The following is a 144,179-nucleotide window of genomic DNA, read 5'->3' as shown; positions in this document are numbered from 1 at the left end:
ACACACAACTTGTCTTAGATATATATATAAAAAACCCTAATAATTGAATTGTGGTGCATTTTTCGATACACAGAGTAAACTAAATATCCTTGAACAGAACTACGCGTTCCACTTTGTTACCTAAACTCAGATAGATTTAGACAGATCCAGAATTCATTAAATATCTACCATCTATAAATATTTTTTTATCCTTGCCTTCGACTTTTATCTTGTTCGCAAAACATAAAATTATTTAACAGTGATTTCATTTTAAACTCTGATTTACCTGCCCTTAAACACCATGAAAATGCAAACCAAGCTGTGGTCTTGTGACATATTGATCAAACAGTCTCTTCCAGCCTAATTGGGAAGTCACTGAACAGATTAAGTGGACCAGACTTTATGCCAATAACAAGGTTTCTCATACTACTCACCAACTACTAATGTGTCATGCCACAGCACATAACTTAACAAAATAAACACTGCTCAGGACACAGTGCTCGTTAATCTGGTCTAGTTCATCTAGTCCGGTTTCACTGCATCAGCAGTGTCACTGAATTTATTTCTCTTAATGTTCCTAGGCAAAATATTGTGCCTCCGCATGACTGGCATTGCATGCGCAGCTCTAGCTAAATTAATCTCTGAGATGTGTAGATGTGCAGTAGACTGTAGTACATTTTGTTCGCTTTATCACTTTGATAGTTGGTTAAGACACTGCAAACATCATGTTAGGAGGCACAAAGGGGTGTTTTCATTCATGGTTTTACAGTGGGCATCATATCTTTTACATCACTTCCTGTAAAACACTCCCTGGGTAATGGTAGAGACCTCAGGCAGAAGGCCAAGATGTCACGCCTCTTACAAACACAGCGATTCTTTACAGCTTTTAAAATAGTAAAGGGCGTTAGAATGAATATATGAATATATAGAGGCTGTGTATGTTTATATGCAGAAATAAGGTTTACTCACTTTCTCAACCAATCGGCGATGTCTTTAGAGGTGGCTCCATAATTCTCATAGTGATGCAAGAATTTCCCCTTCCTTTTAGGAAAAAGAACAAAAGGATAATTCAATAAAATCCTAAAATCACAAATCATTACATCATGAAAAAACAAAACATTTTCACCAATATAAGATGAAGACAATTTTAGAAAAAACCCCAAAAAAACAGTTTGTAAAATAGATAGGAGCCACGGCCTAGTGATTAGTGCACATGCTTTCGCCACAGTGCAAGAGATGTGGGATCGATTCTGGCCCGCGCTCCCATCACGATCCCATTGTTTCCTGTCCTCTCTCTACTCTCTGCATAAAAACATGGCCAAAAGTTTGTAAAACAGAAACAGAAGGTTTGTTTAAAGCTATTAGTATTGATTTTTACAAAAACATACTTCAAATCTTGCCTTCTTTCAGAAAGGACATCCTAAACGGGAGAAGTCAATACATATTAGTGCTTATTTTGTCAACATAAATTGCACTAGACAGCTTAGGATATTTGTACCCACACAACAAAGATCCAAGGCATCCGAGACTGCTGCTTGCTTCTTGCTGTCCAAGATAAACATTTTAAATGAGCGTTTGACTCAAAGCTAATTAAGCCATTTGGCCCAGAGCTCTTAGCATAATCAAAGAGACTTCAGCTAGCAGCCTTTGTGCCCTTACTAATCCATACAACCACAAGTAGAAGAGATCACGAATGTATACAGAAAGGCTTCTGAACACACAGCAGTATGCGGAAGAAGGCGTCATGCATCGAAAACGTTTTATCTGCCATCATTTTGCTTCCGTTCCGTGACTGAAAATAATCTGCGGCAAGTGGGAGCTTAGCTGAGATGCTGGCAATGGACTGTCATTTGTAACTGTCACTAATCATTTCGAATCCAAAAGCGCTGTGGCAACCTAAACAAAGAAATGTAACGATAAAGTGGAAAATCCATGTCCATCAAACAGAATTATCACTTTAGTGTCAGGCGAAATCTTGATATTTTTTGAGGTTTAGTCTCGAGTGAGTTTCATATGGCAAGGGACCTCAAGCTCACTAACAAAGCAAAGCGAAGCAAAGTAAAGCAAACCGTTATATTTAAGAACTATGCCGTCTTTGATCAAAATGATGCATTAGTGAAATATTAATTGATTCAAAAGAGCAGTGCTGAGGTGAAGATCTGGCATTGGGCGCAAGGCCCGTGTTTAATTAACCTTTTAGTAATTAAAACAGCAAATGAATGAAGGAAAACTAAACAGTCTTGTGGAGGAATCTGTGCATTCAGCTTCTATATATACAGGAAAAATGCTCTGGACAAATTGCACCATGCAGAGAATACACATTAAAATTCTCTGATTCATTTAAGATCATAAATCATGCCTTTTGCTGGGGCTATTAGTTCTAGCATGCTACATATAAAAAGCTGCCCCAAAACTGTCTCAGAAATGAATTAATTTTAATCATTTTAATATGCAAAGATTATTTTGTGGAAGAAACCCTGTGCTTTTTCAAATAATGCAAATCAACCTGCAATGCTACACTGTGCAGTGGTCAAGAACATTTTGTACTCAAAAGTTCAAACTATTTACAGATTTTAGGTATTTGAATCTTTAATTAACAGAATCATTTAATAACGAAAGCCTTTAAATATAAATCTTGGACTTTCATTATTTTTTCTTAATTCATTATTTAACAGTATTGTTGGCAGTAATATAAGATTAAATAAGTAATAACCCCTGACGTCATACATTTAAAAGGAACACTCCACAAAACCAGTGTTCACAAAAGGGCTGGTGAATGCTTCTAGGAAAAGCTTTAACATCTTCAAAGATTCTTCAGTTTTTAATTGGACTGTAGAAAAAGTACCATTCTGATCGTTCTCTTCAAATTAATGAATTTACAGTGCTATGACACTAGTGTCACATTAAAACGAAACTTGCTTAAGGAAAGTCAATTTCAAGTAATTACAAAATACAATCATTTTGCTGGTAACATAATCTTGATATTCTAATGACATTTTTTTTTTATTTGGCCATCTAGTTTCCCACAAGTTAACATTAAATTTCCTTCCTATTTTGTGGCGTAAAATAAGGTACTTGCCAACACTGGTATAATTATACACTGTAACATCAAAAGAGCTTCAATACCAACCAGATTTAAAGCTTAACAATTTAGTCCATATTATTCGGCCCTTCACAAGGTGGCTTTGTATGTGCATTCAAGTCAAGGATCTAGATAAACTTACTCAAAGTAGCAGAAGGTTGGGTAGCCCTTGACGCTGAACTCCTGTTTGAGGCCATCAAACTCCGCCGGGTGCACGTTCATCCCAGCCAACACCTACACAAAAGCAATGAATTAGACTTGAAACAAACAATCCCTGTCTAGCGCCTCAAATACAGGAAAATGAAGATGAATGGCCACATCAGAGAGTAAACAGAAAGCTTGTCGATACAGATGGCATGCAGCGAAGTGGGACACGGTAAATATCCATTTCTCTCATGACATTGCAAAGTTTGACCTGACATGCTAATCGCCACCCGAAAGCAATTTCACCTCACTTTGGTGTTGGAGGAAATCTACTTTTAGTGACTACCGCCTCAGTTTACTTTGTGTTTGGACGCATCAAAACATGAGGGAACTTCATCCATTTTTACAGCCCGTCACATTGCTAAGTTGAAAAAATATAGCTTGCGCCGTTAATTCAAACAAACTGCACCGTTATGACGGTCTATGCTTGATGATGTATTCCAAAATAAATGTATATTATCCAAGAGTAAGTCACAAATCGTCTCCGGTGGCCCCTACCCATCCGTCAGAGCAATGAAAAATATGCAGACAAACTCTGCTGACCAGCGATTACCTCCCAAATCCATCAATGTTCCCGCAGTGCTATCAGCTTCTCGACACACGTACGTGGAAACTCAGAAACACAGGAGGCAGCAAATATACACGTCCGTGTCCGTACCGGCATGCTACCCCATTCATTATGCAAATCTATTTACTAGTGCTCACTTATCAGTTTGCAATTAGAGAAATAAATACTGCTTAAATATCCCTCCACATTAATACAACAATAATGATTGAATGCATGAGGTGTCATCAACAAATAATTAACATTTTTACAGTGTTTATTGATGTTTGTTGTTAATAAATGTGTTAAAATGCTAGAATTATAGTATGTACGAGATTAAATGGCAAAAGTTTATAAATTGGTATACACTGCTTTGTTTTATCTAGCAACTGATCAAGATCTATTGTTCTTTTCAACCTTCTATTCATAAATAGAAAATAACCTCTCAAAAGGTCCTAAAAAAAATCTATCTAGCAACACAACAATAAGAAAATAATATTACTGTACATTATTCTTCTCATATAGCGCGACCTAAACTGTAAAAACGTCAGTACCGTACACTTTCAAAGCATCGCGTGTTCATATTTTATTGTAGAAGCGGGCGAGCGCATTTGTTGTTTTTGAGTCCATTTTAGTAGAGCTGCAACGACTAATCGATAAAATTGACAATGTTGCCAACTTAGCGGCTTTGTCGGTTGATTTTGTGACTTCTTAGACCACCTTGGTATATTGGGACAAATCTAGCGACTTCTTAGACAAACATTAGTGAGTCTCTGTGATTGACTGGTACTGTCGCTCGAGTTCTTGTTTTCCAAGCACGCACACACCTCTCTCTCCGTGTCTGCTCTGTTCAGCTAGCGGCTGAAAGGAGCAGAGCTTTCAGTTAAATAGATAATCCGTTGCTTCTAGCTCTATTTTACATGCAAATATAGACAAAATCACAGCACAGACATTGTCTATATCTTATGTGTATTTGATTTAATTAGAAGACGGCTCAATTATAAATTAACATCTTGTAACTAAGGGAGAGCTGTCTAGTAGTCATTATTCAACACTCATATTCAGTAAAATATATCAGTGAAAACAGTTATTGAGAATTTGACTGCATTAAAATACATTATGGAGTTATCGGTTTTTACAAATGAATTTTTTTTTATATTTCTTAAGCACTGAATCAGCATGTCTGATGATCTCTGAGGGATCATGTGACACTAAAACGGAAGAAATTGTAAATATATTAAAATAAAATAAATGCTCACAATGCTAATTATATATAAATGCAGCCTTTATTAGACGTATCAAAAACAGAAAAAAAGTGTAAGCATGCATTAACATTAATTATGTTTACTAATGGTTTATGATACCTAACATTTTAATGTTAACAAATTTAAATGTATTGTAAAGTATTTTTTAAATAATAATTTAAAAAATCTTTCATGTGGAGGGATTTTTGTTCATGCAATACATTTTTAAGTTTACAAGTAGATAAACTGAACAAAAGAACCTTTCCATGGTTTTAGTTGCACAATACTAAGCAATGTTCTCTTGACTCAAACTTCCATGTAGAAAACACTCCAGCTCTGACATTTACAGCGGAGTCTTCTTAAAAAAAATGTTCAATTCCGATTTGGACAATTTTAGTTTGACTGAGAGTTCAGGCATCTATGTTTGTACTTCTGTGAACATTCTAAGATGAGAGACGGGGAAAAAGAAGGAGGGAGATTAAAAAAAAAAAAAAAAAAAAACCGAGATGGGAAATATATGTGTAGCGAGGTACACTATACTGTGGGTCTAACAGCAGTGCACATAGAAATATTGAGCTGAGCTGGCATATAATCCATACTTCACCACAGACTTCAACAGCAGGAAGTACATCCTATAACTATACTATGAAATCAGCAGAAGGGCTTTTAAGCAAAATTGCTTCTTCCTCTAACGAGGGGGAACTAAACGTTCTGTCAAAGAGGAACATCAACGGTTTCGCCAAACATTCCACCTGTTAGGTAATTCAACAACTGAATCAGAAAAAATGTATCATGATACAGTGTAGCAGGAAAAAAAGGAAACGGGAAAATCAACAGGACTGATTCTGACATGCTAGTAGTGTACTTACATATTTTCCTTTCGTCTCAGTTGCTGCTTGCTGGAAAATGGGCTGCATCCTTTTACATACACCACACCCTACATGTAGAAGAGATGTTACAGTTTAAGATGCATTAGTGAAAAAAGTTCATAGCCTATTGCCACAAATGTAGCAATCTATAAATCACACTTCACAAAGATGGACTTTCAAAACCAAGCAGCTTTCTGGAGGTAAATGTGGTGAAACCAAGTTACCAAAGTGGAGCACTGCAAAATTTGTGTGTCAATCTTTCATCCCTACAAGAAATTCATGGTCGAAATTATTAGATTTCACATGAAAAAAGAAGGAAAATATGATCATACCATGTTTTTGCACGGAAAGGCTTCAAAATATTATTCAATATTACTAGCATAATACCATGTTCACATATCAAATACACCAAAGCTTAATAAAGGTTTGGGGGTGAAGATATTGTAATGTTCTTTTCATTAGTAAATCTGTAAAAATTGTGAAATATTTTTCCAATTCAAAAATGTTATTTATTCCTCTGATGGCAATTTGAATTTTTATCGGTCTTCAGTGTCACATGATCTTTCAGAAGTAATTCGAAATGGCGATTTGGTGCTCAAGAAACATAATGCTTACTTAACAGCTTAATACTTTTTGTGAAAACTGTGGTAGAATTCAAAATAAGTGATCAGAATGCATTTAAAATAAAAGTCTTCTAGCATTAGGCTTTACTATCTCTCTATCTATCCATCTATCCATCCAGTCAAACTTTTCAACTCTTAGTGATAAGTTTAGTAAGGCAGTGTGCAAGTACTCTATTAAACGACAAAAGGTAATTGTGATGGTCTTAATAACCCCATGGCTAAGTTAAGTTTAGCCTTAAGAAGCAATTTTCAATGGAGTCTTGAAAAAGGTTAGAAATGCCCAGAGGTTCTCCTCATTTGTCAATGTAAATATGATTTTGGCCGATTCCTCATCTTTGAGATTGCAGTAATGAGCTTTTGGGTTCCTGTGAGCACTACACAAGGAATTAAGATGAATGAGAAAAGTCTTTGGAAGTTAAACTCTTGTTTATGTCACTCTGACAAATGCTGGACATCTTAATGACATCTCGACTGAATTCAAAACCTACATTGATTCAGACGCACATAATCAAACGTCACAGGATCTGTTTTGCTTGAACATGGCACTTCTTGCATGATTGCACACAGTTTACATCATATGAAGTGTCTAGTAGTGGATGATTACAGACAAGAGGTGACTCACATGGGGCGTAAAACATCATTAGGATGGGCCGCTCTTCTCTTTTCAGCAACTTACGGAAGTCCTGTAAACCAAACAGCATAAATTGAGTTTGTCAAACACTCTGGGCTGAATTTAAGGTGATCTCAGTAAAACCAACAAACAAAGGCATTTCCTGACCACTTTTGCTTCTAAACCACAGAAACAAAAATAAATATATTTATTAGATATGAATGAGTTTTTCAAAGACGCATCAAAGCCTTTATTATTAAAAACAGTATAGCTGTTGACCGTCATCTGCAGCATGTTTTGAAAAGAGGCTATTGCTGAACATATTCTTGACTCGCGCACAATTTATTTCACTGTCAAGTATGTCAAGTATTTCATTAACACTGAACGTGCAGTAATTCATCCGTTTGACTTTCCTGGAAAAAAAATGCTGTTTATCACTACTGTGATAAAGATGCCATGAAAATGTTATAAAAAAAAAAGATTTTAGGATGAGATATCCTATGTCTTCAGATTTAACTTGGTTTCTTTTTCACATACCCAGATGGTCTAAAAATTGAAGGCTAGGGCATTTAAGACCACATTTGTTTCTGGACACCCAGTCCAGCTGCCAGACTTAGCCTCTAGAGACAGAACAAAAGACAGGTTCTTCTGTTGCAGATTGTTCAGCTACATGTCTTTTGTTCTGTGTGGAGTTCCCACACCTGATAAATACTCAGCAAGAAACCGATCTTCGCTTCAGTGAGCTTTAGAGAGAGATACTTACCTTCTCTGACTCGATGTGAACAACATCTTTAGCCTCGGGGTTCTCCTCCCACAGGGGGGCACCTGCAGGGTCTTTCAGGAATGCCACCATGGACTAAAAGAGATGAGAGAATAGATAGAAACTTTGAAAAGAGACCACTAGAGAATCATCTTTCACTGTCAAAAAATGTTCAACTCACTGTATGCATTTCATTTTAACAGTGAATCAATGTGAGATCAGAGGTATGGATCTGATTTTTGCATTATAGGGCGTACACTACCATTCAAAGGACTGGGGTCAGAAAAGTTTTTTTTTTAATGAAGTCTCTTATGCTTATACGGTACAGTACATACAACAAGGCATTTATACTGTAAAGGATCGTTTAAAAATATGCGCCAGTCTTCAGTGCCACTTGATGATTGAAACTATTCAAATATGTTGATTTGGTGCACAAGAAACATTTTTATTATAATCTCAGTATTACAATTTTGCTGCTTAATATTTTGGGGAAAACTGGCATATTTTTTCAGCATTCTTTAATGAACAAAAAGTAATTCAAAACACCTGTATTTATCTGAATATCTTCTGATCGTATTGAACACTATTAAATATTCTAAATATAAAGTATTACTTTCTTTCAAATAAATAAACTAAAAAAAAACTTCAACAATGTAAAAATACAACAATGCAAATATTTCTAATATATAGCCAGATCTGCATCCAAACCTGCTCTAAGTTTGATCTTACTTCAAAATAAAAGAGAAAGATTGCAGAGATTGATCATCAGTGAAAACCGGTCCTCTCGTGCAACTGCTGTAATTTATCCCATAATCTATGCATGCAAGACATTAGGAAATAAGCACTCCCTTGACATGAAGTGCTCAAAGCACGGCTTTACTGCTGTACCAAGGGAAAATGAAGAGCAATATGTGGTACTTAACAGCAGGTGCATTTAATAAGAGCTCTCCATTCTTTCCACGCCAGTGGCTCCAGCAACCATGTCCCATCACTGTCTCATCATCCAGCATAGCTCAGCTCATTCATTTTTAACATATTCACATTACAGCTCTCCTCATTCCAGAGTCATTCATCAACGCCTCATCACATTCGGTAATAATTGAACTGAAAGGCGTGTGGAGAATGAGATAGGTGAGATAAACCGATGGGGGACAGGTTTGATTCGTCTGCTTATAAACCAGGGGCTTCTGGCTCTAGTGCTTGAGGCTGAATACTGCGAAATAGCAGCAACGGGAAAACTGTGGACATTGAACGAGTAAATAGCAACAAAGTGTCAATCATCCCACTAACAGATGACAGAGAACGCATCCGAAAAGGCACTGATGCTATTTCGTGAAAATGCAGATTGTCAATCCCTATGTCTAACAAAGAAATATCGATGAACTGGGTTCTGAAAGAAGCTTCAAAAATGCTGTGATTTGTGTCAAAGATGACTTCATCGAAATGCATCAAAAAGAAATTACCTTAAATGTGGCTGGTCTGTTATATTCTGTGTGGAAGGTTCCATCCCTAAAGGAAACGCAAAACTTAAAGATGAATTGCTGTGCTCATGCTTCTTAGTAATAATTAATTATAAGTCCTCCAACCGCCATTGTTACAGCACGTGAAACTCAGAAAATAAAAACAATTCTTACTTGTAATGCAGGACTTCGACTCCATTGGTTTTTGAGCTGGGGTCTACCTTGACTTTTTTACAGAGTTTGCGTCCTTCTGAATCTCTGTTGAGAGGAACCGACAGAAAAAACATACAAGCATTCAATCACTAAACAGAATCACTTTCAATAAATTGCATAGAAAATGCATATAACAAATATTATTGATGAAATCAGACCATTTCCCGATTGTACTAATTGATTATTATATTATGATACACATTAAAAACTATTAGCAGTTAAAATAATAACAGTTAAAATATGCACAGTTCTGTGATATTCTTTTATTTGTCTTTAAATTCAAAATTGCAATATTTAACTTTGTTGGCAAACTCTGAAAGACCTATAAATGGTGCGCAACCCTGGTAAAAATGCAAGGAAAACTAAAGTTTAAAGCGACCGTGCTCGGTCAAGTTTCTAGGAGCGCAAACAATTAACTTCATACTTTTTGTGCAAACTCAGAGCGAAAGTGAACATTAAGTCATAGCGAATTATACTCAACAAATATTATAATCACATTATTCTATTATAACACAAGTCCTCGAAGGACATTTGTCATGCAAATTGATGCAGCCAAAAAGTGAAGTGATACAATTAATGTCCCAAGACATTAAATAAATTGCTGTAGCAGCAATACGAGGCCGCTCATGGGAAGCGACAGTTGACCACAGCAATAAGCTAATGTAAGCGCCGCTTCTAAGTTTTGGCAAACCCCGTCATTCTTCTCTTTTTGAAGGACAAGACATTCAGCTGCTACAGTGTATTAAACATAAACTCTGCTTGCTTTAATTCAGAGCCACGGGTCTCTAGATAAGAAGAGTTAAGTGTTTTTTCCATCCCGCTCCACTTTAGCAATTCCTTGCAGCAGAATAGCATGCTTCAAAACATCCCGCACATTAAATGGATTTTGTACAAGTATGTGGTACTGGTGATTGTGCAGATAGGGCACATTCTACAATGAGCTACACTTTGAATACCAAGACTCTTTTAAAAGCATTTATTCCATGCTTTTTATAGCTTTTAACGTTTCCCCATAACTAAACATTATACACACAGGTAGAAAAGCTGTCAGTAGCACAGTGGCTTTTAGGTACTATTATGTACCTTAAAAGTGTCCATAATATGGGTTATGTAAGGATAATTTTTTGGTTTTGGGTGTCCCCAACAACCGGTTGACATGCACGCAAGGTCAAAAAAAACACTTTGTCTTATAATATTCATATATTTTTTCATTATGTGCTCAATGACTCCCGAACGACTCATTCAACGATTGATTTTTTTCAAACCCCTCCTTTGCGTGAAGCTAATCTAAGGTGACTGGTCAGACTAGTCTCATTTCCATTTCATCACACCTGTAATGCCTGATAAAGCAGCATCTGTTAACGCAGTGCTGCTGTGTACTGGGCAATATATTGCATGCTATAGTCATGTGCATCTGGTCAGTAAAGCCGGTTCCTTGATAGCAGTAAATCTCCATCAACTGCTTTCAAATGGAGCAGCAGGTAATACACTGACTATAGCATGCGATATAGTTCCTAGCCTCAATTTTAACGCTCCAAAAGTGGCACCTAGTGGCAAAGATTGAATTAGCACTTTTTCACTCAAAGCAATGCGAAAACACTAAAAGTGAGTGGGTATACTAATATTTCATATTGACATCGGCAAGATATAGTTGGGATTCATTTTAAAAATGTCTTGTTTCAATGATTCCGAGTCGATTCTTTCTTTTCAGAGACAGTAACTTTATACACTGTGCACTTTCAGATTTGAAACTTTCAAGGTACCAATAAGGTGAATCTTTTAAAAAGGTACCTCCAAAGTGACAGCTTTTGTGCCATTCATTTATTTTTTGTACAGTGTACATACATATTTATCTCAAGAAGTAAAAGCATTATGACTCTGACGGGAAGTGAACATTTTCAGTCCATTTTCACAATTTGTATTCGAACTGCATTGCAGAATTCATCATGCTCAGCCATTACACCCTGTTACTCTTGTTACTGTAAGAAATGTATTGAAAATAAAAACAACAACAAATACCCATTTTTGTGAAGGTTAAACATTACTTTCACTGGCCAACTACTGAAAAAGAAAAAAAAAATTAAATCTTCATTTTTAGTTTTGTATCCTATTTATGGGAAAGTGCCACAGCGAAATCAGTGCTTTCTGAATTCACTGCACAAAAAATGAATGCTCCAGTTCCAGACAAATTCATCTTTGTCATACAGCCAATAGCAAAAAAATAAAAACAGCAACAAAGCACTCCATCTTCACACTCGCACCTCAACAGATCCTGAGAACAGAAAGGACCCACAATTACCTGGTCCCACTGTCACCGTATATACGCCCACACCATCCCAAAGAGATCTAGATCTCTCTTCATTGTAAAGACTCCCCTTCCCTTGAGCGATAATGAGCATGGAAATGTATTACATAAGGACAAATAGAAGCAGAGAGGACTCAGAAGCGATCTAAAGCCCCATGCTAATGGAAATTCAAAGAGACTGAATTCAATTATGCTTCTGACAGCATCCGCCCCCAACCAGCTCCATTCCTTAAAGGTAGATGAGACGCCATCATTAGCTTTACGCTTTTCCCACATAACGCCTTTGTGGGAGGACTGAGAGAGGTGCGGTGGAGATCAGAGCTCAGTCTGTCAGGTGGGAAACTCAATTAGACATGCTGTGTGTTGAACGAGCTGACTCGGGATCACAGATGGCAATGAGCACACACACGCGGATATGCCCCTTCATACCCTACCCAGCCCATCGACCCCGTTTGCAACGCCAAAATAATTGGTCGTCCTTTTCAAGCTGTTCTAAAGCATGCGAGTCATGGGTCAAGTCAATAAGTTATGCTTGCAGGGGGTTTGAAAGGGTCAGAATTGCTGAAAGTGTGTGTGTGTGAGATTGCTGGCGTTAAACAAGTCGAGTGGATAAACTGTGAAGTTAAAACCAAGTAAAGTTTGAAAGAGTAGCCGTTTCGTTGAAAATCCAGATGGATTGTTCAGATTCCAGAATTATTTCACTTCCATTTTCTTCAAACTGATCCTGCTCTGTCCATGACCTACTTCCTTAATGGTATCCCCCAGTGGACTGCATTTGGCCATCTCTCAGGTCCCCGTCATCTGTAGAAAACATGTGGGCGTATCTCTGCAATGCTCTACCACACTGCCGCCTGCGTAGAGTTACTTTTTTTAAACTCAGACTTATATAAGTTCTTCACATAGGGGACCCAATGTACCCGAGCCGGTCTCAAGAAGATGCTTTAAGGATGGGATATTCTTTTTTTGTGTTTGGGTGCTAACAAGATACAGTTTTTTTTATTGCCTGCAACATCCTATCAATTACCACCAAGCCATTATAAAATGACTGCTAATCATCGAAACAACTCTCTTTCTCAAAGCACAGGCAGAGCGAAGATGCCGAGCTGTGACGTGCATGAGCTGAAGGAGGATGCAATGGAACAAGATAATCCAAAGTAATCACCACAGACACTGATGCAGATACAACCTGTGTACATGAGCTAATAATTGAGGCTTAGCAGATTATATTAGGAAGAATCGAAAGGGTTTTTCACACTGCACTTAACCCTAGGTTAAACCCCACTTTCCTTTTTTTAAATAAAAAGAGTACAAGGTTTTACATAAACACACTGTTTGACCAGAAACGTCATCCCGAGTCCAAAAACACCTTCTATAACTTATAAATCGATTGGTACTCACCCACAATTTACCCAGGCGATGGTACCCTGACCTTTCACAGCTTGAGCCACATCAGACAGCAGCTTTAGATGAGCATCTCCGGATGAAGCTGAGGACACAAAAAACACATTTAGACAACTCTAGGGGAGACATGTTGTAGAAACACCAAGGCAACACCTTTAAATATCACAAGCTTGTATATGGTGTATGCCAGTGGTCTCTAACACTGTGCCCACAGCACCTGGTAGCCCACATGGAGCCTGCATGTCACCTGCAGAGCTCATGCTATAAATAGCTTCAATTAAGAGGCTTAATTTCCCATCATTTCTTTTTTTAGGGAACATGAAATTACAGAAACCATTGGAACATTTTACATACCATTAAAATATGATTTTGAATAATTTCACTAGTATATTTTTTATGTTTAGCTGGTACATCTGATCTGTATTCTCATAAGGTACAAAGCGAGCTATTACTAGATCAAAGAACTGTGTGTAAGAGTGAGAGAAAATCTGTTTTGACTGGTGTTTACATGAAAGCCTTCATTGCTGTGCTATCAGTCAGATTAATAACGGATTATTTAACTGCATGTAAACATATTTAGAGCTAGAATATCGTTGCAGGGAATATGAATTCATACAAAAACAGAAAAAAAGTCTTTACATGAAAATCTGATTTATTTAAAAGAAATTCCACATTTCGTAAGCAGTTCAACATTTCAGGTAAAACAGGAGTATGTGCAAAAGACAATAAATATATAACTTGACAAAAGATTTATATTTCAAATAAATGTCATTATTTTGAACTTCTATTTATTTAATAACCCTGAAAAAAATTGATCATGGTCTACACAAAAATATTAAGCAATGCATCCGTTTTGAACATTGACAATAATAGCTGCTCCACCATATCATCATACATAAAATAAATATTTTAACTTGCAATAATTTAACAATATTGCTGTCAATATGTGGTGAGTACATGAATCCAGATGTCCATAAAAGCTAAAAAGCACATAAAAAAAGCATTCTGGTCTAGAAATGAAACCCTATTGATTACATATACATGTTTGTATAATTGCACATCCATCATTTTTTCAAAATGAGTGGTAAGGGACTGCAGCAGTCATCAGACCAAGCCCAATATTTACAGTGTTTGCTGAGTGATCAAAACATAGGTTGCAGAGCTAAAAGTATTGATCAAATATAAGTGAGTAAATGATAAAATCCTAAAAGGCGAAGTGGATGTTGTTCTCTATTTTTAAAAACATTTCTACCAGTAGTACTCGTGTTGATGATGAAAGCATTTGCCGACACACCTCAGTACAAAAAAAACAGCACACAGTGTGAAATTACAATGTGTGAAAACACAGTGACAGCTTTGCTTCTCCTTAGATTTACACATTTGCACCAAGTCTGGGATCATCTACTACACAATCTCATTTCTTCCCATTAATCACATCAGTCAAGGTCAAAACGACATCGATTTCTTATTTTTCAGTTCGAAATCGGTTGATACCAGTACTGTTTTGAATGAGAAATGCCTATGCACCACCTGATACTGAATGCATTCCTGCAATCTAAAGGGACTATCGCAGTTAGCAGGATGCATCTAATGGAAATGCTTCACAGGATGAGCAGCGTTAGTCAGCCATCAATCAAGCGCACTGTTCGATACAGTCTTATCCAATGACCTCATGTGCTCGAAATGAGTCGTGAATTATGAAACAAATAAATCTTGCACAGCAAGACCTTGAGAGGCTCTTTCCCGTGCTTTGTGGGTGGGAGATTGTTTATGGACCATTCATCCATACGGTACCCATATATGGCGCATTGCCTGCTGGTTCTGCTAATAACACCCAGGAGTGATGCAAATGAACATCCAGTGTTAGGGGGTAGTTTTTTTTTCTAAGAGTTGGAAGAGAGCTATGCATTAGTGTGTTTAGGAGTTTAGAGTGCTGAAGTTCTTTACCTACTCTGTCTAAGCCCATAAGATTAATATTTTCACATTTAATGACTGTGGTAAGTGTACTGTACGAAAGGTCAAGTATCTAAAGGCACCAACATGCTTTTGGCAATGATAGCAAAGCTGACCTACCTTTTGTGGCATGACAGGTCTGTTAGCATGTAGCAGAATTTTCCCTTAGGGCGTGTAACACATACACTTCTAGCAACGCAAGCTTGATTTTAATGCGTCAAGTTCCGAAATGTGTCAGGATGCAAATCACAATAAATGTACAGTACATACTGCATAACCATAAAGTATATGCTTCTATGGCAGGTTTTCTCTTTAAAGTTAAATACCGTCATGGTGAAAAGACATTTTAAAGAGAAACTTGCTGAGCAAGTTAAAGTCAGCATGTTTGTAAGTAACACAGGGCTCAACAGTAGGAAATTTTTGCTGGCCCAGTTGGACCAGTAATTATGATTACTTGTCCAGTCAACATTATCTCTGCTCCGTTTTATTTTTAGCAATGCACACTATCGTTAATCAGTTTGGGGTCAGTAAGATTTTTTTTAAATATATTTTTTATATATATTCACTTATTTATTTGTATTTACTAATATATATATATATATATATATATATATATATATATATATATATATATATATATATATATATATATATAAATACACACACACACACATATATATATATATATATATATATATATATATATATATATATATATATATATAAATATACACATATAAATATACACATATAAATATACACATATATATACATACATACATACATACATATATATATATATATATATATATATATATATATATATATATAAAATTTAACATTTTAATATAAAAATTACTTTTCTTCCTATGAAATCAAAGCCAAACTACTTTTGTAGATAACGTAAAAAAAATACCTATTGATCTTAGGGGCAGATTTATTGGCAGTTGCATCTTAGCATTTTTTAGCTGCTAAAACTGTAATACTTTTAACGCATTTGAAAAGCCAACAGTGGTCACTGACCTGACTTGGTATACAAGACAAGCACATTAGTTCTGGTCCTCAGAAGTTTCTTGAAATCCTTGTGGTCATTGACTTTCTCTATGAGCGGAGACACCTTCGCTGCCTGCAGGGCGGATGACACTGCAACCTGAGGAGGTGAGACAGACAGAGATCATCATTTTTCACTGTCAAGGCCAAACACCACAGGCGATTCAAAACAATCTCCCCAACTGCTTGCCAATATAATTGCGGCATTTGTACAAAATGACGACAATGTATGAATTAAATTAACGTGAATGAAATAAAAAATATATAGTTTCTCTCCAAGCACCCTGAAATAGCTACTAAAATGCGCGCTCTGATGTAAGTTACGTGTTGCCCTGTGGTGGGAGAGCACGCTCTCCATCAGTTATCCCAGCAGAGGCATGCGATTCTGAGCTCGGGTGGAGCTGAGCTGATAAAGCAACAACAGATAAAGGTGCTGTCATCTAAAAAAGAGGAAAATGACAAGATCAGACAGACCATGTCACAAACTGAGACAGTGGCCCAGCCTATCACACGTCCTTATCTCCCTATGCCACATCCCTGAAGTGAAAAGACACGACCACAAATGAAAGAAAACTCATTTGGTCTGCAGGGATGTTGTTTAATAGCTGATAGACACTCTTTGAGAAGTTTCCATTTCAACATACAAGATATTGGGGAACAACTTTTAAAGAAAGTTTAACTTTAATATTTTTTGGTATTTTTAGCAGAAGCACTTTCCCACGTGACCTAATCAAGCTCACATCGTTGTGGCGGTGAACTAAAGTGGTTTTATCATGCAGAAACCAAATGTACCTTGACCTTTTGAGATAAGAGCTTGATGCACATTGAAAACACAATAACTTTTTTAGAACTCGCAACTTCCTCCTCGCGCCAAAAAGAGACTAAGCCGCACAGACATCTGAATTTATCATCTGCTACTCTGCATTTCTTTCCAAAAGTTTATTGGCATTAGAAAGGAGCAAGTGAATTTCATTTTAAATGCATCTGCTGATCGTTTCAGTCTGATCTAACAGTATGTGTGGTGCATAGACTGCTGCAGTGTAGGCCATCCCAGAAGTTAGCATCACCCAGTTTCTGCTAGCACATACTCAATAATCTTTTGAATTATTGCAGAAAATAAGCTCTGCTACCAATAAAGCTTATAATTCTTGCACGTTTTATTCATCATCATAATTTTGACAAATGAACAGTTTTGAAGCCTACATAACTGTAATTGTAAATACAACTGAATTGAAAACTACGCAAATGTATTTAAATGTATTTAAAAAAGTGATTCAACTCATTTTTTCCATGATGATACTGAATTTCTCTGACAGCCTTTTTAAAAGCTTTACAACATTTACAACTGGGGTGTTACTGATATTATGTCAAAAAATACCATGTCTCATAAAAATATGTACCTTTGTGCAAAACCCTTTTTTTTCCGCATTTGAGAAATATCCACCAAGTGGTGCTAAAACTCAGGTTCAATACGTGAGCCAACATTTTTATTACGTTGATATAGGTATGTATTGCGGCGGTTGAGAATTGAAATTGGACTGTTGCTAAAAGTTAATGCTCTATCATGTTGGAAATATGCCCTACGCCAGGCCCTAAACCTATCCAATAGTGTTCACAAATGCTAGTTAGACGGAGGTCCTCGCCTCTTAAGTACCTCTCTGTACTTTGTGAGGTACCGGGAAAACCTACCATCCATGAAAACCCATAGATATGAAGTATATGTGCGATGCTGTCATTCAAAAGAATCAGTTTTCAAACACCTCAAAGCCATAACAAGTAATTGCATGAAAATTATGCTTTATTTCATCGAAAATTTTGTGTGAAAAGGAATAAAAGGTGTCAGAGTTTTACTGCCTTCAGTATCTATTGCTTTTGGAAACTTCATTAATATATACTTGTTGGTACGTATTTCGTGTCTTGTTAAAAAGTGCACCAAGGTACGTTTATGCCATGAGACAAGGTAGGAATAGCTTTTGAAAATACCTTGTTTTAACCACAAACCTATAGTAATTTCAGCCCCCCCCCCACAAATGTGTCAACCCTGCAGCACTCTATTTTTGAATAAAGGTGACATTTCTGAAAGTGGCATCAATTAAAACTAAGAAATTTAATTTTAAGACCCAAACAATGAGCGGAAAACAGAAACAATCTTTTACTAACAGGAAAAGTGGCAAATAAAAACCATTGCATAACACATTACAAAAAGCAGAGCTGTACATCTGTTGTGTGTGAATGCACAAGTACAGACTGATCTCCATCATCAATGGAGTGTCACAAGGAAGGGCTGGTGAGGAACACAGGTGCCTTAGCCGCTGACAACCTTCATCTTTCTACATGACAAACCAAGACAAGCATCATACTCTCCCTCATTAAAAATCACACTGCACATTCTCTACAGAGAGAAAAGAGCCAGTGGCCTGACTGAATTTATCACTGCACACTCCGTTGAGCAACACCATTACATCTGGACAAATGTTAAATAAACAAAAAGTCTCTGTTAGTCTAGCATTATCATATCCCAGACCTTAGATGGAAACCTCATGCAGGCAGAGTTCAAAATTAAAGGTAAAGAAGGTAATTTTCTGCACCACTAGTGGCACCAAATGGAATTGTAATATGTTTGAGCAGCCTGATTGCTCCAGACGAAACAACATTAGCTCAATCAATGGCTGGAGTTAGGCCTGGGACTACGCTATGGCAGTACTTAAAATGACAGTAAACTAGGCTTGGTGCAGCAATGAAATACGCTAAATAAATGAGTTTTTGGCACGTGTTCTGATGTTCTGAATTGCAGTATGACACTCATTGTAAAAGACATTGCAAACTGTTTTGACCAACTTCAGCTTCTAACAACTAATTATGGCGTAACATATGGAATATTGCTTCAATTAAGGCATCAAAAAGAAAGCATAGGAAAAGAAATGAATGCGTCTTCTTTTGTGACAGAGAGGAGAGAGGGATCGCAAAAACAATGGAAAAGAAAATAGACATTTTTTTTAATACAACGGCGACTGGAAAGCAGAGAGTTTATTTTCTGTGGATCTGAGACTACGTTCTCTTCCTCCTCACATTTAATCAACTCTTTGTGAGCAAATGGTGTCCAGCAGAATGGACAACCTGTGCCGACTGGGTGACATCCCAGCGGCCCCAGCGCCTTGGGAGCCAGCCAGTGTGAGAAGATGACAGTCAGGGCTAATTAAAGTACAGCAAAGCTGAGAGACCTGAGAAAATCACACCTCCTCAGACTTCAGCCATGCTGACAGGGGGAGCAGACACGGTGATGCATTATGAAGAAATGTCAGAGCAACTTAGAGAAGTATCCGAAAAGGACCATCTTTCTTTCATCAAGTTACTCAACTTTGGATGGGTTATATCATAAAAGATACATTTTTTTTCAATAAGACTAAGCTCAAAATTGTCTCATTCTGAATTATTCCACCTCTCGATGTCAGGTAAAATACAATAACACCTAAACACATTTAGGTGTCAACAATGCCTATTTCGTTTTCAAAACAATAGCAGAGTGAAGCAATAAGAAGCAACATATTATTATTTATGAACACAAAAATACAAATAAGCAAACTTATAAATCAGTGCTGTTTCTGGCTGAGTGTAGCACCTACAGCTCTGCATTTTTACTCACAAAGGATCACAGTTTCTGAATGGCACATTTCCGCACAAATTGGTTTGTGAACATATCTCAGTTTAATTTCTGCTTACCACAGAGCCTGTTACTGAAAAATGGAGAAGTGCAAAGCAAATCATTAGACCAGACAGCAAATGTTTTTTTTTTCCATGAAATAATACACTGAAGCACAGCAAAAATGGCCTGTTGAATTCTAAATGTCAGAGAGAGGGTAAAAAAAGTTCATAAAAAAAAAAAAAACTCAGTTATTACTTGCTGTAATAAACCTTGACTAACATTACAGAGCTCATAGGGGCGGTTTCCTGGACAGAGATTAAGCCTAGTCCTACACTAAAATCTGCTTTTTCCATCATGAAATAGTGTCAGACTTAGTCTAGTCAAGATTTTAATAGTCTGATTTTTGATAAATAAAAGATCAGAAAAATAAACAATACAGATTTATTTTTACAATCTAATTACCATGACTCTCTAAAACAGCTACTTCATGTATAAATAACAACATTAATGTTACAAAACAACAGCTACTGCAACATTTATGCATGAATTTTTTACAAACAGATACCTGTGCAATCCTCTTATTATTTGATACCAGATGTGTGCAGTTTACTTTGCTTGCATTAAAAGGTTTTTGCTTATTTAATAAAATTTAGTTCGTTTGTTTCTGTTGTTGCTGATTGCAGGCTTTATTCTGCTGCTGTTTTCCTTGGATTTGTTTCTAAGTTCCATACAATTTTAGGCTTTTCTTGGTTCATTCCATGTTTTATGCGCAACCTCTGTCCTGCCAATTCAGATTAGCTTAGTCGGTTTTAAATGAATCGGGTTTAGTAATTTTTTTTTAAACAAAAATGAACTATTCTAGATTAGTCCTGCTCCTGTCTTAATTTAAACCCCGTCTAGTAACCGCCCCATGCAAAAATAAAATGATAAAGAAGAACAATAGTATAAAACACAGTTTTAGAACATATAGCAACAGTATTTGAATTGCAAAAAGGGCACTGTGAATAGCAGTGTGCGCATTGTATAAATCTGATTGTTTCTCAAATTACCCATCTTTAACACTAAAATGTACAGTTTCGGCACACAGACAACTGCGGCATTCAACTCCATTCACAGACAAAAGAGTCAGTGTTCTATGTCTAGTCCCATCAGGTTTCCATCCCTATTTGGTGCACCACCTATTCTTTAAACGCTCTGTCCAAACCTGACAGTCGACCAATAGAGCGGGCCCATTACTGTCTGGCAATCATCATGTCCTATACCTGTTACAAAGACTTTCATTTGGCCTTCCCTTAGCAGTGGTGTTCAAAGTGGGCATTATCCTAACAACACCAGTCCTTTCACAAGACGGTGATTGTTATTATCATCCACTGAACAGCTACGAGAGACAGGCCTGATCGCGTCCCGTCGATCAATGCGAAGTGAACAGAACGGGTTGGGGAAAAAAAAAACACATGCTGTGCACCACTATTTCATCTGATGAGCAGCTACAGCTCAGGGGAGTGAAAAGAACATGCAGGGAAGGAATGGGGTGATGGAGGAACACATCTTTTTGCATATTCCAAGCTGAATCTCTTTGTTGCCGCGTTTGAAGGAGCTCTTTATGGACTATTCATCTCAACAGGGATGGTCTACAAATCATTAACTTGGCAATAAACAATGCGTCAACAGACACCGATTTCAGCAGCATGCCGAAAAATGAAATTCTGAGAATAGATAGGTTTTCGGTCTCTTTCTAAGTTAATTTTAAGAATATAAGCATTTAGAAAATGTACAGAATACACTGTTAAGTGCAAAATAATAAAGTAATAAAAAACGATCGGTTTAGGTATATAGTAGCAGTACATTATACTCAAAACAACATTCAATCTCCAATGTTTGCATTCCCTCCCACATTTTAGATACCGATTTGTACTGGGAAAATGTGAAATTATTTACACTGCCATTCTTTGATTGAGATTAATCTCTTGTATTCTTCAAGTTATTTAAAATAACAGTTTATATACATATATATTTATATGCATCTTAAATTTATCTCTAAAATTTTTACTGTCATTTTTTTCATCAATTTACAGATCAATTTAAAATTTTAAAAAATTATCCTTTGAAGTTGAAAAACTATCAACAATAAAATAATTTCTCTGAAAACAAAGCTTTTTGTGACGGAAACAAAAAAATCTTATATTTAATATTTAATTAGAGAATCTAATGACCAAAATGGTCCTGATCACACAATTGCTTTTCAAAAGACCCAAATTAAACGGATGGGCAGGATAGTTCACTAAATTTAAACTCAGTCATCATCACTTCAAGGGCCATTAAATAGTATGGGCAGGTGGACTTACAGTCTTGGGAAAAAAAAAAAATAAAATCATACTGATTCAAAAAAACTTGGGGGTTGCGATTTTCTGAAACCTTACAAATCACTACCTACTTCACCTGCTGCAGGAAAGACAGAAGCTCAGAAATTTAGCGATAAAAGATAAAATTCCAATACTTCCTTTCCAAAAAATAAATAAATAAAACTGCACAAAATGTTTGCAAAGCTGTAGTATAAATTCCTCAGCGATCTTGACTGTAGTTTATGGACACTAGCGCTCCTGCTATTAATCTTCCGCTCAAGGACACCAGCATTTCAGCAGTGGACCTTGCTGACATGTTTTGCACAGCATGGGAAACACTTAAACAAAAAATGATCTGTCATACTTCACCGCAAAAACATCTTGCTTAATCAGCAGCTGAAGCTTTCATCAAGCGTTGCACTGCGCAACCGGCATCGCAAATCTGCTTAATAAATAAAATCTCATTTTCACTTTTAGGGTCTCACTGATTCAGCATAAACCGTACCGTTCCTCAAACGCGCGGCGCCTTCCTGCTGAGCCGAACAACACGGGGGGTTCGGTTCTGCGTGGCTGACATAGGTAATTCACAAACAGAAGGAAATGACAGCGCAACCGAACTGGTCGGTCTAGGAGTCAAAATGTTCCCTCGTAATAGTTTACTGTACAGCTAGCATAGTCTCCATACACAGCATGTTGTTTGACCAAGCAGCGTGGGATGGGGAAGAGAGAGAGGGCTGTGGGGTGCCTGTAATCAAGATTAAGAGATTTTATAAATTGTTCTGACAAGCGGGAGGGCTGGAGGGAAGCACAGATAGCAGAGAGCGGCTTCTCTTCCCCCACCCAAGCACCACAAAGTCCCAACAGTTCAGGAGAGTACCTTTGTTTGCTGTGGCAGGCGCAAAACAGGATGTGAGACAGGAAAGCTCCTGTGTAATGAGAGTTGACTGACGTGGCGGAGCGGCTATTAGGGTTCGGTGTTGAGGACACGGCCCACATTGATTCACAAATGAGTTGTGGAACAGGGTTGGTGCACTTTAAACTGAAGCAAATGCGAGTTAATTAGCTCCAAACATTACAAGCTCATTTCTGTCATGCTCATCGAGAGGAGAACAAAGAAGAACAACCCCGATGAAGATTGAATTATGTTGCTTGATACTGTAAATATAAACCACACCCTAACACAAACTGTGAGATAGAATCATGATAGAGGAACAGAAATGACGGTTGCTTCCACATGCCTTTATATGTTGCTGATTGAGGTCTTAATATAATGGGTCATATTTTATAAAAATGCTATTTAAAACACTTTTATATTCATGATGGCATAATTTGAAAAATGCTCATGTTATTTTAAATAATACTATTTATTTAAGGATTCAATAAGTGCTAAGTGTGATGCATACTTGACAAAATAAAAAATTAGTGTGCAAATTATTTTCAATATAGCTTGCAAGCATTTGTCGAGTAAAAAAATACATTGATAACAGGATATCAACAAGTTTCCTAAGATTTTCTTCATAGAATGTAAACAAAAGGTCAAAAGATTTTAATTTTTGTTTCTGAAGGTAAATACTAATTAAAACAGTCATGGAGGGTCTAAAAGGTATTTTATGTTTTATGGTTTTCTTGTCACAGAGAACAAAATGCCTTCCTGCCTGCCTGTTCACTGCGGTTTTTAACCAGATGGTCTTTTTTCAAAATATTAATAGTACATTAATAATAATAATAAAATCCTCTTTCTGTATATATATATATATATATATATATATATATATATATATATATATATATATATATATATATATATATATAAAAAAAATTCAGAAATCACCTTTTTTTAAGTTAAAGCTCTTTAAAAATATGAAAATGACTTTTAATTAAGAAACGGACTACTCGTTTCTCATAAAACAGGTGCATGGTCTGCACGAATTGAATGCATTATTCTCAAATTTTTCAAAAACACAACAGATCTGGACAAAATTAATGAGCACCTTATTACATCATTGACCTTTAAAATAACTAAAGAACACCACTGACATGATATACTCATATCAAAGCGCATAAGTGAAATGCACATTTCATAGCAGACACATTTCCTATCAGCAACATTAGTGAATCCGTTTTGACATTAGATAGTTGCAAGGGGAGAAGAAGATATTCACGCACGTGAAGCGCAAAGCTGGATGTGTAAAAACACCGAAAACAAGACACGAGAAGTGATGAATGAAACGGACTGATCTGAGTGGATCTCTCTTCTGCTGTCAACTTTGAGCTACTGCTGCAAGAGGGACAGAAGATCATTCCCTTTTCCTTTCGCTTTCGTCTTGCGCCAGACAGAAAACATCTATCTGATATGCGCGATTAACATTATTGATTACATCGATCCGTTAGATTCCTTATAAAGACTCACCAATGACAGGAATAAGAACATTTCGATCAGTCTCCTACGTCTCCCGTATCGGTTCCAAGAAGCCATGATGCCGCTGCCACGTCTGGCTACGCAAGCGCAATCCATTTTCCTCCAAATCCCTGGAGACCGCAGTGCTTCTTAGGAAATGTAGTTTCTTCGGAATTGTAGTTCGTTGAGGGAGCCGCAAACGGCCAGTTGTGATTTGTCACATGCGTGTAACTTATTTATCAGTCACGCACGGCGAAATAACGTTCTAATATTCAAATAGCATTTATGGTTGTTGAACCCAGGATTTGAAACAGAAAGCGATTTGCATGTTTTGGATTAATGTGAGGTGTATAATGTAATAATCTATTGAGTTAGATGGTGGTTTAAAATGTCTTTTCAGCTCAGTTTTTTGAACTGAACAAACAACACTCAACTGTCCTTCTATTTTGATGTGTATTATTATAAATAATATAAAATATAAAACCTGACCATAAAACAAAAAAACAACAACATAATTTATTTTGCTTCCATATACTTGTGGGAAAAAAATTAAAAAAAAAAAAAAAAAAAAAAAATATATATATATATATATATATATATATATATATATATATATATATATATATATATATATATATATATATATATATATGCAAATTATATATTTACACACACACTAGCCTATTACCACTCACTATGACCCATGTGACCCTGTTGAACCCAGATTTCATAAATGTTTTAATCTTTAATGGTGTAGGAAAAACTAGGACACATGCATAAATGTTTCTCAACCACTGGCAAAAAAAACTTTTGTTTTGACTTACAAAACAGCTCAATAACAATCAGAATAAACTATTCTTTTGCCAAGTAATATCATTTACCTATAACCACAGTCAGTGGCTGCCAAGTAAAGCAATTTATCAGCAGAAATGACAGTCAGAAGTATTTTAATTTAACAATAGTTGACTACTTTATTTATTTATTTATTTTTAAACAGTGTCACTATTTCATTATATAGACCAGGCTTTCTCAACCCTGGTCCACGAGGGCCACTTTCCTGCAAATTTTAGCTCTAAGCCTAATCAAACACACCTGAAATCGCTTATTAAGATGTTCAGGATTACTAAACTGCAGGCAGGAGAGTTTGATCAAGATTGGAGCAGGAAAGTGGCCCTCCAGGACCAGCGTCGAGAGCCCTGATATAGACCCTACTAATAAGTATTTTGTTATGATTTCATGCCTCATTATCTAAGGAAGGCACTTAATAATAGACCTACATCAACAATTATCATATAATATTTACACTGTTCGTGCTTATGCGTCAGACACACTGTAGTGCCACCACCTGGATGTGACAGTGGTACCACACAACTAACTTGATTGCACTAAGTCACTTCCCCCAGCTGCTTAATGCATATTGCAATGTGCAGTGTGCGTGCGTACCGTAAGTCCACAGTGTGCACTGTCACAGTTTTCAAAAAGAAAATCAACTTTCAAGGTTAAAGCCAAAAGTTTTATGTTTCTATTTATTTTTTAATAGGTTATTTAAGGTTAATATTGTTGGACAGTTTAAATGTTTATGAATGTATATGTATATATGTGTCTATATATATATATATATATATATATATATATATATATATATATATATATATATATATATATATATATATAGATATAGATATATTTAGATATATTTAGGGAAATAAACATTGAGTAGTCACATTATTAGAATAATTATATATTACTTATTTCATTCTTATAATGTAACTGTCTGGATCGCCACTAGTTTATTTAAAATGAAAATTAATAAAATTTTTAATCTATTCAAGTTTAAGTGACAATATTTTCCATTTAGAAATAATTTTCACTTGTACTTTCTACATACTTAAATGGGGTTTTATTTTTCTTTACTGTATAAAATGCACTGGCTATGCCAAATACATAAATTCGATCAATTATTTGCCCCATGTTTTAAATATTTGTGTATTTTCAGTGACAGCATTTCTGAGGGCGCTTCTATGTCCAGTTTATAGCCAACTTAAAAAAGATGCCCCGGGACAGTACCATGTTATTGCCGTCATTGCAAACCCATGTGCTTGAGAACATCCTGCTGTTCCATGAAAATACAGTGTGAATAAGGTAATTGTTCAGCACCAGGACATGCTAAATAACACGGTACAATGGTACACTACATCTTGAGTATCACGGTACGCCATTGTACAATTGCACAATGAAACATTGTGTAAGTTTATTGATTGGAACACACCAAAACCGAAACGTGACTGTATGACACATTGCCACTTTTGGCAACATTGTGAGATCCAAACAGTTAATTAATTGCCATGGTACCTCACTGATTCTAGGGACGGACTATCCAGGCACGATACAGGGGTGTTGATGAATCCCAAAACACGGTGTCTTTTTGCTCATTCGAAACGGCTCAACAGAAACGTTTCTGTTAAAGCAAAGCGTTTGGAACGTAAAAGGACAGCTTTAAGGGCTAATGCAACCATTGTGCCAAACGTGCGAGGTGGAGCTTCCTGACAGAGTTTGCACCCCCGTTTGTTTGAATTGCAGCTGCCCTTCTGTAGTAGCCTCCTCTTTCCAGCACAGCGCAGTAAAGCAGCTGCAGGTCGATCGGTGGAAGTCATTCACAGAAAAGGGATACTGCACAGGAGACCTACGCAAAGCGGAGATTGCGGTTTATGCGTTGCTTTTTACGTACGGCAGAGTTTACTCCAGAGGAAGAACATCAGAAGGTAAAAACACTCTCTCAGATATCACCACCTCGCCTTTAAACGTTTAGTTATTTATAGAAACCGACTGTAACGTTCTTAAAGTAGGATGATACTGTGAAGTACTTTCTGAACTTCTGCGGTACAGAGTTCAGCGGCCAGATTGCAACGATTATCAACATTTTAGCATTTTAACATTTTTTTTTTTAATCTGGGAAGACAGTAAATACATAATTTATTTATTTATTTTTTCATTAGAAATACAAATGATCGTCTTATATCAAATTCTGTTTCTTATTAAATATTTACCAGTGGGTTCGCATGAAGCAGTAGCAATTTTGGCAAGTTGCTTTTTATTATCAAATGCTTGGTTTTCTGATAAAACCTGCTTCGTGGGCACATCTTCTCCCTTTGTGGTGATAACAAACCCCTTATTGGGATGTCATGGCTTTCGAATGGTCCTCCCCTCTCAGTTTTATTAAAGAAAGGTAAATGTTTTCTATAAGCAGTGTTTGGTAGATACAGTGTATCTTTATCCTGACGCGGAATTTACTCGCCGCTCACGTTCTGTTCGGGATCTGAGGAATTTTGCTTTGGAATTAAAACGCTCAGGCTCCCAGTAAAACACGCTGGATTTCAATCTCCTTTATCGTCGTTTGGCATTTAAAGGACGTATTTGCACTTTTAATCGAGGATAACCTACTTTTAGACGGGATTTGCTAATGAGAATCTCAGAAGAGATGGAGGGTAATATTTCTCATCTCTCAGCTACACCTGCAGTTTCCTAGGCTATATCGTTGTTTTTTCGCCTAACTTTTCAAGCCTTAAAAGAAGGCTATTCGTAGGCTGCTTTATTTATTACTTGAGATTACTGTATTTCTGACTGAAGGATATACTGTCAGTCACCTGTCATATATGAATGACGGGCAATCGTGATGTTGTTCAGAAATCTAAAGAAGACATTTTAATAGGCTGCAACTTTTTTTTTTCATAAATACATAGGCTACACTAAAAACAACAACAACACTAAAGTTAGCACAATTCTACAACTTAACCTCGCATTACGACAAAGGCACCAATGCATTTTCATAGTGAGCTCAAATCTGTGCTTCGGCTTTGTTACCCTTAAGTGGCTCAAGTGTAATTTCTCTCAACCTCGCCGTTTAAATACGCGACTCCATTTTAACTCCACTTTTCTTTTCACTGTCGTTTGAGCCGAAACGATTGCTTTTGGTTTTGTGCATGATGTTTAAGTTATCTTCTCGAACCGGAGAGCAGGTGTACAGAAAATAGATTGCGGCGCCGGTCTAAAACGGTAGGGGGCAGTGTCGAGTCTTGCAGCCAAAAGCACGCTCTCATAAGAGATGGCTGATAGCACGCAAAATCCGATGGTACAGAAGGAAAATCACCTGTTGGCTTGAAGCAATCTAAATCAGGGGCGCTAAATCGTGGAAACTACCTTCCTGTGGAGCTTTAACTCTAATCAAACATACCCGAATCAACTAATCAAGGTCTTTTGGTTCATCCCAGCGTAATAACAACAACTTTGTTGAAAACGCTGTAATTGAATGAAAAGCGAACGATTGAGCGGTCCAAATATGTTCCAGTGCTTTAGATTTCACATTGTTGTAAGTAGGGATAAATGATAGTTCTTTTAAGCTAAAATCAAAGAGCTTTTATATATCAAGATGTGCAAGCTCACATTCTCCCAGGACAACATCAAGGTTTGATGAAAGACTGATCAGCACATATTAGTTTGGAAAATGTAGGGGCTTGAAAGGAAAATCATTATGGGTCCAGGTATAGTATTCTCAAAAAGGAAAAAAAAAAACTTTTCCTCATGAGAACAAGTGCGGCTTGCTTTGAAATCATTTTTTTTTCATACACCCAAATTTATACTTGATAGCAGAAGAAAGAGCGAACAAATCCTATGATATTTCCCCATCGTTAAATCTTGAGACCTCGTTGTCTTTCATTTAAAGTGAGAATAATTTAGGTCTGGTTTAGTAGGTTTAGTTTGACTATCCTCAGTGGGATTTGGGGATGTATTTACCCAAGCTTACTCATTGTAGTCAAGCACCTTCTGTCCACTTATTCTTACCCCAAAACCCCTCACAGCATGTTTATATGGAAGTGTCTTGGAAAACGCATCTCAATTGTTTATTAGTGATGCTTGCTTCTTGGGTTTTTGATCAGGATTTCTATAGGTTCAGACTATGTCAATTTCAAGAGAAAACCTCAAGGGGGTCCTTATAGTATGACTCACTCCCAGAGGTCTGACACTCCACAGTAGATTGTCATTACTCATATGATGAAGGAAGTCTGGGGCTATTGTGTGTGTCTACGTGTGCCTGAGGCGGTTTTTGAAACGTCTCTCTTAACCAAAGAGGCTGTTTGTTTACCGGTCCACTAAAGGCTTTTGTGTACGAGTATTAATATTCATATAGCCCCCCCCCCACCCCCACTACCACATGTGTCAGTCGATTCATATGTTTTCGTAGCGCACGAGGCCTCATCTTTTCATATGTAAATGTGTAATGATCTTATAAGATCTTTGTCAGTTTGTGATTAAGTGGTAGTCTCGTCTGGACGTCGGTTAGTGAGTGACATCCATAGAAACGAGGCCTGGAAATGCAAGGAAATCTGATCATTTGCATTTGATATCAGCATAAATAATTTTAGCACTTGGGAAGCGTTAGTAGCCCTTATCAAAGTTTTAGCCGCCATGCATACGTAAGATGTGCCATGTGAATTATTTCTGATGTGGAGTCATCATCTGAGAGGGGACAGTATGGATAAAAGTTTAATGGGAAAGAACTTGATCTGACTGGCAGTAGATATGACTGCATGGAATAGAGTGTCAATATCAAATGTACTTCTGTCTCATTTTGGGGTTACTGAGATGTCTGAATTTAAATTCTTTCATCTTTTGCTTACTTTATTCTGTGAAGCATACAGGAAGATAATGTCTTAATAATATGCAGGTTTTACCATGCAATGGAAGTCAGCAGTCGACAAAATGTTGGTTTGGTTACCAACATTTTACAACATTTATAATATTTTTTGTGTTCTGCATAAGTATTAAACTCACACAGCTTCTGAACATATGAGAATGAATGATGACAGAGGTGTAAAATCATAAATTTATAAAGTTCCCTGCGAAAAGCTGTCAGCAGATTCTTCAAGCTCATAATACAGTTTTAAACATTCATTAATGTCTGAAGAAGCATTTTCTCTATCATAGCACTTCTTCATTTTGAATATTAGATCTCCTCAAGGCACCCAGAATTCATCTTTCTGAATTATCCTAATGATATCTTCCATAAGAACTGGACTGCTGATATGTTCCAGCTAAAGCGCGTGTGTGCGCTGTGCATGAGTTTCTAAGTAAAAGCAGTTAAGGAGCCATTCATTAGTCGACACATTCAGGTTCTTCAAAACTGTATTTATTACCTCTTTTTTTTTTTTTTTTAGCTTTTTGAGGGAGAAATGGCATTTTTAGTTCTTGAATGCTCAGCTAAAGCCAGCCTAGCAGCTGGAACTTTTTGTCTGATGTTTTCTGACCTGACACATTCCATGAAGATATTTTTTTTTTTAAATATATAAAGGATGGTTTCTGGCAGGCTCTTCTAAAAGTCTCTGATGTTAGCTGCATAATAATCTTAATAATCTTTGATACTGGCCTGCTGTTTATTTATCCTGAAAATGATTTTTCATTTGGCATTTCGGTTTTCTTGACGGTAACAAGCCTCCACAAGCTTATGTTTGCAAATGCAGCCTCTGTTTTACTTAATCTTCCCAACCTGCCTGTTTCTGCCATGTCTCTGTTTTAGCATTTAAATAAAGCTTCTTAATGTTTTACCAGTTTTTATAATGTGGTGTGTTGATGTACATGATAAATATAAACCCTGTTTAAAAGCTGACGTATGTGCAAAATCATTGTGATTATTATAATGATTAATATTATAAATACTAATATAATACTATTTTCAAAGCCCTGGATTACAGAGGTACTATGATGCATTCTTACATGATGACCTAGCAAGTGCTTATGAAGGCGTTAAACTTGAACAATTTGCTTTAATTGAGATGCTCACATACAGTATGTGCAAAACCATTGCCAGGCAGAAAGCAACTTAAATGCACTTTGTTTGTCAATTAAAGAATCTGACCGTGGACCAAGGTCATATTCTTTTTTTGCTGTTTAAAATGACTGTCATTAAGTGTAATGCTGATATACGATAGGTAACAGGGTTTTCTGTCCGCCATTTCATCAAAATATCTTGCAAAGGCACCTTTATTGCAAGTAAAAGCTATGAAATATATATAGAGAGAGAAAATGAAAGAAAAAGACAGAGCCATAATTAACTTGACTCCTCAAAGAATTATCATAGTTTAGCCCCAGTGGCTTGTCAGGCGGAAATGCGACACATCCTAAACCTGTGGTGCTGTTGCTTCTGAAAGAGGAAACGCAGCTTATGGCGTTCCCAGGCCATCTCTGAAAGGGAATAAAGGTTTTTGTGTTGTTCTCTATTCTCTACTATTTTGATCCCCTGATTGGTGCGAATTGTTGCTTTTCACGAATTGCTTCATTATTATTCTCGCTATCAAGGGGTGGAACAGAAGGAGTTTGGTAGCCTTTGGCTGCTTCTCAAGAATATTGTAGGAACGCCCTGCTATCTTTTGTTTGTTGAGGGGGTTGGGATGGTGGATTGTGTTGAATTAAATGTATTCCCAAAACAGTTGAACTGGAGCTCAACTGGAAAAACAAATCATGCTGATGGATTATCGTCTTGGTCTGTTCATTTTTGATAATACGTGGCTGCATATTGTTTTCAAATGTGCAACTGTCCGTAGCTCAGCCCTTCTGAATGTCAGAAACCTGGTGTGGATGGATGGCTGGGCGCTACTCGGTCTGTGAAATGTGATCTGTGATACGGCTGAGCTGCTCGGCGTCTGCAGCCCTAATTAATACTTGATGTGATTGAAGGCGCTCAATTTGTCTGGAGTCTTATCTTGTCAACGTGTGTTTTTTTTTTTTTTTTGTTGCCGAATGTCTTTCAGACAGACGGCAGCTGAAATGCAACAAACAATTAGGCCCTGGAACCGACAATTACGTCCTATGTTGTCATGGAGATGTTTCTATACAAATCAAGCGAGACACATTGCTCACTCTTGTGGATTCTAATTAAACGAATGCTATACTTCCTTAATCCCACCTTTTTCGCGATTGAGAAATCATGTCCCTAAGCAGGCTGAAGTTTTCTCTAGAGTTCCTGTCAGTTCCCGAAGCCAGAGTGACGAGTGGAGAAATGTCTTTAATAAACAAAAAATATGTCTATGTGCAAGTAGTTCCAGTTTGAGTTTGAGTTATTTGTTTGTCATTTTTCATAGTGAACGCTGGATTGTCATTTTAATATTCGTAAAGCTGGTTTTCTCCGCCCCGCTGTCAAAGGAGGGATGCAGTTGTATGTAAGCGGACGTGAAGGCATGCATCTTTTCTTTGGCATTGTTCGGTCGAAGGAGGCTTCAATGAGGAGACGGGGAAAAGGGTAGAGACCAAAATGCTCCCACAGTTGATTTGCCCATTGTGGGGGAGGAACACTATTCCCATTGATGGTGTTGTTGGTGAAGCCCCCAAAAGCTGGAGAAAGGGGGCCCATTCAGTGCAATGGGTGACCCTGCACAACTATGGGAGATGGGTGTTAGTGCTTTTGTGGAGCACGGTGGGAACATTGTCCCCATTCTAGTGATTTAATACCCCAGGTCTGAGGCACTTTGCTATCTTCCCTAAAATCCTCATGTTCTCTCCTATATCTTTTTCTCCAATGTCTAGTTATAATACCACCCATGTATTTCTGTTGGAAAAAGGTGAATGAGCAATTTGCAGTCAAATGATCTGTGGTACCCCATAGATATGGAAGCCTATTTCCAACTCTGAGTAAAAAATAAAGCTGATAAGTGTGTGATAAAGTTTAAAATAAGACATAAAATCCCTTTGTGAATTATAAAGTCATGATTTTGAGATGTCAAAGTCAGCGTAACTTTTTTTTTTCACGCTCAAACTAAAATTAGCTTCCGTATGAAGGATCGTCCAGCATTAGTTTAAATAGATAGTGTTTTTATACTAGCTTAAATACTGTGCATTTCAAACAATTACGTAGTTCGTGTTTTTGAAATAGGGTAGCTTGTTCAGTAAAAAGGTGTTTTTTTTTTATTTCAACAAAATTCTACATCAGAATGTTCTCCTAGAATGTCTCATATTTAAGCATTTGAGGTCTCATTCATTTAGTGGACCTGGGGTGCATTTCCCAAATAGTTCCATTGTTACCAGTAGAGTTTAATGGAAGTAATGACTATAGTTAGCTAAAGATGCTTTTGGGAAAAACACACCCCTGGTCATTTGGTTCAAAAATTGAGTCTGGAAACATTACAGAAAAACATTGCAAAATTGTTTTGACTATATAAATTGGGGTGTTTGAAAGTTAAATAATATGTTAAATTATAATTTCACTGCTTTCCAGAGCAAGATGTATTTAAAATACTTGAACACAAATGTAGAGCTACCACTGTATGGATACAGAATTTCTCTGCCCTCTCATTGTCGCTGACAGTCCACTGAAAATCTTTAATCCAGTGTTTGCACACCTGATTTTTATCACAACCTCTAAAAGAAACAGAGAAATCAATTTCATTCAGCTCAGCTGAATAAAAGAACGGGTTATTATTTAGTTTGACAATTCTTGCTTTCATCCTCTGGCTGACAGTCATTTTCAGAAGTGTATGAACTCTGATATTAAATTTTGATAGGTAATTCGAAAAGGGCACAAAAGACCGGCACATTTCCAAAATGTATATTTGAATGGAATGCCTTTCAGATCCAGAATGACAGACCATGTAAACTCTGACTGTAAAATGAGATATTAATTGCCCTTTGCTTGCAGTCACTTTTGAATACAGCAAGACAGATGAACAAAAGGCCTCAGAATGGAAAAAGCCACCAGAGTCACTTATCAGGTGCATTCAAGATTCATGCCGTGGATCGAGCCTCTTATCTCTCTGACCTGAAGTGATCTTACTCTTGGCGCCTTGCCTCTCTTCCAGACGTTGATCCAATATGTCTTACACCCCATAAAGGTCTATAAATTGCCCCCTTGAGGGAAAAAAGAAGATCAGACTAGGTTTCCATAGCCGTGGGAAAAGTGAGTCATATTTGGCCTTATCTTGAGTTAAGTTTAAGCGTACCACAGATGTAGGCTTCTAACAGAAATAGGCTTATAATAAGTTAATACCTACAACACTACACTTATATTTTAGCTGTAACATTGGCCTCCAACATTGTCCATTCTATGGTCTATCATACATTTAGCACCAAGAACTTCTTTTCTAGTCTAGGCGAACCTATCTGTAGTGTGGTTGGTTGCTGTTTCTATAGTGATAAGAAGTAGCTCTCTGTCGATCTCAAACACATCGACAGACAGAACCTCGACAGTGATTAATGTCCAGTCTAGATAAACACAGAACATCCAGGGACCGCCCTGTCTCCATGAGTAATGTTAATTCTGTCCTGCGCTCATCATCAATACATAGTCAAGCTTGTTTATGCAGATTTATGAGTAAATCTCAACCAGATCTGCTGGAGATTATTTTTTTTTTATGTGAAATTACAGTTGTGGGTGCACAACCGAGAGGGTGACCCTGTCCCCAATTCCAACTTCCAAGTCTGTGTCCTTGCAGGGTAATGAGTAATGTCAGGATCTGAATATTATCCTTGGGCTGGGATGGTTTTCTGCTAAATGGCTTTTCTTAATTCGCTCGAGATAACCTGTAATGGGGATTTCAGTTAAAAATCTATAAACATAGATGGATGACTTTGTCCTTGTTTTGCCATTAGTCAAGAGCAGCTCACAGCGGTCCTCAGACATTTGGTTTATTCTCATGTGATCCATATGAAAATTCCTTCAGTTTTCTTGATACAGCTTGTCCTGCTGGCATGTACTGTATGCCATTCAGTACACATTTTGCTTTAGTCGTGTTGCACGCTGCATCTGTTGTAATGACAAAATAGTCTGTAAATTTATATAAAAGTGTGTATAGCGTGTAAAAGTGTAAATAGTTTTTTCTTATTAGTTTACATATGTTGCAAAAATAATTTTAAATAAATTCTTCTTTTTTATTATGACGTTAATGTAAAATACAACTGAAAAGGGAAATGATTTGAAATCATAGTCATAATGGATTTATAGAACTGCCTCTGCATTAACTTACCTAAATATACTACTTTATGATTTTTTGTTTTATAATCAGTCATTTTATTAAGTAATTTTTGGAAGTCATACTTCATAGCTTTGCAAATAATGTGTTTAGCTTCAGGAACATTCCTAGTATGCAGTTTAGTGTATGGATAGTCTGAACATAACCAGTTCATAACCAGTAACTAGGGATAGATGGTTGAAAAGCTAGTGATTACTAGCCTTGTCACTGCACTAGTAGAAGAAGCAAGATCTTTTGGGATTTTTCTCTTCCTTTACCATTAATTCTCTTTAGCTCACTAAAATGGAACCTAAAGTGCCACTAGCCTTGACTCTCTGACTTGCTTCTTGCCTTAAGGAAAAGTGGCAAGCACCGGAACACATCCTAGGAGGAAAGTGCCATATAGCAGACTTGTGTAAATCAGGCAGGCAAAATGTTTGATGTTTTAAAGTAAATATGTCTTCTTTCAGACCTCCTCTTCTAACAGTAGAGTGCTAGGCCTTGGACAAGGGCCCCATTGAAAGCTTCCCAAGAGGGGAGTTTTTAAAGTTTTAGAGGGTTTGAGGAGGGATATGGACCTGCATGCCAACGCACTCTGAACTACAAAAGCACACATGGAGGTGGATAGAAGACCCTCTGGAAGAGCAGTGGATAACCAGTTCAGTCGATCAGTGAATCGAGGCAATATGTCCCAAGTGTGCAACCAATGCAACCAATTTAAAAAAAATCAATGTGGAGCGTGTAAATAATGCATTGTAGGACCTTCAGAGGTATCTCGGTATTGGGTTTTTTTATGATATAAAAGAAATGCAGCAAACACATATGAAAAGGTTTTCATTCGTTTCACCATCTGTATTTATTTACTTTTTGAGATCAGATGTACCTCATCTGTCTGGTAGGACTATATTGACCCCATTGATCAATGTAAGTTGAATGTTATTCAGATCACCAATAAAACTCAATCGAGCTGCTTACATAATCAGTTCCCCAGCTTTCTCCAGCCTGATATTATGCATAAATATATATGCTTTTAGATTCATAAACTAAGAATGATAGAAGTTTGCAGAGGATCTTGTACTAGTGTGTCTCAACTTCAAATCCAACACCAAAATTGTTTAGCGCACAAAAGAGATTTTTCTTTTTTGGGTGAACTAGACCTTGAATTATGCATTACTATATGAATAGGTGCAATCTAATGTTTTATCATATACCAATATTTCCCCAGCTGTCCAAGCTTCGATCAGAAAAGACCTGAAATCCCTTTTTCAGGTCACGACCCACCAGTTGGGAACATGTATGGAACCAATGTAATAGAAGTCTTCCATTTCTCACGCCTTCATGGAAAAGAAGCTTAAGGGCCACCTCATCAGACTCTCAACCCCCTATGGTACCAGTTCCATTTCATCTGGCCTAGGGTGGTCTGCTCATCCCATAGGCACGCAGAGCTGATATTTGGAGGTTTAGATCCAATGCTGAGCCAACATGAGCCAACTTCACATGCCCCCCCCCACCAAATACCCATCTCCCTCCAACTGTTAACAGTAAACATGTCTTTTTGCGTCTTAGTTGGCACTGAGCCCGGCAGCCCTCAGCAGTTTACAATGTAGCAGCAGCCCAGGCTTTGACTTTACAAAAGCGTGCTTCTATTTATTAGGGTTTGTAAAATGACAGAACTGCTGCCACTGTGCTGTGAGTGGAATAAACAAGACATAAAATAGAAGCTTGTTAAGCGTAGACGGCCAATTTGTGCTGCCGTTATGCTGTGTTTAGTCTTTTTTTCTTTCTTCTCCTCTCTCAATTGGAAGGTGGTGTCACTGTCAATAGAAGTGAATTTAGTGCCAATGTCAGATATGTTTTTTTTTTTTTTTTTATTAGTCACATGTCTCTTTCAGATAGATTTACATCGTCACCATGAGAAAAGTAGATGTAGGTTTTTGAATTGGTGAGACACCATTAACTATCTTTGAAGAGCACCTTTTATTTAATGAATAGGATGGATCAGGCTTTGAGAGACGGATTTAATAACCAGAAATGTGGCTGTAAGTGACTTGCATTAAAACATTTGGAGTGCTTTATGGAAACATTATTTTTATTATACTGGATGTGTTTGTTAACAGTTCCAGGTTTGATGTTGGCAGTGTTGACAGTTAAATAAGTCCTTGTAGAATATCAGATCAGTTGACAGAATTGTTTCAGCCACAACATCAATTCTTTATTTTGCCTTTTCAAACAATATCTTATTCAAAGGGTGACAGCGGTTCCCTACTGAGATGAAAAGTGTAGACCAGAATGAATTTCAAGGCTGGTCTACACTAATGTTTACCAGATAAACTAGCCAATGTTTTATTTTGTTTTTTAAAAAAACATCACTTTTGCTTACGAACACTACATTTTTAATCAAAAATACACTAAAGCAGTATTATTGTCCAATATTGCCAAATAAATATTTCGATAGGTTGTCAGATGTAATTTGTTTTTGTGATGGCAAAGCTGATTTTCTGCAGTCTCACGTGGCCTTTCAGAATCATAATATGCTGATTTGGTGCTCAAAAAAAAATTCTTATCAGTGTTGAACACAGTTATACTGCTTAAGACTTACATTTTGTTTTAAACCCGTAAAAGCTTAATTTGTCCTCAGGGCACAATTTAAGATATTTTGGATGAAAACCGGGAGGTATGTGACTGTCCCATTGACTGCCAAGTAAATTACACTGACAAGGTCTAGAAATGTATAAAAGACATTGTCAGAATACTCTATCTGCCATCAGTGCTTCAACCATAATGTTACGAAGCGATGAGAATACTTTTTGTAGGGAAAGAAAAAAGTATTGACTTCATTCAACCATTCGGCAGCGTAACGTTACATATAGCAGCTCCATAGCGCCATTTTGGAGAGTATCCACTGGATACACAGGGATGTGCTGTTTTTCAAATCAAAGTGTTAATAGACATAGAAAATGTATCCTTGTGTCGTGGCTGACGCAGAATGCACCGTTTGTGTCTGGTGGATACTCTTCAAATTGCGGTGCTGAGTTGTTGAATAAAGTCATTATTTTGGTTTTATTTCCATATAGAAAGTATTCTCGTCACTCGTCACTCTCGTCACTCTCGTCACCACTGATGGCAATGTCTTTCATACTTTTCTGGACCTTGTTCATTACTTGGCAGTCAATGAGACGGTTACAAGCCTACATACATATGAATAATATGTATAGGATGCAATAACTTCTTATACTGGACTTTTTTTGTTAGTCATGATGTTATGAAGTAGGCAGGTTCTGCTTTGTTTTGTTATTTGCCATTTGGAAGAGAAAAAACAGTGACTGAATGTGTGGTTTGTCTCGCACTGTTTATGTTCAAAAGCGTATCCTCCAGCCCTCCAGTCACTTTCTAAATGTGTTGCTTATCTATTTTGGATCTCTGCCGCTAATGAATGCTAGACCTCACAGACATTTATCTGTGAGCGAGTGTACGTTTGATCCTATGTCAATTATCTTTCCTCTTTACATCTGCCCTCTGAAGTCTTAATTATGACATTGATAGAGATGCTGCTGATCAGTCCCTCCCTCTGCTGCTGCAGTTTCCTTCCACACTGACATTCAGAGTGCACCGTACTGCTCCGTCCAGCCCACTGTGAAAAGAAAGAAATGAAAAAACAATCACGTTGGGTATAGAAAGCACACAGAGGTCATTGTAATATAGTTGTTAGGGAGAGATTGTCTGTACAACATGACAGAGATACAGTTTAATTATATCATACACCACCATTCAAAATGATGGCAAAGCTGAATTTTTAGCATCATTACTAAATTCTTCAGTGTTACAAGAAATCTATTCTTATTAATTCTTATCATTATCAATGTTGAAATATTTGTGGTTCCTAATAGCTTTGTGGAAACCTTAAATCTTTTTTTTAGAACTATTTGATGAATAGAAAGTTCAAAAGAGCAGTATTTATTTTAAATGCCTTCGCCTGTCTCTGTGTTTATATATATATATATATATATATATATATATATATATATATATATATATAGTATAACTCACATAACTCTCCCGACCCCAGCAGTGTGCAGAATCCATTTCGATGCACCACAGTGCTCACCACACATCAGTTTTTGGTGGAGACCAATGTGATGCAGCCAGTTTATAGCCAGGATTATTAAGAGGCCATGATGGATGGGGGGGGGGCATTTCCATGGGGGAAATTTGGCCTGGTTTGCACCCACGCAGTGCACAGGAAAAGCACTCCCTGCTGGCCTAACTAACACCTCTTCCAGCAACTTTAGTTTACCCAAGAGATCTCCCATCCAAGTACAGCCCAAGCTCAGCTTTGCTTGGCTTCAGTTAGAGCCGCAAGATGTTGCTCAAATGAATTTCAAAAAAGTTCTTTACTTATTTATTTAACCATAAAGCAACTTAATCATCAAGGCAGATGCCTAAATGAACTAATTAGAGTATTGCAAATGTTAGATTGTATTGAGTAATGTGTTGTTGTATCGAGTGTCTAAATAGAGCTCATTCATTTCAGTCCATAAGTTTATAATGTAAATAAGAGAAATGATAGATGGGTTAACATGTTTGCATTATGTTAGTAAACTAAGTGTGTGCCCCTGAAGCTTTGAAAAAAGGCAGTTAGGTCGCCCATCCAGGGGTTATTTGTTTTTGTTAATGATCTCATTAAAGCGAGAGGTTTACTCTGAATCATTAATCACCCTGTTGACCATCAGGAGAGGGAGCACATTCTGTGGCTTTGTGATTCATCTGACTGGCAGTAATTACTCACAGGATTGGCACTTCATCCATTGACTTTAATTCAGTTTCATTATAGAAAAGTTCCAGTGTGTTCATTAGCTTAGAACACCAACAACGAGATGAAGCGAGTTCTTTGGCATAAACTGAGGTAGGTGAACTTTTGATGGCACCAGGCATTGAGTGCTGTAGGAGCTCTGATGTGATCTCGGCTTTTGATGTCGCTTATGTTTGATGTAGCGTCACAGACGGGCGCTGGAGGAGACTACAATTGAGACTTTTATTTAGTCATTTAGGTGCTCCGCAAAGCTCAAGCAATTCCAGTGCACCTTTATGCGAAATCCTGCTTTCGCTGCTTGCTTTATGTGGTCCTGCAGTCCGTCATATTCCTGTTCAAAATTCAGTGCAGAATTTATTGCCCATTCATTGTCAGGAATCTTAAATTCCTCAGTCACACATATATTACTTCAATTTCCTTCTAAGACATGCTCAATTTGAGTTTATGCGTTTATCTTCTGAGGAATGTCTTGTGTAATTCAAACATATGGGCATATAATTTTGCTGTCAGTGTAGTTATGATATATTGCCATTTCCTCGGATATTATTGACTCTGTTGTTATGTTCATGCCTTGCTATTGATATTTACCTGTATGAAAACCGATATTAATTGCAAAGCAAATAGCATCTCAAATTTGAAAGCCTGTAAAGGTTTTTCCGAAATATTCTAGAAGCTGAGTGTGGTTTTGTGAAGCCACACGTATGACTTCCTGTATAATTTCACAGCTTAGCAGGACCAGACATTGCATGTAATTATGTATAATTAAGTGTTACAGGTACATTTTAAAAGACATCATTCAGAAATTTCAATATACAGTTCTGTTTGTTGACATATTACGTAATTCAAAGTGCTTCAAAAAAAACCTTGTCTTACCATTTACCCTTTACCTTACCATTTGCAAATACAGCGACTAGTCCAGTGATTTTCTGTTGTTCAAATGTTTGCGTCAGTATACATTTTGTTTGCTTATTTTTGACTTTAGAGAAGTTTTCCTTGTGCCTCGTCCATCAATTTAAGAAACCTGTCATCATCCTATACTGTAGTCAATTTAATACATCATACTACATATTATGTTGCTGACAGTAATAAGCATATATTATGTCAAGAAAAAACTGTTGACAGCTTGGTGTATGCTACAGTATTTATAGTGCCACTCCAGGCTCACTGTATTGATTCAGGGCGGGCATTATTAGATCCACTGTGGGAGGTGTAATTACTGCAGCTGCGGTCTCTCCGATTACTGTCACATCGGGCCACCGACCCGGGAGGTCCTCTCGCCTTAGACCACATGTCCCAGCCTTTCACTGGTTGTCTTTTGTGTGGGTCCTCCATACCCAGCCTCCTGCTGACTAGATGCAATTGATATAGACAATGCCTATGTTCAGATTATAGGTCCAAATGCTCAGTTCAATTTTTTCTCCATTATGTTCAGTATTTCTGCTTTGTTCATATTCATATTCATTTTTGTAAACTTGTTGTGTACCTGTCATCGGTATGAACAACACCTGACAGGACGTATATAGCAGTGTCATGTGTGTTAAAAATCACAAATAAAAAGTGATAATATGTTGATGGCAAGATTGTTCATTTGTGAACATTCATTGGTTTCACTTGACTTGATATACAAGAGCATATGTACGTGGTCTTTGTTTTTTCGCCATTTGTCCTTACTGTTTGCTGTTGCAAGTTTTATTTAACGATTAAGAAAAAGTTGTTTTTAGCCTTTAATGAGGGAGACATTGACTTTAGGCCATGTGCAGAGACAGATTTGTTCTCTAGTGGTTTGCACTTGAGTCATATTGATATGAACAATTGATAAGAAATGTATACTAATCTTATTGTCTGTTCTATATGGCCTAATGTTATTTAAAATTCAACCATGGTTTTGTTGATTACCATGGTAAATGGTAAATCTTGGAACTACTTTTGATACTTTTTCAAAAGTGATCAGATTTTCCTAGGGATAAATAAACTAATCAGATTCAATGATCTATGCTAAGCTATGCCAAAATTGCTATCACCAAGCCCTGAGATCGACTGAATGGATTCAAAAGTTTTTTTAAAAGTGGAGCGTTTTAAATTCATTTCATTTATGGTTATATAAAGTAATTCTTTAAATATATAATTTATTATAGAATTATAGGTACTTAACCCCATTAAAAATGTGATACATGTAATATACTTTTATTTGTTGTTTGCCTTGTTTGCTAACATTTGGGAAATGTTGGCTTAAGGTAGCTATTTAATGTTTTCAGGCAAACTGTTGTTAAATCCAGAAAAACAGCAACCTCTTCTTTTTCTTCTTTTTTGGTGTATTCCTTCAGTGCTGGAAGGCCAGCAGTAGGTTGCACAAGACATGCAAGGAGCAACTTTTTATAAAGTAGTGCTGAAACGACACAATCATTTCGCCACAGTCACAGCTAAATTAAAACTCCGAGATCAAACCATAGCCTGCCTTCCCACCTGCAGCAGCATTCTGAATCCGTAGCTCGCTAGACTCCCTTAATCTCGGGCCCTGGGGATCTTGTTGGAGCCTGTTAGCAAATGTTTATCCCACAGTGAACACCTGGTTGTTTGGAAAGTACGCCCACAGTGCACTTCCATCCCCCACCCGAGCAAAAACGTGCTTAGTTGTGAGCCGAGAGTGAGCCGGCACATCGTATTCTTACCACAGCGCGCAGTTCGTCGCATTCAACATGGTGATTAGCATAAGCCTCATTTAGTCTTCCTTTAATGAATCATTTTTCCTGGGCTTATTCCCAGCTGTGAAAAAGCATTAAATGGTAAAGCTATGAATTGTAACCTTAAACTTGATATTACCCAAAGAGACCATCGAACAAAGCTTATCGCATATCATTAACCACGATTACTCATATGTCCTGAGGGATTTCTGGTGGTTTGATGGAATAACTCTTCAGTGGTGTTTCAAGGAAATTCTTTAAAGAAATGCACATAATGCAAAGTATTTCATTCCAGACTAACATTCTTGTGTAATTCATTGTCCCTGTTGGTCTTGGAAAGTCTGAAATTAAGTTTGATCACATTTCTGGTGTGTTTATGATTGTTTGATTCTCTTGGTTTTATTTGGTCTAGACCAAAAAAAAAAGTATGCATTTATTTCTGGTTTGTTTAGCATTAGCACTGTGATGTTTAGCGCTTTTTTATATAAAGATATGAAACAAAAGGCATGAGAATACAGTCATAATCTGATTGGACAGCTTTTGTTATGTTTATTTTGCAAATTTACCAATTCTGTGTTCTGGTCTGAACGCTCTCGTCGTAGGTGTGTACTTATTGTAGTATCTCGCGAAGAGCTTAGAAAATGTGTAGGAGTCAAAACTGCGCCAGGACGTTCTTCCTTTAACTGTGTTTAGCAACATGGCTTATTAAAATGAACTGCACTAACAGAGCAATCATTGATTAAAAGTTCCTTTTAATCAAACCAAACCTGCCAAGTGTAAACATGCCATAAAAAGTTTTAAACATCTTAAATGGTATAATTATCTCATCTTAATGATCATTTTAAGAAGTCTTAAATTTAAGCATGGGAAAACGGAAATCGTGATGCGATTATTAAACATCAAATAGCTGTGATTAAATTAATATCAGTGCTGCACGTTTAAAGTTAAATGTTGCGTTGTTGCACATTCTACAGGTTCGCAGTTTTAAAGCAGTTCACAGTCAATAAATATCCTGCATTTGTCCCAAGTGAACGCTTATGGTTGTGTTCATGAATTATAAACACTATAAAGTAAACATCGTCATATTTTGCAGAATGCATATTTTAGCTCTCATCTTTTTAAATGAGCATCTGGAAGTAGTAAAGCATTTTTTTTCTGGATATTATTGGTACTTTAGTAATGTAATAAACTCTGCCGTGTAATTCAGTTGTAAGCACTTTATGGATGTACAGTATACATTTTTTGTGCAGGTCTTAGATTGACTTTGAAAAATTCTGCTGGTGTCCTGTTAGGTTTCATATTCTTATTAAAAGGAAATGTCTCCCCAACCTTTAAATGGTCATTTACTCACCCTTGTTCTGAACCTGTATGACTTTCTTTCTCCTACTGAATATAAAATAAGTTATTAAAAAATTACAAAACATTTTATGTGTTATAGAAGAAATTGACTGGATTTGGCCAGATTGTGCCTTATTTATAGCCCTGGAGCTCTAGTGTTCAGTCTGCACTATATTCAGTCTGGTTCAGCTTCCTTTTCCAATCTCGGACAGCATGTCCCGAGGCTTTGAAGGCCCGTGGCAGTCTGAGACTCTAGGGCACTGGCCTCATTGGCCACTTGATCCATAATCCATCCCTGCCAGCTGCAAGCCTGCATGTTTTTTAATAAAGACATAAAATATTTAATGGAAAGAGATATTTCATTTTAAAATCCCAGACAGGAAAAAGCTGTGTAATTGCGAGTCATATAAAAAGAGTTTTCTAAGAAGATAAACCACCTGTGGAATCTGGGGATATTGAGGTTGATCGGCCTATGGCTAAAACTTCTCCTTTTCAGTGACCTTTTAAAGCAGCAACTCTCAGTGGTTGTTAATTGATTTATCAAACACAGCCTTGGCACTCCGGTCAATCAGATCATAGGAGCAGGGGTTCATTGAAAGGCTTCATTATTTACTCCTTAATTACTCTAGCCCAGTGTCTCACTTCGACTCTCTGCTTTGCTCTATACAATGCTGAACTAACCTTTACTAGATCCTCAGAGACGAAGAGAGCACAAAGCCCCTGTGCCTGGTCGGCGAAGGCTTATGAAGTGGGGCAGCCTCTCTCTTTGCTCTTCCTAATCTTAATTAAGTCCTGAACAACTGGGCTTTGCTCTTATCAGTATAGAGACGGTTGTTGTCTAAGCTGTGGGATGCTGTAGTGCACTTTTAATTGCAAAGTTTGATAAGAATGAGTAGCGCTCAAGAAAAAGAAAAAGGTGTTGTTTATCACGAACCTTCATGCAGTCATTTAAAAGAAATGTTTAATGTTTTTAAAGCTACGATTTTATAGAATGTAATGTATGTGCCAGTAATCATATTATTATTTTATTTGTCATTTTTGCTTGTGTTTCGCATTAAGTGACTCTTGATATAAATTTGATGCACCATTAAGTTTGAATGACAATGCACTTGATGTGTGTATCTGGTCTCTTGCACTCCATATTTTCATTCATATTTTATTATGCGAGATCACGTATGAGAGTAATCAAACGGCAGCATTTCTACTTGAAATATTTTGATTATACCATTTTTTTTATTTTATATTATAGAAAGAAATTTGTTTGTTTTATTTAGCAAGGGTGAAATAATGGCTGCTGAAAATTTTATTTTTAAATATTCAAAAATAAAGGCGTTATTTAAAATTGTAATTAAGTAATTAAATTGTAATTAAGATTTTATTGTACTCTTGGTCAAATAAATGCAGCCTTGGGGAGCAAAACAAACATAAAAACATTTTACTAACCCCAAACTTACATGGGATGGTTAGCAAATGCAAAGAAAGGCCGGTAAGAATGTTTGAAAACCCTATTCGGACATTTGCGGTGCTTGCTAATGCATTACTTAAAATCTCAGGGGGTACTTCAAGTAAATAATGTAGGTCATAGGGGTGCAGCATACAAAAAAGGTTGAGAACCCAGTGTGGTAGCTGTGGCTGGTGCTCCTTCTTACGTGCCACACTCGCATCTCTTTTTCAACAGAGCTCCAGGGCCAGAGTTTTCTATTCCACTGAGAGGGTTAGTGGTTTGTTTATGAGTGTAGTGTAACACATATCTTCCTTTCTCTTGCTTCACTAAATAAAACACTTATGTTTTTCCTCTGATTCTCTCTCCTAGGCTACAGAAGGATTGCTACCTGTTTCAACAGTCCTGCATCCTCAAAGATGACATGCTCGTGATGCCTCTGTAAGTAGCTTTCTCCTTCTTGTAAACACTCTGCGGGATGTAATTATCAGAATGAAACATGAGGAACGAAATTACCTCAGAAGTGCTTCACTTTTGCCCCTTCTATATCAGCAGGGTGCAGGTGCCCCTGCATGATCTAGTACTTTTTCTCGGCTAGTGTCAGTCAAATGCAACAAAGACAAAAGTGATTTGGCCAAGCGTTGTGCAAAATGAGCAACTAAATATCATTTAACTGCTGTATTAGCATAAATCAATTCTTTAATTGTTTAATAATGATTTTTTTGTGATTTGTAGTTTCTAAAAAGGCTCTGGCACACACAAAATGGAATGATTTTGGTGGACAAGGGACATTAGATGAACGTTTTGTATTTAGTATGCATGCTTTGTGAGGAAGACTCTTGTCAAATTTCCACTTCTGTCCTCTGCTCCATACTTGAGTACAGCTTTCTTTAACAGGAACTCAACTCATAATGGAGATCTCCAGTCTTCCTGGAGAATCTGCGTGAGGTTTTCCTCCTATTCTCTTTTTTACTCTTTTTGTCTTTTGTTTTTGTCACCCCGGTGCTCCTCGCTCTCTATTTCTCTGTCTCTGTGACCGCGGACAAAGTCAGGGAGCCTTTCAAGTCAAATCCCTTTATTCTATGTCAGAAATTGAGTGTTCTGAAAAGGAGCGTTCTGGCAAAGAGAAAGGGCTGAAACTTTCATTGCAGCCATTTGTGAAGCCGCACAGCCTGAGGCTCTTTTTCCCGTCCTTAAAAGAAAACCGTAAGAGAGACTGACATATTTAATTGGCTGTTTGTAAGCTAATTAAAGCTTGTATGTTGATGTGTTTGACAAATCACCAGGGTCTTTTTCATGTTTCTGACTTCTTCTGAAAATATATTTTGTACCACTGTGTGAAAGTAGCAAGTTCTACGAAGAAGCCTCTGTGAGACTGATTTCTGAAAATATTTCTCTACAGTCGCAGTCATTAGCAAGGATGTAGTTTCTTTACTACTTAATTGTGATAGCAGGGTAAATCATGAAAAAATCATATATTTCCAAACCAAATTGCATTTATAGAGTATATTAAAGGTAGTATTGCACAGTATTACTGTTTTTACTGTATTTTCATTAAATAAAGGTATTTGCATTTATTCAAAATTAATATTAATCCATAGTTTTTATTATAATGCTGGTAATTGTTCACTATTTATGCACACAATTTTTTCCCTCATTACTTCAAGGAGACACATTTTTCTCTTTTTTTTGGCATTGAGATTTTTTGAATTAAGTAGCCCCCCTCAGAGTTTCTCATATCCCATTTATTTAAATCTGCATAAAGGCATTATAACAGACTCTACCATACCATGATGTCTAAATAATTTAATATAAATAAGTGTTCCTAAGATGTTCTTAATTTTGTTTTTATTTTAACCTTTGGGTTAAATGTGACTTGTGTGGGGTTTAAATATTCATTCAGCACCTTCTGGAGTTGTCTTTCGTTTGCAGAGGAACACATTGGTTGTCTGGGGACTGAAGATAACGAACTGCCAGACACCTGGATGTTGAGCAGTAAGGCTACTTTCCCACTCACCAGGTTCTCTGATGGGCCAGTACGGGTTCCAGCCCTCTCTTTCCCCAAGCACTTTGTAAATATTGCATTCCTCCCTCCTGTAACACATGTGTATTTATACTTTACATTGAACCTCTCCCACCAGTGACCCAATCCTGCTAAATGACATCATTTTAGCAGCTGGTCTGAATCATTGTGCCTTTCTCAGAAGACGCTCTTTTTTTGTTTATGTTTATGGTGTTCAGGATCTGTTTAGCGAGGCCAGGAGCCGCCGCGTTGTTTTAATTTCGACCCATCGTTGTTTGCCGACATTCGGTTAAGGATGACAATGAGCCGGAAGAAAACAAGCCCTTTTTACGATATGAATAGAGTAGGAACTAGAATGGGACTCCTCATCTGTAAGCTCGCTTTTAAGGGTCTGTTTCCCCCCTCGGCCGAATTAAAGACGTGCCATTATGCTTGGCAAATTACTACACGCTCTTTGTGGTCCAGCCATGGTACATTAGTGTGCCTTAAGATGGTCTAGCTGTGCCCATTCACCTAACAAAGAGAGGGTCCCCCTGGCAGATCCTTGGCTGGTCACACAGAGGAGCCATTCACACCAGGCAGAAGGGGCCGTACGGTAGAGAGCTCGGCCACAAGGCAGCCATGACAAAATTCACTAAAGTATTGCTTGCAGAACAACCGTTTCCTCAAATGCAAACCAATTAAGTTCGATTTGACAACACTCCAGGCAAAGAAGCAGAACATCTGTGTAGAGTTGGAATATCTTAACAGAACTAGCCATGCTTGTGATGTTTTTGGTCTCTGTGGGAGAGAAGAGGTGGCGTTGCTTGTTTTGGGTTCTGGCTTTGTGGATTTTGGAAGCTAGGGGCGTAATATTGTAGCTGGACCCAATTACAACGGAAAGGATTAGGTGCCTCTCGGTGAATTCGTACCATACGTTGATTTATTGAAGATTTTAGGACTATGGCAATTAATCAAACTCATTGTTTTAATGGCTCTCATTCGCATGGCTTAATCGCATACATCTTAATTCAGTGCTCAGACTCATTTCTTTGTATGACAGGACGCAAGCTTTCACAGCTACATGGAATTTTCCTTCTTGATGGAGTCTCATAAATCAACCACACTAAACGATGACGAAGACAAGCTTGTTATGGTATATTAAGACACATAGTCTGAGAGTATAAGGAATCCTGGTGTTATAAAAACGGGTTTTAGTCATTCTCTAAAATTGTTTTCTCTTATATTGAGTCCAGCTCCCCTTCTCGACATAAATTAGTAGCAGGGAGTGATGATGTGGGACCGAGAGCCTATAAATTGTGTGTTGCTCTCAGGGTCATTAAGCCGTGTGGTCTGGGCCCGCTGGATCTTTTATCATCCGCCTTGGATCAGCGGCTGTAAAACGGTGGCTAACATTGTGTGTTTATTTCCCCATAACAAAAGATTAGCTGTCTACAGCTCATGAGTTCAGCTAATGCTCCTTGGGACTCGAGCAGCCGTGGAAACATAAATCTACTCCCCAATTTTTGTTCCTCTCTCATTGCGCTCACCTTTCTCTGCCCTTCTCCCACTGTCTCTCTCCCCCTTATGACTTTCAACTGATTTACTCCGTCTGTAGTCTCAACCTCAGACGACGGGCCCACGGACTGACCAAAGTCCATTTCCTGATGCATACTGCTCACAAATTTGGCAAGAGCTGGTAGAAATCATGGACCAGTCCAGCTTGTGTTTGTATTGTAGTGAGCTAATATAGTGTGCATTTCTGAGGAATAATGACATGATATGGTAATGTTTTCCATTATAGCGGTGCCAGAGTTTTTTGTAAATTGTAAATTTAGCAAGGACACATTACATTTAATAATTAAGAAAAAAAGACGTGTATAATGTTACAGTACGTTCATATATCAAGTAAAATAAAATGCTAATCTTTTGAACTTCCTATTCAAAGACTACTAACATATATAGCACTGTTTCTGCAAAAATATTAAGCGGCACGACACTCGTAAGAAGAAGTTGTTAGTAAAGCACCAAATCTGTATAATAGAATCATTTAAGATTAAATTTTAAAATGAATGATCATGTAACACTAAAGACTAGATTCATAGGTGTTTTCAAAGAAATGCAACCTTAGTGAGCATAAATTCCAACCACTATAAGATATCTAGACAATATGCTGTTTTTAGCGTTTATTTGAAGAATTGCTTAATTAGTACTCAGATTCATCAGCACTAGAATCGTATATCATTTTTTGTATTTTATTTGCATTGTTTTTATTTTTCACACTATTGTTTTCAATAGACTACTGTATGATTTGTAATGTGTAATTCATTAAAAGTTTTATTTAAAATTCTTAATTAAATTTTATTTAGGGTCACTTGTAACATATGGATGAAAAATATCCTTTGGCTAATTCTGGTACAATTACAGGAATGTTTATTAATGTACAATGGCAATGTCAGCCAAAAATAATAAATAAAATAAAATATTTTGATTTGTAGTTAAATGTATAAATTATTATACATTATTAAATTCTTTTAATTATTTACAATAAATAAATAAATAATCAATTAATCTTTCAGACCTCAAACTTGAATGTGTGTGTGTGTGTGTTTTTTTTTTAAGTGAAGCTAACATAAAAATTAATATTCTGTCATTTACTCAACCTGAATTTGTTCCAAACCTGTATGAACTTCTGTCTTCAGCTGAAAGCAAAAGAATATATTTAGTTCCAAACCTGTACGAACCTTTTTCTTCAGCTGAAAGCAAAAGATATTTTGACCAAACAGTTGCTGGTAGCCGTTGACCTCCATATCATTTAAAAACAAATATTTTAGAAGTCAGAAATTTATACAGGTTTGGAAAAGCATGAAGGTGAGTAAATTAATAATTTAAAAAAATCCATCAATTTTGGGTGAACTATCTCTTTCAGTTAGTTTTAATTATATAATCTATTTGAGATAAAGCTGTTTCTAATCAGCATGTGAAACAACTGTGATGAGTCAAATTTCATGCCTGTTGTCCAGAATATGCTGCAAACTGGACCCAATTTTATGGCGATGCTTTTTATTGAGACCATGCATCTGTCTTCATTAAGTTGATTGCTTCTTTGTTTGAGGTTGACTGTTATAAGAGAGATAAAATTATTCTGCTCTTATTCAGTAGAGCGCATGATTGTGTCTGATAAGCATATTAATCCAGAGAATAGCAAGAGTAGTTGTGTTCTTAATGTGACTTTGGAGACAGTGATATTTATGAGCATATTTGTGCACGTGCTTTTACCATGTTCAGTGGAAAAATCACTCAGACATTGCGAAATGTTTTCTAAGATGTATGTGGATGTGTGGTGCCGAGGGAAGGGATTGAGAAAGGCCTCCAGTGGAAGCTTCCTGGATTGATTTGCTGCTGTGGTGGAGGGTTGGAGGGGCGGGGGTGGCTTACTTTCTGGGTCATGATTCAGAAGTTAAACTCAGGAGAGATCTACACTGTGAGGGAAAGAATTCAGGCTTAGAAAATTACATATTTACAAATCACATTTTTCGAAAAAGACTTTTGCAGTTGTTTTAATGCTAGAGCATCTCTTGTGCTTGCCAAAAGTTTTTTCGTCTAGATGGCGTACATATGTGACATAATGTGCCCCCCTCAAAATGACTTGTGTGAAATTACTCAAGTGTGAGCAGGAAATTAATAGGACAAAAGAAAAATTGTCAAGAGATTTCACTCTAATTAATTTTAATATGTTCCTCCTGGATTAGTTTCATTAATTATCGGTGTGATATGAATAGGCTTACTAGTATGCAATTATAAACAACAGCAAAGTATTACTTTGGCGTGTTAAATAGTATGGGACGTGAACATTGTACTGTTGATCTGTAATTTAAAATCGCTTTTGAATAGGATTTATGCGTCTAAGGGTAAGAATTAGGACTTTGAGTTTTGTGGGGTATATATACTATACTCCAAGTTAAATACTAAAAAAAGAGTTTCATTTGAGTTTTACAAAACATAGAGCCTTTTTTTTGGGTGGACTAATATTTCAACACCTTTCAACATATAATTTGCTCAACAGCGGTTTGGAGTTATACCAAACACATTTTAGGGTTTTGTTTCCTAAAAGTATTATTACCCTTGGTGTCTTGGACCTTTTCCGAAGTGTCTTGCGTTATAATTTGTCAGACAAATATTGTCATCAACACAAGGTGACATTCAGTCTGAGGCGGTGGAGTGTGTTCAAATAAAATTTAAATAAAAGTTAAGTAGAAGTTCACGCAGGCCACCCAATGTTTGTTTGTTCTCTTTGGAGGTCCTTGTTTTTTTTTATTAATTTCTAGAGTGTTTTATAGTAGTTTATCATTGTTTGTTAATTTTTTACAGAACAAAATAGTCTTTTAAATAGGGAGTTACATGATTTTCATTTTAAGGCAATCATGTGAATATGCCTTGTTGACTAAAAGAAATATTTTTGGTTCATACAGTGCTACACTTTTGACAGTAGGCTTGTCGCCCAAATGTGATGCATAGTCTCGGTTGACCAAAGAAGTCTGAACACCAACTATCATGTAATGTTTCTACACCTATACTGTTTTTTTTCAGCAGGATTATTAGCATTGTGTGCAATGCTACTCTCAGGAATCCCCATGCACAGTTCTTAGAAAATGTGGGAAAAACAGACCGAAACTAGCCATCAATTACTCGCACAATTGTGTTTTTCTCCTTAATGATTCAGGAGGGGGATTAGAGCAACCAGTCGGTCCTTTACCCAATTATAGACCTGGCCTCTCCTGTACACTGTGATCCTTCCTTTGGAAGGCATCCAGCGGCTCGCGTTCACTCTCTTTGATAAAGATGAAAAAAGAAGGAAGCAGCAGGAGACAATTGGCTGTATCCTGTTATTTTAGTATCCTAATGAAAATGCCACTAAAGATCCCTTTTAATGTCAGATAAGAGGAAAAGATTGGAATTTAAATAAGTGAATTATGCTCCTCATTTATAGTCCACTTCATGATTTGTGTCTCTCTTTAGTACACCTGAAGCACAATGGCTCTGATTAACACCGCCTCTGCATGCATTCAATCACATCCCCATATTCACCGCGGTGGGGGGAAATGGAATATTTTTACCTTGTTCACCTGTAGAGCTCACACTTGGCATGATAGGGGCTCATTGAGGCATTGCTTTCAGAAATTGGAATGATAATGAATAGTCCCACCGGCTGTCGTGAAGCCCCATTAGTCGGAGCGAAGACTTCTAATGCAGACTGTCTTCCCAAAATCTATTTTTATTAGGAGCTTTTTGAAGTAGTCAGCCTCACACACCGCAAACAGATAGGACACGTCTGTCTCTGTGAAGTGAGTTTGAGCACAAATAGGAGGCGAAGATTCACTGAGACGATGCGATCTGAGGGCATTTCTTTCTTTTGTTCTTGAAGTGTGGCAAGCAGATCTTTTATACTTTGAAACAATGAATGCAATGCATCTGACTGCATGCAAGTGCCAGAAGACTTTTTTTTTTTTTTTTTTTTTTTGGAAACTGAAGAGCTTTAATTTGGGTTGCAGTCACAAAGACGTTTTCTTCTCCATTTTACTTAAATTAAAAACTAACTTCAACCAAAGAATTCCACGCATTGTAAAACCTAAAGGTGACATCCTTCATCTGAAAATGTTAATTTCACTTAAATATTAATATAAGTTCATTGCACTTAACAGAAAAAAGTTCTGTGATATTATATATACTGCACACTGTTTTATTTGAAAAGCAATAACTGCATATGCCAAAGTGGTGATATAGTTGATAAAGTTTCTAATTTTAGTGGTTTAAATATTTAAATCATTTTCTTATGTAATATTAAGAACTCAGTTTTTTAATGAATCATATGAAATAAGTACTTGTTAAAACTTTAATGGTTCAGGGCAGTCAGTTTTCTAAAATAAAATGACTAATTTTGTACACTTTTGAAAGTTTTACATTTTCTAAAAATGTGAATGGTAATTGGTTGTGCAATGCAGACTCGCTTGTTATACTGTATGTGCTCCTTAGTGTCTTTTTTTTTATTATTACTCTGTCGCTATGCAGTTGCTAGGGTGTTCTGGGTTGTTGCTAGGTGGTTGATTACTGGCCCACCTGCAAATCTCTATGACATTTTGCTTGTAAACGTGGCTCTTTTTAAATTTCTGGGATGTTTTTATCGTCTACCAGGAAAATATGAATCTGATCACTTACTAGCACGTCTCTCTGCATTAATTGGGGTATTTTTCACACCTGTACCACAAATGAGTTAAGTGCAAAAGTATAATGCTTTGAGATTTAGAATAAACAATGCAAGCATTAATTATTCTTTAACATGGTACACATGAAATGAAACCACCACATCTTGTAACCACATCATTTCCAACAAGTTTTTTTATTTGAGCAGTTCTAATTTCTTTGTGGGTTGGAGGTTGGTTTTTAACCGGTTAAAAAGCTATAGCAGGCTTGTGCTATGCAGGACACGGCTTTAACTTCAGCAGACAGAAAAGATGTCTTTAACCTTAGTGTATTTAAAAATGGACAGCTATACAAGACCATAGCCCTCATCTACCAGATCTTTATTTAAATGTCACAGTCGCTCTTTAGAATTTCACGAACTCCCAAAGTCCAGTCACAGGTCATGAGGGTTATTCGTGAACTACCTAGACGTAGAGATTTGAGTTAAGTTTGTTAAATCAGTTATGAAGATAAAAAGAATGTTGTTTCACAAACCGAACTGAGTTTCCTGAGCCTTGTGTTGAATTAGAATTAGATTTTTAAGTCTATTTCAAATGCCTTTAAACTTTCTCGCAAGTTATTTCGCAATGAAAACAAGATACAGCCAAAACAAAGCAACTCTTTAAAAAAAACACAATTTAAAGATAAACGTAAAAAGCAGTTTGTCTGGCAGAGTAGGTCAGAACATTGTAAACAAACATAACCCTCATTTAGTTTTTTCTGTTTTCCACTTGCACTCATTGTTCATCTATAATGTATATCTTAGTTTAGATAAATCCTTCTGAAGTAATTTGTTTAAATCCTGCATCCATGCTTTTGTGTGTGTGTACTATACATACTGTATAGGGATGAAATTGATTTAATTAACCAGAATAAGCAGTATGGTTTATGAAAAGTGGGCATTGTATACTATTGGCTAACATTATTACTACGCAACATTTTTTCACAAAGAGGACATTTCTTTTGTTAGGAAAAGCAAGTAATTTTATTTTTTTTAAAAAAACATGCACCAATGAATCATTCAGTTCTAATTAAAAATGTGAACTTAATATGGCAAGTGCAGAGAATAAGATCTTATGATTCAGTGAACATCAAAATATAAGTAATAATAAAAATCAGAGTGCAGGTTAAAAAAACATAAACCTGAAACTAAGTCACTCCAAAATCTACTGCTGCCTTCTTTTTTTTTTGAATCTTACAAAGGGAAAGATTTAATGATAATTCTAACAAGCTTATCCAATATCAGTTCTGATATTCTATTTAAAGTCTGTTATGATTATCAGCTGCTTTTCATTTCCTGGTACAAAGCCCAGTCATGCTTCGGGACTTTAGTAACAAGAAATCATGTTGTGAAGTCGTATACCAATTAAAAAGGAATTCAGTGGATGATTTTTTTTCCTCCTAATTAAACTGAACTCTTGTAAATTATTGTGATGTACTTCCCATCCAAGTTACGGTAGCAGCTGCCATTAAGACAGATCTTATTCCTTGTAAAATTAATTTTCCTTTGTTCTCCGCTGTAAAATATGCCATAAATGACAAGCCTTGCATGATATGCAGCCTCCAAAGAATTATCGATCCTCAAAGTGCTGTTCATATTTCTTTTGGCATTGCTCAGTGAAATGACAGATAATTAAGATGCTCCTAACAAACTGACAACTTCACTAATTTGTCATTTTTCCTGCAAAATTACATAAAACCCCCTAAGGACCATACAATAATGACAATTATGCCTTTGATGGACTGCAGCAGTCGGTTGGGTTGTCAGACGTATATGTAGAGTTTGTAAATGACAGCTGCTAAACACAGATAAAGATTCCTAATGTTCTTCACGGATGAATTAACCACATAGCTGGGTGGTTCTCCACAAATTAGTTGCTCGCTATTAAAAAACCTCCTCACTATTAATTATTCCACCCATATGTTTTCATGCCGCCTGTCTCTTTCTTTTGCATTCTTTCATTTGGCTGAGCAGAAGAGACCCATCCAGACTACATAAATCCTCTGACAATATAGCCGTCTGACTGTTTTGATTTAACTGCCATGTAAAATATTACCCTGCCTGGGAGAGCTGTTGTTCACCTAAAGTGTTTTAGCCCCTCTTCACTGGGATTTCGACATTGAGTGCAGCTTTTCAGGTGTCAGTGGTTAGTGGTGAACCTCAAACTGTCAATGAAGAACTATGCTTGTAAGTGAAGGGAAACAAGAACAAAAGTTCAGTTGAAAAGATGAAGTAAAAATGTTTTTATGCTTACTTAAATGTTGGGAATTTCACACTGCACTGTTAAACGTATGCTCCTTTTCTTCATTGCCTCTTCAGCAGGCTATAAATATACTTCAATATAAAAAGCGTACTTCATCCAAAAATCACATTTGTATCATTATTATTACATATTACCTCATAATTTTCTAAACCTGCATGCAATTATGTTTTTCTGGGTAACAAAAAAGAAGATTTTTTTAAAGAATCATTACACACTGACAGCGACATTCATAATGACTATGTCTGTCTATCGTACTCTATATTCAGTGTCTTACAAAGTTACACGGTAGCTTTTTGTGAGGAATAGACCAAGTCATTTAAGTCATTATTCTGTGAAAATCAATTCAAAATTACTCAATGATGCTAAACGCCATTGGCTCTCACATCTGCCACAACCCCGAACATGATGATTTGAATAAGCTGAATGAAGAAACATTATCAGTAAATCATGACCTTCCAGTCTTTTACTTATGAAAAGCTATCTGAATACTTGGAATGTAGGATACGAGTATGAACCACATTTATGGTGCTTTAATAGTGATTTTTGTGGTTTCTGGAGCTGTTTAGCAATGTTCTTTTGTTGTGCACAGAACAAAATAATAGCGTACGTGTTTGCTATGACATGGGTGAGTAAACCATGACAGATTTCTGAGGGGTGAACTATTTCTTAAAAGAAATAATAAACCCAGGTTGACAGAAATTTGGGAATGCAGTTTTCATAGATCATGTTGGTAAGACTGTTGCCAGCATTTTCATTATGTCAAAATGAATTGAAATAAACTCTTTCATCTACTGAGTTTTGCGCTTATTTCGGAGTTCTTTTGACGACCTGAGTTGTTATTTTAGCCAGAAGATTGGCAGCATTTCTTGAAAACGAGAAATATCAGGAAATGCAATATTTTTTAGTTTGTCCAATGTCTGTCACACAATGCGGTGTCTCCGAGTAATCCTGTTACGGTTTTCATTTTGAAGATTGCTCTGTGTGCGTGTGAATACAATCACTGGCAAACCACAGGAAGGGTGTGCGTGTGTGTGTGCGTCTGTGCTTGTGGATGTATACTTGGCTTAGAGCTGCAGATCAATTCACTGTTCCTCAGCGGGGACCAGGAGGGGACAAGAAGAAAGCCAGAGAGCGAAAGACCAAAAAAAGACTGTGGGCTTCTGAAGGAAGAAATGAAAAGAGCCAGAGCATTCTTAGAAGGTGGAGGTTCTCAAAGAGCCTTGCGCTCTCAGACAGCGGCTTCTTAGAAATGATGGGAGCAGAGAGGAGGGTCAGAAAAGGAGCTACTGATTCGTATAGAGAAGCCTGGTCACTAGGTTTATCTGTCTTTCTGAAATCCACTATGCTTTCAAAAAGCCAGAGCAATTAGCCCTAGCATTAGGCTGATCACCTTTGGAAGTTCATGGGCCTCAAAAATTATCCTTTTAGCCCCAAGGGCCCGATTTTTATAGCAAATGTTTAATATTACAGAGGCAAGAGCACTGTGTGTGAAATGAATCTTAAATCACGGTATGAGCAATTTTATATCGAAAAAATGTCTGCTTAAAACACATTAGCTTAATAATATGCTGTTGATTGATTGCACGTTTGGGTCAGTTAGACTAACTAGAACAACTTAAATTATTGAAAATATTGAAAAGTATGATCCACCTGCTAGGACAGCATCTAAACATCATAAACCAGCATCATCTGTTCATTAGGGCTGGTCAGCATGTTTGCATATCTTCATTAATTATTTGGACAGTGTTTTTCTTTCATCGTATTTTCAGTAATCTGCACATCCTCATACTTTGATGTTTAGAATGAGTGGTTTGCAGACTTTTGGGAAAGACAGATTAAATGTTTCCATTTGGCAGGAAACATTATAATCCCCTCTAGCATTTCTCCCAGCTGATGCAAAATGATGAATATATAACTCTTTCAAAGTTATGTATTGGACAGTGCTTTTGCTTCAGGACCCAGATTTTATGTTGGGCATCAAGTGGTGGCTCAACCTGAATATTGAATATTTTGTGGCATTTTTTAAATTGAAAAATTATTTATATATGAACATTTTCATTCAACTTATACTATACATATACAGTACACTACTGTTCAAATGTCTGGGGTCATAATTGTTTTCTTTGATGTACTTGAAATAAGTCTCAAAAATACAGAAAAAAATAACAACATAACTTTTCTGTTTTAATATATTTAAATTAAATAAAAATATAATTTATGATTTATTGTTCTGATATCCTGATTTGGTGTTCAAGTAACATTTCATATTATCAGTGCTGAAAACAGTTGTGGAAACAGGATTCTTTGATGAATGGATAATTGCATAAACAGAAATCAATATAAATGTCTTTACTGACACTTTTGATCAGTTAGATGCTTCCTTGCTCAATAATATATATATATATATATATATATATATATATATATATATATATATATATATATATATATATATATATATATATATATATAAAAAAAAATACTAACCTTTAACCTTTGAGCTGTAGTGTATTTTTTATATTATCTTTTTACATTATACTACAGTATAATTTATATTTGCTTTGCCTAGTATGCACATGTAATTTTTTTTACCACTGTGAAATACTGATTTATGGCATATGGTGAGATGTTTTAGGCCTTCCTTTTGTGGCAGACTGTAATAAAACCCATTTTATTAACATCACTTTGTCTTCATTTAATTCCCAACTTGCAAGTGATTTCTACAATAGATTTTCACTTTTACCATTCACCAACAAATAAAAGACTCACTTTGGTGGCACCGCCTTATCTTCTACCATCTGGAGCAAAATTTTATTAAAGCTAATGGTGATGACTAATGAAAGCTCTTAGACTAAATGAAATAAGCAGGCTTGAGAGGCTGAGGTTTGGATCCTCTGCCCGCCTACAGCCGGAATGCTCATTCCTGATCAATGTAGCCTGACAAAGAGCCTAGCAAAGACAAGCACGCATGCTTTATCGTAATGTCATCTAATTGCTCCTCACTTTACCATGTGCTATCAAGATATTTTAGATCAGTTTGCTCGATTTGTAGAGTATGGTGCTAACGATATGTTTGTGGGTTCGATTCCCAGTGAAAACGGATAAAATGCAGCCGTCAGTGAGGTTTTCACTTTGATTCATTGCTTTGGAAAATATTAGAATCTGTCTTCTGTCAGTGTTTTACTTGGACTTTAAGGAGGTTTGTTTTCCAACTGTGATGTCTCAGTAGTAATGGTATTAGAAGTATCAACAAGCAGCTGTGATAGAGACAGGAACGAGTCTTGTGTGACTATTTGTAGCTTTGCCCATTAGCTCCCCGTCAGCTAATTACTGAGCCATGTTTCGATCATTCTTTTCCCGCAGTGAGATCCTGAACTCAATTTCTTGCAGATTTGTTCGCAATGGATCCCGTCTAGATATTTGAACCTCTCTCAGAGAGTCATTGTTTTTATTCCGAGCAACCTCGTCATACTAAAAACATCCTGTCTGAAGATCCACCCAGGCTTTCATAGCAGTTTATCACAGAACTGCAAAGTGATTATAAAAATCAGAGTAACCTTGCACCATTTACTTCCCTGCAATTTTTCATCTGCACCGGTGATCCATTACCTCCTCTAGCCCTATACGGTAAGTGACCATTTATAATTGAATCAACTGTTTTTTCTCACTTCCATCCCGTCTTCCTATACTAAAGAATAATTCAAGCTAATCTAAAATCAATTTAAAGTAATTTACAGTTTAAATATTTTGTTTGACTGCACTTAATGATCATTCTGCTTTAATAAGGGTGTTCACTTTGTCATTTTGAATCTATGCCTTTCAGTAAGGTCCCTTTTATACCTGATATTAGCATCGACCTGACTATTTAACCATTATAAAACAAGATTTAATGATCATGCATATACAAAAGTGATTCATTATCTTTTGTTTTTGTTTGGTTTTGTTATCTCATGGGTTTTCTCATGATATTAACATAAAATAATGTAATTTGTATTCTGTTCACAATTTTGTAAACTTTTTTAATATGGTAAAATATTCTATAAGCATATGGGTAAGCAAACTTTCAACGGGACTACAGGATTTAAAATTTTACTCAAATAATAAATTATTATTAGTGATATTAATATAATTGTTAGATTAAGTATAATTGTTGTTATCAAATCATAATTCTTTTTTGCCCCTAAATAACTATTCCTTATGTTTGCTTAATAGTTTTTGTTTTTTAAATGATTATAAACAAGCATAAATAATGGAGGTAAAAATTGAGAAAAAAAAGTCAATCTCGATAAGGTGGTTAATCACAACAAAACAAGAAAATAACACATGGTCTCTTGGGTCTTACATATAGCTACATTGTATTTGTTGTGTAAACACTATTGTTTTCTGATGCATCTTAGACAACACCAATGTCACGTAACACGAAACCATTGTTCAAAAACAAAGGTTTTAAGCTTTGTAGGTACAGCTTTAAAGGAATACACTGTAAACAGCAAAAGTATGTGGAATGTTTGAAATAACAGTACATAGACATTGTACAGACATCAGTGGTTTTTAATACTTGAAATATCCGTTGTAAGCCATATGATGATGGAAAAGTTTATATATATTTTTTTTATTTGGGGCGAAATCTGCAAACAAGTAGACAGTTATAATTTTGTCATGACTAACCACTTGTGATTGGATTGTTAAAATTAGATGCTAACATTAATCAAACTCTAGAGTTTTAGTTAGTGGATGAATGTGACAGTATGTTTCTTCAGGTTTTCCATTCAAAGTGACAACTCTCAGGAAACCTTCCGGCAGTAAAAGCCCATCCAGGCACTAGAGCCAGTGGCGAGACGCCCATTCGCACACATATAGACTCAAGTACTGCTATATAATGTCTCAGAAGCGTGCACAGGATGTATAAGTACCTGTATTGTTGTGATTGTCAGTCTCCACCTGTGATAAAACCCTACTCCAAGATTGAAACGCCAGACTAAGACACATCCATTAGCTCCAGACTGAAGCATCACTTCATACTGCTTTGTCACGTCTATTAGCCCATAGTTTACTCTCTCTGGAGATGACCTGCATGGAGAGCTTTTTGAGGATTTATTTATTGGTGCCTCAAGCTATTTATCCCAAAAACATCAATGCTGCAACTTCCAGATTCTGGAGAGGATTGATTACAAGAGCACTGTGGTGGCTTAGGTTCCACATTACAAGATATTTCTTAGTATTGTTTGTTTTCTGCCAACGATTTATTGATAGTGAAAGGTGTTTTATGTGTGTGTGTGTTTGTTTGTGTTGGAGTGATTTAGACAGGGTTCTTGATTGAATCCAGTCTGGCCCTTTGCGTTCTGGTGACCCCAGGCTGACAGAAGGGGTTCTAATTCCCCCGAGGATGCGAATGCCCCCAGCCCACCTCCGGCTGATGGGATCAGGACTGTGGTGGTGTCTTATTAATAACACACAGAACCTGGACTGTCAGGGTGGCGCTAAATCCGTTATTGCTTCTCACCTTCAGCGCCCTCAGATAATTAGCTATAAACAATCAGATAAGTTACGAGACATGTGTGCGTGTTACTTGAAGCAGAACATTGACAGAAACAAGGAAGCGATTGCATTCAACAAGGAGTACATGATTGTTTTTTGAAATAGCCGTTTAGACAGAATGAGTCTGCTTGCATTTAAATGAAGATCCAGGCTGGTTTTAGCCAGTTCGGTGCTAAACTTGAATTTAACCAGCATTTTTGGTGAAGCTGGTTGACTAAGCATATCTTGCCAGGTAACTTAGTTAATGATCTTGATGGGGGCAAAAGAGCATGGTTGCATCTGTCTTTTTGGGACTAGGATGTAAATTTCATTAGCAACTTTCTTCAAAATATGAGTAAATGTTGACCGAATTTACAATTTTGAGTGAACTGTTTTAGGCAATGCTTATAATAGGTTGTAAATAAATAGTCAAATAGTGTGACCTTTATCACCATAATTTGACAGTGGAGTTGATTATCGACCTTAATATGATCAACAAGAAGCCTCCAGTGTTGTAAACAGCAGTTTATTTGTATCTTGTGGTTGATGTTTTACATTTCTTTTGCCTTTCCATTGAATTATTTGAAATTATTTTAATAGCTTTTTTTTTTCGCTTTGTGTGCATGTGCACTGTTGAGTACAGTATGTATACTTGTGAGGTCTGTTGTGTCCTGGTGCGTGACTGTACTCTGGTCTAGTGGACATTGTATCAATGCCCCGTTGGCTAGATCTCTTTTAAAGTCTCTTGCAATCAGTTTAATGATCAATTAAATTGTCCGGGGTCGCTGTCAGTGTTTGTTTAGTTTCTGATGAGTTAAATGTGTTGTTATTGTGATAGCAGTTAAATGGAGTAAATTGTCAACGCTGATTCTGTAGAAATTGGTTCGGGTCCCGCAGAATGCCACTTTACACTAACAGGCTCATGTAGTAATGGGTTTTGCTACTTTAAATGAACTTTAAACAAGTTACAACAACCAAAGGCATGAAAGGGTCAGAGAGATTGTGTGAAATTTATGGCACTTTCAACAGAACGGCAGAATAGAATAAACATTCTTCTTTAATCAGGTTTTATAACAGACCACTAAAAGCTTTTGTCTCTTTTATCTTTTAGCTCTGTTTTGTCCTCTGAGCTGTGAGATGGTCTCATCTTACTCTCAGCCATCAGTTTCTGACCTCTTGACCCGAGTCACTTTGCTAAGGAGTTGCACTTTATTAATAGATACGCCGGTGTGGAGCGGAGGATGGTACTTTTGTGCAAGCACATCAGAAGTCCCAGCCCAGGCTTTTATGCTGACGCACATCCCTGTCCATCATTTCATTGTCCCTAGAAAAAGCTGCAGATGTTTCTCCGGCCTCTGAACTTTGACTCTTAAGGTCATCACAACTGCACTATTATTTTGTGATTTACAACACATTTGCAGCATCAACACTGCGACTCACTTTATGCTCTTAAAGGGTCAATTCACCCAAAAGTTAAAATTCTGTTTTCATGTTTCAAAAAGAATGCAAAAGCACCATAAACGTTTTTCAGGTTTATTGTATGAATTTAGTATACATTGAAAGATAATGCATGATTATTACAGACCACTTTTATGATATGATTTGTCATTCGCTTAAATCACATTTATTATATTGCTCCGGATGTGCTTCAAAAATTCACCTTTTGATAAAAAAAGTCATTAGTGTGAATAAATGACTTTTAAATGAATTTTGAATACATTTTCATTTGAGTTAACTGTTCCTTTAAAAATAGGTGGAAATTACAGCAATATCCTTTTAGATTCCTGCAGGCGTTTAATGCATTATGTAAATTATTTTTTGAAAGACTTCCAGCACACTCAGGGGAATACAGTCACACAATTTTACGGCTAATTTTTGTGGTGGAACGGAAAGGCCACCCCCTCATCCCACCCAGAGAGTTAATGTCTCTGTGTGCGTGTAAGAAAAAACTATGTTTCCTTGCATCAATGATTCTGTCCTTTTTTCCTCATTATTTTATTTCTTTTATTATAGTTGTATAAGTCATAGCTGTTGGAGCTGTAGCCGGGTGGTTAGCGCATGAGCTGGCTCACGTTGTTTCCTGATCCTATTCCCCAAAATCTTGTCGTCTGTCCAAAAGAGAGTCCAAAAGGCCAAAAAAAGGAAATATTATCTACTCCCTGTCTCACAAACACGGTTTGTTCAGCTCTAATAGCTTAATAGTGCCTGCAACAGCCGATAGTGTTTTCGTTATCATTATTTTTGTCAGGTTTTTCATTTTAATTCATTAAAAACTCTCATATGTAAAACCACATGAACCAGGATCACTCATTTATGTATCCACGTTTTTAATTCATTTTTCTCCTTTGAATCATTTTTATTGTTCTCATGTTCCATATGCATCTATAATTATTTTAATCCTTTTTTTATGTAAATTATATCAAATTACCTTTGTGTATGAAATGTGCTATATGAATATGCTTGCCTCACCAAAGCTTCATTTATTTGATTAAATTACAGCACACGTACAGTAATATTGTAAAAGAAAAATTGCAACTGTAAAAGTAAAAAACAGTTTTCTACATTGATAATATATTTATTTAGCACCAAATCAGAATATTAGAATGATTTATGAAGGACCATGTGTCACTGACGACTCAAGCAATGGCTGCTTTTCCATCACAGAATATATATATACTTTTTTTTGCATGTATTAAAATACAATTATTTTCAATTAAAAAAAACACACAATATTATTTTTTGTGTATATTTGATCAAACTAATTCTTAGTTGTAGTTGTGTTTATGAAAGTTGGTTTATGTTTAAGAATAAATCAGTGGATGTTTTTACTGAAGAACAAGACAAAAATTTTTATTAAAAAAAAAATTGCTGTACATGTACAATATACAGCAGAACTGAAGTGATCTGATTTCTTGACTTGACTTCTCACCTATCACATTGCTCAAGCTTTGATATCATTGATTCAATTCCAGACCTCTTTCAACCCATTGAATACTGAACCAATGAATCACCATCTAACATAACATACCTTGAACTACAAAGAGTTGACGTGAGCTTCGTATGCAATCTGATCCTGTCAGTGAGCAGAGAGAGTTGAGTTGATGTGTAACCCCAGGCTATCTGTGATAGACACATACAGTATTACAGGCTCGTGGGCAATTGGAGAAAGGTGCGTTACTGGATACGACTGGACGTGGCTAGACTGTGAGGACATGATACACGCTTACACAAGTTCAGATTGGAGGATGGCCTTTTTGCCGCCTTCTCAGATTGGGTTTGACCACCCACACGGATCTCCAGCGTGGGTAGCCAGAGCGAAAGATACCAGGATGGACTGTGTAAGGGGATATGTAAAGGTTCTATACCTGGTTTATGTATTTGGTAACACTTTACAATACAGAACATTTATTCACTATTAACTATTTTCTTTTCCTCAATAAATCAATAGTTAGTAAGGCAATTAAGTTTAGGTATTGGGTAGGATTAAGGATTAATTAGTTAAGAGACCCTAAAATAAAGTGTTACCATGTATTTTTTTGTGGAATATGTATTGTACATATTTCACTTATAAATTACTAACTCTCATGATGTATGTTTTGTGTGTGTGTGTTACAATTTTTTTCTAACTAACCTTTTCTAGCGATGTGGATCAGCAAAGGCATTTTGCTTATATTTATTTCTGTTGTGTAAAATGTCTTTGCTCCAAAATAATGCTATCAAATATATTAACGTGTCATGTCACTTTACAACTTGTTTTGTAGCACCTGGTAGCAAAATAATATCCCTCTGTAATGTAGACAGAGCATACTAACCAATCAAAATTATTTTGGAAGCTTATTTAGTGAAAAAAAGTCCTAATTTCCTCCCTCTAAAAGTAAAGATTACTTTTAGCCTGTAGCTCAGTGTGATTATGTGAGTGAACGTCCCGCCGTGCACTGGCTACTTTTGTAAATTGAGGTGAACGCTGTGCGTTAGATTGGGTTCTATGATCTTCTGGCCTGCGTTCCATCCGAAGGGTAAAGAGACTGTCACCACAGACTGTGCTAAATCACATTCATAACCTTGCGCACTTCAAATGCAGAAGACCTCCCACGAACAGGTCTGATTACACCCTTGAGAGGTGATCAGTGCCCCGTAATTGCTGAACTTAATGTAAGGTACTTCTTTTCTTAATCAACATTTCTCCATGACCCTTCCATGAAGCAGCATACTAACAAAACCTGGCAAATCAATGTCTATTGTGTCTTTCCTCCATCTGGTCTGTCACAAACTGATACAATAACTTGGTAAACACATTTTTGCATTCAGTCGGCGCTGGGATTTAAAATTAAATGCTGGCACTTGCAATCAAGCTGTGCTTTTAATGGAGTTTTTGGTGCGCTGAGGACTGTTGAGGTTTTGCTCTTTTCAGACTCTTTTGAAGAGGCACTTCAGGGGAGAAATGGCTGAGCTGATCACGACCAGCGTCGCTTCACTGCTCTCCTCAGCTTGTGCAGATTACACTCTCACTCTGCCAGACACCACTAGCCCAATTGGCCCTCACCAAATGGAACTGTCTCACAGCTATGACAAATGATGTGTATTGTGTATATGCGTGTGTATGGGACTTCGTATCTGGAGCCACAACAACTAAAAGAGCCACTCAGCTGGATGGTCAAAACCCTTGTTATAACTTGGATGGAGCTCTCACGTAAAGTTGTGAACCCCATATTCTGTATTTGTTGCAATCTAATTTTTCCGTGCACACGTTGACATGTGGCCAACAAGCTTTAGTGCTTTGTTTCTGAAGTACTACTCCTACACATATAGAAGCTCAGAGATTCGGTCAAAAAAGCTGATACTCTCTCCAAACACCTACCTACGCTCTCGACAGTAGCTCGGCTCTTTGTGCGAGAATCCCAGATAAGTGTGAAATTGCATCGTTACAGATTCCAACCTGCCCCGAAGCCATGAAAACTCTTTCTGATGTGTCCTTTTCCATGAATGGAGCTTTGATACGTTATCAGATACATTCCAGGACACGCCTCAAGTATCGGCCTATCGACCGAGTCTGATTATCCTTTTTCTGCCGTCCGTAAGGCTAGCGAGGAGGACGGCCTCCCGGCGATTTACCGGGCACGCTCATGCGTGAGACGAGCGACTTCGCTCTGTGATTGCCATGACCCGCCCCTCACCCTTGTACCAAAAGGGTCCTTTATGAAACTCTTTTCCATTTCGTTCTGAATTCAGTCATTCCTCCATTAACCGTGTAGACCTCTATTCCCCTGCCTTCAGGGCCCCCTTTGTCCTTCTAATGGCTCTGGTAGGGCATACTGGAGCAGGCATTAAAGAGATTTGGTGTGACTTCGGCTTTGAAGAATTAGACATGCTCAATGTAACCCTGACTGACCTGAGCCTAGATCTGGGACATGGGGTGAACTGAGCAGCAATTTTTGATGCTGAGCTGATGGTTAGCCTTTTTAGGCCCTGTTTACATTGGGAACATTTTCTGGATGACAGAAAAATGTCCAGTGCCACGTCTTTTAACTAGCAAATGCAATTGCACCCTTTTGTGCACCCATGGGTGTGCTGGTCTAAAAAAGAGGTGTGTTCAGGTGCTTTGGTGGCATGTTGCTATTTTGAGAAACTGAAAAAAGATTGCCCCTTAGAAAAACTCAAACCTGGTCTAAAGTTTAGTCTTTTTTTTTATTTAAAGATTGTGTTAGTAGAAAATGCGCCTCTGGGCAGGTCTACAGTATGCATTGACTTTGCTTATCACACACAGGGACGCACAGCAGCACACATGCCAAATATCAAAAACTCAAGGATTACACTGTAAAAGAATATTATTGTGTAGGCTACATACATGATGTTATGATGGACAGTCATTGCGTGTATCAGAATTAGCCTTTGCGCACAAGCAGATCAATTTCTTCAATTGAGAAGCATTCAGCTTTTCTGCCAATAAATTCCGTCATACAAATAGTGATCTCTACGGTGCAAGCGCAACTGGAAATGGGATATGAGATTCTGATTGGTTTATTACACATTGCGCCCAAAAAACACACACAACTTATTAAAAGAATAGGAACAACTCATTTTGACTATGTGCCCGGGCACACGGACCGTTTTCCCGGACTGTTAAAATAGCAATAGTGAAAATACCATTGCCAATTGAAAGAAAAACTGGTTTAAGTAGTTAAAATTGCTAGTGCAATTGTATGAAAACCACAAAGACAACTGAATGAAATCTATCAAACAAATCTGTCAAACAAAAAGCACATGTTATTATTATAAACTGTTCTTATCCCTTGAATACAAAATTTCTTCTTCTATGAACAAAAAGACGTTTTGGCAACCTCAAGCAAAGAAAAATGTGTATCAAATGTATTAAATACTGGGTCCTGAGTGTGAAATGAGGTGATTGTGTTACTTGTTGTCTTTTTATGTAAATCGTGTGATGATGTTAAATGTATTTGAGTAGTGAAGCCAAAGACAAATTTCCACTATAGACAATAAAGTGACTAAACTAAATGCCTAAAAGAGATTTTATTCAACACTTCCACAAACACATTAGGCATTTAAACTGTGAATGTTTTTTTTTCATTTGTTTTCCCTTTCCCTTCAATTGGACCTTAAAAATGATGTAAAGAGAAAATGACAAGTGTGAAACACTTACAATTGTATTTGTCTTCCCAGAAACCCATTTAATTTAGAGACAATGAGATGACGGTGTGCCATTTACTTTGCAGATCTCCTTTTGTATATTTATTCTAATTGAGAAACAGGTGTTTCTTAACCCTCCGTTGCAAACGAGACCTCCCAGGATCTGAGCTGGTGGGTGCCTAAATAGCTTTGTGTGCTCTACTGGCCCTCATCAGCATTCCTGCGTTGTTGGAGCTAATGACAAGGCAACCTCGGCATAATGTGCCACCTAAATTACTGATTTCTCATACATTTAGTATTTATGAGGACTTATGAGTGCACACAAGATGCTAAACCTGGAGAATATTCTAAGAGGTAATCAACTTTGCCTGGACTAGCAGAAATTACTGTAGACATGAGACACGGCTTCACCTAAATTACTGCTAACATTTCTATTTTTTTCCACCCCATCTGTTGTAAATATTTACGTAAAGTACCTAGCAGGACTGGAGCAATTTTTGAGATGTTTATGGTTGCTAAACATCGCTGCTGCTTACTGTATTAGTAAATGTGATTAACATGTGACTCAGGACCACAAAACCAGCCTTAAGTCGCTTTTTTGTAGCAGTGATTAACAATAGATAGTATGGGTCAAAATTATAGATTTTTCTTTTTATGGCAAAAAAATCATTAGGATATTAGGTAAAGAAATGTTCATGAAGATATTTTGCTAATTTTCTACTGCAAATATATATAAATCTTAATTTTTGATTAGTGATATGTCTAAGCGATTTATTTCAATATTTAGATTTTTTTTGCACCCTCAGATTCCAGATTTTTAAATAGTTATCTCAGTCAAATATTGTCCTTTCCATATAAAAACCATATATCAATATTAATACAAAAAAATACCCTTATGACTAGTGGTCCAAGGTCCATGGTCACACATAATATCTAGTGAATAAGAATTTATGTCATTGTAATTACTTTGAAACAATACAATTAATGAATACATATGCGCTTAATGTACTGTAAATTCAATATATGTGTAAATATTTTAAAATGGCTTGAATGTGGCATGTCACAATCAACAGACATCATGCACGTTTCACTTTTAAACTATTTATTTTTCTGGATCAACTAAATGAAGGCAGTAGCACATGGTTTTTAAAAGATAAACAATTTTGTTGTTGAATTTCGGGTTAGGAAGTGCAGAAAGTTGTGTGATTAGGCTATGGGAGGCCTCGTGCTGTGAGGAGAGGTCTCAGCACAGGGGTGGTTGAGGGTTTGCTGCTGCCAAAGCCGTATGACTTACAGCCAGAAAGATCAACACAGCTGGCAGCCCAACAGCCCGTGTAATGTGGAAGACTCTCCTTTTAAGTTTGACTTTTGGAGAGATCGATATGTACTTATTGGATACATTTTTAGAAGAATATGACCCAGCTAACCAAGCTTATGACCCACTCGCAAGCCAAAAGATGGTGCAAACGGAGGAGCTCTGTGCTGACAGGAAGAAGAGTGGAAATAAAGTAATTCATAAAACTATTCTTCTTTATGTGGGACCAATAGAAGAGAATGCTGGAATGCACTAGCCTTTGTCCTTTTTATTGCTCTGCTTAGAGACTTGTTGCATCACAGTGATTTTACATAATTTAAAGTATTGTTTTAAGGTTCATTCTGCATTCTTTCTGCCATATACTGATGTCACCCAATTATTTGTCTGTGCACATGAAAGTTAATGGCATAAATGGCAGGGAATTATTCTTAGGAAGCACAACAATACCAGCAACAGCCATTTAGTATTTAATTCAATCTTGTTGTTTCTTTTTTTGTTTTTGTTTTTACATCAAATACGAAATAAATGCAAGTAATCCACAAACCGTGCTTTGTGTTATGCAAGTAGCATTAGTATTTCAATCTGTAGTCCCGTCCATGAAAAAGAATTACAGAGGAATATCCTTTTTTGCTATTATTATTTCAGAACAAATAGGAAATGACAACTGATTTGAATTGTAGCTTCTTGCAAGTACTTTCAGCCCAGAAAATTTTACTTCATTAGCAGAAGTATTTTAAATAAATTAAAAATATATTTTTAATTATATCATATACTACATTTAATGTACATAAATACTTATATTACTGTTTGGGATCAGTAAGATTTTTCAAATGTTTTCAAAAAGAAACTTAACTGCATATATTTTCAGTAAAGCATTAAAATCTGTACTTTATACAGATTTATATTATTCCATTTACTGCAGCCTTTCTTCCAGTCTTCAGTGTCACATGGTCCTTCAGAAATAATTCTTATGTTAATTTGGTGCTCAAAAATATTTCTAATATTGTCAATGTTAAATTGCTGCTTAATATTTTTTGAAAACTGAAAAAACTGAAAAAAAAAAGTTTAGCATACTTTAGGAAGTTCAAAACAGAATTACATATATGTTTTGTAACTTTAGAAATTACTTACCTTCAACCTACCGTAATTATTATATAATTATAATTAAGAATTCAGCAAGGATGCATTAAGAAATCTTACTGACCCCAAACTTTTTAATGGTAACACATTTATAATATTTAAATTGATGATTTAATAATTTATGGTGTTTTTTCATAGGCTTGGTCTGGCGCAACAGCTTAGCGTAACTGCTCTGTGTGTGCTTAGAGCCGATTATGTTCTGTTGTTCATCTTACTGTCAGATGGGCAGCCCAGGAGGCACATGAGAAACTGCTGTTGACGTCTTACAATCTGCCTCTATCCAGGCACCAGGCTCAGCGCGATTCCCTCTCGCTGACAGATCTTGATGGCCCCGTCTGACATCACTGTCATTTGATGAGGTGTTAAATGAAGAAGCGGTGCTCATTAGAAGAGATCTTGTTTGCTCTTTGGCTATACCTGCTCTCTTGTCTCTCAAGGGGCCTGTCTTGCCTGTAAGGTGGCGAACAAACCTGCGCCGTCTTTCGCAATTGTCCAACAGCGTTAACGACATGTTCATTAGTCGGGTCTGTTTCCATGGAAATATGCAGGGTAGCCTGCTGGGCACATGTTATCCTGGCTGATCCGGGTGCTATTGACAGAAACACTGCGTGCGCATTCATTAGTCTAATCAAGAGAAGTTCCTTAAGCCAAGTGCACATGGTCTGCAGATAATTGACCATCCACTTAGATTGTCCACTACTCCTGTGAAATCTAGTGAAGTGTCCCAGATGGGTATTTTATTTTCCCACGCGCTAAAATAGCTAGACGGCCATAAAGCGCAATGAGCCATTTTGCAAGCATCCCAAAGGGAAGGAGTCTTGAGTGCTTTCTTTGGCTTGATCTTTCTTCTGCTACTTTGGTGAGCACACCGCATTCAGAAGCGCTGCCAGCTCTGCCCACTCTCTAAGGCCAGTTTAGAAGTGCCACCAGCTGTTTTGAGCCTTAATTTGTTAGTGTAGGTGGCGCTTGTGCTCGGGCACGTCTGTGTAGATCCTTAACGCCTTCGCTATTTGGCATTGGGACTAATTAGCTCACAGCTGTTGACTCACTGTTGGGATGCAAGTTGTTATCAACTGCTTTTGAACTTCACATGTGCTTGCTTTCTTGTGTAGATTTGCTTTTTATGTGTTGTTTTTTCCTTGTCTCTTGGGCTTAATGCAGCTGGTTCAGACTGACCTCTTTCCCATCACAGCGGCACTTCAGCAACCAGCTGAGTAAAGCACACATCCCCAGCCACAAATTTCAGATCCCAAGCCAGAAGTGTGTACATGACCTCCCTGAATAGATGTCTCTTCATAAATTGGTGTTGCTCTCGCATAATGGGAGATGAAAATGTTCTTAAGTGAAATGAAAGGACTTTTTCTAGTTCATGATAATGGAATCTAAGGAAATGTGTATTTTATTAGTTTTTCCTCCTCCTGGCGTTTATAAATGATAGTATCCATTCTTCTTCCCTACTGCTTCACTGAGTAATGCAAATATGCATAACTGTTTTTGAGATTAAATTAAGTGAATTGTGACTAAACTTTGTGTAAAAAATGCCAGTAAATGGCAATTTTATGTTTAGATTAATTTATTAATCTCTCATTATTTCAGAGTTAGTCTATTTACAGTTTATCTGCCCTACTGTACCAACATTAGCTTAAAAAACTGTTTAGTTGACTACAAAGTTTTTTCTTTTTCAATAATTATTTATATTTCCCCATTACATTGCTCCTTTTGAACGTTAATTTCAATATATTTTTAAGATATTTTTAAGATTGAATTGAATTGAATTTTATTCAAATTTTTTAATAATTTTCTTTTTTCGAATATTGTGTGGAAAGTAGTGCTGATAAAAACTGGTGAATATAATGTTTTGAACCATTATTTTAATTTATAATTATTATTATATTTAATAATTATAGTATTTAAACTATAAGGAATATTATCTTTGTCCTAATTAAATTATATATAATTCATCTGCTCCATAGATACAACATCTGCCCACATTGATCAACCACTGATCTACTTAATAAAAAAACATTAAGGTAAATTCATCAAGGATGATTATGATACTACCCCATTATCTCTTTCTGAACATACACATTTGAAATATTACCATAAGGTCAAGTAGTCATTTTCCCATCAAAGGTTCTGGCCCATTTCTCATTTCTCCTGCATACTAACTAGGCTAAAACACTTCTTTTACACATGCGCCAATACACCCACCCAGCCGTACTTTATTACATAACCCCTAATGAGCAGTCTTGACCCAAGTGCTACAAGATGCAAAATGTGTGCGCGTTTCAGTAGTGTTTGCAGATAGTTGCCTTTGCGCTTGCTTATGCTCTGCTGAGATTTTAACCAACATAACAAGTCAACAAGAATTTCGTTCTCTCTGTTGTGATCATTTTCAGTCTAGAGATGTATGTGTTGTGAATAGTCCTGTCTCATGCAGATGGTTGACTGTATAGCAAGCCAGTTGCCATGTTCATTTGCCTAATTAGTTACCCGCTGTTGCGAGAGGGATAATTGAGAAGGCATCATGGTAATTTGCAACATAACCAAGCTAATAATTTATTATTGATTGCCTCATCCAATGGTGAAACTGTAAATTAGCCCCTGGTGCATCTCAGTGGATTGCATGAATCCACACTTGTTTTTTAAATAGTCAAATAATATTATGTGCCACAAGATTAACTTTGGCCCTGCATGAAAGATGGTGATGTGCTGCCGATTTCTCTCTGGCTATAAATGCCATATATCATGTCTACAGTGAAATAGCGTTAATGTCAGTAGTGCAGAAGTTTTAACAGCATTTGCCCACAGCATGCAATACTGGTGTGCTGATCTCTCTGAAATGGCTTCTTAAACAGTTTACCACAAAGTTGCTGTAGGTCAAACCAAAGGGTCGAAGTTTTGCTGGTTTAGTCCAGTTAGCCCCTACTGGTAGACTGCAAGATGCTTTTTTTACAATGCATTTTTTCAGCCATTTAAAAGTTGATGTGAAATTAAGAATTCATTTTTTTTAAATCAACATGAAAATAGTAAATCTATGTAAATTGTATGTATAAATAAGTATGGTTTGTATTTATTTTGATTTGTTTAAATCATGACATATACACGATGCAGGTGATCCACTGTGGAGAGCCTTAATGGAGTTTCCCTTTTCTTGCTTCGCTATGTTTTATGCTTTGTCATATGCTTTTATATTCACCTTTCCTAATGAATTCCTCAATGATACTAGATTTCAGATTGGGGCTATGTGGGTGTTTAATTAAAGCTTGGTCTCCTAGGTTCATTGGTCGCTGAAGTCTGACACATTATGATTTGCGATGTTAGCATATGACGTGGTGTTTGAGGAGATTGACAGGCAGCTGAGTGCGGTGATTGAGGTAACTGCTGTGTGTTGTAATATGACTGCACTGGAGCTGCTCTGAATAGAGATGGAGATGTCATGCCTCACCTCTAATAAGATCAGCCATGATATTAAAACTCCTCCGCATATGAAGGAGACGGAAGTGCCTGGGCGCTTAAGGGGTTTTATGCTGATCAAGCTGGGCCACCACTTACTGCCAGAAACTTTTAACAACACCACCCACCACTTCTGCTCCCTACCCCAGTTCCCCTGCACCAACCATCAACATTATTGCATGTGAATTTTGGATAGTTTTTTTATATTACTTTAATTGTTATCCAGAGGCTGAAAGTTCTAGCTTGCTACTTTTCGAGTGCAACATTTTCTGTGGGGTTCAATATAGTTTCCACAATCATTCAATCTCCTTGCAAAGCGTGCATTGCATTGTGACCGAATCACAAAACATTCATGGCTGAACTGTGCTGCACAAATTGTTCAGGCCAGTCTAAAAAGATCAGGGACCTTGTTAAAAACACACTTCAGCAACTTACAAAATGCTAGGATGCTTGAGAAGGATTTTGCAATGCTGCAGGTGCTATCATACAACCAGGGACAGCACAACCTCTAAATTACTCATATTATTAGCTAGCAACTGGAGCATAGGTTCATGTGGTGTAATTCTGCTGAGAAAAGTTTTTAGTTTTTTATTTTTATCTTTTTTTATTTTGCCTTATTTGCAGTTGTATTTTATTTACAAATTTTTACTTTTACTTTTTATCTACTCTTGGTACTTTCTGTTAACACATTTAAACTGTTGTCGTAATGACAAATCACCTCTGAAGTAAAAAAAAAAAACATTGATGTAATCATAAAGAAGTACAATATTGCCCAACTGTTTAACTCCCATGACATTAGAGATGTGTGTGAGCTGCAAGCAATGGAAACAGCAAAAAATAAATATATTCAAGTATGTTTACTATGGATTTTTTTTTCTCCCTTTTAACAGGTGCATTCCAGAAGCCCATCTTGGCAGCTAGAGGAGAGGAGAGGTCGGCCTCCGTCACCATGACAGTGTTGCCACGGGCCGTGGCTTCCTGGCTGTGCCCGGCCTTATTCTCTGTTTCATCACTCTTCCATTTCCTGCTACACTATCCCAGAGGCCCCCTCTCCCCACAGAACCCTCCCCACCCCAGCACCCCACACAAGGCCGGAGTGTACCCGCCTAGAGCACCCCGTCATCTCTATTCAAGGTTAGCGCTGATGTCTCTCACAGGACATGCTCTCACTCCTGGGATATTACAGCAGTGTTTCTCTTCTCTCAAGGAATCTCTTACAGTACATGTGTTGGGGTAGCTACTTCAAAATTCTAGCTTGCCAGATTAAAATATTAACTAATTTTGAAGTTGTTGAAGTTGTTAATCTTAGAATATTTTTCCTATCCCACTATTTCTTTTAAGGTCCAATTTTTGCTTTTAACAAACCATTAACTATAACATTTGCCTCAATAAACTCCTAATTTGCTACTTATTAAAAGTTAGAAAGGTTAAGTAATGTTACTAATATTAAGTTTAGGAATTGGGTAGGACTAGGGATGTGGAATAAGGTCATGTAGAATAACATCCTAGTAATATGCATGCTACTGTAATAAGCAACTAGTTAAGAGATCTTAAAATAAAGTGTTACCTGAATCTTATTTAACCAGTCCCGAGAAAGTGCAATACCTGAAAAATGTCTTGTCAAACTATACTATTTTGAAAATAGCTATTGCTGTCATACTACAGCTAGCTGCATGACTAAATATAGGCAATATTTTTGTTGGCTAAGTCTGCATCATAGAAAACTGACAAAGCATGCTTAAAGTGCACAGAAGTTAACCTGCATATATTTCAGGGCATGTTCATACATTAATTGCTGATAAAAAACTGCTGTTTGCTGTCTTTTGTTAATAGATGTGGCCAGGCATGTTCTCTACCATTATACACAGGTCCACTGCTGGAATTCAAAGCGTTTGGGAATATGGCACCTGGTTGTTTTTCCACTGTTCTTTCACAGGCTCAGAATGTAGATCAAATTGTTTTGTTTCGTTTATCTATTCATTGGGTTATCCACACATTTCAGACAGTGATAGAGCATGCTGAAGATAGCAAGAGATAAACGTATTTCATTTCTTTAAGATTCCTATCCTCCTGTGTCCTAGCACACAATGAAAACAGAATGTGCATCCATACCTTGATATCGTTCAGAAAATCTTCTTCATACCCATGCAACAGAGGTGTTTTCTATACCAAGAACATATTTATTTAGACCGAGCATGTTGTAGTGAATATGATCCGTCGACGATTGCCTTGCTCATGGAGTATGGGCAGCATGTTTTTTGACTCTCTAAGGGACATGACAAAAATTGCTGAATAATGCCTCATGGGAAACAAAAGGAATTGATGTCTGGGGGGCTCTATATAATATATGAAACCTACTTGGACGTTAGGGCAGCCATGGCTCATATAGACATCGCCTGCAGCCAGCTCCGTTTATTGCTTCCGAAAAAACTCAGGTTGCATTTTGATTTGTCATGTGATGCTTTGCTATTAAAGCGGCGAAGATTTTTTCTTTTCATAGCGTTGAAATAAAGTGCAATTACAAATGGCCTTGTTCACTGAGTTAGAAAACACTACAATTTGCAAACAAGCAGTAAATCGTGAAGCCGGATAACCAAGGTATTGTCTTTATTTTTCTCGTTTTTTTTTTGTTATGGTATTCTGTTCTCTTTCGTCATTTTAGCTCATTGAAGCAAAGGCGCTGTGGCATAGCATTCACGATAAGAGCTGCTGAACAATTAGCTTTGCACTGTAAGCAATAGCACACCTCGAAATCCCTCTTTATGTGTACTCAATGGTATGGAAGTCCCACAGCACACCTTAATACCTTCTTTTATGTTGAAGCAGTGGTATGGAATCCCTGCTACAATGGAAGTGTTGGCCGAACTTGAGATTAGGCTCTTTGATGGATGAACGTTTTTTAATTGACGCCTTCTGGCGGCTGCTCAGTGGAGTCACCTGAGGCGTATTGGGGCCTCCATCTCTGATCTCCGACAAGGTCTGTAGATTTACACATGCCTTTGAACTATTCTAAACCATGGAAATGATACTCTTAAGATGATTTAGCATGGTAGAGCATGACCACCAGGGTTGGGGCCAGTCCTCTTGCTGAATGGGACTTAAAACCTTAAGAATTAGATTTTATACTTCAAGGAATTTTTAATTAGTTTGACTTGAAATGGCTTGTTTTTTATTAAAAATGAAGTAAAACAATGTAGAAATTGCATTTACTTATGCAACATTACATTAAGACAATTTTCTATATATATATATATATATATAGGAAAATTAGATAAATACCTAAAAGCAAAAATATATAGGAAAATTAGATAAATACCTCAAAGCATATACATAAAGGAAATTAGATAAATACCTCAAAGCATATACATAAAGGGAAATTAGATAAATACCTAAAAGCATTATTTATTTAAAAATTTAAACTAGGAGAATGCTTTGCTTCCTTTCTAAGAATTTAAATGGGGTTATATCAAACAGGAGCATTTTCTCCAGAGGTTGCACCAAAGTCATAATTTATTGTACGTGACTATTTCACCAATAAGATATTTTTTCTGCTATAGCTTTACATTCTATACAAACACCCTCTTTGCATGTGAAATGAGAGACAACCTTCACATTTTGTGGCAGGTTTGTTGTTTGGTCCAATATAGTTGCTGCTGCCCTGACCTTCAATAGCAACCTCTTTGCAAAGCCTGGATTAGATTGTGGCAGGTTCATAAAACAATTCTCAACGAAATGTGACACACAGTCAGTTTAGGTCAGACTGAAATAATCAGACACCTCTTTTTTGTTATATGCCAACTGGAATAATAACATTTTCTTTTCTACCTCCTCCATATTACTTCACCACGACTGGCCGGTCCAAGTTGCCATCAACCGATTAGGCATCATTGATGTGCAAATGCGGCCGGTCAAGTGTCAATGTATTCATCTAACTTCAGAAAGTTCGGAGGGAGAAGTTTTTGCAGCTTTTTTCAATAGGTGGTCTGTTTGGCCTGGAAAAGTTTCCAGTTTTAATACTTTTGAGTATGTTTACATTGAACCCTTTTATTTCAAGAGATCAAAGGCTTTTTTCATGATATGACTACCACTTTAAGAAACTCAAAGCTGTTGCTGTGTCGTTATATAATGCCATATTGAGAGCAACCAGATACTTATTCCCTTCAAAGAAAATCCTTATTTTTTCCTTGCATGTCATACGTGACAATCCCCTCAAAAATCATTGCCAGCATATCTATGAACCAGCAACAGCAATAGCATGCTGGTACTACAAGGAGCCTCAGATATGTTTAGATATCAGGGGATGTAATTTGGATGGATTTTTTTGTGTGGGGGTGTAGGTATTTGTTATGTTTTTATTTTTTTCTTGGCTAAGCTTGTACAACCACACCTGCACGCCTAGTCTATCTACAAGGATATCACCGTATCACTGCAAACACATGTATGCTGAGCTGAGAATTACTAGGTTTCTGGAGACGTATTCAACAAACACTGAGACGAATTTTCCAAACGCATTCAGTATTTCAGCAAAAACCTGTTCTGTATTCAGTCTAGTGAAACTAGCTACAAAAATTTGTTATAAATGTACCTTTTCACGTATAGTATTTACTATTATTAAATACGGTAATCTTATATTGTCAAACTATTCACATTTTCAATTCAGCTTACGTTTATGTATAACCTATTCCCTGAAGCAATTTGTTTCAAAGCAGCTTAACAGGAGATGCACATTTCTGCATTACAAATGAAGAATAGTTCGTTGGTGATTTCAAATTATCCATATAGCAGAAATATGCATTTCTTCAATAATATAAATGATGCAGTAAGCTAATGATGTGTATGCAAGCAGAAACAATGAACACAATTAAGGCAATCAAGTTGTGATCATAATGATTACAATATAAAGAAACTTAGGAAACTAAGGAAAAATAGTAGTTTTGTATATTTATTCAAAGTTGGCATCATCTGGGGTCCTCTCAGGTGTTGGCATCATCTTTTCTCATGTGTTGGGTAATCTAATGTGCCACACAATAATATATTGTTGTTTTATATATATGTATATATATGTATATATATATATGTATGTATATAATGTGCTTTAAGTGCACATTGACTAAAATAATGTCTTTTACATCTCTTGAATAACATGCTGTCCTTAAAACATGGCTTTTAAAAAAACTCTCACTTCCCTGCATCTCATGTTTTTAAAGCAAAAACTTGTTCTGTATGAATGGCACCTTAGTAAATTCCACCTATTGTTGTATAAAACAAGCATCTATAGTTACCAGATTTGGATCTTGGACTTTTATAGGCCAGCGTCGACATTGAAAACAGCACGATTTAAGAGCTAATGTCAGGTATGGTGTGTCCTTGCATGTCCAATGCTGAGAACCTAATGCAAAGTCCTAACCTATTAGGTTGGAATTACAGTAATCTGTCCCGAGAGGAGTGGTGCCACAGAGCCATTGTCTACCTTCCACTCACCCAGCCATTGCAATTGTCTTGAGATTGTTTGTCTCGTCTGCAGAACATGTTCAGAAACCAATCTCTAGTGGGTAATAGTGCTGTTGCTTAACCACCGGTCCCATTTAAGGGGGCCTTGAGAAGGAAAAAATAGAAAAACAGTGTTGTTCCTTAACTTTGGGGGCCTTACCGATGTGTCTCCCTCCACATAATTGCTCCGTGATTTCAGAGGCACTGATGCCTGAACTGTTTTGTCGTGTTGTTGGATCCTCTGTCACCACAGACACAGAAAGTAGAGGTTGTTGGATGTGTTCGCAACCTTGGAGTGCAAGGTTTACATTTGCTAACTGTGAATGGAATGGAACTTGGTAAGTGGTTTAAACTGATAGCAGCAGCCCTTATGCTTCTGCTTGGCCTTTCCTGTCTATTGTGAATGCTGACGTGTTACGCTTCAATGACCGTTTGAAATTGCCAACGCAGGTTTCTCTCATTGGCTCTCTCATTGAAAGGTGCTCTTTTGGTTCTTTGCCTGACTTGAACCGGCCCTTAATTTACGGCCTCATCCCCAGAGTGCCCTTACCCCCGCCTGTCCTTTCCTCTGTTGTGCCGTGGCATTTCTTGGGGCGCTCATTGTCTTCCTATTTCTATAATCAGAGTGCAGTCTGCGTAAGAGGATTTAGATTTCTGTGGCTCTCTCCAGTCATGCAGTGACAACAGGGGACGAACAACAGGGAAATCACACGGCAGGCGTGGGGAAGGAGACCAGAAGACAAAACAAAAGAAAACTCGGACTGTGCTCAGATAAGCTCCGGCCTGCATCTTCTGATAAGATTCTCTGAACTCTGATGAGAGATGGGCCAGTCTTTGAAGCGGAGAGATGCAAAATACAGACTGAGATGACTGTGTCTCTCCCGGGACAGGGCTAGTACTTACATGATGTGCTTTATTTATAATCAAAGGTAACACTACAGAAGCACGAGACTGCTGAGCCTACAGCGGTCAATGGTGATCCATATTCACTCTTTCGTATTGATCCCAGAGAGGACTGCTCTTGTGCAATTGGATTAGCTTCACCTTGATTCTTTTCAAAACTATTTCTCATTGATACATTTTTCTGCCTCACACTGCATAAAATATTCCTAATCTACTCCTAACCACATTTAGGATTATTATTGTTTAATTATTTCTGTATTTAGTGATAAGCTTAAAGCAATCAATTCAATAAACGTAGAGGATAATAAATTATGCTTGAGTTTTTTTACTTAATTAAAAAAAAATGTTTGGGCAACATTTAAACTCATGATCTGGCTGTTTGTGGATTAGGGTTAATAGCTTTTCATTAGAATAGTGTTGTAGTTTTGTGATCCTTGTTTGAATAATTGTAATCATCTGCATTTTTATGCGTAGAAATGTGTGCCACTAATGATTACTGAAATAAACTTTTTACTTGAAGGTGTTTTTACATTTTTTATGACATCAAGAAGTCAGATTTAAATAAAGAAATTTTAATAAAACATTTGTTCACTGAGGACCAGTTTTAACATTCTGAAGATGTTTGCCTTAATAAATACATTTTCTGTTTATGAAGAGTTGTAAAGAGCTTGGTTGTTTAGGTTTGACATATGATTAAAAGATCTAGGTCATTAATAAGGCATTAATATGTGGTTTATAAGTACTAATAAACAGCCAAAATGTTAGTAATATGAATATTGATGGTTCTCATTTACAGTAAATCTTACATTGCACAACAAGGATAACTATCCAAATCTGCTTAAACCTGATAATTAAATAAAACATGTTGACATGACATGAGTTTTTTCATATTAAAATCTAAACAAACATTTGTGCATTGAAACAACAAATTCTGAATGCTTCTAAAAGAGTTTATATGCTATGGATTTGAAGAACTAGGCAGAAATCCAGGTTCACGATCCTTAAACAGATTCTGACCTTGACCTAAAGAAAACAGCCCAGTATAATGTGTTTCAATGATCTTATGCATTGTCAGATTGTTAATCATAATTGGTGTAAGGTTTTGCATGTGAACTACGAACTGTCAGACTATAGAAAATTTGGCAAATTTCTACTAAATCTGTCACACACATCCTCCCTTGTGTGTTCATTAATTAAATATTTTGGCAAATCTGATTATGCTTTCAGCTGTGAGTAAGAGTGTAGTATAGCCCTGTTTAAATCCGTATTTAAATTCATTTAACCCCCCCTCCCCCAACCTTCCAGTATAAGCAAAGACAGTCTGCAGATTCAATCTGTGGCTGGTTACTTGCTGATGTTGGTTTGTAGCTTAACAATGGCAGTCTTGCAATCAATATCTGCAGCAGCATAGCTAAAACCACCCCTTCTGTCTTCCTCTCTGCGTGTAGCATCAAGAACCAGTCAGCTGTAAATCTTTGAGAACAAAAAACATAATGATTATGATTTATGTCCTCAGGAGCATCTTGGATGCAGACTGTTGAATCTGTTCTTGTCGCTTGGATCTGCTGGCTAACGCATTAATCACTTCCGCTGCGTATTTGGTGAGAAAAATGCAATAATCGTCCATCAACCCTTTTCTGGCCCGGCCCTCATATTTATCCCTTTTTATTGCATATGGATTGCTGGACGCCAGGCAGGCTTGATGATGTGTGGGAGCTGTCCGTGCATATAAAAGCACCGTTTATATAAAACTCACCGAGGCTTAGAAGTCCGTCAGAAAGGGCATTTTATGATCAACTCCTGTAAACAAACATTCAGATGACCTCAAAGCTTATTGTACTGATGCAAACACATTTTGTTGGTTATCTTAAAATGACTATAAAGGGGAATTGGAGTGGTTTATGTTATGAGAGTTTAGTAGGTGAATGATCTGAGCCCTGCAGGACCTACAGCTGAACAGCTGAGTCTGTTTGTTTCTGCAAAGATCAGCTTTTTTCATGCTGCGCCTGACATTTAACTCCGGTGTGGTTTGGGTAACTCGGGTGACCCTGCGGTTATCATCACAGTCCCTCAACCTGCACAATCTAAGCCATTTGTCAGTGCATGCGTTTTATGCTTTATGAAGCATTTGGGACCGGACTAAAAGGAAACCGTGCAGTAAACAAGCATAGATATGTTCGTTGTTGTTCAAGCAATGCTAAGCAGGTCATTGCTGCTTTCTTAAAAAGAAACACGCTTAAAAGATTTGTCACAACGATGCCATTGAATAACGTTTTTTTGGTTCCACAAAGAACCATTCAGTCAAATTCAGTCTCTTTCATACCTTTTTGTAATCTGAAGAACCTTTTTCGCCACAAAGAACCTTTTGTGAAACATGAAAGTTCTAGAGAGGTTTGATTAGACAAAAAGTTAATTTTCACTTTTCTGATCAAACTGATTGACCAAGGTAATCTAACCTAATTAAGAAGCCTGGTTCTGTGGATCCTTTGACAAGAGGTCAGAAACCTCTGCATTATATTATAGACTGTGAGCTATCTCATTTTTGACTTGCAGTAACGGATCAATAAACTCCATAAGCTTATATATATATATACTTTTATCTATTAAAAAAAAGACTCTGTTTTATCCTCATTTATCACTGTTTGTAAGACAGCTGTTCTTGATGTACGATTTCCAATAAGATTTTCTATGATTCTCTCTGAACACATTTTATCAGAGTCATCAAAGGCCGTAACCACATTTTAACACGGGTGAGATAGATGCTTGTGGAAGAGGTTGGCTTAGTACAGATTGTGTTTGTTACCCTGTCATTATTTTTCCATAAATAATGCCTGAATGATGCAGCCATATGGTCCCAATCATTCAGATTGTTAATATATTAATTCAGCAGCATTGCAGAAGCTTTTTTCCCCCCTTTTTTTCTGATATAAATTCTATGCAGACACATCCACACATTTATTCAATTCGTGTTCCCATGTGAATGACAGATTGTTTTTGATGACCCCAGCATCTGGATGACTCCATCTGCCAGGACCGATTCGGACTGTATGAAGTGGTATTTATGGATGTCTTGTTAACAGAAACTGCTGCTTTGACTTTTGTTGTGAGAAAGCTGCAGCTGTGTTTGTTTGCTGTATTCACATAGCATTGTGCTGTAGTCCTGTTATTATAATTTGAATATATTGTGCCTAAAAGAGAAATTACATGTGTGTGTGTGTGTGTGTGTGTGTGTGTGTGTGTGTGTATATATATATATATATATATATATATATATATATATATATATATATATATATATATATATATATATATGTATGTGTGTGTGTGTGAGTGTGTGAGTGTGTGTGTGTGTGAGTGTGTATAATTGTAGTATTGTATGATTTATTTTAATAACAATAATACAAATAATTAGAAATAGATATTATTATATAAAAAAAAAATCGTCAAAGTTGTTCTAGCAACCTGAAATGGAATTATGCAACCTTCGATACAATAAGTTTACTTTTAAATGTACTTTTTCTTTTCTGTTTTTAATTCAAGTGAGTTTTTTTTAGTAGGCCTACATTGAATTTTTGTAACATTTATCATACACGATAAGGTCTTTGCTTTCACGCTTCTTAGGAAAGTGAAATTTGAGCCTGACATTTAATAGGAACCTGTTGCACAAACATTTGAAAACTACATTATCTAATATTAGGCAAGGATTTCTGTATTTTAGCTAGACATGTCCAGAACACTGCTGAGAGATCCTATTCTGCGTGGAAGGATAACAAATCTTTTTATTGGTTCCTTTTGCAGTAAAATCCCATTTACTAAGCCACATTAAAGTTAACAATAGATCAAGTGGTTTTTGTATTTACGTAATGCCCTTTCTGTCTCATGTAATTCCCACTTCAATAGGACCAGTCTGTGCTGTAAGTGTGTGCCAGGGCAAATTGTTTTGATTTGCGAAACTTTGTATCAAACAGCGCTTTTATGTTCTGAGATTCCTCGGGTAAGCAGAGTTTTGACTAAGTGTCATGTTGAATTAGGATCAGTATCCTTGAAGAGGCCCAGTTACCTCTCTGCTCTTCCTCACATGTTCTTGGGGATTCATGGGAAGAAACTACATTCATTTTCCTGGATTAGTGACCTCTACTCGTTTTTGTAATGCTTAATCCATATGTTACCCTAAACCAGGAGTTCTTTAATGGATTTTGTTGTCATATGCTTTGAACTATTGAGGTTTGTCAAACGCAACCACTTCCTTTCTGTATCACTAACATACACACTTTTTTGGTCTTTCAGCTCTAAGTCCTTTGATCTCCAGTTTCTCCCATCCTGGTGTAAGGGACTACTCTCAGCTGACCCTTGACCTCACCAGGAATGAACTTATAGTGGGAGCAAGGTAAAAACTTTGGATTGATGCAATACGTTCAATACAAATACAGAGTTTTATATTTCTATATTTCTGTTTCTTTTACAGTATAATTAAACATTTTGTTTGGAATTTCATTATATAATATGTATAAGTGTACATATATTTGTCATTTTTTGGTCACTACTACAACCCATAATTGTATTTGTGTTTAGACTTTATTTAGTCATTTTATTCAGCAAAAAAAATTAAAAACAGAACCATTTTTACTAGAGGTCTCAGACTTTTGGACCAAACTTTATTTTTAATTCCCCTTGGCAAATAAAGGGTACATTTTCATTGCATCTCCAGTAGATGATATAAATTTAACCATCTTCAATCTCTCTTTTATTTTGTCTGCAGAAACTACCTCTTCAGACTGAATTTAAACAACATTTCCCTAATTCAGGTGAGACACAGACCTACAGTGCTTATTAATGGTCAATATTCTCCACTAGATGAGGATTCCTGTTTGATGTGGCCTTTGTGACTTTGTCTATTGCCGTCTGTCAGACCTTTGGGTGTTGGAGAGTGCTGGCTACTGATGGCTACTGATATTGAAATGAATGGGTCAGTACCCAGAACTGCCTGGACAGACTTCAAAGAAAGCAGAGATGCCGTCACAGAGAGCTAGGGGCGTCCTTAGCGAAAGTACCAAGTTTCTAGTCTGGCTTGGAGCTAAAACCTCTCAGAAGGTCAGCCAGGACTGTCTGAGGTCTAAATAAAGCAGTGAAATGAGACTGTGGTGGCTTTCCCACCTGTTGCTGCGGTTGCATATATCTCTTTTATTCCCCCAGTAATCTCTGTGCCGTGTCTGGTAGATGTACCAGAAATGTATTGAATGCTCTGACTCGCAGACCACTCATAATGTTTCATGCATGAAGCTTTTGGTTGAAGACTGAATAAAATTTGAGTATCAGCCGGTTTCATTCTCTCTCACCTTAGATATCCAGCGCACATCTGAATGCACAACAAATCGGAGCTAAATAAGCCACTCCATTCACATATTCCCATGTCTGCGTCTAGTGTTTTGTTTCAATGACGTTACTAAATTTGCAGCAGTTTTCTCCGCTGTCCCAGCGGAGAGGATTAGATGCAATTTCATTTTCCTCCATCTCACCTTCGCCTGGTATCTCTCCTGGGCGATTCCAAACTGTGAATAAACAAGGCCGATCTTTCTTCATTTCGACTAACTGGAGCATCACAAGCGGAGGCAGGGTCCAAATCGATGAGCAGTATTTTGCCAGCTTTTGAGAGTGTCTTTGCCTAAACCGCACACAGAGGGAGAAAATTAAAACGGGCAGATGAAGAATGAGTCACTGCTGGCAGAATTGACCTGACAACACAAAGCATGGCTTCCTGAATTATAACCATTTCACATAACACCATAATTAATACATTTAGTTTTGCTACAGTAAAGCCATTAAATGGAATACATTACGGAGGTTGCCCTTTCATGGCTCCTGAGAATAAAATTGAGTTATTTGTCTTAGTAGCATTGATGAAAAACCTTTGAGTTTACACTACTGTTCAAAAATGAAGGGTCAATAAGATATTTTTGAAAAAAGGAATAATTTATTCAGCAAGGACACTTGCTCAAAAATGTCAGTGAGCACTTTTACACTGTTACATAAAAAAAACAACAACTAAGTGCTGGTCTTTGGATGTTTTTAATAATCAATACTCTTGCAAAAAAACAAACAGTAAGTAAAGAAAGTAAGTAAACAAACAGTATTGGCTACTGAAAATAGCTACTGAATAAACTACATTTAAAAATATATTTAAATAGAAAACAGTGTTTTACAATTGTAGAACTGTTACTGTTTTGCTGTATTTCTGATCAAACAAAAGCAGCCTTTATGAGCTTAAGAGATGCCTATTGAAAACATAAAAAATATATATTTTTCGATTGTGAAACTTTTGAATGGTGATATAATGTAGATATTTAAGATTTATTTTTGTTTTCATTTGTATTGTTTAATGAGAAAATAATTGATTCCACTTCAGATTTCCTTTGAGCACAGATACTTTTTTAAAACGTTCTATGAATATAATTTGGTAACAAAAACTGCAGTAACCAATTAGCATTTTGGCAGATGCAGCCATTAAACTTTTTGTTAGAATTTCAGCACCTATACATCACATCTTGTAGCCAGAGATTCTATTATATGCTTTCATTTTATTCTTAGAATAAGCCATTGTCACAGAGCACATTGATGTCTGTGTAGTATCCTCTTTTATTCATTCGTTCCTATCATATTCACACATTCTTCATCTTTTCATCCTGCTCGCTGTACTTTTTGTCCACACTTCCACCTGCATGCCACCTCTCTCAGTCTCCTTTTGTCCTTCTCCCCACACCATTAGAGCTATCCTGCATCTTTCTGCCAGGAGTGTAATGGGGCTGACAGAAAGCCAGCTCATCTCAGAAATGTATGTCTTGGTGCCAAACATGCAGCCGTTGGCAGGGGAGAGCAACAGCTCAGACGAGCCTTTTCAACTTTACCCAGGCTCGGATGGGGTGAAAAAAGCTGATTCTTACCACTTGAATTATTCACTTCGCTGACCCATGGGTACGCACCTGCTGTCCTCATTTCCGTGAAACTATGAATAAGGGAAATTTGCGACGGCCTGGTATAATGTACACTACACTAGAATGTAACTAAAGTTTTCTTTCTTATGTGATTTTTAAATACTTGAAAAGAAATTACTGTAGCTGTTGGAATTATGCATGCATAAGAATTTCATTTATTTATGTAGAAATGCATGAATATAAAACATATATACATACTGCACGTAGATATGCATAAGTTAAAAGAGAAAAAAACCCCACCATTTAAAAATGTGTAATGATAATTTACATTGTCTTTTATACTTTATGCTCATGATTTGTTTATGCATTTATTTGATCAAATATAAAAACAGTATTCTGTTATTATTACAATTTAATATTATTGACATATATAGTATTTATTCCTGTGATGACAAAAGCACATTTTCAGCACTACACAGTGTCACAGAAATCATTGTAGTATCCGGTGCTTAAGAAATATTTATTATTATTAATGCTAAAACTGGTATTGTAATAATATTTCACAATTGTAATGTATATTTACATTTTAGTTGATAATTTTTTCTTTTAAAAACATAAAAGACAACAACAGAAGTAACAATCTAATAACAACATTTTGTCTGTAGTATGTATGTAAATAAAATGATACAAATATTGTTATTATTGGGTGTTCTTTTATATAATAGTTTATAATATTTGACATTTTATTTCATTTTCTACAGATATGTCTGGACCGTACAGTCCGTAATATTAAAATATTTCTTTAAAACTCTTACTTACATTTCCGTTCTGAAAGTTTAGTTCAGAAACCATTTGACTGGTATTGAAACTAGACACTCTGAACACAAAGCAATTTCATTTTCGACAACTGCTTTATAAATCAACCCAGGGTGCACAGAAATGATTTATAAATGAAGCACATTTATCCACACCATATTTTGTAACTACCGCTATTGTCAAAGCATTAGACTTTTCTCAGGATCCCAAACCTGTCTATCCTGAGATCCTGCATGCTGTCTGTGCACACTGTGCTGCTGCTGCTGGTTCCCAAGATCTGAACGGATACATGAGGCGGCAGGATTCCGCTGCTTCCGCCTCGCGAGGACCAGCCGTCTCATGGGATCAGAAACATCTGATGATGTTGGCGTCACTATGTTGGCACAATGGGGGGAGCTCAAGGTACTGAGATCTAGACCCACCCACATACTGCGCTCCTTCCGTGCGCGTCCTAAGACTCCTTCACGCTGTAAGTAGGTTCTATTACATGAGCGATAGAGAGGAAACTCAGAACACAGCTTCTGTCAGCTTCTCTTTCCTTCTCGGCTCTTGATCCCGTCCCCTTTGGTAGGCATTTGCGCAAATGGACCAGATTTGGACAGATCGGTTTTACAATGTGGGATGAACTTCCTCTCGCACAATTCAGGCGGTAGCATATAGCCAGTCACAGACTCCATAAACGTTATTGAATCTGTCGATCTGACTAATGCAATTGCTCAGGAGAAATAAGATAATGACAGTTCATTCTCAGAGCCTGCATTATTCTATTTATGTGCTCATGGCTATTAATTTACATTATGGCTGTATCTAATGTGAAAATAGATGTTCGTGCACCATGCTGTTCCGAAAAACAAAAGTTCAGCCATCATCTAAATGCTTTTTGCAAAATGAGCTGGAATAATTTCTCCATTCGCAAAGATGTCGCTGTAGTTCGACAAATATATTAGAGCATGATTTTCTCAGGTTTCACGCTACCAGACAGAAGTTTGTACATACTTGAATGAGTTTATAATGATCTTTGATCTGAAGGCATATTCTTGATATGTTTTGTAGACAAATATAAATTGGATTTATGTACATTGTATTTTGTGAAGCAAGGCATAATTTTCTTGCAGATTCTCCAGAATGCACCCTGTAAAATAGGTTAAGCTACTTTGACCAAACTATAAAACATAATCATTTATAGCTATGCATAATTCCTATACTTGCATTTGTGTAATGTTATAGTCTTTACTGTTTCCTTAACATAAAGGAAATAGTAAAAATAAAGAACACATTTGGTTTGTCTAAACATTTTGCCTGGTATAGTGAAGGGTCTTAGAATGAAAGTTTAGATCTGCCACATAAGACGCTCAGAACCTCTGGAGATGGAACCAGACCAGAAGCTTGACCTCAGGGTCACTAAAGAGTGATGTGATGTTATGTACGGCAATGAAGAGCTATGGGAGAGGAGCGTTTTCTTTGCTGAGGAGTCAGGAATGAGATAAAGCCCTCAGTTCGACAGAACTGGAATGTAAACAAATGGTTCATGGATAAGTTAGTTTGTGGAGTCTATCTCAAGTCTGCATCATCCGTCTTTATCCAGTGGACTTGCTTGCATGCCACAAATACTCATAACGACATCCTCCCTCCATCTCTCAGTGGAATCTCTGTCACAACTCCCCCTTCTGTCTTTGTTGATTTTCGTTTTTATGTCACGCAAGTACATAAAGTACAATAAAGGATAAGAATTTAATGCCACAGAGGAATCCAGACACTGCTCAGTCTGATTCGGTTCATAGTTTTGGGTTCAAGTTCATGCATGGGCCCAAGTGAATTGTGTGGATGTGCTTGATGGTTTGCTTTTTTTATATCTGACACAGTTGTATTAGGATGACTAGCAGCTAGTTTTTTTAAGTTGTCATTTTTCATGTGTTAGAAGCTAGTTACAATGTCCTCCAAAAGCATGGGCTCTCTTGTTTTATTAAATGAATTAAAAAGGGATGAAAATTGACAGTAAAGACTTTTATAAAGACAAAATTAATGGATCAAAGGATTAATCATGATTATTCACATCCAAAATAAAAGTTTTTGTTTGCATAATATATGTGTGCTGTGCATAATTCTATATATATATATATATATATATATATATATATATATATATATATATATATATATATATATATATATATATATATGTGTATATAATAAATATACACAGTACACATATACACTCAGTTTCCATATTAAGAAGAACAACTGTTTAATACAGTTTAAAATTATTACTTGATCCCAAAATAAGAATATTAGAATGACTGATAATTTTGGATTTAGCTTTATATTTACAGGAATAAAGATATTGTACATTTATTGCATATTTGATCAAATGAAGGCAACTTTGGTGAGTATAAGGATTTATTGAAGAAAATTAAAAAATCTTTCTGTGACTTTATTATTTCTTTTCTAAAATTGTCTAAAGTGTCATAGCAGACAGTTTTGGCGAATGATCTGCATGCAATTGGACATCTTTCATTTAGCCTGAAAATATATGAGGGATTTTGGTAACAAATCAGTGCTTAGCGTAGAATAAATAAATGAAAAGCAATACAGGTAAACATAAACAGAGATTAGCACGGCTGTCACAGCCTTCCTTCTGATGTAATTTCAGAGCATTTCGCATGACCAAGATAAGAGCATTTAAGATTAACCTTTCATTGTGCTGCTCTACAGTGTACCACCTTAAGAATTTCCTCAAAGTAATCATTTTCTATTGCTATTTCACAATGTTTGTAAAGGCTGTGTAAGAATCAGGAATCTTTCAAAGGTCCTGACCCATTTCAGAGCACAAAGCGCCATGAAGAACCACATTAGATGTTTTTTTCCAAATGATGAAGCCAACCGACATCAGTTTATTTATTTTTTACGTCTATACAATGACCAAAACAGCACTGGACTCCATTGGGCAAGACATACGAAAGATCATAAATTCTCCCCATCTTTCCCATCCTCTCTGTGTTTGTGCAATAGCCTGAAACAGAGGTCAAAAATACTTCACAGAATTCCCACACATTTGCTCTGAAGGGTACACTGCTCAGTCTATATCCAAAATTCAAACATCCGAGATGTCAGCCTCTGCATTGACAAGACAGAGGTCTCTGCTTTCTGTCAACAGACAATGGCGTGAGAGCTCTGTGTGCCGAATGCGTTCAGTAGACATTGTTACAGCTGCTTTGGCCGGCGACCCTGTGGTCAAGAGGTGACTGCCCCCTTCAGCTGTAACCAATAAAACAGGAAGTACCCGACGTGAGCAAATAGCAGCTGGGAACAAGAGCTGTTTAGATTCTGCTCTGGTGTTGTTTTGGTTAGAGAAATATGTTCAGTGTTCACAAATACTCTGCGGTGATTATGAAACAGCATCCGGCTCAACAGATGGAAATGCATGAGCACAATGGTGGCTGCTGCTCTCATTTATTCTAATGATCTGACAGAGGCTCGCAGGATCACGGCAGCAGCTATGCGGCGTGCTACATTTTTCATATTCTAGCTCTCGTGGGATGGCTGAGGCCTTAGGAAAAGGATGCTTTAGACTTGAGATCAAAATGAGGAAGAGCAACGCTAAGCGTCTTCTTTTTGGTATGATCACTCAGCGTTCGCCCAAGGTGCAAATTTCAACTCTCTGACCTCCGAGTTTGATGAATCTGGGCTGATTTCATCCTACCCACTCATGATTAATTTCCCTCTGCAATTTGCCCAGATTAAATTATTGATGCAGTCTTTGCCAATGGAGGGCTAATTTGTGACAGATAACAATGGAAGAAGACAATGAAACCCAACGGGAAATGCCTTTTTAAAGAAAAAAATGTGAAAAAATTATTTCACTTGACTTGCAGCAGGCAATTTAATTTATTGCTAGTCTTGTTAACAAAATTACTGGCAAAAATGTTTCATCACAAAAGATCTGTCAGTTTGCCTTTGCATAAAAAGTAGAAAATGTGTTATTATTGGTACATTTTAAAGATATATTTGTCAACTGCAAAAACAAATAAAATAATATAATAAAATTAAAATAATAATCTGACATTTTTACATTAATCAGTATTATTGACTTGGTAAAATGTCTAAACATTTTAAAATAGATGCTCATATAATACGGTTTACAATTTTAAAAAACAAATATTATAACACTTGTTGTTGTTCTCTATTAATATTTTTAACAAATGAATATTTCCCATTTTAGTACTAAGTACTTTGCTAAAGCAAATTGATGTTATTTATTATGTATATTTATTTATTTATTATTTTTAATTTAAAGATAAAACATTAATTAGAAAATTAAACCAAAAAAATTTTGTAAATACTTTCTGTGTGCAAAAAACAACAAAAATAACAATTTATTTAACAATTTTTCCCTCAGAGTCTTCTGAAGAGTACTACAAAGCATGCATGCGCTTTCTCCTGAACACAAACATTGTAATCACATCACATATTTTTTTTTTGTTTTGCTTTCCAGTAAAATTAAACATTTAAAGGTATAAAAATGTAAAATAAAAACTACAATAACAACAACAAAAAATAGCTTAGAGGTAATACGACTTCTTTAGAGTATGTAAGATGAATAAACTTTTTTCTTTTCTTACTTGGAGAATAAACTGAACAAACTTTTTCGTGATTTATGCTTTAAAGGATGAGAAAAGCACTGTGGCATCGGTGTGCCTCAGCCTCTCAAATCATTGCTCTTTTGCTTAGGAGTTTTTGTAACTTGCTGAGGCAGTTGGGTTCACTCAAAATGGCCCTGTTAAATTAAAACCATCACTCACGTCTACACATACGCCTTTACGGTGCATGCGATGATGCTTTTATCCCGGTGTTGTAGAGTGACTGCGTTGTTATAGCTGTGCATTAGACACTGACCTGTTGCTTCATTTCTCATCCTGTTCTTCAGCCCCAAGTAAATGCGTTCAGACGGCACAGCTGTGAACCTTCAAAGGGCTCACTATTTGCATGTCCAGGGCACACACGTCTCTAGACAAAACCAGGCAGTACCCTTATTCAGGCCTACAGAGCGGGGTGCTCACCGCCATGCTACACTGCCTCTATTTTTCTGATGCTGAATATGGTGCTGGAATGTGAAGTGAGAGAGAGAAGGCTCAGGGAATGTCGTGGGGGAAGGAGAAGATGCTAGAGAGCATATCTGCGCCCTCTTGTGTAAGGTTCAGCGTTCTTAGACAATGAGGCGGAGGTATTGAGAGTCATGTCACATCTTTGAGGGCGGCGGTAAATGGGGATGGGGCCGCTTCAATAGGGCACTCTGTTAAAGGACAAAACAGGGCGGTGCCTCGGCTTGCCTATTGAAGCACACGGACCTTGAAGATACGCCAATGAGACGGATAGCCACGCTGCTCCAGCTGGCTGGATGGGGCGGAGCCATCACGCTTTAATCAGGGGCCTCCTTAATGAGTATGCAAATGACATTTTCATCCCAAAACAGTCAAGTTTTGGAGGGAAGGGAGTGTTCGTTCAAACTTATGGTCTGTACTTCAAGTATCAGTCATTGTATTTTTGACTTGTTTTCTGATAAAATATCTAACCATTTTTAAAATGAATTTACAGAAGAAGTGAAACTGTAAAAAAAGGATATTTATAATTTTTTCTTAAATTGTGAGGTAGATAAAAATATATCAAGTCAGAGGTACATTGATTAATCGTGATTAATTGTTTGACAGCACTATTAAAAACAATAATGTGACCTATTTAAACAAAAAAATTGATATAGACATATCCTAGGAAATTATGCGTAAAAGTACTTTTGACAAAGCGATGTGATGGCTTTATATTTTATTTTATTTTATTTGCAGATACTTTAGCTGGTATTTTAGCTTCCTATATGAGACTGTTGTTGGAAAACAGAAGGCAAGGATTATATATACAACACTATCTACTATCTAAGAAAATGTATATACAAAGTTTACATGAAATTTAAAAGTGCTATCATTGTCCAGAGGCCTATGCTTTACCCTGGAAAGTTGAGCCAAACCTGTATTCGATTTTTTTCTTTTGGTTTAATATGTGCTTGGTTTAAAATGATCCTTGTGATGTGTATGTTTAAATTATTTATACTATATAATTAATTGAATAAAAAGTTTATATTATGCATGCAGTTTTATGACCTTGTATGATTGAGATACATTATATGAATGTTTTACTTTTAAAACATTAATTTGTCAACATATTGTGAGAAGAAAATGGTGTTCTTAATGACAAGTAACAAGTGCTTGAAGGTGGCTTGAGGACAGGTGCAGTGTCCCATGATATGCTTTTCAGTTATAATACTTGTAATGTGCCAGCGAGACAATAGCCTTATCAACGAAAGCACACAGCTTGCAAACTGCGTAATGCTCCACCATTCTGCCCTATCTTGTGCTCATATTAGCATTTTCTCAATACTTGATGTGAATGGAAAGCATTTTCTAGCCCTGCCGTTGTTTCTGTGCCTCACTAATTTATGTATAAATAAATCCCAACTATTTTATCCCTCCATGAAAAATTCATGATACTATTTCATGAGGATGCCAGGGCAGGGGCTTGGTGCGCCACCGTTATTAGAACAGATGAAGTTTGAGTAATTATGCCACAAATAGTGGTGCCGAGTGTGATTTCTGAGCTAGTGCACATACACGGTGCGGTGGCCTCATTAGACCAGCGAGATCCAATTGCAGAGCCACATTAGGCTGCACAGTCTCAGCACACATGCCTCACTGTGATTTCTCTTTGACAGCTTTGTAGGCGAAACGGATGCTCATCTGTGATTCCAACATCTTTTATACCCTTTGGGAGTTTACAGCAATTGCGAATGGAAAAAAGTGCATTTTGGACTGCTTTATGGTGCATCGTTTGTTATTCAAGCATTGTAGGGATGTGAAACTGTCGTTTATCTTTCTTAGCATATGTCTCTATTTTTTCTTAAACTGCTCCAGTTCAAGGGAAGCTACTTTATTTTTCAAAAAACAGTATTGTTTTTAGCTTAAAAATTAATTAATTATTATTATTATTATTATTATTATTATTATTATTATATTAAAATGACAATAACATTTTATTTAGTAATAAATTAATATTACTTTGACAGCCAAGACTTTTAAAATTATTTGCAAAATTTATTGAAATTATTGAAAAAAGAAATTCTTTTAAATTTTCTCGTCTAAAAATGTTTATATTTATTGTTTATTTTATTAATAAAAGTGTAGTATAAGAAATATTAGTGATTAGTAAAAATATAGTAGTATCATTAATAATGTAAATAATTCAAATGTATTATTATTATTACATTACATTACAATAATAATAACAATTCTAATAATAACCATACATTTTTGCTTTATTTTACTTTGTATTTTATTTTATTCTTTTTAAAGCTAAATTAAATCCTGTGTATGTAAGACCACATTTCTTGTTGGTGTTTATGACAGGTACTTGAACCATACTGAAGAGGTTATGAGAGTATACCACAAAAAGGTTGAAAAACCAGGGCTTAATGAACAAACAGCTGCGTCATTACCTCTGCATGCTTTTAATCTATATATTACCTCATCTTCTTTGGCATAACGCTTGTCAAAAGTAATTTATCATTCAAAGATTCAAACCTCCCACCAGTGAAAAGCTCTCCCATCACCATCCACCCCAGCCTGGTGGATTCTGGCCCCCCATCGGTGGCAGGGTTTCCAACTTCACATTCAATCCCTCGCCAAACATGGCATACAGTGTGCTTTTCACAGCCTGCCTCTTCAGAATGCTCTTTGGGAATAGCATTGGAGCACTGGCATTGTTCCAGTGTGGTGTGAAGAGAGGGACTGCCGTGGCTAAGGTCAGGGTTAAGCTGACGAATTCTTCCAGAAAACAGGGGCTCACAGACAAGATGTTAATGACCTGAACGATGACTCACCGCTTAGGCATCCATCACAAACATGTCTCAGTCCTGAAACACGCATGAATGCAAACACAAACAAAAGAGCACCAGATCTTTGTGGCATTGTTGTACCTGACAGCTTTGGTGTTGTTAACTGCTTTGACTGTCAAGGAGGAGGTAGCTAAATCTATACATGATGCCACCAATAAAATTCAGGCAGTTTGCAATATTAAAGTGCCCTATTATGATTTATGAAAGGTTGATATTTTGTTTTTGGGAGTCCCAAATAACAAGTTGACATTAATGAAAGGTCAAAAAAACGGACATTTTCTTATATTATGCAATTATTTTGACCTTATTTGTTCAATGACTCTCAAATGTGACTCCAAAGGCCTGCCGTGATTTCATTTAAAGCAGTCTTTTTAACTCATTTTAATTGTACAAATCACCCAAAAATGGAAAAATTCTTCATCCTCATTCTCCTTTCAAGCCCTTACGACTTATTTATGACTTGCAGTTTGAAGAGTTTTGATGCAACAATTCTTTTTACCAGATGATTGCTGGTGAGCTCTAATATGATGAAAAAAATATTGGCCTTAAATCTTATTCACGTTGCATCAAGATATGTCAATGTCAATGATGACTAAATGCTCTTGTGTTTATCCTATTTAAAAATACAAGCGACATTTGAGAGCTGTGGCGTAAGACAAAGTCTTTTTAATTTTCATCTTGTTGATTGATGTATTTTTCTTTGTCCACTTACCGACCAATAAGATATATTCTGAAAGGTGCATTGCGCCACCTATCAAAATGTACTTTTCATTCAGTGTGATGAATGTTATTTCACTTTGGGTTTGATAGTTAATCGATTTTCCAAATTGTTCTTACATTTTCATGTTTATGACAACATGAAACGTCTTGAGTTTCATTTTAAAAATGATTTGTTTCAATGATTCAGAGTCAGTTCTTTCTTTTGAGAGAAAATAACTTTGTACACGGTGCACTTTCAGATTTAAAACTTGGCGGATGTTTTCATTACTACTCTACATTCTACATTATTACTCAATAGGGGTATTTTATTTATCCAGTCTACATGATCCAAATCAACATTATGTGCAACATTTGCTGTTTTTAAACTGGCATGTGGGAAATGCACCGAGAATTTCACAAATTTCCTTAAGCACACCAAGTTTTTGTCTAAAGCTCGTTCATGAATTTATCCCATGAAGTTTGCCATATAATATTCCTCCTGATTCAAATGTTGAGAATAATTATGATGATTTAGTCCCATCCGTGAAGAGCTCACTTGAGCCAAAGCATGGCAGGTCATGTAAGAGAAATTGCGCTATTAATACACTAAACCAATTACCATCAGCTTTATCTGCTTTTCCACATTGAGCGGTTTCTTATGTTCCTAATATTTCCTTTGAACCTTAGTGGGCCATACAAACAAATGGAGTATATTTAGTGTTTCATTCGAGATCTGAAACCAATGGGACCTCAAGCTGAGAGACAAAGGTGGCGGCTTTGTGCTTTTATCTGAATAATTTGTGAAAGGTCCGGCGTGATTGTGCACATGCCAACCTTAAGGCAGCAGGATTGCAGTTTTTAAGTGCTGCCTCTATTATTGTTGGCTGGACATGGAGCTCTAAGGGGCATAATTGGGCAGAGGAAAATGGGGTGGCTTGCGCTGGAATAGAGAGAAGACGACGAGTCTCTGTGCTTGAATGAGACTAGGGGATGGTATTTACATGCAAATTGCATCTGGTCTTCCAACTGTCTAGTTACCTCACACCCTTTAAGCGCTGGCCCACTTATCATGCTGTTTACACAATAAACACCACAATAAGGTTAATGTCTTTTGATGCATCTGGCTAAATGCAATATTATCATCAACAATTGCGTAACCTGGCTCCTGCTTTGTACAAACAGCTGCCGGGCAACTGCGAATCACGGCAAGTCACTTTTTCGGGTTTATTTTTGGTTTCTAGGCAGCGGAATGGGGCCCAGGCAGAAGAAGACACCAGGAGGTCCTGTCAAAGCAAAGGGAAGACGGAGGTAACTTTAAACCCCCAGGTTCTCTGTTGAATAGGCACATTTCTTTTAAAATGCTGACAGCCCATTGGCCAGAGGGTCGGAGTATTGTTGAGATTTGTGGGAGGGCAATATGTTGAGCTTACGTATTCAGTATTTTAAAGCCCAGAGGTCAGTATTTTCTTTCTTGAGCGTATCATTCGCTGAATGTGAAAGGCAAAATGAAAAATCCACCAGCACATTAAAGCATTGGCAGGAAAAGCTTAGCTCTTTAGAATGGATCTAAAGACGGGTTTTTAACCAACACTAACACCTAGTTTGACTTTTTCCCCTATGTAACATGTTATTGGTATTAAAGGAACACTCCACTTTTTTTGGTAATAGGCTCATTCTCCAACTCCACCAGAGTTAATAAGTTGAGTTTTACCATTATTGGATCTGTTCAGCCGATACCTGGTCTGGCGATAACACTTTTAGCATAGCTTAGCATAGATCATTAAATCTAATTAGACCAGTAGCATCACATTCAAAAATGGCGAAGAGTTTCAGTATTTTTCTATTTAAAGCTTGACTCTTGTGTACTAAGGTCAGCGCGTAATAACCAAGGAAGTAGGTGCAATGATATCATGCAGCGGATTTAATGATCTATGCTAAGCTATACTAAAAGTGTTATCGCCAGACCAGAAGATCGGCTGAGTAGATTCAAAAACTGGGAGTTGGAAACTGAGGCTATTTCCAAAAAAGTGGAGTGTTCCTTTAAGAACATTAGTGATCTGCTGCTCACTTTTTCAGTAAATGATGTACATTTGCTAACGTTGTGGCAGTCTTGAATAGACAGTACAAATCACAGTCTTTTCCCTTAGCTGTTAATTTAAGGCACGTGGCTTTATACCTCAGTGGTGTTAAGGTGCTTATCACATCCCATTCTTTTTGAAATGTTGTTACTTTTACAGTCAGCTGCACAAAAAGGTTGATGCTGTGACTCGCTGATCCAGTGTTAGATGGGATTATTTTGGTGTGTAGTAGTAAGAAAATAAAAGCTGAGGTAATCTCACTCTTTGGTGAAGCGTAAATGCTCTCACAGGAAAATGTGTATGTGTTCATGTTAATAAATTAATAATTAATGTAAAGTAATAATTTTATTCTGCAAGGACACATTAAATTGATAAAAGGTGACAATAAAAATACTTATATAGATAAACTCTCTTTATCAAAAAATTATGAAAATGGTTCAATGTTCAAAAAACATTAAGCAGGACGGATATTTTCAACACGAATACAATATCATATTTCATATGAATATGAATTAATATGAAGTGTTTCTTGAGAAAACAAAAAAGCATATTTGAATGATATCTGGAGGCAGAAAAACTGCTTTATAATTGTTTACAAATAAAATATAAAACTATTTTTAAATGGCAATAATATTTTTATATTACTGTATTTTCTTGATATTTCATAATCTAGTCATTTTTGGTTTAAATGAAAAATGCAGCTTGGGTGAGCATGAAAATGTCTTTTCAAAACTCTTTTGAATGTGTATATATTTATCCTATTAAAGATAAAAAAAGAGATTTTTTGATGCAGTTTAAGTTTCTATTTCCACTATGATGCATAAAGCAATGTCTGCTGAAACTTTCTATTTCTTGACATCTTTCTCACCCAATATTATTCAATGGGGCTGTAAAAAGTTAATTTCAAAGAATACATTAGCAAATTTAAACATGGAACACAGTGAATTTCTGTCAGAGAATAGCATACTGTTATTTACGTACATTTTTAATTACATATTTTAAATTATATACAGTACCATAGTATTTTAAACATGTCACTACTATTGTCATCTGCATCTTCTCATGCAGGTGGAGTGTCAAAACTACATCCGGGTGTTGCTTGTCAACAAGACAGAGGTGATCACCTCGGTACCAATGCCTTCCAGCCCCTTTGTATCACCAGAGAGGTAAGCATCGATCAGTTAAATCCAACCTGGTCTCTTAAAAATAGGTACCTGTGTGCACTTTTTGTGCAACACGTTTTACATGCCTTACTGCATGTTTCGCTGCAGTTTCAAGACAAATTTTGGTTTATTAACAGAAAACTTCCACCAGTTTTCTTTTATTTGAAAACTGCAGTAATATGTACTTATTGGTACGTATTTTGTGTCTCGCAAAAAGTGCACCAAGGAACGTTTATGCCATGAGACCAGATAGGTTAAATGAGCTGCCTAAACTGGAGTGTGTGTGTGTAATCCATACCTATCCTCCTCTCAGGCAGGGAACATGAGCAGAGTGTTGAGAGGGTGAGCGATGTGGCCCGCCCCTATGACCCCGTCATAATTCGCGACGCTGTAGTGACCGAGCGGAGAGCTGTATGCTGCCCACGGTCATCGATTTCTCGGCCGGGACCCTGTTATCTACCGCAGCCTAGGAGAATGCACGCCTCTGCGGACGCCCAGTATAACTCCAAATGGCTTAATGGTACATTAATCTCATCATCTCATGTCTGATATTCTAGGGATCATCTGAACATTTCTCTTGATGTCCTTGCTTTTTGTCCTACTAATATGCAGCCAAATTGCTAAATGTTTCTCTGGAAAAGAAAATTGTTGATGAGACTTTATTTAATTTTTGTGTATGCTAATAGCACTCCCAAAAGAGGAAAGAAAAGTATTTTTTCCCTAGACAACAAAATTAAATGGAAATCAAACTGCGTTATTTTACTTAAGTCTCATCCTTTTTTTTTTCAGTTGAGGTGATGGTTTAATAAAACAATAATGTCCTCATTTCAGTATAGATCTTAAACATTTGACAGTCTCTGATCAAAAACAATTCTGTTTGATTCAGACATTTCTTATAAAACAGGAGAAAGATCTGAGGCAGGGTTAAAACTAATTTTAACTTAACTTAACTTAAACCATAAAAAATGACATTAACTGAAATAAAACATATGGAAAAATAAATTTTGTCTCTTGCCAAGGCATGATTTGTCTTTTTGGTTAACTCTGAAGTAGGAAAAATAAATAAATAAATAAATAAAAAGAGAACACTTTATAGATATATAAAACTATAAAATTACAAAACACAGCAAAATTACTAAAATTACTTAATTAGCAAAAATAAAAACAAATCTAAAAAGCTAATTTAAAATACTATAATAGCATATAAAGATACAAACCAAATTTATTCTGCAGGTGCTGTTTTCTTAAGTTATTTTAGCATAATTGATATACTATAAAAAAAAGTGTTTATTTTTTTCTAGATCTATATTAACTAAAATAAATAGTTCAGTTAAAGAACTAAATGGGTTTTTTTGGGGTTTTAGTGACTAAAATAACCATGTTTGTACCATGTTTGCTCTGACTCATTGTAAATGCATACAATACAACAAGTTCCTATATGATACCTAGCAAAAGTAGAGAAAAGCTACCATCACAATTGTATCTTTTGGTCAAGGCAGTTTTCCAAGAGCAGTATTGACCCTGTCAAAGGAGGAACCAGTCAAAGATAGAGACAAGCGAAACTCAGCACACTTCCTGCACAAAGTCAAAAGGTGTCAATAATCTCTCAGCTGCTGACACTGTGCCTTTTCCCATAGAAAATTCATCCAACGTCAGTCAAAATGGAATAAGCAGAAAGTTCTGATGCCAGAGCTGTAAGTCATACAGTGAGGCTCCACCGAGGGGAGATGTCAGAGGGTAGTTGAGGTGAAAGGAGAAGGATAGACAAGGCTTGGAAGTTAGGATTGAGGCGGAGGATGAGCGTTCGGGCATCCAGCAGTGTAATTATTCCTCATGACCGAGAGAGGGTCAGAGTGCGGCTGCAAGCGCTAAATCGCAGTCAGCTTATGGATTTCACTGTAAGTTCACACTTGAGAAAGACCAAAAAGTGGAAAGTGGACTATTGAAGCTTATACGTTGACCTGCAGTAACGCATATTGTAACCATTTTAAATCAAATCTTTCAGACAGCTTAATCAAATTTCTGTTTCGCCCATAATAAGACACATAATTCAAAGTTAAAGAAGAATATTCAACATGAAAAATTACCTTATCCACTGTAGACCGCTCTATTACGTAGCTAAAGTAGCTTTTGGCTAATGGATATATATAATGAGTGGTTGCTAACAATTGCTGCGTACAAAATTTCTCTTCAAATATTACTTTTTCAGTTTAGACAAGTAAAAAATGAATTTGAGTTGTAATGCACAGCTAAAGTATATTTATTTAAGTAACATCATCAAGTGGATTTAAGCTAATAGTTTGCACAACTGAATAACATTTCTTGTCAAATATACCTTTGTTTTATCAAAAGTAAAACAAAAAGTAAGTATAAATTTTGGTAGCTAAAGAAAACTTTTGGCCAATAGGTAGAAACATTATTTTGCTAGTTTGCTGGTGTTGCGAATTAATAATTTCTCTTAAAAAATGCTTTTTTCCAGTTTAGCCAAAGTAAAAGTTGAATTATGAAAAAGCTCTATTTGTAGCTAAAATAAGCTTGTATCATCAAGTAATTTGCTAATAGTTGCACAAAGAGATAACATTTCTTCTCAGATGGGTATCAACTTAATCAGTGGTTTGTACAGTTGCACACATGAGCATGCATTTCTCTTTGAAAATAGCTTATTCCAGTTTAGCCAAAGTAAAACTGCCTTTTTCCAGTGCGTTTTGTTTGCGGGATGTGGACTGCGATGGAGATGAGTGTGGTCGCGTATTTCTCAGCTGAGGGTCAGTGAAGAGCGGCACTTGAACCTCAAGGGTCTACAATCGAATCCAACGGACTGTTATTTCATACCATTGGACCAGGTGCTGACTGAATGTTTTTTTATTTTTACACGAGCCCATGTGTAGGGTCATGCGAAGTGAGATGTGATATTGTTTTTAGCACAGCTCTGATTCAACTAAATATCATCATGTCGCCTGCAGCTTGGCTATTAGCATGCCTCTCTGCCTCCTCCGGTGCTTATTGGGACTCATGGTGCTTCCCAGCTTAGTGTTTTTCCCTGGCTGCCGGCTACTTGAATAAACACACACACATACAGGGACCCTGATGGAGTAGGCGGTGTGAGAAAATGAGGCAGTATTTGCACGTTCAGCATATGGAAGAAGGAAAATACCGTTTGTCATGTTCAGTCCTCACAAATCAGCACCCTCACACTCTGCCCATTTCAGCTTAGCAAAGACTGATGAATTCCTGCAGTCACTGAGAAGTAATTGTTCTAGTGTTTAATAGTTGGTATTATTATTCACTGTGCCTCTCTGACCCACTTGCTTCATCTGTGTGGAAGTGTGAATTATGATGTCTCTTTTAACTGAAAGCAGAATAATTGTTTGTTGTAATCATCTGTTAATGCATCAGGAGAGAACTAGACGATCTTTTTAAGGTTCACTGCTTACAAAATGTACCATGGTACAGTGAAGCATTAGCATATACCTTCTGTATTGTACTGTTTGATAAATTTGTATATAGTAGTATATTTTTCTGTTATTTTATTAATGAAAATTCATTGGGAGTATTTATTCACATTTAAAGATATAGAGATGGGATTGAATGTTAAAACCAGTAGTAATGCATAAAACTTTTAAAAGTTTGAGGTCAGTAAAAATGTAATGTTATACTATCAATGTTGAAATAGTTGTGCTCCTTAATATTGTGAGTAAGCATTTCGATAATTTTAAGGATTCTTTGATGAATAGAAAATTCAAATAGACAGCATTTATTCTAAATAATTAATTAAATCTTTGCTGTCGCTTTAATTTGAATTCCCAAATTAAACTGAATGAAAATTAATTTTATTTATTTCATTATTACTACTGTAAGCGTGTTTGCTGTCTTTTTGATATGAATAAATAAAATATTTAATTTAATGTAAATTTTACTGCTTTAAACATTTTATTGACACAGTGTAGTAAACCCCTGTCTTTACTATGATGGTAAAAAAACAAAAAAAAAACTAATGCCTTAGTACTTTTAATAATAACTCAAATATTTTAAATATATATAAATTTATACATGCAATGCTCTTACAGTTTTTCAGTTAATACTTAGTACTATTCACCTGTGTTTCTCACTCAAAAAGCTATTCTGTGGTTTTTTAGATGGAGCGCTAAATATAGCACAAAATCATACGGGCTATGCTGATGTTATCTTATTGTGATTTTGGACCTACACATGGTACAGTGCACAAGTTCCCTCCCATCTTTATCATGTAATTCTGTTGCAGTCAGCTTTTGCCGACAGAGCAGTATCATATGCAGAACTTCTCTGGGCTGTTCCACTGAGATTTGGTATTTATTGTGTTTAAAAATTGAATCCAAAAGCAGTTATGGCTGGCCCAGTGCCTCTCCTGGAAGCTTCACGGGCGTAACATTAATCTCATTCTCGTAAACTATGCATTAGCCCCAGCAGTGATTATAGTCATACTATTTTAGGTGAATATCTGGCGCCATTACTGGATGGCTGGGGAATAAAGCAGGCCTTGGGGGTAGACATTATTCAGAGTGTGCAATGTGCTCTGACTAATGCAATCCAGACCAGTGCCACCTGGACCAGGACAACACGTATTCAGTAGTACCACATGTCACATGCACACCTTTTCAGCTCCGTCCTGAGCAGCGTAAAGCGGATATTAGAAAAGAGAGTGGAACAGGGATTCAGGCCAGGTTTCTGCTGGAAGTAAAGTAGTTGTTTGGCGTTAAACCACTTTATGCCATTACTGGGAAGTACTGCTATAGATGTACCCATTTGAAATGCTTTATTTGCGCCTGTAAGATGTTCCAGCCAGCTTTTTTCCTCCTCCTTCAGAGCCTCACTTCATCTCGAAGCTTCTGACGTGCGGTCTTTTCACCTTCTTCTTCTTGAGAAAAGCGCGAGGCGGAACCAGCCTGCGATGGGCGGTGTACTCGAATTGTACCCAGTGTGTAAGGAAGCGACATGGGAGGCAGCTTCTTGCGCTGGAAGACACGTGGACCACCTTCACAAAACCCGACTCAACATGCAGTCGGGAGAGATCCCATTCTACTACAATGAGCTACAGAGCACCTTCTGTATCTGCCAGAACAGGATCTCATCTATGGCATCTTCACAACCAACGTGTAAGTCTAGTCATCAAACACAACATAATACAGCAACTATGCCTTTATATTATTTTACCAAAGCAAGCACTGCTCATACAGTGTAAAACATATTCTGATGGATACATTATGTCCAAATAAACACTTGGGAAGTGAATAGGTACAAAACCCATGCTTTGCATATATCATTTTGTCAAAATTAACTATATGAATTACAAATGAGAAATTATGAGTTAAGTCTTCATTGTGTTCGAGAACTGCCAAAATATGAGAAGGAGTATAAAGGAATATGCTGCATCTCATCCACCTCTGTTAAAACTTGAAGAACAAAAAAATAAATTAAAGCGCTAGATTAATATATTTTTGTCCGCCATCTGAAGTGACTTTGCTAACAAAGTATTTGCTAAAATATAATCTTCACCAAGTGCTTCTTCTTTATTTATGTTCATATATTGCAGTGTTTTGATGTATATACTATATCCTGTTTACTGCATATTAGTTCATATAGTAATTGACTGATCATACGGTATGCAACAAAATCACTTCTACCACTAACTTAGTAGTACAACACTTCTTGGTGATGCTACCTAGACCTCATGGCATAAATGTACCTGGATTTTTACTTTTTGAGACTACAAAAATATGTACAGACAAGTACATATCAATGCAATTTCAAAAGAAATGAGAGGCTGTAAAACTGCCTTTTATTCCACTTTCACGCCAAATGTACAGAGGTTCTATTAATAAAGCATGATTTTCTGAGTACTATAACAATTACTTATTATTACAATGTATATTATGACTACAATGTTAATATGCTGGGAGATTTGAAAATGTATGCTTTTAGACATTACCATCACACATATCAGCTTCATATATAGGTTTTCTTAGATGGTAGATTTGTTTGGTAGCTCATGGAGTGTGAGATTTTACTTAAGAAATGAGAGCTCTGGTTCAAATCCCGTGTAAAATGGTTGACAAAAAAGTTCAAAACTGTGTAAAAGACATGGAAATTACACAGTTGCTTCAACAAATGTATTTTTATAGCAGTTTGCTTTTGTTAACAATATCGGTGGGTTTAGGGCTATTGGATTTGATGCTGGAGCATATTTCCATTTTTACATATTTTGACATAGCATTAACTTTTAGTTCAATTCTAATCCGCAATACATACCTATATATACATATGTAATAAAATGTGCCAGGGAACCTGCTGTTTTGATGGACTTTCTCTTTGAAACTGCACCGAGAATGTGTGCGTGATGCGTAAAAAAGAGGTACATATTTTTATGAGACCAGGTTGGATTCTGTCCTATGGGGATTACTTACTTATGCATTACGTTCAGTTAAATAGATATTCCAGAAAATATGCAGTATGTCTGCTAGTGGTGGACCAACATTTTTATTCATCCTCTTTATCACTACTTGATAGTATGCTTTCTAAACAACATTTCAAATAGCAAGTAGTATGGCAGCATATATATCTAAATACCCTCCTTCTCTTGCTCTCATGCTATATTTCTCCTATCTCTCTACGTTCTTACTCATTCCTATCTCTGTTTTCTTTTGTCTCTTTTCCTGTCCCCTTTCACTCCACTGCCCCAGTAGACGGAATATGGTAATGCAGTCAGAATAGAGTCTCCATCTGTCTGTGGTAAGTTAGACACATACGCAATGCTCCCTGAGGTTTGGGGCTGCAAAATGGGGAGGGGCGGGCATGGGAGGAGCGGAGTGAAGGGCTGCAAGGCAGCCAAAATGCCTGGAAATGGTGGTAGTAGTTTTTGAGGTATTGTAGCGTGAGTGCGTGCTCATTGAGCTGCAGGCGTCAAAGCAGTATATGTCCTCATACTGTGCTTGCAATACATACAAGGCCATGTTGGAGAAAGCAACTTAAGATAATGGATATTTTTAAGCATATTACAGGCAGACCTTCTTTTCTTTTCTTTTCTGTGTAGGATACATGGATATATAATCTTTTTTTAGTGTTTGGCATGGGCTCATGGCTGTTTTATTATGAGTTATTATTATTGATAAATTGCTTGAACATTGGAATGTTTCCCGTTAAATTGCTGTTTCTCACGTTTAAAAATGCAGTAAGTCATGAGGTTACACTTTACGGCGTTCCTCATTTTGGTAAATTGGTTTTCTGCAATGGCTAAAATTATATTTTCTTTCTTTTATTGCTTTTATAAAAAGCGTACTACAATGCTCTCTTGATTCTGATTGGGCAGTCACTGCGTTTGGTGGTCAAATCATTTGCTAGTTTCATGTTTTACTTGTCACTCCAAGTGGTCTTTTTGTTAATGTAAGATTCACTTATTAGCTCAATGTTTGCAATATAATTGGACATTTTCAGTCATTTTGGTATGATGAAAGAAGGACATGTTTCTGAATACATCTCAAATCATTTTTGAAGTGGTTTCTTTTTTATTTTCTACCTTTTTAATTAAAATTTGCAGAACAGCTATCATCCTCATTTCTGTCAATCATCTGCAGGTTAACTGGGTGGAACAGACCTTTTGGCAGTTAATATTATGACAGGCAGCCCTCTGGAAAACAGATCTGAAAATTGTGAATGAAATATGTCTATCATGAATACACACACTTTCATACCTGAATTACAACAAATGCAGAATAACAGCCAAGTACATCCCTTCACTCGCTGTGATGCAGCATGACAAAATCTTACAGCAGAAATGAGTTTTTGTACATAGCAGAATATTCACTTCAAGTTTATTCCATTTCCTATTTCTTTTATTTAGATGTATGAGTGATGACCTTCCTGCTTATTGTTTTATCTGCCTGTTATACTATAGTGTACCAACTGGTGTAATATACTTTACATTTAATTTAGAATATGCAAAAAGGTTTTCAGCAATTACTAAATTTGCAATATTAACAATAAGAGTACTTTATGTATAGATTTGCAAAATAATAAATTATGTTCACGCCAGATGTATGAACTATGTTATGATTTTTGATAATTAGTAGTCTTTTTTAAGCAAGCGCTTGAGTGCACATTTTCTACAAGGGCAGATATTGTTATGCTGTAAAAATATTTATTAATAATCTTACCTCATCCTGGCTGTGAAAGGCTGCTGAGTTGGCTTTTGTTTTTGCTGCGATGCAGGTATTCAGTGAAGTTGAAACACTGAAGTAATGTAATACCTGCTTTTGCCTCCCCTTTTCCTTAGGTGCTGTCCTACTTTATGTCTAAATCAGCACATGGACCTCTCTAGTGACCTCAAATGACCTGTGCTTTTGACATATTGTCTGATATTCTGTCATCATAACTCCAACATGACTTCATCTAAACAAGCATGTGATCTACCATGCGTGTTCGGCAGAAAGCTCGAAGTCATCTGCTCTCACAGTGAAGACTTCATTCCCATATGTTCACGTGTTATACTGAGCGTGTCATGGGATTGCTAGAGAGTAGGTGACTTTCCAAAGGGTTATAGGACCAAACTCTCTACTTTACTTCATACACCTCAACAGCATTTTAAAACTGCACCATCATCTGTCTGAAAGTCACATGCACGGCATAAAATGCAATAAATGCCACCGTGACTTAGCTGAGTGCCATCATTTGACCAGACAGTGCATTTATAGTTTTTGTGTATGCATGTATGCTATACTATGGAAATCTTTACGCCAAACATACAAGCGCTGCAATCGTTATTTGTACTCAAGTTAATTTTTAGCTCCTCGTTTAAGAGTGAGATTTTGACTAGTACTTATGGACTATGTTTCCTCTTTGACAACATACAGTTGAGTCAAATTAATAGCCCCCTTGGTAAATATAAGCAAAAGTTGGGAAATAAATCCTTTCATTCAAGATAAATCACAAACATCTCTTCTATACAGAATCTCAGATGTGCTAACCTCTTCAGTTCATGCCACTTTTCTCTTTTTTTTTTTTTTTGCAGATTTTTAAAAGGATTTCTAAGTAGAGCCGGTTTGTTTTTTTCCCATTTTGTTGGTATTTAAAAAAATCCACAATACTGAATATGAGCGATATGTCCAGGACCCTCCGGCATAAAAGCAGGCTCACAATAGTAAAAGATCAGCGGTATGCAGTATTTAACTCTGGGCGTGAGTACCATGGCCTGTATCCCAACTTCAAACTCATCTCATGTGGCAAGCCATGCTGGAGTTGTTTTTGAGTAGGGGATATTTTATTGATTTTTCTTTTTCTTTTCTTTTATTTATTTTCTAGCAGACTCAACTAGATTTTCTACACTACTGAAGATATGATATATGAAGAAAATGATCTTCCTCAGCTTATATTGTACCGAGGCAGATTTGGTTTGCTTGGAACATCTCAGTGTGCCTGGAATAATGGTGGAAATGGAAACTTTCTTTAGATAATATAAGGCACAATTTGCTTATTTTGCTGCACATCAGAACTATTCTTTGGTTCACGCATTGTTATAAATGATTAAGGATATTTGGCCTTTGTGATTTCCCTCCTATTATACTCAGGAGTCAGAGGGCTGGACGATTTATGTTCATAGTCACCTTGGTGTGCTAAAATATGTGAATATGAATGAATATGCTTCATAGATATTTTATTCATAAGAATGTTTCAGGGTTGCTAATAATTGTAGCCAACATGTGCTGAGGAGAAACTTTTTTTCTCATAATGTGACTAATCACTAGTCTTGCCTGAAGTACACAGGTGTAGTTGACTCTATTATAGAATTAGAGTTATACAGTGACTGAATAAGATAAGGCCTAGACAGGTGGCAGACAACTGTAAGAAGTTTTGAGTTATTCTAGTTGAAGAATGTGGTGTCACTTTTATATACAAGGAAATCAAGTGTGGCAATGCCTCTATTTAGAAGTCAAAAACAAGACTGGCAGCACTGTGTTTTCTGCTGCATATATAGGCAGTCAGCAGAGGAAGCTTTTCTATCTCTATAGAGGTAAAATCTAAAAAAACAAACTTTGCGATTTCTCATAACAAAAGTTTCAGTCTTGCTTTTGAATGCTGGAAGTGAGGAGAAATAGCTTGAGATAATTGGCTGTCCTGTCAGAGCCTGCTCTGTCTCCCATTCTAGGGCTGACCGGTTTATAGCCCATGTTTCATCTACTAGCCTTGCAGGCGCTGCTGCAAAGCCTCTCATTTACCACTAACTTTCCATGTCGACCCTCATATACGTCCCGGGGCGAAGCTGCAGAACTAGGCTTGAATCTCTTCAAGTCCATGCCTCACCGAGCCACACTTAACAGAGCGAGCGAACTGGGCTGGCGAGCCTGGGCTCTGCCGATGGACCCATCTGTCTGCCAGCCGGTGTTACCACCACGGTGCTCATTCTGTTCATTTATATGCACGACCTCAGTACACAACAATGAATCTGATAGCAAGAATAACTCAAATTTTCAGCCCGATCCTGCCAGATTGACCTCCTAGCCAGTCCCATGGTATTTCGCGCATAAGATATAACCTGCATGATATCCTGAATATCTATATAATCTACTGTAACCTTCACACGTCACCTGCTGCTGACCGTAATAAGCTCTCCTGCTTCTAAGGGCTTCTGGCATAAACTCTGGACCTACACAAACTCAGGGGACATTATCAGAGTAACAAGACAAAACTCTGTACTTTCTTTATCAGTTCAACAGCTTCTGAAACTGCACTGTCATCTGTACAAAATTCAGTGTGAGTCTGGTAGCAAGAATAACCACCCAATCCATTCACTGAGGAGCTCATCTCTGCTCCTGACAGCTTACTTAGGTCTCTGGGCCACCTGTCCTCCGTCGATGGAGTTAATTAAGTCACGATGCATTGAGAATGTTTCATGCCAGAAGTAGCCCCAATAAACCTGGCTGAACGATTATGAACTTTTATGTTTGTCACAAAATTTATAGATTTGTATAACTGTCTGTGAAACCTTGAAGCCATGAAGTGTAAAGGTCTAACCGCTGGAATGCTGTGTGAGGAAAATACATGCATCACATTATTTTAGAGATCCAACCATCATTTTTATGATGGCACTGATAAATATTTTAGTTGTTGATAATTATATAGTACTGATTTTTAATTGTTTTATTTTTGCTTTTTGACAAAATAATTGTTAAACTTATAGTAACAACTTATTTATAAAAATATGCAAAATATATATTAGCATTTATAATTTCTATAAGCATTTTAAGCAGGTTTTTTTGTTGTTGCTTTAATTATGAATTTAAGTACAGAAGTTGAATTTAATTGAACACATCCATAAGAAGCTGTAATGTAATTCTGATTATATATGCATATAACATAAATGATAAAAATTTTATTTTATTAAAGTTCAATAATGTACACACACACACACATACATGTATATACATATATATATATATATATATATATATATATATACTCTTATATATATATATATATAAAATAATGTTTTTTAATATATAAAGTATGTATTCTTACTATATATAACACAATATAATATTGTAAATGGCATATATCTACAAATGACTGTTAAGAATCCCAATAACAAACATTGTAATATGTTTTGATATCTATAATAAGTATACAAAGACCACACACACACACACACGTGTAGTTTACCAAGACTCTAAATAGGTGTAATGGTTTTTATACTGTACAAACTGTATGTGCTATTACTACCAACCTACACCTAAGCTCGGGGCTTTGTGCATTTTTAGTTTGCTCAAAATACACCCATCCAGTATGTTTTTTCTAAGCCTTTTCAATTCTTAGAGGACATTGGCAGAATTGTCTCCATGTCGACCTTCAAATTGTAATACCTTTGTCATTAAACAAATTTGTGTCCCCATAAACAACAAACCAATAAGCACTCACACACAACAGAGCTAGATGCAGTATTTGTATCTGTTTATAAATGTGCCAGTAGTCAACATTTGAAGTAAGAACTAAAAACTTTTCAAAGTTGTCCTAAAACCAAAAAACAATACCCATTCATGTCTTAGGACAATAAACATAGTTTTATAAGTCCATGCTTGATGACTACTGTATAATATATATGCATATTTTTCTTGTGATACTAATTGTAATCATCTTTCTTTCTTGTGATCCAGAACAGCATTTGCCTCTGCAGTTTGTGCATACAACCTCAAGCGCAATCCGCAGGCTTTCCTTGGGCCTTTCAGCCCAGAACCCAGCTCCACGTGGCTGCCACAAACCCCATCCCTAACTTTGGTGCATCATTCCCCTGGATATCACACATTTTGTTCTCTGTGTGTGTGTGTGTCTGAGCAAACAGCCAATAGATAAATTCATATTCTTTGTAGGAAGTAATTATCAATACAGCTGGGGTGTCTATGCATGCATACATAATTCACAGTTATTGTCTACTTTCCTATAAAATGACATGGTGAAGTTTGAAAGTTTGTGTGGGTTGCATTGCCCTGTAGCCTCTACACTAACTAATGAGTCTAACCCTATGTGACACTTGCAGTGTGGGACCATGGGAAGAGGGCTGGCGAGGAGACTGACTGAGGCATGATCTGCAGGGCGGCAAGCGGCTTTGTGCCTCATAGATGGCGTGATCCAGCCTGTTTCTGTGGACCAGCTGGTTTTGTGGATGATGGGTTCTCTAGGATTTAGTTTATCGATGTGGGGGCGGATACTTTTGCTGCGTCATGTGCATAGGGACAGGTAATTAGTCAAAAACAAATGTAGTCCACTTCTGTGTTGTATTTTCCATTTTGTACAAGTCACATGTCATAAAGTGTTTTACAAATCCTTATATAAATGAGTATTAGATTTATAACGTAGTTATGCAGCCTTGTGTAATTATGGCACCTTCCTGTTGTCTGACTTATCAGAGTATGGAGACTATTCTTAAGGCCCTGGCAACCACTAATAAGAGCCTGCAAGGTTGCTACTTGGAGGATCTTAACTCTTCCCTCCTGGTTTTAGGAGCCAATCCTGAGCCTTCAGATTCTCCATGGCGACAGGACTACTTTGTGGGCCTGGTGTAAGTCACAGAAGTCCTCTGGCGAGTGTCAGCTACCAAACAAATTATGAGTGCTATGTTTTATCTGTGTTTTGTGCGGCGAATAGCTTTATTTTTATTTTTGTTTTTATTATTTTGTACTGTTCTCTGAAATCTAGAAGTAATAGGCAATTTTCTGGCCTGTTTGCGCCTGATTAGATCCTGTTTGGCAATCTGTTCTTAGGCTAAGAAAGTTTTGAGTTCCTGAGAAACTTACACATCTGCATTCCACCACCAGCCTTTATAACATCAGATCAAGTGATTTTCATTTTCTCCTTTGCAATCCCTTCACATTTAACAATCTTGGACTTACCTATGCCCACTATGTAGTGTGTATATGTATGGACTGGTTGCTGGTTGTCTGAGCAGCTAGTCAATTAACTGGCCTTAAGATGATTCAAATAACTGTTCTCATTTGCCAGTTCATACAGTGACCTGTTCTGGAGTGTTTGGGGATGCTGACATAAAGGTTGATCTTGGGTTCAAAAACAGCTAAACAGCGACAGAATGGAACCAGACTGCCCAGGGGTTTGAAGGGTTTGACTATTTTAACATTATGCTGTCTTAAAGACACAAACGCTCATGGTGAAACACATTGCCCAAAATATTTAAGTCAATTGCATTAAATGATTTTGCCATGCAAGATATTTAGTAAACATATAATATTTAGGATATTTTGCATCTTTTGTATGTATGTACTGTGTGTATATATATATATATATATATATATATAACTCTATATATATATATATATATATATATATATACATGTATATGTGTATATATATATGTATATATGTGTGTGTGTTTAATGTGTGTGTGTGTGGCAGAAAGCTGTGTGTGTGTGTTTTATCAGCAAATTTGTTTATTTAAATGTAACAAATAAATTAGATAAACTACTTACTTAAAATAAGTAAATTCAATTCTAAGATATAATGAGCTCAGTGCGACCAGAATGACAAAGTTTTATTTGTTTGCAATATTGAGTATATAAATGAATAATTGTGATTATAAGCATCCAAATAAAAGTGTGTGTGAATTTAACATACCTGTCATTTTATATTATAGATACATAGATTTAAATTTTTATTAACATCACTATATATATTCTATATATAATAATAATTATAATATAAATAATATATGAATATTACATTAATTTGAACATTAAGTGTTTGTGTGTGTGTGTGTTTCACGATGATAAACCTGCCAGCTTTGCTAGTCAGTAGTCATTTGCATGCAAGTGGTAGACTAAGTGCATGCATTTTAGGCCTTTTTAGATTTCTGAGACAATACATGCTCTCGATAGACTATAGGTGTTGGGTGACAGCAAGAGCCAGGTTGATGCCATGAATAAGCTCCTTTCACGTTGGTAAGAGCTCTTGTTACCCACCTCTGTGGGAATTATACCCTTGAATCTGTCATTGGAAAAATTCTTCCTCACGGGTGACTGGAAGCAGTAAGAGGCGCGTTTGACAGCCCGCATGTGTTCTATCAAGCTTTCCATCAAGCCTCAAATGCAGGGCAGGACAACAGTCAGGCTCATTGCCGAGAACACATCGGCGTTCTGTCGCTCTCTCTCTCTGTCTTGATGCATGAAGGTGAAAGATCGGAGTGTGAGTTTGGGTGATGAGGGGAGATAAAGGCTACGGAGGTTCGAGAGAGGAAGGAGTGCCGTCTCGAGTGAAGGGTTTCTGTGAGGGCAAACATGTTTTGACTCCGAGCTGGTGATTAATCCCAGCACTTTGATTTCACTTTTCAGTGTGTACACCTCTCTCCCATGCACAGAGAAACACACATAAGGCTATGTGGTGAAGGCTGAGGTGTTGAATACTAAGCAGGTGTAGGTGAGATGCTTGAGAGATGGAGCGGAGGCGAACTTTGCTAGCTCTATTTAAAACCAGCGGGGAGGGAACAAAATCTTTTAGGGTTCAGGGCAGGCCAGAAGAGTCAGCAATCCCTTCATCACCATTTCCCTTTGATTTCACACATCTGAGCACATTCACCCTTTGAACACAATGCAGCACAGCTTTGACATTTCATTAATGCTGTACTCACATATGAAGCGTCATGGGGTGTGGCAAACACATATGAGCTGCTGGTCAAGAGGTTTTTATTCTGTATCCTGCTGCACAGTCAAGCTTCTCTCCTTGAGCTTTGACTGAAGCGAATAAATCATGTTATGGGATAGCGGCTACAGAGACTATATAATTATATTGCGAGTGTTCAATGTCAAGTCAAGTCCTTATGTATTTGTTGAGCACTTTCCCACAAAACACATTGCGTCAACGTATCTTTACAAAGCCAATACTGCTGTTTTATAATGTTTAATACTGAATTTTGGGCTGGGCAATATTTGCTATAGTTTACAGTTTTAAAATGGTTAGACAACTAAATTAGATACTTTTAAAAGAAAAAAAAATAGTAGATTAAATGAAAATCTCAGTGTGACCAGAATGATTAAATGCTTTTTAAATGCATGGTAAATAATAGTGCTGTCAAACAATCAATGCATTAAATAAATGTTTTTTTGTTTACATAATATATACATATATATATGTGTACTTGTATATTTATTATGGATATATAAATACATACACATACAGCATATATTATGAAAATGTACATTTATTTACATTTTTTTATATATATCATTTTTTTATATATACATGCATGTGTAGTATTTATGTTAACATGCTATATATATATAAACATTTGTTTACAACAAAAGCTTGAGCTTTAGTTTTTAGCACTAGAGCTAGAGCTGTCAAGTAGTAACAATTTATCTTTGTATCTGTACTCTAAATGTAAATCTGATGACATTTAGTTAAATCTGATAAAAAACAAAACAGCACCTGGAAACATATAGGCACCCCATATCAGTTTTGTTTACTTAAATAGTTTTTTGGACCAAGGCAATGAAAAAGTTTCTGGGTTAAATGCAAATAAGGCATGTAGATTGCATCATCGTGTGAAGGGCAAATTCTGTGTTGCCCTTGTTGCAGAAACAAGCCAAATCAATTCAAACAAAATACGACAAAAAAAAAAAAAGAATAGCGTGCTTTCAAAAGCGTAATGGCACAAAGCGTATCAATTACTTTAAAATGTTTCTGCTTCTGTTCACAGTTGCTGCCCTTGTGCACAGCTATTTTCTTTAGATGAAAAAAGCAAAGCGCTCCTGAAGTCTACTTGGTCTTGCCTTTGGAAGTGTTTATTAATGACTTAATCTACATTGTTGGTAGCTTTTGGCAGAAGCAGTCACGATAATTAAGTTTGATCCTCGAAACTCTCTTGCCACTCATGTTCATAGGCCTTAGCCTCTCACCTCTGATTTGCAAACTAATTTACTCTGATCAATGACTGATTGCTTGATGGATCTAAAGGACCAACTGGCACAAACCGGTCGATAATCTTAAAGACTTTGACTCTAATCCCAAGGAGCTGAAGAAAGAAATGTAGAAGCTGATGTACTGGTCTCTTCATGAAACTACAATATTAGTAGTGTGCATAAATTACTTACAGTACCATTTACGTATGTGTGGCTGAACATTATATAGTAAATATCTTATAAGTACATAAAGCATGCTTCCTAAGCGAAGCGACTAATTGGGAAGTACTGAATAATTGGGCCGTCTTTGTATTCACTTGTCTCTGCTTGACAACAACCTGATGCTTCCACATGCTTTCCAATGAACAAAGACAAAAAAATCTAAGTATATTAATCATGTACCCTGGCTTGGTCAGTTAGTGGTAAGAGTGTTAGCCTAATTAAAAAACAGCCAGCACAGTTAGTGCTGACAGTTTTTGAGGTTGTGATGATGTGTAGATGATGAGATGATGAAGTCTCGAAGGCCTTTCTTAAAATGTGGGGTTGGAGTGTGGCTTATCTAGAATATACTGCAAACAACCCAAACCACAAACTGTTTGAAAGCTGTATTTTTGGCACCCTTTCCTCTTCTTCTGATGTGGCAAACCCTTGTTCCCCATGTCTACAGAGATCTTGGTCATATTTGGATGCCATTTGGATGATAGTATCCATTTGTGAGGATTTTGCTGATCGCTCCATATTTGCCGTTTTAGTACTTTTGGATGAAGGGTGTAAGCAGGACCTGAATGTTTTGTTCATTTTTACAATTTATAACCTTTTGAAAATATTAAATGTATTTAAAATATTTTGTGTATGCTCTGAAATTACTTAAAGGGTCATTTTTATGTCAAGTCATTTTCTAAATACACTGTTGTAGTCAGATATTTAAATTGTAGAAAATATCGAACCAAATAATGAAGGCATGTTTTTCAATAAATGAATAAGAATGTTATTAATTTAGAATAGTTTCATTTACACACTACTAATAAAAGTGTAAGTCAGGTTTATACATAAAATTGATAAAAGAGTGATATTAAAGACATTTACATTGAAAACAATATCTTTCAAATAAATACTGCTCTTTACCAGCTTGCTGACACTGACCAAAGGGCCTGTGGTAACACTTTACAGTAAAAAAGGTGTCATTAGTAGTTAATACTGAAAATGATTGTTCATTGTTTAGTTATGTTGGTTCACAGTGCATTAGCATGTTAACAAACATATCTTGTGATTCTAATAATGCATTTTTGAATGCTGAAATTAACATTAACTTTCGATGCTGTAGAAAATATGGTATTGTTAATTTTTAGTTAATATTTTAAATGTTAACTAATGAAACTTATTTGATATCATCTTCAAAATCACTTAAGATCATGTATTTCAAGAGTGTAGTAATGTTTATAATATATATATATTTTAAAAGCACTGACTTAAACTTTTGAATATAGACAGCAATAATAAACTGCAATATTTAATTACTCCCAAGTCAAGATATCACTGTGAAAATAATCTAACAGCAGATTTAGATCTCACGGTTAAGAAAATGATTAGTTTGATCTTCTTGGGGGAAGTACTTATGATCCATCAATATTGTAGTGTAACCTTAGGTTGCACAAAGCATAATCTCTGCAGTAATGCTGCATTCACATTGTGTTAAAATTAGTGTAATTACAAACTGACAACCTGAGATTCTACTCTGAGCACATCCTCAAATGATTTGTTTCACAGCAACCCTCACTGCTTAAAGGTTCCATATGTGGTTTATGTTGACAGCTAAATATTTAATCACTACATTAATTCACCTTTATACTGCATATATATATATATATATATATATATATATATATATATATATATATATATATATATATATATATATATGTGTGTGTATGTGTCTGTGTGTGTGTGTGTGTGTGTGTGTACAACTGAGGAAGTTGTAACTTCAACTTTGAATGTTTTCCCAGTCAAAAACTCATAATTACTGTAATTTAAACAGTACAAATTTACTTTGCCTTGCTATGGGGACATCATCAAATTCCTGGTCGCTGTGGTGATAAATATATTTCCTGAAAGCACTTTGTCCTTTACCTGTGGCTAAGCCCCCTTTACAGCCAGCCTGTAAGAAATTCTCATTCAGAGGCCCGTCTGGCCAAACAATTTACAGCTCCTGTTGCGCCAGCTTGTCAACAGGGTGCTAAAACACCAGGTTTGAGAGCTTGCAGCTTGTTTGGTATGCAGCAATTGAGCAACTGGAGGAGCTGCAGAGGAAAGGCAGGAAAGCCGTCAGAAGAGGTGAGGTATTTAATACCACTGGCTGTGACTCTCCACTGGCAGAGTCCCAAAATTAAACCATTTTCTCATGCGCTTTCTCCCATTCTTGATTAAGACAGGCAATATGTCTCAAGCCGCTGTCCTGAACTGACAAAATAGCATCTTTCTTCTTCTCCTGAGATGAAGCCAAATTAAACATCTGACCATCTTATCTCGGTCTGCACTGGCTGTCAGCGATTGGGTGTGTTGAAATCTCTCAAGCTGAAATTTATGGGACCTGTTTGGCTCTGGCGGTTTTCTAAAAAAACTAAATATTAAAGAGGATCATATGGACAAAATACTTTTTTTTTTTTTTTTTTTTTTTTGAGAGACTTTTTCTGTAATATTTCCTCCAAATACATTAAAATTACTGTAGCTAACATGCAGAGAATATAAAGACTTTAATTGATTTTCTTTTGTTTTAATTAATAATTTTTATATACAAAAATGTGTCACTAAAGCTTGGTTAGCTAGAAAATTATGAAAGCTAGTTTATTGATTCTGTAACACAGTGCACACCCATAAAAAAGTAAAACCTTGGCCTTATTTACAACAAAAGTCTTGAATTGCTAATAAAGGATGGCAATAACTATTTGCCTTTGTTCATCTTTTTTAAAACCTATAAAATAGAGCAGTATTTTTTACAGCCCTCCCAATGACTTTAAAGCGTCATCGCCAACAAGGAGAAAAGAAAAGATTGATGATCTTCTGTCCACTGTCTTGCCATGTTGTTTTATGTATTGCTATTTTTGCACTATTTAAAATTTGTACAAACAATGTCTTCTGGCTTTACTGCTGATAAATCCTGTAAGAAACCATATTAAATTATACAACAGTGTATGATTCATATCAAAAAGTTCATCTTGCTTTTGTTTAGCACTTCTTCCATGCACAGAAACCTTGAATTAAGGTGCAATTTTTTTGGATGGCCTCAAATTTCAAACTTATTTTTCCAGCTGTCTATTTTTAAGGTAGGCTGTGTGACTGGATTTGCAAGGCTAGGCGGCAGATTTTCTGCTGTGCTTGTTCTAACTTTTCTTTGGAGGCGGTGGTCAGCCTGCTGAAAATCTCTCTTTCACGGTGTAAGTTTGCAGAACTTCGGGAGAAAAAAACACCTTTAGGAGGCCGTGGTGGTTTTTTCCTCACTGAGTCAGCTAGCTGATCCTGGTAGCAGCAGTCCTGGCAGTGCCCCGGGGCCGTGTTCATGTCTCTTGAGCTCATCAGTAAAACGGAAGGCTACTGCTGTATGCCAAGCGGAATATCAAATCAGCATTCCTTCTGCATGTACTAAGTGCTAAAGATTGCGGGGCGTGCTCACTTTGGACCGCGCAGTAGATCTAAATGCAATAATAATCCACTAGTTTTGAACTACAAATAAGTGATTGTGGGAACCTCACCAGTTTATGTTTTACGCCTACCATAATGTATTAGAACACCAGTGAAGTATGCTATAAATATCAGTCCTCTCTCCATCTGCATTCACATTGCTCAAGTGTTATATACTCAATGTTTAAATGAAATTATTATTCTTTGTTATATTAAGTAATGACAAGGCCTGTTTCCTTCCTCAAATCTTCTGATCACAATTAGTGCATATTTATACTCATATTGACAGGATGCAGAATTCACACTATGAATACTCGCTTCTAAAAAAATCTCAGGACTCAATCCAGACAACAGCAGTTTATAAATTTGAGTATTTCTAAAATGTTTCTGATACTCTTACTGCTTGTTCACGCTCCAGCCAATGCAATCCCCCCCCACATGGGCTGGCACACAACTCCTATAGATAATTAATTGAAAATGCTCGTTTACTTTAGTAAACAATTGTTAACTCAGCAAATTCTTTGGTTGCTTTAAATATCCGCATGTGTCCACTTCCTTTGTTGGGGCTTTTGGGCCACAGGTTGTAACAAAATGGGGCTCGTCCAGGATTTGGTGGGGAGTTCTTGTCCCCAGCGAGAATCATACTCTGGGCTGAGGTATGTTTAGACCACGGAATATCATAATGTATTTACTATAAATAAAATAATTTTTTTGATTGCAGTAATCATTTAACGACTTCATAAAGACAATCACTTTGTAGTTTTCACGGTAGTTTTCAAACAAATCAAGATGAATAATGATTCATTGATTACTCCTCTGTAAGCAAAAGTTGAAAAGAGATTAAGCCCGGTCTCATAAAAATGTGTACCTCTGGACTTTCCAAATTGCAACACCATATTTCAAAGAAAATGTCCACTGAATGTGATCACTTACAGGTTAGAACTTGCAGGAACTTTGGCACATTTTTATTATGTTGATATGGAAATGCGTATTGTGGCAGTTCAGGGTGGAATATCTGGTTGTGTCTATCATGTTGGAAATATGCCTACACCCAAATCCAACCCTTAACAAGCATAAAACTGACATAAAATGCATTAGATTGATGCCACAGTGTCATTTAGCTTCCTTTCACACAGGTTTAGACTGTTTTGTGAGATCATAGTTACTCAGGATTCAGACAGGAAAATCCTCGTCTCTCAAGTACATACCTGTACCTCATGAGCCACTGAACAAACCTACTGCATCTATGACCCACAGATATGAAGGATATGTGTTATGCTAACAACCACAAAAGCATCAGTTTTCCCAGCATATTAATATTGTTAAGTCATAATAGGATATTCCTTAAGTAATTGTGTGAATGTATTAATCGAAACTCTATCAATCCAAATTTGTGTGAAAAGGAATAAAAGGTGTCAAGTTTTACCTGGTAATGTACTTATGTACTTATAGGTACATATTTAGATACTTTCTGCACCAATTGTAGAAAGTTTATGCCATGAGACCAGATAGGAAATTTCATTTAGTATCTGTAATGATTTTTTTGAGTATTGCCAACCCAACCTAGTTTCCACTAAAAAGAAATCGTATGAAGATTTTTAAACAACCTCTAGTGACAGAACATTTAACAAGTGTCGTCCAGAATCTATATAAATTCAATTGTTGAGATGCTATGCTATTTTCCTTTTGCCCTTGATGTTTCACAATAGAGCTGAAACGTTAGGCGGTTGCCTCAGCGAATTCGAGCTCCTTGCTATAGAAGCAGGATTCAGTTTTGGCACTCTGCACTGTATCAACACTCTGTGTGTTCCCTCAGCAGAGCTGGAGCATGAGGCAGCGCAAACAAACTGATGTGCTGCAAAAAACAAGCCTTTCAAGCTAAAGGGAAGGTTGTGAGGCTGCTGGTGCTTTACTAACACGCCCCAAATTCCTGAGCCAGCAGAGAAGCAGCACTCATGGCTTAACTTCATTGAGTAGGTTTAGATTTAATTACACCTCATTAGGCCTCTTTTTACCAGCTTACAAATATTTAATCAATTTCAGGTGTTGCATGTAGGGTTTTAATAAGAAAGGATGGAGATTCTCCCAGGCGTGGTTTTAGATTTGTATCAGGGAACTGTAAGCGCTAAGACTGCTGTCAGTTAATGTAAACTTTTAATCTCGATGTTAGGCAAGAGAAGCAGATGTTGGATGTCTCTATAGCTTAAAGTCAACGTGAATTGCCGTTTTGCAACCCATTTGTCTTTCCTTTTATGAATGCAGCAGGATGTTCAATTTGATTTTATCGGTTATTTTCCAGAAATTTATTGGATCGTGAAGAGTGGGTGTTGCCCAAATTCAGTTTGCTAAAACAATGCACAGCTATTTTGATATTATCCAACACACACACATCATGTTCAGAGTGATATCAGCGAAACGTTCGATTCATACTGTTTGTGCACATATACATTTAATTATGTATAAATTCAATATTCATATATTTAATTAAATGTGATAGTTAATGATTTAGTTTTATATCAGGTTTTACATGATCCTTCATAATAATACTGATTTGGTGATCAAGAAATATATCTTCTTATTACCACATTTTGAAAGACAATTAAATTGCTGTAATCATTTTTGTGAAAACCATGATGCATTTCATCAGTCTATTTGATAAAATAGACTGTTAAAAACTATTGAAACTGAAATCTTTTAAAATTTTATAATCATCTATACTGTCACTTTTGATTGAATACACCCTTTCAGGATAAAAGTATTAAATGGTTAAAAAAAGAGTATGATTTAAAATCACTTAAAAAATTATTTATGTCTTTGAGATTAATCACATAATAAGAACATACATTTATAAATAATAAAATTCGATTCGAATTTAATACTGACTACTGACTACAATCTATCAATACTATTCATGCACTAAGCCCTTGTGTATTTCTTTTCTCTCTCTTCCTTTGTATTTATTTCTATTTTTAGGATGTGTTTAGATGCAAGAGACCATTACTGTGGACAGGACCGAAAAGCAGCGGCGTTGCACCACCATATCGAGACAACTCTAACATGAGCCAGTGGTTCCAGAACATACTGCCTGTCGGTAAGAACCAGCTGTTTAAAGGAGTCCACCTCACTCACTGCCTCATGCATGACTGGTGTTTTGACACATATCCGCCCCGTCTCCATAGGCGCTCCAGTCAGTCTCCCTCTACCCAGCTTTGAAATCTGCTGTTGCGTGAAAGGTGCTATGCACGCATGATTGATAACATCACTTGAGGCAGCTGCTTTGTAGTCATTATTTTTTGGGACTGAGATTCTGCACGCGCAACCTTCAAATTCACTCGTTTTTTCTCATTTATTCCAACTGAGGAACCGACCGCCAGATGGTGTATCACGAGCCCTGGGCTCCATGGCAACCCTGTAGCCATGATGATGGCGAAAACATTAGTACTTGTCTTTGTCGATCAGGCTTGCGATAGTCACGCCCACTGCAGCTGCGGAGGTAGAAACTGCTGAGGTCCTACCATTGAAGTGTCCAACTGCTCAAAGGCAAGTGAAAAGATTTTCCCAAAGGGAATAGTTCAGCCAAGGAAATTAAATTGTTTCTCACGATCAGTTTTTTTTTGTTGTTGCTATGGCCTGCATCTTAGGTGCTGCTACTGGTGTGTTTTTTTACCAGAAGTGGCAGTTCTCTCATCACACGAGATGCGCTGCAGAACCAAGCACTTTAACAAATTGAGAATGTTTCCCGATCAAAATTCCTTACCGAACCTGTCCTCTTTCTCTTCCATCCACGTCACATTAGCCTTATCCAATGCTGCAGAAAATGGGCTTGTACCCATCACTTCTTGCCAAAGGTTCACTGAGGCTTACTGTTTTACTTTCTTTCCTTTTTCTGCAGGAATGGAGTTGGACACCCTGGTCATCCTGGGGCCAGTGCAGTACAAGTTGAGATTGGGTTTGAAGTCCGCCAGCGATCCTGCAGCAATCCTTCTCCCAGGCATGGCGGCAGAGTGTGTGTGGGGACAAAGCAGAAGAACAGAGGTAAAAAAAAGACAGGTTTTATTCTTGCACATCTAAATGTAGAAAACCTGAAAATATCATAATTATAGTTAGATATCCATCAGTTATTTAATAAAGATTAGGTAATGTAATTAAAAAAGAGGCCTCAAATTAGATTTGATTTATTTTCAAACAAGATTAATCTTTCTTGATCGTTATGATGTATGATAAATTGTCTGTCGTACATGATTTTTAAATGAACCCTTGGATCACTCTTGTAATGTTGCTGCACAAATGGAAGCTAATAGTAAATATTAGGATTTTTATTCAGTGATCCTCATAATTAAATCTGCTGTGCCTTTGACATTGTTTAGTCGACATTATTTTCTCCAGTTACTTTAAATAAAAAGAAATTCACTTAAAGTGAAAACCACGAGAGCTGAAACAAAACATGTGGCAATGCCTGTTTTCCTAATCTGGTGGGGAGCTTAAGCCAGAATACACACACAGACTCCACGAGGACTCATGTCACGATGGGGACCTAAATTGAGAGTCCCGACAGACAAAAGCTAATAGGTCATACAGAATTTCATTTTTAAAATGTAAAAATGCATAAGGATTTCCTGTAAGGGCTCCAGTTATGTGAAGGGTTGATGTAGGGCAATAGAATATATGGTTATATAGTATAAAAACCTATGAAGTCCCATAATGATAGCTGACCAGACATACCTGTGTGTGTGTGTGTGTGTGTGTGTGTGTGTGTGTGTGTGTGTGTGTATGTGTGTGTGTGTGTACCTACCTAACTTAACCATATTTTGGGGACAAATGTGTACCCAAAAGGGAGGTATACCTGACAAAATCTCAAAAACCTCCCTTTAGAGGATGTCCTCATTTAAAAACAGGTTTAAATATAAACTAAGCATATAAACTTTTTTTAAAAAAGTAAAAATGCAAGAAGTTTTTGTAAGGGGTAAGTGTGGAGATTGTAGGGTTGGTGCAGGCAAAAGCACATGCATTAACACTAAAAGTATTATGCCTTTGGAAAGTCCCCATTTAGATAGCTAGGTAAACATGCGTCTGGGTGTAAAAAAAACATTACAAAACACAACAAATTATTTAATTAAAATAAAGTATAAAATATAAAAATTAATATGAATCCAAAACTCTATAAGTACATTTTAATCCGATAAATCTTCCCCTCTGCTGAAGCTGTCAAATGTGATGCACTGCCTGCATGAGTGTAGGTTGGAGCGTCAGTAACATCAAATACCAGGTTTACAAGTATCTCATAACCATATGCAATGTTGCCAAACCCGTGCTTAATTTTACTTATAATATGACCACTGGTATTTCTCTTGAGTTTTATCAGCTTCAGACAGGCCTGACTTAAACTCATGATACAGTCAAACACATTTATGCTCACCAGATTCTGCAATGAAGGTGTCATGCCCCTCAGCCCATCTTCCTGGTCATCATGGTCGCCCTGGTCCAGAGTGCAGCTCCAAGAGTGTGGAGGAGGTGCCTCTCGCTCCAGGAACTGTGAGAATGGAAATAGCTGTCCAGGATGTGCGGCTGGTACGCCACACCTGAAGTACACACACTTACACCTGCGCTTTAGCCTTGAGCCTCCTGCTCGACTGCTTGATAATAGTGACTCCTCCAGAAGATATGTGTGATGTGTACTGCTCGCGGAGCTCATTTGAGAATTCAGGAGACTGATGGACTAGACAAATCTAATACATTTACTTTTTGTTTCATTTTGAAAGATTTATACAGTTCTGGGCTGTCACTTACAGTAAGCTGATCTTCCACCACGGACACCCAATGGCCTTGTAGTTATTTACATTCATCACCTTCAAAATGAAAAAGAAATAAACATGCCTATGAAGAGATAGACTTAAAATAAACCTACTCAGAGAAATATTCACTTCAGATGAAATGTGTGAACCGCGCCTCACGGTTTCTCTGTTTCTATTTGCATAAATACTTTTTTAAATTATGATGTTATCCGTTGTATTCAAAGAAATATATTTTGTTATTTCAAGCCAAGTTCTGTTCAGTTCTGTAACATATTAACTGATGTAGAGCTCGAGACCTGCTGATATAAATGATAATTAAACTTTGTTTGAGTACTACTTGCACATTGCATTTTCTTAATATTAAATAAACTGTGCTTTAATGTCTCTATTGATGAGGACTGTGTGAATAATATTATTTTTAAATGCAAGACACTTTTCTAACTCAGTATATCTTTACAAAAATTATGAGAGTACAAAATTAGTTTAAATTTAGCAGGCTATAAGTATACCCAGTTTAGTATACTCAAATGTGCAGTACATAAGTACATAAATACAAATGCATACTTAGCTTTAAATAAATATATTTCAAATACATTTTAGTATGTGTGTTTTGCTAGGGTAGCTGGCATAAAAACTGTCATGAATTCACAAAGACAAAAATACATTTTGGGTCTAAAGAGTAAACAGACTAATTAAAGGTTTAGCATGACAGTAAACTGAACTGCAGGGAAGGTTAAATACAATAAATGATTTTTATGATTTATTTGATGTTATCAACCAATCACAGTTTGTGCGTTTAAGTGCAGTGAATTCTCTTTCTAAACAAAAAGATCAAGACAAATCAAAACGGGCATAAAATTTTCTGAAAATGCTCTTTGGCTTTGCATTTAAATCGGATAGATTTCTTTTGCTTCCAACTCTCTTAAGAGCCAGTAATAATTCTAATTTAATCGACTTACTTAGACTCAAATTAACGCTCCGTAAAAGAACTGTATTACTTCCCGTGTCTAGTACTAGAGCTACATTACATTTTATTAACTGTTCACAGTGATGGCACAAGAATGAGCTTCACATGCATCTTAAGAGGAAGTAATGTCATGCAGCGTGAGGAAATGACTGGTCAGATGAATGATGTCATCTCTTGTCATTCGTCCCTCGCTGCAGGAGTACCAGGCATGTAATCTGAGTCCTGTCCGGAGGTGCTGTCAAACACTCCCATGGACCCCTTTGGTCCCGTGAACATAACTCCAGGGGGAGGCACGGCAGGAGCAAAGAGCACGCCAGGCATCTGCCGGGCCCTCAACTGGCTGACCTCTCATGAGCTTCAACCAGGCAAGCGCAAGGTGGAGACACGCTCTGCCCCAATGACGGGACGGGTAACCCATAAACAGACTGTGAGTGAGCATAGATCCTTTTCTAATGTCCACCCACACCTAAATGAACAGATCTGACTCCAGTTAGCCGATAACTGGCTGGCTCGATGACAGTTCAGGTCACAGTTCAGCTCTGTCCACTTTGGCGCATGTCGAGCGGCCACATTGATTAACTGTATCTCTGCTGTCTGAACCCAGGAGAGAGTCAGTCAACCACTTGAGGTGCACATGGAATGCATTAGAGGCAAGGGAGGTCTAATTCCACTTTGAGCAGGTTGCTGTGGAGCAGAATGTTTTTTGTCAGAGATACTGTAAAACATAGCATGACGTTCAAAAGTTTTTTTAGTAACCTTTGAATTCGTGAAGGAAAAGGCTACCCTTAAAAATAACACACCCAGAGAATGCTGCAGTGATGACGATTTTTATTCTTGTTCTGTTTCAAGAAGAGTAAATTCTTAAAAATATCATGTGAAGTTTATTTCAGGTGTATCTTTTTGTAGGATAATGTGAAAATATCTTGTTAATCACAAACCTTATTTTTAGTGCTTTTAAGCCAAAAGTCCGCTCAAAAAATCTAAAAGGATAAACCGGGATGTATTAAAACACTCTCTCCTCCTGGTTTTGACCTACAAAATGCATTATTCCTGCAGTGCGCTTTTAATTAAAATTACTTAAATGATTATTCAAACTTAAGAACAATAACTTCAAATATAACTAATTTACAGAATTATATTAGCTCAGGTGGATAATATAACATCATAACAGTGACAGTACATATTTCAGAAATAAAGGTATAAAGCTGTGGCAGTACCTTTTCAAAAGTGACATGTTTGATACTTCCAAAGGGTCATGGGTCTTGGTACTTTAAAGGTACATATTAGGACCTAAATTGTACATATTTGAATCTGAAAGGTACAAAAGTGTAACGAAAAGGTACTGCCCAGTGACAGCTTTTGTGGGTCTTTATTTCTGAGAGTAGACTAAGAAAACATTCATGCATAAAAAGAAAAATGCTGACAAACATTTGCAAGCTTGTAACATGCAATAAATGTTTTATAGCTCGTTGAGGAGCTTCTGAAGACGCCTGGTGTACGCCTGACAGGCCTGGCTGGTCATCATGGAAATGTGGTCAGCTTGCACTCAGGAGTGTGCCAAAGGCTACCGGTGACTCGCAGAACGCACTTCTGCACCAGCGCAGAGGGCAAAAGCTGCCCTGCTGCCTGCCGGGATCTCCAGTAGAATATCAGGACTGTAACCTCAGGCCTGTCCAGGTAACACACACGCATGTAAACGCAAGCACACTCCAAATGCACATTTCATATGCACATAAATAGACTCCCACACATGCTCATAATCAAGGTAGTTGCTCATCGTGCTGGAAAAGCCTCTGCTCCCATTAGAGTGTGTGAAGTGTATTACTGATTTCATTAGCTAATGGAGACCAGAAGCCTTGTGAGGGACCTGCTGTGTGTCAAATTAAGAGGTTTCACCATAATTCCAAACAGACATGAACTCAAGGATAAATCTTTCCTGATTTAAAATGTAAAAATTAATTTCCAGTTAGGGACCAGAACTTTAAAGGTGAAGTAGCTATGCAATAAAATGACATCTAACTAAATTGTTTAAAAAAAAAGCAGAAAGTAGAACAGAGGCAGATTCTCTTTGGTTGCAGATGCTTTGAAAGTGTTTCAGCATGTTACTATAGTATGAGATTGATAGCGTGTTTGGGGATGCTAATGGATAAGTTTAAGTATAACAAACAGTTTGCTAACATATTGATAAAAATAGAACGCTAACAGCAAGCTAATTGGTGCTAACAGACATTTGAGCATGCTAATATACAACTATGTATAAAAGAGCTTACATTTTCCTCCAGGTTTAATAGATCTTTGGCTCAAACAAATAGAGCCATGTTTTGAAAGCGCTACGGTATGCTATTCATAGCATGTTTGGGGATGCTAACAAAGAGTTTAAGACTACCATCCCTGTTCAGCAGGAAACATGCCGGTTAATAGTGCTAACACAGTTTAGAAATGCTAATGAAAAGTTAAATGGTGCTAACAGATAATTTGAGCATGCTAATTAAGCCAGCTTTTCATCCAGGTTTAACAGTCCACTTTGCCACAAAAAAGTAATATTGTGAAAGTGATAATACTCCACCTGTGGTCTTTCCCAGTGCAAATTTGACCAATCACCCTGGAACTTCCAAACAGATGGTTTTTTGTGTGTTTTTAGATGTATTGACAGCTACTTGCCAATGCATTGTCCACTTTTAAACTCCTCTGAGTGTGACAAATGAACAGCACTCTAGTATTTGCTATGCTGTTTTCACTCGGGCAGAAAGGGAAATAGATTGAAATGACAAAATGGAAGGGAAAGGGTAGGGTACATGGATTCAAACACATAACTGACATCAGCCAACCATTTTAATCATTGTTTTGACCTCAGATGCACTCCAATCCAGCGCTCGGCTTCTCCCTCAGTGTGTGGGGTTGCTGGACTCACTGTGATTGCAATCGGTCTGCCTTCACACTTCAGTCGTGCCCCAGAACACACATGCTAATCCACAGAAGTTAAACCGTGCTTTCTAGTGCAGAGAGAAGGAGCCACCCCTAACCTTCTCCTCCATCAGTCTGATGAGACGTCAAGAGGATGGTGGCAGAGCCTGTTAAAGTGAGAGGAAACTGTGTAACAGCAGTGCTTCTATCTTGGTCAGTGCTGGAAAATCTTGTTTATAGTAGTAGCTGTTATTTGGAACATGACAGCTGGTTTCTAACTGGTAGCTCATCTGCAAAAAGCTTTAGGTGACCAGGCTGGTTTGTGGTGACCAGCTTGGACCAGCTAGATATCAATCACCACCTTAAACTGGATTTTCCATCAGGATAAATAGTGAAATGGAGGTGAACAGCTGGTGTTCGTTGTAACAAGTCTCAAGTGTTTTGTGGGTCAAATAAAGCAGTTTGAACCACCAAGCGCGACATTCTGCTTTGAACTTTGAATGTCTGGATCACCATCTCATCCCATAACAGATGTCTGCTTGCCTTGTGCGCCTTGTGGAATTTCCAGTCATGCCCGTTTTTTTTTGGATTGTTTTGTGTTTGCCTGTTTGATTGATGGCTTTTTATGTTTGTGTTCAGTACATTGTGTTTGCATCCTCCGCTCCGTTTTTCTTGTTTGCTGCATTTGCGCCCGCTTATCTGATGCTTGGATGATTGTGTCCTCCTTGCCTGATTGTTTTGTGTTTGTCTTTGTATGTCGTATTTGTTTGTACGTGTTTGGTCTGTGCAGTTAACGGCGCCTGGTCTTGCTGGTCATCATGGTCGCAGTGTTCAGTGCCCTGTGGAGGTGGGCACTATCAACGAACGCGCACATGCACCAGCCCTACCCCTGCCAATGGAGGGGACATCTGCATCGGCTTGCACACAGAGGAGGCTCTTTGCAACACGCACACCTGTGATGGTAAGATCAGTTCCAATTCAGAACCACAAATGGGATCAAAAAACTTGTGAAAAGTGAAATGTGCTACAAAAAAATCAAGGCTCTCCAAACTGAGATCCACCTCTGTCTGTGTGTAGCACAAGATACATTTGGTTTTCAGTGTGTCATCTGTCCATCAACACCTATTATTATCACCATTAAAAACATACAGTTTATATGGAGGCTTATTTCTGCCGTGGAATAAAAATATAAAAGGTGAATGTTTTTTTGTTTGTTTGTTTAGGGGCTTTTTTAGGTAGGTTTTGTAACTTGTAAATTTTTTACTTTTTCTTCACAGTTTATATCTTATATCTAAAATATATAAAATTTTCTCTGAATTCTTTTTTCATTACGTTTTCCTGTTTGTTTTGTTAATTACATTTTTCATGCAATTTTTTTATCTTATGAGAAATAGTTTATATATATATAGCATTTTCTGAGAAAATTCAGATAAAAGAACTACAAAATATATAACTCTGAATTGCAAGTAAAAAAAACAGTTGCCTTTTAATTAAAAAATTAATAACAAAATATAAGGTAACACTTTATTTTATGATTACACTTATTAGTTTCTTATTAGCATGCATATTACTAGAATAGTAGCAATTTATTTTTAATTAAGAACATATTAATGTCGTGATTCTACATGACCTTATTCTACATCCCTGATCCTACCCAAACGCCTAAACAACTACCTTACTAACTATTAATAAAAAGTAAACTGTATAACTGTATGGAACTCAAATAAGACGTCTCTGCATTTGTCTCCATACAGTCAAATATTTTATTTTTTGTTCTGCAGAAAGTCAGTGATAGTGGGTTTATAAATGATGACAGAATAAAAAATTTTCAGCTTTGTGAGCACACCAGCATCCACAGCACAACATATGCTGGTCTTTTTAATGGGATAGTTTATGACCAACTGATTATCATTGCACTGAATGAATGATTTCAGACCTTTCAATCACCAGTAACACATTCTTCAGATTCCGAGAGGGACTTCTAGGGTCCTCCAGGCTACAGATGGTGCCATATGTGAGCTGCATGCATATAGAAGTGTGCTGTGCGCAAGCAGACTGTGGCAGTTCAAAGCTCTGTTGTCACATTCTGCTGCCATCATTTTGAAAATGCCCCCTTTTTTCAAAACGTCCAGCTGTCTATTTAAGACAAAACAGAAATATTTCTAAAGATTGGATCACGTAAAACCCTATAGCTTTAACAAATTCTCTACTACTTTTGTATTGTCTTGGAGTATCTGGTTAACACCTCAAATCCATGCTTTTGACGAAAGATTTTGTGTTTAATTATCAAAGTTTCTTTAAAAATAGTGCATGGAAACTCAGAATGCCAAATATCCCATATTGGTCTCTTATAAGGTTCCATTACATTCAGGATTCTGCTTTAAAAAATTCTACATGACATACTGCTTGCTTAAGGAAAATGAACGAAGATTGATATAGCAGTTATCGAGGTTGCCTTTTATCATTGTTAAATGTGGATCTGCATTTTCTGAAAATCTACGATATTCACTGGGACTAGTTGCTACTGATCTTAAAGTCTTTTGGATCCTCGATTCAAACATTTGTCCCCTGTTGGCCCCCTTCATGAATGACAAATTTGTTAGGCTCTGGGAGAGTTATAAGACCGCGTATGGGCCAGACAAGCATCTTAAAAAGCTGAAACATGAAAGGAATGTGTCTATTTACAGATTGGATTTTCCCAGCAAACAAATACATTTTAAATCAAAGTTTCTTCTAAGTAAAGTTCTTGGTACACTTGCTGTGAAAGTGTTGCCTCAGACTGTGATTATTTTTGCCTCCTCGTGTGAGTCTGGCGGTGTTTGTTTCATGCGTGTGGGGTGGGCCGTTCAGTCGGCAGCGCTCCGGTTAGATTGCCTCTGAACTGTGAGGATGGCCAAAATTGGGACGCTCCATTTAAAGGGAGAGTTCACCCGAAAAATGTTCTCATCATTTGCTCACTGTTATGTTCTTCCAAACCTGTGATTGTTATTCTTCTTTTTTTTGTGCAATTTCTAGAAATAATGACTTAAATTATTACATGAAAGATAATACTCTAATTTAACAATACATTTGCATATTCATGGTTCTCTGATAATGGTTAATGGTCACATTATGTATAATAATCGAACATTTAAAACTTTAATATATCCTTAAGCTTTAATACTTTGGAATTACTGGTGAAATAATGTATACTTCTGTCCACAGACAGTTTGGAAATTATGCAAATGTATACAAAGAGAACCTAGCACACACTGCGTGCTGCCACATATACATTCAACTTACATCACATACAATTATTAAGTTAAGAGAAGCAGCATTTACTAATTATATTATTATATAATTTCATATAATTATTTAAATGATAGTTTTGATTTAATAATTGCTCAAAAGCTATATTACAATTGATTTTATTTAAAAAAATGTTATCCACGTTTGGGAAATCTTGACATAGTTCAAGTCATTTGGGCCACTTTATTAAGCATTTATGCACGAGTTAAAGACAGAAAAAGTAATAGGTGTAATACTGCTTTAAATTGGTGTTTTTTTCCCCCACAAATCAATTGAAATTTAGTTTGAAGATTTACTAAATTTACCCACTAAAATATTATTCAGTGTAACAATCTTGTCAGTCATTTTTACAATTAATGTCAGTAAGATTTGTTAGTAAAATTTAAAGCACAATGTAATTTAATATGCTTCCTTATTCTTTTACTTATTTAATATGTACAAGTCAGAATAAGCATGTTGTTTGAATTTTTCCATAAATGTTATGTTACACTGAATGACAATGTAACATTATTTCAACCAAATTTTGATATTTTATTCTCCAAAAACGTATTTGAAAGTATACACTTTACTTTAAAGTGCTTTGTATGGATGCAAAAAAAAAAAATTAAATAATCTTAATCTTAATTATTTTAAGTTAAGTATCTTAAAAAAGTATCCTATTTTTACTTAAAGTCTTATATATATATATATTAGTATTTATTTTACTAATTCCATTCAAAAATTGAAACTTGTATATTATATTCATTCAATACACACAGACTGATATTGAAATGTTATAACTAATGAAAATCCCAAATTCAGTATCTCAGAAAATTTAAATATTAAAAAAAAAAAAAAAAAAAAAAATATATATATATATATATATATATATATATATATATATATATATATATATATATATATATATATATATATATATATATATATATATATATATATATATATATATATATATATATATATATATATATATATATATATATATATATATATTAGAAAAAAGTCACACAGGTTTTGAATTGACAATTTTGGTGAACTGTTTCTTTAAATCCTGTTTTTATGCCCGTGTCTTTGTGCAGGTGGGTGGATGGCCTGGTCGGTGTGGTCTAAATGTGATGACTCGGGCCTGCAGCTGCGCAGTCGAGTGTGCGGGGCTCAGTCCACACCATGTGTGAAACAGCTCCCAGCACCGAGACTGCAATGAGATCCCAGGTGAGAGAGAGCTATATATAAACACACACACATATATTCACACTGCGTCCGACAATCCCATTATGAAGCAAAGCTTTTCCCAATTGCAGTGTTACTCTTATTAAATAAACATACACTTTTAAACCCTGTCAAACTCGCTGTTGTTTTTAATAGATTAGATGTAATATGTTTACTTGCGCTTATTCATTACTCTGGCTGGTGGAGTGGAAGTGTTCAAAGTGAAGAACTGAACGCACCCAGCCTGCGAGAACACGAGTTATCAGAGCGAATACCAAGTGAATCAGGCACTCTAATTAATATTAATGTTACATGCCACAAGGCAGCCTCACATCCAATTTCTCTTCAATTTTGGGAAACGGGTTCCAAATCCTGAGGTGTCTTAGACGGTGAGGAGATCAAGGAGAATTGTGCATCTCAATCAAAACATCCCCCCACATTACCCATCTCTGCTCTTTGTGGAGATTTCAGATAGAGCTTGAAAAGCATGACTCTGGGTGGTAATAGAGAACCTCAGACTCTATCGCAGCAGTGAAAAATGGCATTTCCATCGAAGTGCACCTCATTACTTCAACTAAACAGCAATATTTACTCTAAATGGATGTTTAGAGTTTTATTTAGCAAAATAGCTTGCAACTGTTTATACATACATTGGCTCTTCGTTCTCGAATTTATGACATATTTGAACAATGTTGTGCGTAATGGAAGCGTAATTTCATCTATTTTATGCGACCCGACTGACAGACTTTGATGTGATTTCCTGTATTTTATCACTACATTCCTGCTTATCCCTCAGGTATAAAACAGAAGACTTAGATCTACAGCTCTTTGAATAACCCCACTTCCAGGAAGGTTGCTTTTTAAAGGAGAAAGTGTAGTGGGATAAGATGAGGAATGATTGACATTTTGGCTTTAATTCAGCAAAGGGAGGCAAAACAAGAGAGTGTGTAATGACCTGCTCACAGGACTTTTTCTTGCACCAGACTGCTTCATTTTTAAATCGTTAGTTTATGGTTAGATTGTTGATCGCAACCCAAAAGTATTGGTCACAACCCAAAATTGGGTAATGGAACAGACAAGTGCACAAAATGCATTAATAAAATAAAATGTGACTAACCATGCATAGTTACAATAGCAAAATAAGCTTATTAGCTTTTAAAAGGATGTTCCATGTCTTTTGATGTTGACATCAAGGCTGCATATCAATTTTACAGAGATATGAATAATTTTGCATATTGTTTGGTCTATGCATTTCATGGAATATTGACAGTTTTCAATGTTTGACCATTTTACTTTACTTAAAAATTTAGTATTATTTATAGTCAGCTCCTCCTGTCTAAAGTAAAGCATCTGACAGTTCAACAATTTCAGCCGTTCTATCCAAAGAGACTCGCATTGCATTCTGGGTATATGTTCACACGGTCCCTGGAAAGCAAACCCATGACACTGGCTTTTCTACCGACATGCTCTACTGGTTGAACTACACGAATTTCAATTTGAAAGCAAAACTACTTGACAGCTACTGCTCAAGATGGATGCCTGTGACTGTTCGATGCATCTCGAACCACAATCGTTGTGTTTTTAAGATGCCTTGTCAATTTGAAAGATGTTTGGCTTCAGTTCAAGACATTCAGAAAGAGCTCAAGAACCTTGCAAGAGCTCATCCTGTGTAAACAGCCGTTAACTGTGCATCTCTTTCTCTACACAGCCATTCTCCCGGCATCTAGCTATGAGAAGGACCAACAGTGTGGGGGTAAGTGCTTTGACCGTTATGTTTGTACGGTGTCCACCGCATGTTAGTATGCGCTTATGCATGCACGCCTCGTGAATGGTCAAAACATGTAGCAATGTGCTGCTTGTGTGTCATGTTTCACGTCAGCTCCTTTTCATCCCGAACTCAGGCAGAAATGGAATCGCTAAGCAGGTTTATGTGAGTAAGTTCATAATTCACACAGCTGATCTTCAGTTTTCCATGCGTCGTGTTCCACGGCATTTGTGGCTCTCCCATGCAGAGGTGCTGCCTTTCCAGTGCATGCACCAGATGAAAAATACACGATCGGGCACAGCGGTGCTTTTTAGGTTGCGGATCCAGGCCACATTGGGCATCGGCTGCCCTCAGAGTTGGCAGTGCAGTGCCAATTTGGTGTTTCTCCAGGTGGCAGCACATATTACCCATCATGCTCCAGCAGTGGTGCTCTCCTGAGTGATCGTTGTCCAATTAGAGCGGTTCACGGCGGGTATGGCGTTTGCTCTCCTCAATCACATTTCGCACTCATTACGGGTCAGGCCAGCAGGATGCCCGGTCCGTCACAACGACCAGCTAATCACAGCACTGTCCCTCGGTACTGCATCATTCAGCCAGACACTTTGAAGCACCTGCCTACCGCTGGTTGATGGCTACGGACATGTAGCGTTAATGATGAGGGATGCAGTGGTGCCATAACACTCCGAATCCACTGACAAGGATGACTATATTGTCTCATTATTTGAAAAAGCATATGTAGTCAAAGGTCTAGATGAAAATGCCAACATATTACAGTTATTTGCAGACAAATGGTTACGGTAATATTGCCTTCTCTTGTTTTCCCAGGGTTCACTCTGCTTCACCTGATAGCTACAGGTGTGTCGTGCTTCCTGGGTGCCGGTCTGCTGTCCTTCCTGGTGTATGTGTACTGTCAGCGTTTCCACAAGCCCTCGCAGGAGTCTGCCGTCATCCATCCCACCACTCCCAACCACCTCAACTACAAGGGCAACACCACACCAAAGAATGAGAAATACACACCCATGGAGTTCAAGGTTAGTGTTGACAACATATTAAAAATAAAATAATTATTGTAATGCTTATTTATGCGGTGAAATGGGTTTAGCATGTAGTTTGTTGATCATGTAGTAGCGCTTAATCTCATGCCGGTATGGATAGTTCTTGGCTCTGATTCTGTTGACTTGTTGAATTTGCGCAGTAAAAAAAATTTATTGGAGCATTTGCATGAACCTCAATGGAACTCACATTACGCACCATGTATTTTCAGCCATTTTCTCTTTCGGACGAAAATGTCATTTCCATCCTTACTTCATAGTGTACAAACTTCAGATTTACAATGAATTATAGTAGTTTGCAATGTAGTTGCCAAAATAAAGATGGAGGAATCAAGACTACTTCTTGTCAGTATTGGCATATCCTACATGCACATTTTGAAGCCATTACAATGTCACAAAATATTTTTAATAAATGCTGTTTTCTTAAACTTTTTATTACTACTATTAAACGATTAATTGTATCCAAAATAAACGTTTTCCTTGCATAATACATGTTTGTGTACTGTGTATATTTATTATCTATATATAAATACACGCACATGCATGTGAGAAAATGTAATATTTGTATATTAAATATATTTATATATAATATTAATTATACACACATGTGTATATACACAGTACATAGATATATTACCTAAACAAAAACTTTTATTTTGGATGTGATTAATCGTTTGACAGGACAGGACTACTTTACTTATCAAAGAATTCTGAGATGGTAAAATGTACAGTAACACACTCCTACACACATTGATACTGTAGCTAAGTGCATAAACAAATGTAGAAATACATATTATATATTTTTATGAACACTCAAAAGACAAGGATTTTTAGACCTCTTGGAAGTAGTGGTCATTATAATTCTGCAGAGATTCTATGTGAGCCTGAAGATAAGTTTCTAATACATGCCGACTTGGAATCTGTGGCCTTAGAATTCCACATTTCTCAGTGGACTGAATCCTGTTTGTATTTATGTATTTTGGCAACTTTCAAAATCTTCTCAGCTGCTTCAAAGTGTGTTTAACATCTCCGTTATGCACATTTTACCATATTCAAATCTCTTTCGCAGATGTTAGGCTCATCAGGATGCTCAATCAAACGGATCAATGTTTTTGATAGCACCACAGAGACGTAGCATTTCATGGGAACGTGGCCACCAATGCCTTTCATAAACTCACTGCATATTAAGATAGATTTCAACATCAGGAAATGACATTTACTTTTGCATTTCCCCACAGATAAGTTATCAGGAAAAGTTGCAAGCAGCCAAGTAACCGAACACTATCATAGAGCATGCTCGTTTGTTTTGTCTGAAATAAGCATCACTAGATAACTGATACTTTGGAGATCACCGCTGCTTTCACTCTCCCCACGGCCGCTTGTTTAGCCGCCTCTTCTGGCTGCATGCGGTTCCTGGCACACTCTGTCTTTATTAATGGGCTCCATTAGGCTGTTTAAGCAGCAGCCGCTCAGTGGACTCCCACAGCTGGTTGTGACTGATCGTCGAGCTCATCCAATTAGTTTGGCTCTGCTCGCTCTCCCTCCACCTCGTGTCCTTGCTGTGACACCTGCGCGAGCCTTTTGCCACTTTTTCCATCGATCTTCTGCATGACCACTACTCACTCCAAACTCATTATGAGAGTTGGCCAGTATGAGTGGATGTAGGAAGCGCGCCATTGCAAAAGGCTTCGCTCTGTCTTCTGTCCACGCATTCCCAGGGCATTTCGGTGCGCAGATGGCTGTGCGATATTAACCATGTGACACGGAGGCTCTCTGATTGATGGGTGTTTGAATAAGCATCCATTGAGAGCCACGTTGTAAATCAGGATGAATATTCTGATTTCGCTCAGGCAAAGGTTTGTCGAAAGCCTGCTAAAGATACCACAGTCAGGAAGATGTAATTTGGTATCGTAATAGCAGCAAACATTCCCTTCACTTGTCACTCATTGACTCTTGGATAAAAAAGCAATTTCATCTGTCTTGTTCAGACTGAAAATGGAGATCTCAGCCTCTTTGTACAGCTATTGTTTGCCAGGTATTGAAAACTATAATTGTTGCACAGCAGTTCTCGGCTACGGTGAGTCACTCAAATCAATCTTGTATGTTTCATAGCTTCACTCCCCCAGTAACTGAGCTGCAGCTTTTTTAGAGCTAGACAAATTATATTTCTCGAGAGCTCTGCATTTCATACACACACACACACACGTTACTTTCATCCATGACCCCCGAGTTCACCACCTTTAAATTATACAGCTTATCGGCTGTGGACTCCATTCAGAAGTGCCTTACATATTTAAAGGTGCAGTGTGTTATTTCTACTCCACTAGTACCACCAAACAGAATCACAAAAATAACCTGATTTTTGAGTTTGTCTTATAGTGGCAATAGGGTTGCTGTACAGTGCTCTGAAAGGTGTTTAAAATGATGCTGTGGTTTTAACTCGTCGATATACAGTTTCTAGAGTGTTCTGAGAAAATGTTTTGCTAGGGTGTTCTGGTGTTTTTAACATGTTCCTAGGGTGGTCAGGTTTGGATATTTTCAAACAGCATCTGCATTGGCGAATGTTAGAGAATAAGGTTGTAGCTTATAATGTGGTCAACAAGGGTTCAAACTCGTCCTTTGCCAAGCATTCTTTTTTTCTTGTCTCATCACATAGGAAATCCATTGACTAACAAGTGTTTTATAATAATGTATAAATCGCTTAGGGTTAGTGTACAGTACACTACAGTAAATACATTGTAAATATTTATTTGTTGATTGAAAAGCATTCTAACGTTGCTAAAGTGCTCTGGGTGTTTTTTAACAGTTGCTCAAAAAGTGGCTTTGACATGTCACTCAGTGGTTTTCACAGATGTGTATACGGTTTGTGTGTTCTTCAGTGATTTATAGAATGCTTTGTGGTTGCTAAAATGTTCTTGTAGTTCATGGGCACTTTTAAGAGGTTTTAGTATCAGTATTCCGGGTGATTTTTAGCACATCATTTTATTTCTTCAGTTCTTTTAGGCATGTTGTTATGTTGTTGCTAGAGTGGTTGCTAGAGTTTTTAGAGTGGTTTTGCAGTCACTATGTTGTTCAAGTCAAAAGACCCCCTTCAAAGGTCTATATCATTCTGGTCCTTAGATGTGGCTTTGGTCTCTTCTTCATTAAAAGACTCTGCAATCTACAAACTCATGCCATTGGTCAAGAGTCAAGACAATATTTGCTCAAACATACTAGTGGTGCAGAACTGCTCAAACATGCCAGTGGTGCAGATATTACACCATGTACCTTCAAGGAACAAAGAGTTTACACATGTTAAGCTGAAGTGTTTCTTGAAGGTGTGAGATGCTTTCAGCCTTCTCATATTCTGTTCTTTTTAGTTCTCAAGGTCACAAGAGGTTTGCTGACTCTGAGATCAGTGTTTCATCTCAGAGAATGATGGATAGTTGTATGCCTCTCAGCTCATCTCACACTCCTTTATTTGTTTTACTACACAGACTCTGAATAAGAACAATTTGCTGCCGGATGAGAGGACCAACTACTTCCCATCACCACTTCAGCAGACGAACGTGTACACCACCACGTACTACCCCACAGCACTGGGCAAATATGACTACCGACCAGACTCCTCGCCGTCTCCTTGCAGAACCTATAACCACAGCTGAGACATTTGTCCCATCCGTAGCTTTATTGCCATCTCCTAAAGGCCTCCACTTTCCCCACCCATACACTCTGCACTGATAAGGTGCTTTTTCCAACATTCCAGCCGATTATTTTCCCTAAAGATCTCTCCCCCAAGGACTATGTCACCTAAGTCATGCCTTACGGTGTCCGACTGGGGGAAAAGTCCAGTGATTCAAACAGCACTTTTTAAAGATTGTGTAGCTACACTGACTTTGATATACTGATGTCTTGATTGATCGCTGCAGAACTCCCGTTACTGGAAAGAGGTTTTGCTGAAGCTCAAGGTGGGAAGAAAAAATTGCGCTGGCATCCCGTACCACTCCAACAATATCCATTACGGGAAATGCAATCTGCCACACTGTGGCAGTTCTTTTTGAAACTACAGAAGAAGAATAGATGGACACCAGACAAAAGAGAGCAATCAATGGTGACATTATTAGGTTCGGTTAGAACGGTGGAATTGTGTTACCTTTGGATGCAAATGTAAGGACGTCCCACTGACTTCCAACCTTTTGAGGGGCAAATCTCTGACAAAAGAGGATGGGTTGCACGATCAATGCATCTCCTGGGTGAACTCTTCAGATATGAGTTCGGAACAAAGCTGCAGAAAAAAGAACTGCTTAAAATAGGATGCCATTCAGAACGGACTCTTATCAGAAGCGAAATATAGATTTTCAAGCACGTTAAAAGGCCAGAAGAATGCGTCATTATTTCCCTGAAAAGTTGAAACGCCTTTCTTACTTGCGAATGCATGGGAATCGAGGAATATTGCACCAACATGGAATATGCTTAGATCTGAAGCAAACATGTTCTACTCTCTTACTGTAAGTCCCGGTGGTCATATTAAATATGACTGGGTTCAAACTGAGACGGACTATATTTTATTATGAAAAAATGTAGAAAATACTGATAGCTTGGCACTTGTTTTATACGGCTATTTTAAAGAGGGAATTATTCAGCAGTTGTAGGATAGATGGATAATAGAGTTTATTTAAGATGTGAGTTCAAACATTGACGGAGCTATACTGAACATTTCATATATTATTTTTATTATCGTTTCCAGATGGTATATTCTAACCACCATCACATTTATCAGAGATATGAGCGAAGCGTACACCATTACATGATCATCATACATTCATGAAATTGCCCAGAGAGTCAACTTACACAGAAATTATCAATGCATCACTGTCATTGTCACATCGAACAATATCTGAAAAAATGAATCTTGTGCAGCACTATGTGCTCAACTCAGATTTTATTTTGCCCGTGTGTTGACATGCTTCCCAGTGGCATCACACTCACATTCCAGATGCAACTCAACAGTTATCGATAAAAACAATTCAGGAACGGAAACTCTCATCGGGATATAGTATTTATGGTATTGCTTGGTTTCTAAAGGGCATTGAAAACTAAACTAAGCTATTTTATCATGCTCGTTTAATGAATGCTCGTAAAGCCAGCCATGCTTTCAGCTAAGCATGAGTACATGGGTTGTAAATAAGTGATGTCCCACTGCGAAAAAAAAGTTATGCCACGCAAATGTTAGTATAATGTACATGTATATTGTAAAGCTAACACTGTTTTTTAAACGCCTTATAGTTGTAAAATAATATGTGCAGCAGCTGTGTAAATATACCAACCGTAGGGATTGTGTGGGGATGGAGCCTGTCAGTGTCCAGAGATTGACTGCAAGAGAGAGACCATCTTGTGGACCGACCCTGATCGATAACTTCAACGATTATTCATTAGAGTTTCCTACAAAACTATTAGTGTTTGTACTTTTATTCATCTGTTCATAATTCATATGAATTGATTTTTGCCACTCACTTGACAAGGTTCACAAAATTACAAATTAAGTTGCTTCAATATCATACTGAAATACAGTCTTTAGTTGTTTTGATACTGTTGGATCCTGTTCAAATAATTTAATGGGAATTTTTTTTATATATTAAAGATGATTGCATACTGAGCATTTTCAGTACAAAAAAAAATCAACAGAGGAGTCCAAAAATCTGAGAGTATTATTGAAAAAAGCTTTTTATTGAAACAAATCTAAAGTCCAGAAAATGGTTTTATTTTTTTCCATTTCAGAATTATATTGTGAACATAATTTGAGTGAAAAGTTTTGGTTTTTTAATATCAGAAAACATCATTTCCAATTTCACCAGATATTAAATGTTTTTTAAAAGGCTTTTGGACTCCACTGTACGCATGAAAAGAAATTCAAGAATAGGCAAAACTCTAAGCTCATATTCAAAGTTAAAGGTCAAACTAAATCTCCAAATTGGCTCCCGTGTGCCTGCCCAGATAATATATGTTGGTAAAGTGCAGCGGCTCTGTGTAAGTCGGGTTTTGAAAGGAGTATCTGTGCTATTGAACACGCATAAAGCCGGACGACGCAATGAGGTGCTCCATCCCTGCAAGGCTTGGTGCCCTTCTATGCAACTGACCTGGTGGTTAGATATGCGATGTAGACTGTAATCACTGCCTTTTAGACACTGTGAATTTTTGGTACTCTATATTTTTGTATATTGTACATTGTAAAAGATAATAAACCTTGATGCCAACCCGGTCTAACCTGAGCTGATTTCGTCCTTTCCCAACTACTCCCACACTACATCAATCTAGGTCACCCCGCTGTCTCCCGCAGAGTGAAAGGTAAGCGTTTTCAAATTGTCATGTTTTCAATCCAATGTCAGGTTGGGTATCGTACCTCCCATTTGTATGTGGAGGGATTTGTTTGGCAGGCCGAGCGAAATTGGACCTAAATGCTGACAACACACACACAACGTTTACGCTTCACACAATCCCTCCTCAGAGAGAAAAATGGATGTTGGTCTTTGACATGATACACTGTTTGCCCTTTTCACTCAAGACCTGATGGCATAAATATTGAAGTTGGC

The 144,179-nt window shown here is 36.8% G+C and overlaps 2 protein-coding genes across 3 annotated transcripts in view; one reads left to right on the top strand and one right to left on the bottom strand.

Annotated features, from left to right (window-relative positions):
• The window catches only part of pdia5 (protein disulfide isomerase family A, member 5), a 43,899-nt gene extending 19,090 nt beyond the window's left edge, over window positions 1-24,809 (bottom strand). For both annotated transcript variants that reach the window (XM_043249360.1, XM_043249361.1), the window contains exons 1-10: window positions 24,693-24,809; window positions 16,271-16,397; window positions 13,292-13,379; window positions 9,550-9,633; window positions 9,379-9,424; window positions 7,919-8,011; window positions 7,168-7,228; window positions 5,923-5,990; window positions 3,204-3,295; window positions 949-1,020 (exon numbers count right to left, since the gene is read on the bottom strand). In XM_043249360.1, the coding sequence (XP_043105295.1) occupies window positions 949-1,020; window positions 3,204-3,295; window positions 5,923-5,990; window positions 7,168-7,228; window positions 7,919-8,011; window positions 9,379-9,424; window positions 9,550-9,633; window positions 13,292-13,379; window positions 16,271-16,397; window positions 24,693-24,797 (836 nt within the window). In that variant the 5' untranslated portion in view covers window positions 24,798-24,809. The remainder of the gene's footprint in view (window positions 1-948; window positions 1,021-3,203; window positions 3,296-5,922; window positions 5,991-7,167; window positions 7,229-7,918; window positions 8,012-9,378; window positions 9,425-9,549; window positions 9,634-13,291; window positions 13,380-16,270; window positions 16,398-24,692) is intronic.
• A 2,475-nt stretch (window positions 24,810-27,284) lies between these two features.
• Window positions 27,285-142,316, top strand: sema5ba (sema domain, seven thrombospondin repeats (type 1 and type 1-like), transmembrane domain (TM) and short cytoplasmic domain, (semaphorin) 5Ba). The gene is given in 41 exon segments (XM_043248996.1): window positions 27,285-27,442; window positions 46,314-46,382; window positions 75,411-75,494; window positions 75,497-75,589; window positions 75,592-75,654; window positions 85,201-85,300; window positions 85,673-85,718; window positions 98,535-98,555; window positions 98,557-98,601; window positions 100,440-100,494; window positions 100,497-100,537; window positions 100,848-100,866; window positions 100,869-100,935; window positions 100,937-101,025; window positions 101,028-101,054; window positions 105,377-105,553; window positions 105,556-105,617; window positions 105,620-105,666; window positions 112,711-112,831; window positions 113,461-113,612; window positions 123,607-123,649; window positions 123,651-123,674; window positions 123,676-123,747; window positions 124,008-124,118; window positions 124,120-124,173; window positions 124,526-124,572; window positions 124,574-124,663; window positions 126,050-126,197; window positions 127,590-127,605; window positions 127,608-127,819; window positions 128,858-128,900; window positions 128,903-128,917; window positions 128,920-128,966; window positions 128,969-129,020; window positions 129,023-129,062; window positions 131,079-131,257; window positions 134,664-134,757; window positions 134,759-134,796; window positions 136,502-136,546; window positions 137,384-137,589; window positions 141,087-142,316. Coding segments are annotated over 39 exon segments (2,994 nt in total). The 5' UTR covers window positions 27,285-27,442; window positions 46,314-46,382; window positions 75,411-75,469; the 3' UTR covers window positions 141,255-142,316.
• Window positions 142,317-144,179: the final 1,863 nt, after the last annotated feature.

The sequence above is a fragment of the Puntigrus tetrazona genome, chromosome 9, assembly GCF_018831695.1.
Source record: "Puntigrus tetrazona isolate hp1 chromosome 9, ASM1883169v1, whole genome shotgun sequence".
NCBI classification, from domain to species: domain Eukaryota; kingdom Metazoa; phylum Chordata; class Actinopteri; order Cypriniformes; family Cyprinidae; genus Puntigrus; species Puntigrus tetrazona.
This window is presented reverse-complemented; position numbering and strand designations above follow the sequence as displayed.